A 144,179-nucleotide genomic window follows, 5' to 3' on the forward strand; every position below is an offset into this window, starting at 1 on the left:
GTGAAAAAACTAAACTATTTCTTCTACTGTAAATGTACGTATGATTCTTTACTGTTTTTGGTTAGTACTGTACTCTCAGGACAGTAACACAAATGAAGATATCTGGAATAGTAAATGGGCGAGTTCTGTGGACTGGACACTGTAGTTGGAAATAGACAGCATTTTACCAATCAAGTTCTTCTTTTACTGCAGTGATGGAATCATATGGATGGAATTCTCTATTGTGTTTAGGGTTCCGGTTGCTAGATGCTAGGTTCCAAGGATTGAACAAAAAGGTCACCACCATTTCCCACTACTTCTCACCTTTGACCTTTTTGTGACATTCAAGATCTCCCTCATCTCTTCATCTGGTAACAACTTGTTCTGGCCACGTCATGATGACATCACGATGTAATGACTTGTTCTGACCACATCACGATGACATCATGATGTAACGACTTGTTCTGACCACGTCACGATGTAACGACTTGTTCTGGCCACGTCATGATGACATCACGATGTAATGACTTGTTCTGATCACGTCACGATGACATCATGATGCAAGACTTGTTCTGATCACATCATGATGACATCACGATGTAACGACTTGTTCTGATCACGTCATGATGTAACGACTTGTTCTGGCCACGTCACGATGACATCATGATGTAATGACTTGTTCTGATCACGTCACGATGACATCACGATGTAACGACTTGTTCTGGCCACGTCACGATGACATCACGATGTAACGACTTGTTCTGGCCACGTCACGATGTAACGACTTGTTCTGACCACGTCACGATGCAACGACTTGTTCTGGCCACGTCACGATGACATCACGATGTAACGACTTGTTCTGACCACGTCACGATGACATCACGATGTAACGACTTGTTCTGACCACGTCACGATGACATCACGATGTAACGACTTGTTCTGGCCACGTCACGATGACATCACGATGCAACGACTTGTTCTGACCACGTCACGATGTAACGCTTAGAGATGGAAGGACCGGGGAAAAGGAAGGAAAGGGAACCTCACTTTTAGTTTTTACACACTTCTTCTTTTTCTTGATGTTTTGATGCAGAAGAATAGAACAAATAACCACTAACGGAAAACTGATGATTCTGCCTGTTATATTAGGTCAGTGATGCGTTTTTTTTTAAGAGACATTTTATGGCACGCATTCAAAATGGCACCCTATTCACTATTTAGCCCTTATGCACCCTGGTCAAAAGTAGTGTACTATATAGGGTTTAGGGTGCCATTTCGGACATACACTTACTTTAGTACAGAGTGCATTGATAGTATCAAATTGCTAGGTTTACGTGAGTGTGGAAAATAAATACAAAAACAATTCCAGAATGGATTAACAAAAAAATGAGTACAATTGATATCAAACTGTTAATTTTCAGTGTGGGCATGGAGTCATGATTTTTAATTTTTTTTTTAAACATGACTACGGTTGATTTGACAAAGGTCTGTACTAAATTGTCTGTTACGTAATTGATCACAACCGATAACTTGCCGATGATATCTGGGGTTGACTAGTTAGGTCTGTAGTACAGACAGCAGGGTGAGGAGTTATTCCAGGACAATGGCACTTTCAAACTAACACTATGTATAGAGCTAGAATCTGGATTAAATGGTCTTCCATCCTGTAACAATGTGTGTGGATGCCTGGATTGGGTTCATTATGTATCAAATGGAAGAAAACGGACTGCAACAGGAAGGGCCTACCTGGATTTGTCTAAAAAGAAACGTTCATTTTCGTTTTTTTCCATTACAAAATGTGTTGAACATCGTTTTCTGCTGTGTGCCCTAATGAAGACGACCTGTTGTGTTGCTCCACTGTGTCCTTCACAGAGGTGAAGACTGTGGGCTTTTACGTTAACATTGGTGTGCCATACATGTCTTTGTACTTGTGGGCGAACGAGTCATATCATTTTATGAACGAGTCATATCTTTTTTTTATCATTACCTTTTTATGTAGGAAAAGCCAGTAGGAAGGTCTCTAAAAGCCATGCACTAGTTTGAATGGATGAATGGAAGTCTCATAGCCTGGTCCCAGACCTACTACTGCTGTCTGGTCAACTCCTATGGTAATTGTCATGCCAAACAGTGATTTGACTATGATTTATTTTGCATAGGAGTTGTCCAGACAAACAGATGTGGGGGTCCTGGATAGAAGTGTCATGTTTTTTGGAGGAGATAGAGACTACGAGGCAGTAGTACTAGGCGTTTACTCCTTCCCTTTTAACACTACAACGACTGTAGGTTGGGTTGATGTGGAACAACATTTGGAACATAACCTAGATCACGTAAACAACTTCAAAGCTAACCCCAAATCTGTTCTTTTCAACACTATCGTGCTGACCCCAACCATACTGTTCTGGGTCAAATCTGTTCTTTTCAACACTATCGTGCTGACCCCAACCATACTGTTCTGGGTCAAATCTGTTCTTTTCAACACTATCGTGCTGACCCCAACCATACTGTTCTGGGTCAAATCTGTTCTTTTCAACACTATCATGCTGACCCCAACCATACTGTTCTGGGTCATTTCCAGCATGGTTCCAGCAACTATGGTTTAATGTGTAACCAGGCCAGGGCAGTATAACCTGGTTTGGCTCGATTCAGCTCGGTACTCTGAAAAGGGTAATGGACTCTGTTGAGGACTTAGGCGCTTGTCTGTCTTCCATTGAATCCTGTATTTCACATTGCTGAATAACTGGGAGACTGGTCGCTAAATTCAACGACTGGACGCTAAATTCAACGACTGGTCGTTAAATTCAACGACTGGTCGTTAAATTCAACGACTGGTCGCTAAATTCAACGACTGGTCGCTAAATTCAACGACTGGTCGCTAAATTCAACGACTGGTCGCTAAATCCATCGACTGGTCGCTAAATTCATCGACTGGTCGCTAAATTCATCGACTGGTCGCTAAATTCAACGACTGGACGCTAAATTCAACGACTGGTCGCTAAATTCATCGACTGGTCGCTAAATTCATCGACTGGTCGCTAAATTCAACGACTGGTCGCTAAATTCAACGACTGGTCGCTAAATTCAACGACTGGTCGCTAAATTCAACGACTGGTTGCTAAATTCATCGACTGGATGCTAAATTCAACGACTGGATGCTAAATTCAACGACTGGTCGCTAAATTCAACATGGAGTTTTTCTGAAGAGAAGGAAGCCGTTTAAAAAATTGTATCTGACCAGCTAGCACACTTACAGTACACTAAGTCAGACATATTTCCCTGTAAACTTGTACAGTACTTGGAGAATTTAGAGTTTTAAGTTGAAGATTAAAAAAAAAATCAAAAATTCTGAAATCGAGGAAAAACTGTTCAGAAACAAAACATCCCCTTCTCAAAACCTTCTCAGTAACACTTGATTTTGAAGGGAACCTACATATTTTATAACATTCATAAACCATACATAAAACATTCATAAGCAGTACATAAGTATTTCATAGTAGACATAATGTATTAAATGCTTACTCACTGATTATGAATGTGTTATAATGTCTTATGTAGGTACCCTTTAAATAAAGTTTTACCAACCTCCCTTTCCTGGGTTATTCTCGTATCTATGCTAGTTGAAATGGGATTAGTTTTAAATATAATTTACTTTAATTCTCCACCATCATGAAAATTAAAAAAAAAAAAAAAACTAAATTCAGTGTGATGGACTTAAATGTTTCCTTCATTCTCATTTCGTTTAAGTCTGTTATCCTGTGGCATGGTTTTCGGTTTTATTTTTTAAATTTTTTAATTTCGTGGTCTTCATGATAAAGAAAGTTCTAAGCGTGAAACGTGCACTGAAATGTCCAAAATTGAGTTGAAAAAATGTAGTAGGTGAAATGAAGATGTAGGCCCGAAAGAACACACGATGATTAAAAAGTAAAAAAAACTACTGTCTGATTTTAATGTTCACTGTGTTTTATACAGTATCAAACATTGTTGTTCACTTTGAACATTTTTACTAAAGAAATTCCAATAATGTATTGTGTAATTTTTTTTTGGAGTACTTTAAATGCATTAATTAAAAGACTCGTTCAAAATAAATTGGATTTGATTCACTGTATAAAATTTGTTTAGAACTGTTACTTTAATAATATTTGTATTTAGTTCTTCTGGTGTTCTATAGTAATTTCTCTCCAGTAATTCAGGTTTGAACTATGGTATTTCAGTGTGAATACAGTTGTAGGTTTGGCCTCGTCTGCTTGCTGTATGTATTTATTTAGTTATAGGCTTGTTACATTTGGTCATGGGGCGCAGCTGGCCAGATATTTTCAACCCTAAAACCACATTGATCTCCTAGATATCCATATCCTAGAGAGGGTATTTAACTCTTGTTTATTCTAGCCTATAATCAAATAAATACAAACCAACTGGCAAGTGTCTTCACTGACATTTTCAACCTGTCTCCGACTGAGTCTGTAATACCTACATGTTTCAGGCAGACCACCATAGTCCCTTTGCCCAAGAACACCAAGGTAACCTGCCTAAATGACTACCAACCCGTAGCACTCACGTCTGTAGCCATGAAGTGCTTTGAAAGGCTGGTCATGGCTCACATCAGTACCATCATCCCAGAAACCCTAGACCCACTCCAATTTGTATACCGCCACAACAGATCCACAGATTATGCAATCTCTATCGCACTCCACACTGCCCTTTCCCACCTGGACAAAAGGAACACCTATGTGAGAATGCTGTTCATTGACTACAGCTCAGCGTTCAACACCATAGTGCCCTCAAAGCTCATCAATAAGCTAAGGACCCTGGGACTTAACACCTCCTGCAACTGGATCCTGGACTTCCTGACAGGCCACCCCGGTGATAAGGGTAGGCAACAACACATCTGCCACGCTGATCCTCAACACGGAGGCCTCTCAGGGGTGCGTGCTTAGTCCCCTCCTGTACTCCCTGTTCACCCATGACTGTGTGGCCAAGCACGACTCCAACACCATCATTAAGTTTGCTGACGACACAACAGTGGTAGGCATGATCACTGACAACGATGAGACAGCCTATAGGGAGGAGGTCAGAGACCTGGCAGTGTGGTACAAGGACAACAACCTCTCCCTCAACGTGATCAAGACAAATTAGCTGATCGTGGACTATAGGAAAAGGGGGGCCGAACAGGCCCCCATTAACATTGACGGGGCTGCAGTGGAGCCGGTTGAGAGTTTGAAGTTCCTTGGTGTCCACATCACCAACAAACTATCATGGTCCAAACACACCAAGACAGTTGTGGAGAGGGCACAACAACACCTATTCCCCCTCATTAAAAATATTTGTCATGGGTCCTCAGATCCTCAAAAGGTTCTACAGCTGCACCATCAAGAGCATCCTGACTGGTTGCATCACCGCCTGGTATGGCAACTGCTTGGCTTCCGACCGCAAGGCGCTACAGAGGGTAGTGCGTACGGTCCAGTACATCACTGGGGCCAAGCTTCCTGCCATCCAGGACCTCTATACCAGGCAGTGTCAGAGGAAGGCCCTAAAAATTGTCAAAGACTCCAGCCACCCTAGTCATAGACTGTTCTCTCTGCTACCGCACGGCAAGCGGTACCAGAGCGTTAAGTCTAGGTCCAAAAGGCTCCTTAACAGCTTATACCCCTGCTGAACAGGCAATCAAATGGCTACCCGGACTATTTGCCTTGACCCCCTTTTTTTTACATTGCTGCTACTCGCTGTTTATTATCTATGCATAGTCACTGCCCCTATCTACATGTACATATGACCTTAATTACCTCGACTAACCTGTACCCCCGCACATTGACTCGGTACCGGTACCCCCGTATATAGCCTTGTTATTTTTGTTACTTTTTTTACTTTAGTTTATTTAGCAAATATTGCCTCACTGCAGTGTTTGTTAAGGGCTTGTAAGTAAGCATTTCACAGTAAGGCAACACCTGTTGTATTTGGCCCATGTGACAAAAACAATTTGATTTGATTTTCAAGAAGTACTATATCTGGGGCGGCAGGGTAGCTTAGTGGTTAGAGCGTTGGACTAGTAACCGAAAGGTTGCAAGATCGAATCCCCGAGCTGCCAAGGTAAAAATCTGTCTTTCTGCTCCTTAACAAGGCAGTTAACCCACTAGGCCGTCATTAAAAATAAGAATTTGTTCTTAACGGACTTGCCTAGTTAAATAAAGGTAACAAAAAAAAAAAGTTTTGTATTGTAAATCATGTTACAGAAACCTATAGGATCATGTCCATACAGTATGTTTTCCATGGAAACCACCGGGCGATAGCATGTCAGGACATGTGGTGTGACATTGATTTTCAACAAAGATCCTCAATACACTTACAGTGCAGTGGTATGTGCTGCACACTGCAATGTCACCCATAACACTTGTATAGGTTCAATAAACTGCAGGAGCAGCAGTATCTCTCTAGCTTTCCATGATGTATCTAATGTACTAGTGTAGGTAGGCTGTGCTGGTCTGGTCATATTCCACAGATCAAATTAGCCTGAAATCCAGATTTGCTTAACGTTCCACTTCCTGTACACTGTGGGAGGAGCTCAATTGGTTTTAGCTTGACTACTCGCGTCCGTTCTTCCGTCCTCCCCTCGTATGCTTTTGAAAAATATCAAAAGGTAACGGAGGAGCGGAAATGTAGAAACAAAGGCACTTTTATGAAATGAGACTCCTGTCGTACTGTATGTTCGGCATATGACACTGAGAACAGGGAGTTTAATGTTATCACAAACTGACTGGTGCCCAGGCTAAGAATGAACAGCTACTTATGTCAGACAACTAATCCTTCCAGTCCTTTTCCCTGCACTCCTGGCCAAGATGACCTCAGGCATCTTGGCCTCTTGGAAAAAAAGATGCTATCTAGACCCTGAAACGGTTCTTCGGCTGTCCCCATAGGACAACCCTTTGAAGAAGGCTTTTTGGTTCCAGGTAGAACCCTTTTGGGTTCCATGTAAAACCCTTTTACATAGAGAGTTCTACATGGAACCCAAAATAGTTCTAAATGTAACCAAAAAGGGTTCTACCTGGAACCAAAAAGGGTTGTCCTATGGGGGAAGCCGAAGAAGCCTTTTTTGTAAAGGTGAGTAACTCCTGACTGTCCTCTGGAAGAACACTAGAGCCTGGTCCAGCCTGTGTAGAGCCTTGTACACCAGGCCCATGTTGAAATAGAGGTCTCCATTGGATCATGTTGGTTTATTCTGTCACATTACAGAACAGGAGCCTTTTGAGTCTGTCTGGTTATAAGTGAATGGCCAAAAGTGATGGCATTATGCAACAGGTTTTCTACCAACAAACTTTATCAGTGTGTGTTTTGCACCAAGCCTGGTTCTATCTGTTTAACTCCTATGGTTGTTGTCATGTAAATGCCCAAATGAGTTGTCAAGACAACACAAACAGATCTGGGACCAGGCTATTTCGCTCCTCGGTGCCATGATAACAAGTTTTACTTAAAAAATACAAGACACCATTTTTTAAATGTTTTATTATGCATCCAAGTAATAATATTTGTTTACACAAACAGGAATACATTTGTCACATTGAAATAGTTTGGATACTATTTCCATGACAACAATACAAAATCAAAAACAGAAAAAGCACACCAATAAACAAACATAATAATTGAATATTATACAATGGCAACAAAACTTTTAACTGCCATACATGAAATTCATGAATTGTAACAGTTGTTGTTATATTAGTTATTTCTCAGGGTTTCCTTGGATACGCATGTGATCTCTTTCAATGCACAGAGTATGAAGTGTATGGTCAAAATTGCAATCTAAAGCCTACTTTAAAGCTATACCTTCTGCAATTACAACGCAGACATTACTACAACAACAAAAATTACATCAAATGGGGCTGGGTTAATTGTCTGCATGAACCTCATTTACATAAAACGGACAGACGTGTAGTCCAAATGGAATCTCATTTACATAAAACTGACAGAGGTGTAGTCCAAATTGAATCGTAAGAGGTGAAATATTATATATACATAATATAACTTTTCCAGTGTTGCGGATTGCTACATTTAAGCACATCATTATGAACTAACCATTCTGTATCTTTACCTATTAAAAGAGTAACAATAGCCTGGGTTTCTCCATGTAGACTGACTATTGGAGCGCCCATCAGCAGCGGGCTAAAGGCCTTGTACTGTGATCAGTCGCTCATACGTAGCACACCAGTCTGGTTACTAAAGGCTATGACATGTAATAACAGGCTATAAACCGTACTCTGATCATTCACACATACGTAGCACACCGGTCTGGTTACTAAAAGCTATGACATGTAATAACAGGCTATAAACCGTACTCTGATCATTCACACATAAGTAGCACACCGGTCTGGTTACTAAAGGCTATGACATGTAATAACAGGCTATAACTCTTCTACTCCCTCTACCACAGGGTTTCACCATAGCACACTGAGAGAGCAAGCCTGTGTGTGTGTGTGTGTGTGTGTGTGTGTGTGTGTGTGTGTGTGTGTGTGTGTGTGTGTGTGTGTGTGTGTGTGTGTGTGTGTGTGTGTGTGTATTTGGCTCCCAACATGACATTCCTCTCCTGATTAACTTTACAGTAACACTGATCTGAACCAGACAGACAGATATTTTCTTTTAAAGTCCTTGACAAGTGAATGAATCTCTCTGACTCTAACTCATGGTAATCATCTCATATTTGTCCTTAAGACTGCTGTCCTCCTCCAGATCTTCTTCCTCCTCTTCGTCCTCCTCCTCTTCCTCCTCGTGGGGTTTCTCAGGCTGTTTGTGATGCATCTCGATGAACAGGAAGTAGACCAGGGCCCCGACCACACCCCCTATCATCGGCCCCGCCACCGGGACCCACCACCAGTAGTCTGACGTGCTGTGTATAGGTAGGCACACACACATATACACACACATTACAAGAACACATAACACATGCAATAGATGAAGGTATAAGAACACATAACACATGCAATAGATGAAGGTATAAGAACACATTATCCAGCTGTCCTTCTGGATAATGCTGTGACACGTCTAGCCACACTTATAAACACGTTCTTAAGCCTTGTACACTGCATTCGGAAAGTATTCAGACCCCTTGACTTTTTCCACATTTTATTATGTTACAGCCTTATTCTAAAACGGATTAAATTGTTTTTTTCCCCCTCATCAATCTACACACAACACCCCATAGTGACAAAGCAAAACGTTTTTTTTTAATGTTTGCAAATGTATTAAAAATAAAAAACGGAAATATAACATTTACATAAGTAGATTGAAGCACCTTTGGCAGCGGTAACAGCTTCTTGGGTATGACGCTACGAGCTTGGCACACCTGTATTTGGGGAGTTTCTCCCATTTTTCTCTGCAAATCCTCTGAAGCTCTGTCAGGTTGGATGGGGAGCATTATTTCCAGGTCTCTCCAGAGATATCCGATCGTGTTCAAGTCCGGACTTTCGCTGGGCCACTCGAGGACATTCAGAGACTTGTCCCGAAGCCCCTCCTGCATTGTCTTGGCTGTGTGCTTAGGGTCATTGTCCTGTTGGAAGGTGAACCTTCGCCCCAGTCTGAGGTCCTGAGAGCTCTGGAGCAGGTTTTCATCAAGGATCTCTCTGTACTTTGCTCTGTTCTTCTTTCCCTCAATCCTGACTAGTCTCCCAGTCCCTGCCACTGAAAAACATCCCCACTGCATGATGCCGCCACCACCATGCTTCATCGTAGGGATGGTGCTAGGTTTCCTCCAGACGTGACACTTGGCATTCAGACCAAAGTGTTCATTCTTGGTTTCATCATACCAGAGAATCTTGTTTCTCATGGTCTGAGAGTCCTTTAGGTGCCTTTGGCAAACTCCAAATGGGCTGTCATGTGACTTTTTACTGAGGAGTGACTTCCATCTGGCTACTCTACCATAAAGGCCTTATTGGTGGAGTGCTGCAGAGATGGTTGTTTTTCTGGAAGGTTCTCCCATCTCCACAGAGGAACTCTGGGAAAGTATTGTAGGTAATACTCAGTAGGGTCTGTAGAATGTACAGTTGAAGTCGGAAGTTTACATACACCTCAGCCAAATACATCTAAAATCAGTTTTTCACAATTCCTGATTGTGAAATGTCAGAATAATAGTTGAGAGAAGGATTTATTTCAGCTTTTATTTCTTTCATCACATTCCCAGTGGGTCAGAAGTTTACATACACTCAATTAGTATTTGGTAGCATTGCCTTTAAATTGTTTAACTTGGGTCAAACGTTTCCGGTAGCCTTCCACAAGCTTCCCACAATAAATTGGCTGAATTTTGTCCCATTCCTCCTGACAGAGCTGGTTAACTGAGTCAGGTTTGTAGGCCTCCTTGCTCGCACACGCTTTTTCAGCTCTGCTCACAAATTTTCTATAGGATTGAGGTCAGGGCTTTGTGATGGCCACTCCAATACCTTGACTTTCTTGTCCTTAAGCCATTTTGCCACAACTTTGGAAGTATGCTTGGGGTCATTGTCCATTTGGAAGACCCATTTGCGACCAAGCTTTAACTTCCTGACTGATGTCTTGAGATGTTGCTTCAATATAGCCACATAATTTTCCTCCCTCATGATGCTATCTATTTTGTGAAGTGCACCAGTCCCTCCTGCAGCAAAGCACCCCCACAACATGATGCTGCCACCCCTGTTCTTCACGGTTGGGATGGTGTTCTTAGGCTTGCAAGCCTCCCCCTTTTTCCTCCAAACATAACGATGGTCATTATGGCCAAGCAGTTCTATTTTTGTTTCATCAGACCAGAGGACATTTCTCCAAAAAGTATAATCTTTGTCCCCATGTCCAGTTGAAAACCATAGTCTGCCTTTTTTATGGCGGTTTTGGAGCAGTGGCTTCTTCCTTGCTGAGGGGCTTTTCAGGTTATGCTGATATAGGACTCGTTTTACTGTGGATATAGATACTTTTGTACCTGTTTCCTCCAGCATCTTCACAAGGTCCTTTGCTGTTCTGGGATTGATTTGCAGTTTCGCACCAATGTACATTCATCTCCAGGAGACAGAACGCGTCTCCTTCCTGAGCGGTATGACGGCTGCGTGGTCCCATGGTGTTTATACTTGCGTACTATTGTTTGTACAGATGAACGTGGTACCTTCAGGCATTTGGAAATTGCTCCCAAGGATGAACCAGACTTGTGGAAGTCTACATTTTTTTTCCTGAGGTCTTGGCTGATTTCTTTTGATTTTCCCATGATGTCAAGCAAAGAGGCACTGAGTTTGAAGGTAGGCCTTGAAATTCATTCACAGGTACACCTCCAATTGAGTCAAATGATGTCAATTAGCCTATCAGAAGCTTCTAAAGCCATGACATCATTTTCTGGAATTTTCCAAGCTGTTTAAAGGCACTGTCAATTTAGTGTATGTAAACTTCTGACCCACTGGAATTGTGATACAGTGAATTATAAGTGAAATAATCTGTCTGTAAACAAATGTTGGAAAAATGACATGAGTAGATGTCCTAACCGACTTGCCAAAACTATAGTTTGTTAACAAGAAATTTGTGGAGTGGTTGAAAAACGAGTTTTAATGACTCCAACATAAGTGTATGTAAACTTCCGACTACAACTGTATATACTTGAAAATGTATCAATTGCCCAATTTGGCATATTTGGGCAAACTCCTGGCAGGCTTGATACAAAATATTGTGTAGTGATGTAATTATTCACTGAATCAATCTGAAACTTTGCACACACAATGCTGCCATCTGTTGGCCAAAATCGAAATTACACTTAGAATCCTATCTGAATGTATGGCATTTCAAAGATGATGGAAAAAAAATAGATATATAAAAACTCATGTTTTTTTGTTTCTATTATCATTTACCAGATCTAATGTGTTATATTCTCCTATATTAATTTCACATTTCCACAAACTTCAAAGTGTTTCCTTTCAAATAGTACCAAGAATATACATACATGTATCCTTATTTCAGGTCCTGAGCTACAGACAGTTAGATTTGGGTATGTCGTTTTAGGCGGAAATTGAAAAAAAGGGTCCGATCCTTAATTTAAGAATGTTGGAGGCCACTGTGTTGTTAGGGACCTTCAATGCTGCAGAAATGTTTTGGTACCCTTCCCCAGATTTGTGCCTCGACACAATCCTGTCTTGGAGCTCTATGAAAAATCCCTTCGACCTCATGGCTTGGTGTTTGCTCTGACATGCACTGTCAACTGTGAGACCTTATATAGACAGGTGTGTGCCTTTCCAAATCATGTCCAATCAATTGAATTTACCACAGGTGGACTCCAATCAAGTTGTAGAAACATCTCAAGGATGATCAATGACAACTGGATGCACCAGAGCTAAATTTAGAGTCTCATAGCAACGGGTGTGAATACTTATGTAAATAAGGCATTTCTGTTTATTTTTAATACATTTGCAAACATTCCTAAAAACCTGTTTTCACTTCGTCATTATAGGGTATTGTGTGGAGATTGATGGTAAAAAAAAATGCTTTAGTGTAATAAAATGTGGAAAAAGTCAAAGGGTCTGAATACTTTCCGAATGTATTATAAGTGCGGCTAGATGCGGCCGTCACAGAATTATCCAGAAGGACAACTGTTTGTTTTTTACAGCACCATTATAATTTAAATCTCAGTCTACTTTCCAAGCTCCAAAGCTTTGAAAGTTAAATTCAATAGTAGGCAGGCAGTAACCCAACGGGGTAGCACAGAGCATGACAACAGATAATTAGCTAACATTGACTGCATGTGATGTGAGGTGATGTGTTGCTGTGCATGTGAGGTTATATAACACCAATCAACACAGGGTTGTTTTTTCACCTATCAATACCAGACAATCAAAGGATGCTTTGATTAAAACGGTCAACTAATAATCAAGCTAGTTTTGGAATAGATCCAGTAAATGGAACTAGAAGTTTGTGAAACAGTCTTTGATCGACATCAGTAACCTGAACCCTTCTATATGAGTTACCTGAACCCTTCTATATGAGTTACCTGAACCCTTCTATATGAGTTACCCGAACCCTTCTATATGAGTTACCTGAACCCTTCTATATGAGTTACCTGAACCCTTCTATATGAGTTACCTGAACCCTTCTATATGAGTTACCTGAACCCTTCTATATGAGTTACCTGAACCCTTCTATATGAGTTACCTGAAGACTTCAATATGAGTTACCTGAAGACTTCTATATGAGTTACCTGAAGCCTTCTATATGAGTTACCTGAAGACTTCTATATGAGTTACCTGAAGCCTCCCCAGTCTGCTACTGCAGTGAAGTGCCGTGGCCCCGGGTGTCTGGCAGGGTTGAGGTGGTACTTACCTCTAATCTTAGCCGCATATATTATACAGTATTATATTATGAGTTACCTGAACACCTCCCAGCCCCAGCCTGCTACAGCAGTAAAGAGCCGTGGCCCCAGGTCCCTGGCAGGGTTGAGGGGGTACCCACAGTTCAGCCCCATGGACACCCCGATAGCCATGATGATCAGGCCGATGCACAGCGGCTCCATGCCCCTAGGGGCACCGATGTTCTTCCCATCGTTGATGGCCAGGATACACAACACCAGCATGCCTGTTCCCGCTGCCTGGAGAGTACAATCAAAGAATACAGTATGAAGATAGGCAGAGTCCCTGTTCACGCTTGTCGGCGATGTCATGGCGATGTTGGCTAGCTAAGTGATCGGGGCTAACGGTTGTCTCACGATGAACTGTGCATGTGAAGGCTGTCAAATTAAAGGCACTTCTTCGATATAAAGTTGTTTTTGACGAAAATAAAAACGTATCAGTTTGTCACTCACGAGGTTGGAGTAATAACATGTTCAACTACTGAAGACATCTTGAATCTTGGTTGTTCCTTTAGATTGAAAAAAAAATCAACAATTAAGGAAGAGCTTTTCACTTCTCTCATTGACTTCTAAAACCCCGGCCTGGTCTGCTTGGTCTGTTTCGGAAAACGCTCCCGGAAGTCTCTCAATATTGCGCCTCTGTGTTTAAAATCTCTGTGGTAAGATGATTTCAAAAATAATTTTATTGTTGACAACAGCATTGGGTCAATTACATTTCAATTCAGTCAATTCAGGAAGGAAATGGTTGATCATTTAAATAAAAGGACATTGAATAACACCTGGTGATATTTTCATTTATTTTAATATTCAAGCAGGATACAAAGAAAATTGTTGAAATGTTATTCTTTATATTTTTGGGGAGATCATAATGTTATTCTTCATCCAGACTGCATCACATCCGGCCGTGATTGGGAGTCCCATAGGGTGGCGCACAATTGGCCTGGCATCGTCCAGGTTTGGCCGAGATAGGCCGTCATTGTAAATAATATTTTTTTTTTTAACTGACTTGCCTAGTTAAATAAAAAATGTAAAAATGTAAATATATATTTGTTGGGAGAATGTAATGTTATTCTTTATATTTGTTGGGAGAAAGTAATGTTGTTCTTTATATTTGTTGGGAGAATGATGTTATTCTTTATATTTGTTCGGAGAATGTAATGTTATTCTTTATATTTGTTGGGAGAACGTTGGGAAAACATTTCCACTGCATTTCAGCCCTACCACAAAAGGACCAGCTGACATTATGTCAGTGATTCTCTCGTTAACACAGGTGTGAGTGTTGACGAGAACAAGGCTGGAAATCACTCTGTCATGCTGATTGAGTTCGAATAACAGACTGGAAGCTTCAAAAGGAGGGTGGTGCTTGGAATCATTGTTCTTCCTCTATCAACCATGGTTACCTGCAAGGAAACACGTGCCGTCATCATTGCTTTGCACAAAAAGGGCTTCACAGGCAAGGATATTGCTGCCAGTAAGATTGCACCCAAATCAACCATTTATCGGATAATCAAGAACTTCAAGGAGAGCGGTTCAATTGTTGTGAAGAAGGCCATAGTAACATCTGACAAAAATATCTAGACACTGAAGCAGCAAACTTTGTGAAAATTAATATTTGTGTCATCCTCAAAACTTTTAGACATGACTGTACACACAACACCTCATAATGACAAAGCAAAAACAGATTTTTTTTTTTTAAATATCACATTTACATAAGTATTCAGACCCTTTACTCAGTACTTTGTTGAAACACCTTTGGCAGCGATTACAGCCTCAAGTCTTCTTGGGTGTGAAGCTACAAGCTTAGCATACCTGTATTTGGCGGGTTTCTCCCATTCTTCTCTGCAGATCCTCTCAAGCTCTGTCAAGTTGGATGGGGGGGAGGGTCGCTGCACAGCTATTTTCAGGTCTCTCCCAGAGATGTTCGATCGGGTTCAAGTCCGGGCTCTGGCTGGGCCAATCAAGGACATTCAGAGACTTGTCCCGAAGTCACTCCTTCATTGTCTTGGCTGTGTGCTTAGGGTCATTGTCCTGTTGGAAGGTGAACCTTCGCCCCAGTCTGAGGTCCTGAGCGCTCTGGAGCAGGTTTTCATCAAGGATCTCTCTGTACTTTGCTCCATTCATCTTTCCCTCAATCCTGACTAGTCTCCCAGTCCCTGCCACTGAAACATCCCCACAGCATGTTGCTGCCATCACCTTGCTTCACCGTAGGGATGGTGCCAGGTTTCCTCCAGACGTGAACCTTGGCATTCAGGCCAAAGAGTTCAATCTTGGTTACATCAGATCAGATAATCTTGTTTCTCATATTCTGAGAGTCCTTTAGGTGCCTTTTTGGCAAACTCCAAGTGGGCTCTCGTGCCTTTTACTGAGGAGTGGCTTCTGTCTGGCCACTCTTACCATAAAGGCCTGATTGGTGGAGTGCTGCAGAGATGGTTGTCCTTCTGGAAGGTTCTGCCATCTTCATAGAGGAACTCTGGTGCTCTGTCAGAGTGACCAGAGGGTTCTTGGTCACCTCCCTGACCAAGGCCCTTCTCCCTCGATTGCTCAGTTTGGTCGGGCGGCCAGCTCTAGGAAGAGTCTTGGTGGTTACAAACTTACTCCGTTTAAGAATAATGGAGGCCACTGTGATCTTGGGGACCTTAACATTTCTAAAAAACATTTTAGAATAAGACTGTAACGTAACAAAATATGGAAAAAGTCAAGGGGTCTGAATACTTTCTGTTTGCACTGTATAGTATTTTTTGGTCCTAACTATTACAGATCATGGCCTTTTAAACCCACCCCTCAGCTACTCTCAGTCCATCCCACCTGTCTCCGTAAAGCTACTCTCAGTCCATCCCACCTATCTCTGTAAAGCTACTCTGTCCATCCCACCTATCTCCGTAAAGCTACTCTCAGTCCATCCCACCTATCTCTGTAAAGCTACTCTGTCCATCCCACCTATCTCTGTAAAGCTACTCTCAGTCCATCCCACCTATCTCCGTAAAGCTACTCTCAGTCCATCCCACCTATCTCCGTAAAGCTACTCTCAGTCCATCCCACCTATCTCCGTAAAGCTACTCTCAGTCCATCCCACCTATCTCCGTAAAGCTACTCTCAGTCCATCCCACCTATCATCGTAAACCACACTTATGATCTCCATCTGCAATATATTTTTAAACTGTGCTGTTTTACATAAATTCTGAACCTTTATAATCGCATAATATTTACAGATAGTAAAATATTCATCTTTAATATACAAATGGTGTGTATATTATATTGTTGATTGATTGACTATGGGTTTCCAAATCTCAAAAACTGTGCTATTTGTAGGGTTCGTTTCATGTAAATGTTGTGATTTTTCAGCCGCTCTTAAACCTGTGACCAGAAACAAGCTACATAGGGGCAATACCAAAAGAAGTGATCTAATGATTCTGTCTCTTTGCAGCAAAATCTGCAAAGCTGGGATAAATAAATACAATTCAAATAAATGGTTGCATGCCCCATATACAGGACATAACATTCTGTAGGTGGCAATAATTTTATATTATCGTTTAAATTGAGTGTTGCTTTGTGTATCAGTTCATAAACGATGTACCATGAAAACGGAACATGGAAAATCTCTTCCCACCTATTTTGCAACCTGTATGGTGCCGCTGTCAACATTTTGGTTCTCAAATGAAACTGGTATACAGTGACTTCAGAAAGTATTCATACCCCTTGACTTATTCCACATTTTGTTGTGTTACAGCCTGAATTCAAAATTGATTAAATATTTTTTTTTTCACCCATCTACACACAATACCCAAAACCATAATGATAAAGTGAAAACATGTTTTTAGAAATGTTTTCAAATTTATTGAAAATGAAATACAGAAATATCTAATTTACATAAGTATTTATACCCCTGGGTCAGCACATGTTTGAATCATCTTTGCACACGTGGATTGTACAATATTTAAACATGAAACAATTCTTCAAGCTCTATCAAGTTAGTTGTTGATCATTGCTAGACAGCCATTTCCAAGTCTTACCATAGATTTTCAAGCCAATTAAAGTCAAAACTGTAACTCGGCCACCCAGGAGCATTCAATATCGTATTGGTAACCAACCTTGTGTTTTAGGTTATTGTCCTGCTGAAAGTTGAATTTGTCTCCCAGTTTATGTTGGAAAGCAGACAGACCTAGGTTTTCCTCTAAGATTTTGCCTGTGCTTAGCTCTATTCTGTTTATTTTTATCCTAAAAAAACTCCCTAGCCCTTGACGATGACAAGCATACCCATAACATGATGCAGCCACCACTCTGCTTGAAAATATGAAGTGTGGTACTCAGTGATGTGTTGCGTTGGATTTGCCCCAAACATAACACTTTGTATTCAGGACATAAAGTTAATTTCTTTGCCATATTTTTTGCAGTTTTACTTTAGTGCCTTATTGCAAACAGGATGCATGTTTTGGAATATTTGTATTCTGTACAGGCTTCCTTCATTTAACTCTGTCATTTAGTTTAGTATTGTGGAGTAACTACAAAGGTGTTGATTCATCCTCAGTTTTCTCCTATCACAGCCATTCGTACTAATCTACTGGATAACCAGTTCTTATAAACATTTGTATGACTGAAGCTTTTAGTGGGAAACTCATTTTCATTATATAAACAAGCATGTTTAATTTAGTCTGGTTGGCATTCCAAATCAAGTTAAATATTTCTTGCTCATATAATTTAAAAAAAAGAACCATATGGAAATAAGGAAACTATGATATGACTGAAGAGTTAATCAGTGTGATTTTCCATAAATACAGGTATTTTCCCTCGCAAGATCTTGTTTATTTTTTTGCTAAATTTCTATGTAAATTTGTTGTAGTGAGTTAATTTATATATTTCGGGATATGAATGCCAAGTATGTCTTCTTCACCGTCAGACCATTTTATTGATAAACTACAGGGTGGTGTAAAAGTTGTGTATTTTAATGATGCAATAAGTAATATGGTACATTTATCATAATTAGGTTTTAGTCCAGAGAGGTTAGAGAAATATTCCAGATTCTCAATGAGATTGTGCATCCAGTGCAGGGATCCAAATTCCAGACTTAAGAGAGAACTTGAGTCACTGGCATAGATTGACACTTTTGTTTTTAAGCCCTGGATTTTTAACCCCTTGATATTATTGTTGGTTCTGATACCTAACATTTTGATGGCCAGAGCCAATAGATACTGAGACAATGTACAACCTTGTTTTTGTCCTTTTGACAGTTCAATACTTTCTGAGATGTAGCCATTATTTACTATTTTACACCTCAAGTTACTATACATAACTTTAACTCATTGTATAAGAGATTCTCCAAAATAAATAATATATCAATTCTAGTTGTACTTTATCAGCGGCATTTTCAAAGTCAGCTATGAAAACCAGGCCTGATATCCCAGATGTTCCATAGTGTTCTATTGTTTCCAGTACTTGTCTTATATTATCTCCAATGTACCGTCCATGTAAACAACCTGTCTGGTTAGGATGAATAATATCCCTGTAGCTCAGTTGGTAGAGCATGGTGTTTGCAATGCCAGGTTTGTGGGTTCGATTCCCACGGGGGGCCAGTACAGAAAAAAATAAATAATGAAATGTATGAAATGTATGCATTCACTACTGTAAGTCGCTCTGGATAAGAGCATCTGCTAAATGACTTAAATGTAAATGTGACAATACCTTTTTTAATTCTATGCGCCCTGCATTTTGCAAAAAAATGTTTGCATCACAACACTGAAGTGTAAGGGGCCTCCAATTTTTTTAAATGGACTGGATCTTTATATTTCCCACTGTGATCCTATTGCAGTAATAATGATATCAGACCTTCTTGTTGAGTGTCTGATAATCTACCATTTTATATGAGTGGTTAAAACACGCTAATAGTGGATCTTTGAGTACATCAAGAAAAGTTTGATATAACTCGAGCCCTGGAGTTTTTCCAGACTGTTCCTCCTCTGTAATCTGGCCTTCATATGAGTCTTTCTGTATAGCTGTTAATTTCACATTATTAATAGGGTAAAAAGTCATTATAGGTACCATCCTTCAGCGGTAATATTATTCTTTATATTTGTTGGGAGAAAGTAATATTATTCTTTATATTTGTTGGGAGAAAGTAATATTATTCTTTATATTTGTTGGGAGAAAGTAATATTATTCTTTATATTTGTTGGGAGAAAGTAATATTATTCGTTATATTTGTTGGGAGAAAGTAATATTATTCTTTATATTTGTTGGGAGAATGTAATATTATTCGTTATATTTGTTGGGAGAATGTAATATTATTCTTTATATTTGTTGGGAGAAAGTAATATTATTCGTTATATTTGTTGGGAGAAAGTAATATTATTCTTTATATTTGTTGGGAGAAAGTAATATTATTCTTTATATTTGTTGGGAGAAAGTAATATCTAAGACAGGATGCAACAACACCATCGTGATTGTTACTGTGTTGTGTCTGTGTTGATGCTAAAGTGTTAAGTAGGTAAGTGTGAACATCAGAACAAGGGTCATTGGCCCCAAAACCCAGCTAACGAGGGGATGTGATGTGTAGGAAAGTGGGACAATCAATTTGCATTAGCAACATGTCCCAGAGAACTGTGGATGTAAAGGTTTAATGGCCTAACTCTGACAAAACATTGTGTAACTAGAGCAGACTGGAGTACCAGAGGGGTCGTCTCTCTCCTCTCAACACCTTGATTTTGTCTCGCCTGGTTTGCCTAGGTGGTGTTCATTAAGGCACGCAACGGACATTTTTTGCAACAAAAAACTAAAATGTGTAGGTAGGTAGTAGGTAGGTAGTCCCTCAGAGAATATACATCTGTGTGGTGCCTAATGAACATGATGCTGGTCTCTCCCCCCTGGTCTCCCTCCATGGTCTCTCTCTCCCCCCTGGTCTCTCTCTCCCCCCCGGTCTCCCCCTCTCCCTGGTCTCTCTCTCCCCTGGTCTCTCTCTCTCCCCCGGTCTCTCTCTCCCCTGGTCTCTCTCTCCCCTGGTCTCTCTCTCCCCTGGTCTCTCTCTCTCCCCCGGTCTCTCCCCCCCCCCTGGTCTCTCCCTCCCCTGGTCTCTCTCTCCCCCAGGTCTCTCTCTACCCTGGTCTCCCCCCCCCCCCCTCCCCTGGTCTCTCTCTCCCCCAGGTCTCTCTCTACCCTGGTCTCCCCCCCCCCCTCCCCCCTGGTCTCTCTCTCCCCCTGGTCTCTCTCTCCCCCCTGGTCTCTCTCTCCCCTGGTCTCTCTCTCTCCCCCTGGTCTCTCTCCCCCCCGGTCTCTCTCCCCCGGTCTCTCTCTCCCCCGGTCTCTCTCTCCCCCCCTCCCCCCGGTCTCTCTCTCCCCCCTGGTCTCTCTCTCCCCTGGTCTCTCTCCCCCAGGTCTCTCTCTACCCTGGTCTCTCTCCCCTGGTCTCTCTCCCCCCCGGTCTCTCTCTCCCCCCTGGTCTCTCTCCCCCGGTCTCCCTCCCTGGTCTCTCTCTCGCCTGGTCTCTCTCTCCCCCCTGGTCTCTCTCTACCCTGGTCTCATTCCCCCAGGTCTCTCTCCCCCTGGTCTCATTCCCCCAGGTCTCTCTCCCCTGGTCTCCCTCTCCCCTGGTCTCTCTCCCCCCTGGTCTCCCTCTCCCCAGGTCTCTCTCCCCCCTGGTCTCCCTCTCCCCAGGTCTCTCTCCCCCCTGGTCTCCCTCTCCCCTGGTTTCTCTCTACCCTGGTCTCCCTCTCCCCTGGTCTCTCTCCCCTGGTCTCCCTCTCCCCTGGTCTCTCTCCCCCCTGGTCTCCCTCTCCCCTGGTCTCTCTCTACCCTGGTCTCCCTCTCCCCTGGTCTCTCTCCCCTGGTCTCCCTCTCCCCTGGTCTCTCTCTCCCCTGGTCTCCCTCTCCCCCTGGTCTCATTCCCCCTGGTCTCCCTCTCCCCTGGTCTCTCTCCCCCCCTGGTCTCTCTCTACCCTGGTCTCTCTCTACCCTGGTCTCTCTCTCCCCTGGTCTCTCTCCCCAGGTCTCTCTCTCCCCCGGTCTCTCTCTATCCTGGTCTCTCTCTCCCCTGGTCTCCCTCTCCCCTGGTCTCTCTCCCCCGGTCTCTCTCTATCCTGGTCTCCCTCCCCCCCGGTCTCTCTCCCCCCTGGTCTCTCTCTCCCCTGGTCTCCCTCTCCCCTGGTCTCTCTCCCCAGGTCTCTCTCTCCCCTGGTCTCCCTCCCCCCTGGTCTCCCTCTCCCCTGGTCTCTCTCTCCCCTGGTCTCCCTCTCCCCTGGTCTCTCTCCCCAGGTCTCTCTCTCCCCTGGTCTCCCTCTCCCCTGGTCTCTCTCCCCCCCGGTCTCTCTCCCCCTGGTCTCTCTCTCCCCTGGTCTCCCTCTCCCCTGGTCTCTCTCCCCAGGTCTCTCTCTCCCCTGGTCTCCCTCCCCCCTGGTCTCCCTCTCCCCTGGTCTCTCTCTCCCCCTGGTCTCTCTCTATCCTGGTCTCTCTCTCCCCAGGTCTCTCTCTCCCCTGGTCTCCCTCTCCCCCGGTCTCTCTCTATCCTGGTCTCCCTCCCCCCCGGTCTCTCTCCCCCCTGGTCTCTCTCTCCCCTGGTCTCCCTCTCCCCTGGTCTCTCTCCCCAGGTCTCTCTCTCCCCTGGTCTCCCTCCCCCCCGGTCTCTCTCCCCCCTGGTCTCTCTCTCCCCTGGTCTCTCTCTACCCTGGTCTCCCTCTCCCCTGGTCTCTCTCCCCCCCGGTCTCTCTCCCCCTGGTCTCTCTCCCCCCCGGTCTCCCTCCCCTTGGTCTCTCTCCCCCCCGGTCTCCCTCCCCCTGGTCTCTCTCCCCCGGTCTCTCTTATCGTGACCCTTGACCTTGTCTCACTTGATCTATGAGGCCATCTACAATGGTCAGAGACCTGGCACAATAGGATGCAACATACACACACACTCTTACCTGGTCTATGAGGCCTCCGAGGATGGTTAGGGACCTGGCAGGGTAAGAGGCAAAGATGTGACCGGTGGCGTTAATGCCAGTCACTGATAAAATCCCATTGGTGAAGTCCATGAACGCATCTACATGGGTGACAATGTCACAGTTAGAAAATCAAACTTAGCCATTCAGAAGATGAAAAGATAACACTACATATTGATAAGACGATGGACGTTTGCTTCAAAAATCAATCTTCTATTGCACCTTGGTTAGAAAGCGGGATAGTGACAGCTTCTTTACTTCCAGAGCACATGACAACAGTTCATAACAGAAGTTCATAACAGCAGTTAATAACATCTGTTGTTCATAACAAACATGTAAAATATGTTTGTTTGGCAGGAAATATGAGTTAAACCAGTTGACCTGATTTGTTACAATACGCCCGAAGGCTTTTAAATATGTGCAATCTGTTGGAACAGTTCCATGGGCATTTGGTCATCAACAACAGATCGCCGTGGTGATAGCAGAATGCAGAAAGGTGTTGTTTGTTGTATCACAATAAGCTTTTATTAAATAATCACATGGTCAGACTACTCACCATAATACAGACATGGCCAGACTACTCACCATAATACAGACATGGACAGACTACTCACCATAATACAGACATGGACAGACTACTCACCATAATACAGACATGGCCAGACTACTCACCATAATACAGACATGGCCAGACTACTCACCATAATACAGACATGGACAGACTACTCACCATAATACAGACATGGTCAGACTACTCACCATAATACAGACATGGCCAGACTACTCACCATAATACAGACATGGCCAGACTACTCACCATAATACAGAATGCAGACATGACCACACTACTCACCATAATACAGACATGACCACACTACTCACCATAATACAGACATGGCCAGACTACTCACCATAATACAGACGTGGCCAGACTACTCACCATAATACAGAATGCAGACATGGCCAGACTACTCACCATAATACAGACATGGCCAGACTACTCACCATAATACAGACATGGACAGACTACTCACCATAATACAGACATGGCCAGACTACTCACCATAATACAGACGTGGCCAGACTACTCACCATAATACAGACGTGGCCAGACTACTCACCATAATACAGAATGCAGACATGACCACACTACTCACCATAATACAGACATGACCACACTACTCACCATAATACATAATACAGACATGGCCAGACTACTCACCATAATACAGACATGGCCAGACTACTCACCATAATACAGACATGGCCAGACTACTCACCATAATACAGACATGACCACACTACTCACCATAATACAGACATGACCACACTACTCACCATAATACAGACATGGCCAGACTACTCACCATAATACAGACGTGGACAGACTACTCACCATAATACAGACATGGTCAGACTACTCACCATAATACAGACATGGCCAGACTACTCACCATAATACAGACGTGGCCAGACTACTCACCATAATACAGACATGGCCAGACTACTCACCATAATACAGACGTGGCCAGACTACTCACCATAATACAGAATGCAGACATGGCCACACTACTCACCATAATACAGACATGGCCAGACTACTCACCATAATACAGACGTGGCCAGACTACTCACCATAATACAGAATGCAGACATGGTCAGACTACTCACCATAATACAGACATGGCCAGACTACTCACCATAATACAGACATGGCCAGACTACTCACCATAATACAGGCCAAACACTGCAGCAGCTCCAGCGAAAGCACCAAGGAACTGAGCGCTGACATAGACAGGGAATTTATAGAACTTGAGTTTTCCCAGGATCACCATGGCCAAGGAGACAGCAGGGTTCACGTGGGCTCCTGGGAGAGAAGAGAGAGCCAGGTGATGGCTCTATCTCAATGATTCTTACATTTACGTCATTTAGCAGACGCTCTTATCCAGAGCGACTTACAAATCGGTGCATTCACCTTATGATATCCAGTGGAACAACCACTTTACAATAGTACATCTATATCTTTTTTTGGGGGGGGGGGTCAAAAGGTACTTCCCCGCAAGATCTTCTTCTCCAATAAGTTTTGAGAAGGAAGCGAGGAGAAAGGGTGGGAGGAATGACGGAATAATGAATTGAGAATGAGCCAGTGAAAGAGGAGAGAAGGGTGGGAGGTTGGAAAGAAAGCCGTCTACACTATTAGATGAAGAGACATATTACAGATATATGCTCTCACTATAACGTAATTCCAGCGGCTGAAATTACTGCTAAGTGACATATATTAAGACCAGCTATACTCCCTGTCTCTCTTCACAATATTTAAACCTGCATGAGCATGATCTTAAACCTGCATGATGTTACTGTTGTTGTTGGTTTGCAATCTATCCCGTTTTCAATCCCTCTCTGTGAACTATTTGTTGTATTCACAATCAGCCTAGCAGTGTGTTGGAGCCGGTCTCTGTCACAGAGAGGCCACTGCCGAAGATCAATGGAGTTTGTAGGACATTTACTGCCCAAGGTTATGAATGGCCTGGATGGGGCTGGAGCACAACAGGGTTATGGGTGAGAAATCAATCGCTAGTTCAGATGTATTAACGGTGAACTGGAGCTGGCACGTTCTGCATCGGTCTAGAACGTGAGGTGACAACATGACTGTTGACAGGGTGCAGGGGGGGTTATGTTGTCCGATGAACTAAATTACTCTAAAGGAATGCCTTGTGTTACAATGTTATCATCAAACAACTCAAATGTTGTTTCACTTCAGTAAGCATCGTGTGTGTGTGTGTGTGTGTGTGTGTGTGTGTGTGTGTGTGTGTGTGTGTGTATATATATACACAGTAGGTTCCAGGAACTTTTAAAAACGATTGGTTTAATTGAGATGGCATCCCCTCATTGATTGAACTGAATTCCAATATCTAATTTGAAAAGGCATTGATCCCTGCAAACTCCAATTAATAACAAAACACCATTCATTACATAATAGTACAAATGCATTGTGAATATTTTTCTGTTTTTGTCAGTACCTCAATCAGCCATGTATTGGGTTGGCTGATCATTTCACTGGGATGTAGATATCTTTGATACAGCTTTACTGCAACATTAAACTCTGGCAAAATGGCAGAGAGAGTTTGTCTGCACCGTTGCTTCAGAACAGGCTTTTTTTTAAACTATATTTTTAAACGCACTCAATTGTAGTGTGATTATTATAATGTGATATGATAATTACCTGACACTCCTCCGGCCACGTACACTGCCATCATCAGTCCTACAGAGAAGCCTATATGGATGGTGAGAGTCTCCCCCATGGCATTACGACTCAGGACCGTCTGAGCAACAGACCCAACGCCAAACAACTAACACAGGAGATGAAGAGAGGGAGAGGGAAGAAGAGAGGGAAGAGAGAGGGGGAGAGGGAAGAAGAGAGGGAAGAGAATGAAGAGAGGGAAGAAGAGAGGGAAGAAGAGGGAAGAGAGGGAGAGGGAAGAAGAGAGGGAGAGGGAAGAAGAGGGAAGAAGAGAGGGAAGAGAGAGAGAGGGAAGAAGAGAGGGAAGAGAGAGAGAGGGAAGAAGAGAGGGAAGAGAGGGAGAGGGAAGAAGAGAGGGAAGAGAGGGAGAGGGAAGAAGAGAGGGAAGAGAGGGAGAGGGAAGAAGAGAGGGAAGAAGAGAGGGAAGAGAGAGAGAGGGAAGAAGAGAGGGAAGAGAGGGAGAGGGAAGAAGAGAGGGAAGAGAGGGAGAGGGAAGAAGAGAGGGAAGAAGAGAGGGAAGAAGAGAGGGAAGAGAGGGAGAGGGAAGAGAGGGAGAGGGAAGAAGAGAGGGAGAGGGAAGAAGAGTTAGTCCAGGTCAAGCCAAGCAAATAAACATTAATCCCATTCAGTATAATACTATCAGTTACATTTAGTTTGTAAGAATTTGAATTAATTCTGATTACACTTTACTCACTTTACAAATTTTAACTAACCCTAATCCTAATTTAATCATAATCATAAACCTAATCCTAATTTAATCATAATCCTAACCCAAATTTAATTCTAACCCTAACCTAATTGGGGTGGCAGGTAGCCTAGTGGTTAGAGTGTTGGGCCAGTAATCCCCAAACTGACAAAATCTGTCGTTCTGCTCCTGAACAGGGCAGTTAACCCACTGTTCCTAGGCTGTCATTGTAAATAAGAATTTGTTCTTAACTGACTTGCCTAGTTAAATTCAAAATAATCCTAATCAAAACCTAATTTGGTCGTAATCCTACTCCTAATTGAATCATAATAATTGAATCATAATCCTACTCTTAATTGAATCATAATCCTAATGTAATCATGTGAAATAACATACATGTATTTTTATGTAATTGCTCAATAAGATAACTCATATTGAGAGGTTACAAATTGCCCTTGTAAGGCAATTTCTCACCAAAACACATTGAATATGAAGACAGCAGTACTTACAACCAAGATAAAAGTGCCCAGGAACTCAGCCAGGAACTCCTTGAGTATCCCATGTTTCAGAGCATAGCGTTGCCTCATAGTTCTCTTGTGTTTCATCTCCATGTATCACCGTGCCAACGCGCTGTCAAAACTGACAGTTATCCAACAGTCTCACAGTGTCTCTGGAGCATCGCTAGATTCCCACCACCTCCAGACACTCCCCCGTCCTCTACCCCCACCAGACACTCCCCCATCCTCTACCCCTACCAGACACTCCCCCATCCTCTACCCCTACCAGACACTCCCCCATCCTCTACCCCTACCAGACACTCCCCCGTCCTCTACCCCTACCAGACACTCCCCCATCCTCTACCCCCACCAGACACTCCCCCGTCCTCTACCCCTACCAGACACTCCCCCATCCTCTACCCCTACCAGACACTCCCCCATCCTCTACCCCTACCAGACACTCCCCCGTCCTCTACCCCCACCAGACACTCCCCCGTCCTCTACCCCTACCAGACACTCCCCCGTCCTCTACCCCTACCAGACACTCCCCCATCCTCTACCCCTACCAGACACTCCCCCGTACTCTACCCCTACCAGACACTCCCCCGTCCTCCACCCCTACCAGACAATCCCCCATCCTCTAACCCTACCAGACACTCCCATGTCCTCCACCCCTACCAGACACTCCCCCGTCCTCTACCCCTACCAGACACTCCCCCATCCTCTACCCCTACCAGACACTCCCCCATCCTCTACCCCTACCAGACACTCCCCCGTCCTCCACCCCTACCAGACACTCCCCCATCCTCTACCCCTACCAGACACTCCCCCGTCCTCTACCCCTACCAGACACTCACCGTCCTCTACCCCTACCAGATACTCCCCCGTCCTCTACCCCTACCAGAGACTCCCCCGTCCTCTACCCCTACCAGACACTCCCCCGTCCTCTACCCCTACCAGACACTCCCCCGTCCTCTACCCCTACCAGACACTCCCCCGTCCTCTACCCCTACCAGACACTCCCCCGTCCTCTACCCCTACCAGACACTCCCCCGTCCTCTACCCCTACCAGACACTAGTCTACACCCATTCAGCATGTCTCAGAGTGAGCCCAGGGGGTAAAAAATAGGCATTTTCGGGCTAAAATGTGTTAAATAGATATTGAAAGTTCTGGATGAGAGTAGTATAAGGATAATGCCTTTAGAACATTTTAATACCTTCAAAGAGTAACATAATTTAGTTTTATTTTAAGATTTTCCAACATTCTACTTTTGCAGTGGCTTACGTTGCTAATTGCTGCAAATATTTCTAAAAGCATATTGTTAGTAACAGTATGTTATTGTTCTTAGAAAACAACACACAGCAGCAGAGACGGTAGAGACCATCTGGCAGAAGTGTGCCTGTTACAACGGGGACACAGCGCCTCCTACTGGACAACATCAGTAGAAATGTACAGCTCTTATTATTCCCACGCGGTCTCCCATCCAAGTACTAATCAGGCCCGACCCTGCTAAGCTTTATGAGTTTATTATAGTAGAGTATATAAAGTTACTTTTTTTTTAAACTGAGTCTCAAAAGAAAGTAAATTGAACCAAACATAGCAGCCTACAATTTAAATTAATTATGCTAAAATCTGTTGTATTTAACAGTAGAAAACAGCACATGAATCGGATACAGCACCGACCAAATAGATGCTCTGTTGATTTGTTGGACCTCTAAACAGCAAAGCTACTAGAAAACCCAAAACCAGGAAGAGGCTGACAATTTCAGCACGCAAATCAGAATTCCCAAAGGACAACCTGTAATAGAAGCTATAGATACACATATCAAAAGCTCCTTTAGCTTCAATTAAACTAAACCCACCACAACGAAACTTTACAATTACAATGAAACCAGGGGAGAGCGCGAACGCAGTCCCCCACTACCAGAAATTATGCAATCGAGATTTCCACATTTGGGAAATTCGCAGGGGTCAGCACAGCCGGAGTGCAATGGCTGAGCCTCACCCTGGGTGAACCGCCTTCTTGATCACGGTGTCTCCCTTGCCAGGTAAGTATGAGTTGTACACGGTCAATGTGGGATAGTGCTTCCCGTGCGAACGTTTTAGTCTCATGGTTTTAGCACCACGGCTATTGAGAGAAAAGCAAATCATTTAAATGGTCGTTCAGTGTTATTTTGTCTGCTTGTAGATGGAAAGGTGGAAACACGTTTGAACTGTTATTTTACTCGTAAAATATGATTGTTTTTCCATTTTCCCAGGATGCAATTCTGTAGAAATTATCATAACAAAAACATGTTTTATTAAACGTGTCTGATAGCTGAAACTATAACAAATGATTAGAAATGCACCCGGAGTACATCCCAAACTATTTTGAAACACACATAAAGCCAAGTGAACGGAATTTGTGATTTTATTTAGCCTTTCTCGTTCTCGTGGTTCTTTTGTCTTCGAGAGAAAAGCCAGACTGCATTTCCACTATAGAACAGTAGTGGCCCCACTCCCCCAGTCCCACACAGCCACCCATGCAGGCACATTGAAACAGGGAGCGCTGATAAAGCCTTAGTTTCTACTCTATCTTGTGGTGTAAATGTCGAGACAGTGCGTTAAATACCTGACTAAGCTTTAGCGTTCATACAGATTCAACTGATGGACAATGTATCTTATTGAGCCCATGTCAGCCATTACCGGGGTGTGTCTGACAGGTCATTTACAAAAATGGCTGCGGTCCGAAACGTTAACGGTAAGAAACGACAGGCACAAGTAAGAGTATAAAAGAGTAGAATGAGTAAATTTATAGCGATCCAGTGATATTTAAGTCAAGTGACAAGGGGATTTTGCACCCCTCTCAAACACAGGAAATAGATGGTTAAAAAAGACTGATCCTCTGGTGAGCGGGGCATGCGCGTTGCTAGAGCAACTCTTAGAGCAAGGATAGGTGTGTGTGTGTGTGTGTGTGTGTGTGTGTGTGTGTCTACGTGTGTGTGTGTGTGTGTGTGTGTGTGTGTGTGTGTGTGTGTGTCTACGTGTGTGTGTCTACGTGTGTGTGGGTCTACGTGTGTGTGTCTACGTGTGTGTGTTTCTACGTGTGTGTGTGTGTGTGTGTGTGTGTGTGTGTGTGTGTGTGTGTGTGTGTGTGTGTGTGTGTGTGTGTGTGTGTGTGTGTGTGTGTGTGTGTGTGTGTGTGTGTGTGTGTGTGTGTGTGTGTGTGTGTGTGTGTGTGTGTCAGGGTCATAGGATACAGGGGTTGGAACCGGTTCAGGGAACATGACAGAAAATAATGACCTTTTCTGAGGACCAGAACAGGGAACGAAAGTGATTTATAATGTTGCTGAAAACAAACAATTATTTGAAGAACATGGGAACCGGTAAATAACGTTATTTTACATTTCGGCCATTTTTCCAGTCCAACTAAAAACGCAACAAAGCATTTCTGCAAAGCCCTCAACATCACCCAGTGTCTGCCTGCCAGCGGAAAATCTTTACTAATGTGTGTATGTAGGCTACCTGCCCTCCCACCAAATCATAGTCTACTGTAGCTACTGATGCTACAGGCCTGATTCAGAAATTAGGGAGAGAGATTTTTTATTAGAGAATAATGAAACTTTTTCAATACTAGTTAAGGATACTATAGTTATCACGTTTCACTTTGGATTTATTAACTACAAAAACGTAAGATGTGTTTTTCTTTGCAGGGGCGAAAATCTAATATCAACTTTGGAGGGGACAATTACATGAAATTTTCTCAATAGCAATTTCTGAGGGGGACACCAAAAGTAGTGCTGTAACACATAGCCTACATTGTAATATGGTAAATGTATATTGAGGAATCAAAGAAATAAGGTGTTTGCCGTACTCCTAACTACCGGTACCCAAAACTACACAACTAATCACAACAGCAATACCATTGCGTTTAACAAATCTTAGTTCAGTCACCAGTTTAAGTTGAGAGTGGGGGTATCCATGGCATTTTCCAATTATGTTCCTATTTTACAAGTCAAAAAAATTGAGAACCTTTCATAATGTTGCCAAAGACTCAACAAACTTACCTGAGACTCCGTCTCTGCCAGTCTGTCCCTGCATATCTGTCCCCAACTCTGCTGTCTGTGTGCCATCTGTTGCCTGCTCTGCCTAATGACATCATTGTGAAACATTTCCATTAGAATTTCATTTCTTTCTTATGAACTTTTTATCAACTAGTCTTTGAGATATTAGGCTAATAGGGTTCTTACTTTGCGTTTTGGTGTACTGAAAAATACTCTGATGTCCGTCTTTTTTATTTTTCTGCCATTTTTCTACCTGGCTGGCTGGCTACACACACACAGGTTATTTACAGTAGGAGATGGGCTTCTATCATCTTATCTTCTATCATTCTATTTGGGCTTCGATCTAAAAGGTAGCTAGCAAATGTGAAACGGATTGCAGTGACAAGAGTTGACAGCTGTATGAGTTCACCATTTACACAACATATGCTGCAACCTTTTGTAATTTTAATAGTTTGTTCCATATTGGCTGGCTTCCAACAACAGCTGAATTTGCAAAGCTAGCGAGCACCAATTCCGTTTCAGTGGTGTTTGCTATAATCTTTGCTACCCGGGTTAAATAAAGGTGAAATTAAATAAATAAATAAAAGTTACCTTGCGACAATTTAGCTTTCGCAACGAGACCATTAAATATATTTAAGACAATGGTAGAAGAGAGTGTAGTTCTGTTCAGTTTGGACTTCAGTTTATCGCTAACCTCATCACAGGGACTTTGAAGCACTAACTTACATCATCTGCATGCTGATCTTGGAATAAATTGACGATAGCAAAGATTCCATCTTTGACGACGCCACATAAATGGAATAGGTACTAGCTAGCTTAATAGTTAATATTTGCGCGCTAGCTCTGCATATTCAGCTAGTGTGTGAACCCTGCCAATATAAAACAAAACACTGCTATGGCACGATTGACTGGATGAATCTCACGTCAGTTACGTGCACTGAGTGCCTTTCAGACAGAAGATACTAACCCTCTGTTACCTTGCCAACTAAGGAACTGGCAGTGGATCAAACCATTGTGAGGCAAAGGGTGGGGGGGGGGGGGGTCGCAATCTTTTGAAACTTAAAAACGCGCTATTAACTGTCTATAATCATCACAATTGCTTTCATTGCGTATTATTAATATTATTTCAATTACATAGTTATGTTTACAGTGATATATTGGGGGGGACAAATCATATATTTCCCAGGATGGGGGGGTCGTGTCCCCCCTTCCCCCCCGGGATTTCCGCCCCTGTTTCTTTGTATTCTGGTGCCACTCTGCACAAGCATGTTAGATAGGTAGCTCTGGTCTGTCTAACTCTCGAAAACTCAAGGCGGCATTATGTGTAATGTAATGGAACTGAGAGTCATGACCAAGGGCTAGCTCTGGTCCAATGTTAGGTAGCTCTGGTCCAATGTTAGGTAGCTCTGGTCCAACGTTAGGTAGCTCTGGTCCAACGTTAGGTAGCTCTGGTCCAATGTTAGGTAGCTCTGGTCCAACGTTAGGTAGCTCTGGTCCAACGTTAGGTAGCTCTGGTCCAATGTTAGGTAGCTCTGGTCCAATTTTAGGTAGCTCTGGGCCATGTTAGGTAGCTCTGGTCCAACGTTAGGTAGCTCTGGTCCAACGTTAGGTAGCTCTGGTCCAACGTTAGGTAGCTCTGGTCCAATGTTAGGTAGCTCTGGTCCAATTTTAGGTAGCTCTGGGCCATGTTAGGTAGCTCTGGTCCAACGTTAGGTAGCTCTGGTCCAACGTTAGGTAGCTCTGGTCCAATGTTAGGTAGCTCTAGTCCAACGTTAGGTAGCTCTAGTCCAACGTTAGGTAGCTCTGGTCCAATGTTAGTTAGCTCCGGTCTGGTCCAACGTTAGGTAGCTCTGGTCCAATGTTAGGTAGCTCTGGTCCAACGTTAGGTAGCTCTGGTCCAATGTTAGGTAGCTCTGGTCCAATTTTAGGTAGCTCTGGGCCATGTTAGGTAGCTCTGGTCCAACGTTAGGTAGCTCTGGTCCAATGTTAGGTAGCTCTGGTCCAATTTTAGGTAGCTCTGGTCCAACGTTAGGTAGCTCTGGTCCAACGTTAGGTAGCTCTGGTCCAATGTTAGGTAGCTCTGGTCCAATGTTAGGTAGCTCTGATTGTTGATGAGTTGTTGATGAGGAAGCCGTACCCCTCCCCTGATCTTACCAGAAGACACCGCTACTGAAAAGCTGTCTGGTTGAATAGCAGAGTTGGGTGAATTCTCCGTAAACCATCTCTCTGTAAAAACAAATACATTCCCTTTCGTCCCTCTGTGATTCAAGCCTTTCTCGGAGTTCACTACGTTTATTTTTACAAAACAACACACAGCAGCAGAGACTGTAGACCATCTGGCAGAAGTGTGCCTGTTACAACGGGGACACAGCGCCTCCTACTGGACAAAATCAGTAAAAATGTACAGCGCTTATTATTCCCACGCGGTCTCCCATCCAAGTACTAATCAGGCCCGACCCTGCTAAGCTTTATGAGTTTATGGTAAAGTATACTGCTCAAAAAAATTAAGGGAACACTTAAACAACACAATGTAACTCCAAGTCAATCATACTTCTGAGAAATCAAACTGTCCACTTAGGAAGCAACACTGATTGACAATAAATTTCACATGCTGTTGTGCAAATGGAATAGACAACAGGTGGAAATTATAGGCAATTAGCAAGACACCCACAATAAAGGAGTGGTTCTGCAGGTGGTAACCACAGACCACTTCTCAGTTCCTATGCTTCCTGGCTGATGTTTTGGTCACTTTTGAATGCTGGCGGTGCTTTCACTCTAGTGGTAGCATGAGACGGAGTCTACAACCCACACAAGTGGCTCAGGTAGTGCAGCTCATCCAGGATGGCACATCAATGCAAGCTGTGGCAAGAAGGTTTGCTGTGTCTGTCAGCGTAGTGTCCAGAGCATGGAGGCGCTACCAGGAGACAGGCCAGTACATCAGGAGACGTGGAGGAGGCCGTAGGAGGGCAACAACCCAGCAGCAGGACCGCTACCTCCACCTTTGTGCAAGGAGGAGCACTGCCAGAGCCCTGCAAAATGACCTCCAGCAGGCCACAAATGTGCATGTGTCTGCTCAAACAGTCAGAAACAGACTCCATGAGGGTGGTATGAGGGCCTGACGTCCACAGCTGGGGGTTGTGCTTACAGCCCAACACCGTGCAGGACGTTTGACAATTGCCAGAGAACACCAAGATTGGCAAGTTCGCCACTGGCGCCCTGTGCTCTTCACAGATGAAAGCAGGTTCACACTGAGCACATGTGACAGACGTGACAGTCTGGAGACGCCGTGGAGAACGTTCTGCTGCCTGCAACATCTTCCAGCATGACCGGTTTGGCGGTGGGTCAGTCATGGTGTGGGGTGGCATTTCTTTAGGGGGCCGCACAGCCCTCCATGTGCTCGCCAGAGGTAGCCTGACTGCCATTAGGTACCGAGATGAGATCCTCAGACCCCTTGTGAGACCATATGCTGGTGCGGTTGGCCCTGGGTTCCTCCTAATGCAAGACAATGCTAGACCTCATGTGCCTGGAGTGTGTCAGCAGTTCCTGCAAGAGGAAGGCATTGATGCTATGGACTGGCCCGCCCGTTCCCCAGACCTGAATCCAATTGAGCACATCTGGGACATCATGTCTCGCACCATCCACCAACGCCACGTTGCACCACAGACTGTCCAGGAGTTGGCGGATGCTTTAGTCCAGGTCTGGGAGGAGATCCCTCAGGAGACCATCCGCCACCTCATCAGGAGCATGCCCAGGCGTTGTAGGGAGGTCATACAGGCACGTGGAGGCCACACACACTACTGAGCCTCATTTTGACTTGTTTTAAGGACATTACATCAAAGTTGGATCAGCCTGTAGTGTGGTTTTCCACTTTAATTTTGAGTGTGACTCCAAATCCAGACCTCCATGGGTTGATAAATTGAATTTCCATTGATTATTTTTGTGTGATTTTGTTGTCAGCACATTCAACTATGTAAAGAAAAAAGTATTTAATAAGATTATTTCATTCATTCAGATCTAGGATGTGTTATTTTAGTGTTCCCTTTATTTTTTTGAGCAGTGTATATAAAGTTACTGAGTCTCAAAAGCAGGTAAATTGAAGCAAACATAGCAGCCTTTTTACCTTTTTCATTAATTATGCTAAAATTGACACCTGACAAATAGTTTAATTTCCACATATTTCTAACAGTAGAAAACAGCACATGAATCGGATACAGCACCGACCAAAGCGATGGACATCGATAAACTGTTGATTGTAGGATCTCTAAACAGCGGAGCTACTAAAAATATAATCACTAACTTGTAACTAAGCTAGATATCTACATGCCGATACTTCGTTCAGTTATTGAAAGTACAGATTGTATCAGTCCAACCGAACATTTATTTTCACAGTGAAATCAGGGGAGAGCGCGAACGCAGTCCCCCACTACCAGAAATTATGCAATCGAGATTTCCACATTTGGGAAATTCGCAGGGGTCAGCACAGCCGGAGTGCAATGGCTGAGCCTCACCCTGGGTGAACCGCCTTCTTGATCACGGTGTCTCCCTTGCCAGGTAAGTATGAGTTGTACACGGTCAATGTGGGATAGTGCTTCCCGTGCGAACGTTTTAGTCTCATGGTTTTAGCACCACGGCTATTGAGAGAAAAGCAAATCATTTAAATGGTCGTTCAGTGTTATTTTGTCTGCTTGTAGATGGAAAGGTGGAAACACGTTTGAACTGTTATTTTACTCGTAAAATATGATTGTTTTTCCATTTTCCCAGGATGCAATTCTGTAGAAATTATCATAACAAAAACATGTTTTATTAACGTGTCTGATAGCTGAAACTATAACAAATGATTAGAAATGCACCCGGAGTACATCCCAAACTATTTTGAAACACACATAAAGCCAAGTGAACGGAATTTGTGATTTTATTTAGCCTTTCTCGTTCTCGTGGTTCTTTTGTCTTCGAGAGAAAAGCCAGACTGCATTTCCACTATAGAACAGTAGTGGCCCCACTCCCCCAGTCCCACACAGCCACCCATGCAGGCACATTGAAACAGGGAGCGCTGATAAAGCCTTAGTTTCTACTCTATCTTGTGGTGTAAATGTCGAGACAGTGCGTTAAATACCTGACTAAGCTTTAGCGTTCATACAGATTCAACTGATGGACAATGTATCTTATTGAGCCCATGTCAGCCATTACCGGGGTGTGTCTGACAGGTCATTTACAAAAATGGCTGCGGTCCGAAACGTTAACGGTAAGAAACGACAGGCACAAGTAAGAGTATAAAAGAGTAGAATGAGTAAATTTATAGCGATCCAGTGATATTTAAGTCAAGTGACAAGGGGATTTTGCACCCCTCTCAAACACAGGAAATAGATGGTTAAAAAAGACTGATCCTCTGGTGAGCGGGGCATGCGCGTTGCTAGAGCAACTCTTAGAGCAAGGATAGGTGTGTGTGTGTGTGTGTGTGTGTGTGTGTGTGTCTACGTGTGTGTGTGTGTGTGTGTGTGTGTGTCTACGTGTGTGTGTCTACGTGTGTGTGGGTCTACGTGTGTGTGTCTACGTGTGTGTGTTTCTACGTGTGTGTGTGTGTGTGTGTGTGTGTGTGTGTGTGTGTGTGTGTGTGTGTGTGTGTGTGTGTGTGTGTGTGTGTGTGTGTGTGTGTGTGTGTGTGTGTGTGTGTGTGTGTGTGTGTGTGTGTGTGTGTGTCAGGGTCATAGGATACAGGGGTTGGAACCGGTTCAGGGAACATGACAGAAAATAATGACCTTTTCTGAGGACCAGAACAGGGAACGAAAGTGATTTATAATGTTGCTGAAAACAAACAATTATTTGAAGAACATGGGAACCGGTAAATAACGTTATTTTACATTTCGGCCATTTTTCCAGTCCAACTAAAAACGCAACAAAGCATTTCTGCAAAGCCCTCAACATCACCCAGTGTCTGCCTGCCAGCGGAAAACCTTTACTAATGTGTGTATGTAGGCTACCTGCCCTCCCACCAAATCATAGTCTACTGTAGCTACTGATGCTACAGGCCTGATTCAGAAATTAGGGAGAGAGATTTTTTATTAGAGAATAATGAAACTTTTTCAATACTAGTTAAGGATACTATAGTTATCACGTTTCACTTTGGATTTATTAACTACAAAAACGTAAGATGTGTTTTTCTTTGCAGGGGCGAAAATCTAATATCAACTTTGGAGGGGACAATTACATGAAATTTTCTCAATAGCAATTTCTGAGGGGGACACCAAAAGTAGTGCTGTAACACATAGCCTACATTGTAATATGGTAAATGTATATTGAGGAATCAAAGAAATAAGGTGTTTGCCGTACTCCTAACTACCGGTACCCAAAACTACACAACTAATCACAACAGCAATACCATTGCGTTTAACAAATCTTAGTTCAGTCACCAGTTTAAGTTGAGAGTGGGGGTATCCATGGCATTTTCCAATTATGTTCCTATTTTACAAGTCAAAAAAATTGAGAACCTTTCATAATGTTGCCAAAGACTCAACAAACTTACCTGAGACTCCGTCTCTGCCAGTCTGTCCCTGCATATCTGTCCCCAACTCTGCTGTCTGTGTGCCATCTGTTGCCTGCTCTGCCTAATGACATCATTGTGAAACATTTCCATTAGAATTTCATTTCTTTCTTATGAACTTTTTATCAACTAGTCTTTGAGATATTAGGCTAATAGGGTTCTTACTTTGCGTTTTGGTGTACTGAAAAATACTCTGATGTCCGTCTTTTTTATTTTTCTGCCATTTTTCTACCTGGCTGGCTGGCTACACACACACAGGTTATTTACAGTAGGAGATGGGCTTCTATCATCTTATCTTCTATCATTCTATTTGGGCTTCGATCTAAAAGGTAGCTAGCAAATGTGAAACGGATTGCAGTGACAAGAGTTGACAGCTGTATGAGTTCACCATTTACACAACATATGCTGCAACCTTTTGTAATTTTAATAGTTTGTTCCATATTGGCTGGCTTCCAACAACAGCTGAATTTGCAAAGCTAGCGAGCACCAATTCCGTTTCAGTGGTGTTTGCTATAATCTTTGCTACCCGGGTTAAATAAAGGTGAAATTAAATAAATAAATAAAAGTTACCTTGCGACAATTTAGCTTTCGCAACGAGACCATTAAATATATTTAAGACAATGGTAGAAGAGAGTGTAGTTCTGTTCAGTTTGGACTTCAGTTTATCGCTAACCTCATCACAGGGACTTTGAAGCACTAACTTACATCATCTGCATGCTGATCTTGGAATAAATTGACGATAGCAAAGATTCCATCTTTGACGACGCCACATAAATGGAATAGGTACTAGCTAGCTTAATAGTTAATATTTGCGCGCTAGCTCTGCATATTCAGCTAGTGTGTGAACCCTGCCAATATAAAACAAAACACTGCTATGGCACGATTGACTGGATGAATCTCACGTCAGTTACGTGCACTGAGTGCCTTTCAGACAGAAGATACTAACCCTCTGTTACCTTGCCAACTAAGGAACTGGCAGTGGATCAAACCATTGTGAGGCAAAGGGTGGGGGGGGGGGGGTCGCAATCTTTTGAAACTTAAAAACGCGCTATTAACTGTCTATAATCATCACAATTGCTTTCATTGCGTATTATTAATATTATTTCAATTACATAGTTATGTTTACAGTGATATATTGGGGGGGACAAATCATATATTTCCCAGGATGGGGGGGTCGTGTCCCCCCTTCCCCCCCGGGATTTCCGCCCCTGTTTCTTTGTATTCTGGTGCCACTCTGCACAAGCATGTTAGATAGGTAGCTCTGGTCTGTCTAACTCTCGAAAACTCAAGGCGGCATTATGTGTAATGTAATGGAACTGAGAGTCATGACCAAGGGCTAGCTCTGGTCCAATGTTAGGTAGCTCTGGTCCAATGTTAGGTAGCTCTGGTCCAACGTTAGGTAGCTCTGGTCCAACGTTAGGTAGCTCTGGTCCAATGTTAGGTAGCTCTGGTCCAACGTTAGGTAGCTCTGGTCCAACGTTAGGTAGCTCTGGTCCAATGTTAGGTAGCTCTGGTCCAATTTTAGGTAGCTCTGGGCCATGTTAGGTAGCTCTGGTCCAACGTTAGGTAGCTCTGGTCCAACGTTAGGTAGCTCTGGTCCAACGTTAGGTAGCTCTGGTCCAATGTTAGGTAGCTCTGGTCCAATTTTAGGTAGCTCTGGGCCATGTTAGGTAGCTCTGGTCCAACGTTAGGTAGCTCTGGTCCAACGTTAGGTAGCTCTGGTCCAATGTTAGGTAGCTCTAGTCCAACGTTAGGTAGCTCTAGTCCAACGTTAGGTAGCTCTGGTCCAATGTTAGTTAGCTCCGGTCTGGTCCAACGTTAGGTAGCTCTGGTCCAATGTTAGGTAGCTCTGGTCCAACGTTAGGTAGCTCTGGTCCAATGTTAGGTAGCTCTGGTCCAATTTTAGGTAGCTCTGGGCCATGTTAGGTAGCTCTGGTCCAACGTTAGGTAGCTCTGGTCCAATGTTAGGTAGCTCTGGTCCAATTTTAGGTAGCTCTGGTCCAACGTTAGGTAGCTCTGGTCCAACGTTAGGTAGCTCTGGTCCAATGTTAGGTAGCTCTGGTCCAATGTTAGGTAGCTCTGATTGTTGATGAGTTGTTGATGAGGAAGCCGTACCCCTCCCCTGATCTTACCAGAAGACACCGCTACTGAAAAGCTGTCTGGTTGAATAGCAGAGTTGGGTGAATTCTCCGTAAACCATCTCTCTGTAAAAACAAATACATTCCCTTTCGTCCCTCTGTGATTCAAGCCTTTCTCGGAGTTCACTACGTTTATTTTTACAAAACAACACACAGCAGCAGAGACTGTAGACCATCTGGCAGAAGTGTGCCTGTTACAACGGGGACACAGCGCCTCCTACTGGACAAAATCAGTAAAAATGTACAGCGCTTATTATTCCCACGCGGTCTCCCATCCAAGTACTAATCAGGCCCGACCCTGCTAAGCTTTATGAGTTTATGGTAAAGTATACTGCTCAAAAAAATTAAGGGAACACTTAAACAACACAATGTAACTCCAAGTCAATCATACTTCTGAGAAATCAAACTGTCCACTTAGGAAGCAACACTGATTGACAATAAATTTCACATGCTGTTGTGCAAATGGAATAGACAACAGGTGGAAATTATAGGCAATTAGCAAGACACCCACAATAAAGGAGTGGTTCTGCAGGTGGTAACCACAGACCACTTCTCAGTTCCTATGCTTCCTGGCTGATGTTTTGGTCACTTTTGAATGCTGGCGGTGCTTTCACTCTAGTGGTAGCATGAGACGGAGTCTACAACCCACACAAGTGGCTCAGGTAGTGCAGCTCATCCAGGATGGCACATCAATGCAAGCTGTGGCAAGAAGGTTTGCTGTGTCTGTCAGCGTAGTGTCCAGAGCATGGAGGCGCTACCAGGAGACAGGCCAGTACATCAGGAGACGTGGAGGAGGCCGTAGGAGGGCAACAACCCAGCAGCAGGACCGCTACCTCCACCTTTGTGCAAGGAGGAGCACTGCCAGAGCCCTGCAAAATGGCCTCCAGCAGGCCACAAATGTGCATGTGTCTGCTCAAACAGTCAGAAACAGACTCCATGAGGGTGGTATGAGGGCCTGACGTCCACAGCTGGGGGTTGTGCTTACAGCCCAACACCGTGCAGGACGTTTGACAATTGCCAGAGAACACCAAGATTGGCAAGTTCGCCACTGGCGCCCTGTGCTCTTCACAGATGAAAGCAGGTTCACACTGAGCACATGTGACAGACGTGACAGTCTGGAGACGCCGTGGAGAACGTTCTGCTGCCTGCAACATCTTCCAGCATGACCGGTTTGGCGGTGGGTCAGTCATGGTGTGGGGTGGCATTTCTTTAGGGGGCCGCACAGCCCTCCATGTGCTCGCCAGAGGTAGCCTGACTGCCATTAGGTACCGAGATGAGATCCTCAGACCCCTTGTGAGACCATATGCTGGTGCGGTTGGCCCTGGGTTCCTCCTAATGCAAGACAATGCTAGACCTCATGTGCCTGGAGTGTGTCAGCAGTTCCTGCAAGAGGAAGGCATTGATGCTATGGACTGGCCCGCCCGTTCCCCAGACCTGAATCCAATTGAGCACATCTGGGACATCATGTCTCGCACCATCCACCAACGCCACGTTGCACCACAGACTGTCCAGGAGTTGGCGGATGCTTTAGTCCAGGTCTGGGAGGAGATCCCTCAGGAGACCATCCGCCACCTCATCAGGAGCATGCCCAGGCGTTGTAGGGAGGTCATACAGGCACGTGGAGGCCACACACACTACTGAGCCTCATTTTGACTTGTTTTAAGGACATTACATCAAAGTTGGATCAGCCTGTAGTGTGGTTTTCCACTTTAATTTTGAGTGTGACTCCAAATCCAGACCTCCATGGGTTGATAAATTGAATTTCCATTGATTATTTTTGTGTGATTTTGTTGTCAGCACATTCAACTATGTAAAGAAAAAAGTATTTAATAAGATTATTTCATTCATTCAGATCTAGGATGTGTTATTTTAGTGTTCCCTTTATTTTTTTGAGCAGTGTATATAAAGTTACTGAGTCTCAAAAGCAGGTAAATTGAAGCAAACATAGCAGCCTTTTTACCTTTTTCATTAATTATGCTAAAATTGACACCTGACAAATAGTTTAATTTCCACATATTTCTAACAGTAGAAAACAGCACATGAATCGGATACAGCACCGACCAAAGCGATGGACATCGATAAACTGTTGATTGTAGGATCTCTAAACAGCGGAGCTACTAAAAATATAATCACTAACTTGTAACTAAGCTAGATATCTACATGCCGATACTTCGTTCAGTTATTGAAAGTACAGATTGTATCAGTCCAACCGAACATTTATTTTCACAGTGAAATCAGGGGAGAGCGCGAACGCAGTCCCCCACTACCAGAAATTATGCAATCGAGATTTCCACATTTGGGAAATTCGCAGGGGTCAGCACAGCCGGAGTGCAATGGCTGAGCCTCACCCTGGGTGAACCGCCTTCTTGATCACGGTGTCTCCCTTGCCAGGTAAGTATGAGTTGTACACGGTCAATGTGGGATAGTGCTTCCCGTGCGAACGTTTTAGTCTCATGGTTTTAGCACCACGGCTATTGAGAGAAAAGCAAATCATTTAAATGGTCGTTCAGTGTTATTTTGTCTGCTTGTAGATGGAAAGGTGGAAACACGTTTGAACTGTTATTTTACTCGTAAAATATGATTGTTTTTCCATTTTCCCAGGATGCAATTCTGTAGAAATTATCATAACAAAAACATGTTTTATTAAACGTGTCTGATAGCTGAAACTATAACAAATGATTAGAAATGCACCCGGAGTACATCCCAAACTATTTTGAAACACACATAAAGCCAAGTGAACGGAATTTGTGATTTTATTTAGCCTTTCTCGTTCTCGTGGTTCTTTTGTCTTCGAGAGAAAAGCCAGACTGCATTTCCACTATAGAACAGTAGTGGCCCCACTCCCCCAGTCCCACACAGCCACCCATGCAGGCACATTGAAACAGGGAGCGCTGATAAAGCCTTAGTTTCTACTCTATCTTGTGGTGTAAATGTCGAGACAGTGCGTTAAATACCTGACTAAGCTTTAGCGTTCATACAGATTCAACTGATGGACAATGTATCTTATTGAGCCCATGTCAGCCATTACCGGGGTGTGTCTGACAGGTCATTTACAAAAATGGCTGCGGTCCGAAACGTTAACGGTAAGAAACGACAGGCACAAGTAAGAGTATAAAAGAGTAGAATGAGTAAATTTATAGCGATCCAGTGATATTTAAGTCAAGTGACAAGGGGATTTTGCACCCCTCTCAAACACAGGAAATAGATGGTTAAAAAAGACTGATCCTCTGGTGAGCGGGGCATGCGCGTTGCTAGAGCAACTCTTAGAGCAAGGATAGGTGTGTGTGTGTGTGTGTGTGTGTGTGTGTGTGTCTACGTGTGTGTGTGTGTGTGTGTGTGTGTGTCTACGTGTGTGTGTCTACGTGTGTGTGGGTCTACGTGTGTGTGTCTACGTGTGTGTGTTTCTACGTGTGTGTGTGTGTGTGTGTGTGTGTGTGTGTGTGTGTGTGTGTGTGTGTGTGTGTGTGTGTGTGTGTGTGTGTGTGTGTGTGTGTGTGTGTGTGTGTGTGTGTGTGTGTGTGTGTGTCAGGGTCATAGGATACAGGGGTTGGAACCGGTTCAGGGAACATGACAGAAAATAATGACCTTTTCTGAGGACCAGAACAGGGAACGAAAGTGATTTATAATGTTGCTGAAAACAAACAATTATTTGAAGAACATGGGAACCGGTAAATAACGTTATTTTACATTTCGGCCATTTTTCCAGTCCAACTAAAAACGCAACAAAGCATTTCTGCAAAGCCCTCAACATCACCCAGTGTCTGCCTGCCAGCGGAAAATCTTTACTAATGTGTGTATGTAGGCTACCTGCCCTCCCACCAAATCATAGTCTACTGTAGCTACTGATGCTACAGGCCTGATTCAGAAATTAGGGAGAGAGATTTTTTATTAGAGAATAATGAAACTTTTTCAATACTAGTTAAGGATACTATAGTTATCACGTTTCACTTTGGATTTATTAACTACAAAAACGTAAGATGTGTTTTTCTTTGCAGGGGCGAAAATCTAATATCAACTTTGGAGGGGACAATTACATGAAATTTTCTCAATAGCAATTTCTGAGGGGGACACCAAAAGTAGTGCTGTAACACATAGCCTACATTGTAATATGGTAAATGTATATTGAGGAATCAAAGAAATAAGGTGTTTGCCGTACTCCTAACTACCGGTACCCAAAACTACACAACTAATCACAACAGCAATACCATTGCGTTTAACAAATCTTAGTTCAGTCACCAGTTTAAGTTGAGAGTGGGGGTATCCATGGCATTTTCCAATTATGTTCCTATTTTACAAGTCAAAAAAATTGAGAACCTTTCATAATGTTGCCAAAGACTCAACAAACTTACCTGAGACTCCGTCTCTGCCAGTCTGTCCCTGCATATCTGTCCCCAACTCTGCTGTCTGTGTGCCATCTGTTGCCTGCTCTGCCTAATGACATCATTGTGAAACATTTCCATTAGAATTTCATTTCTTTCTTATGAACTTTTTATCAACTAGTCTTTGAGATATTAGGCTAATAGGGTTCTTACTTTGCGTTTTGGTGTACTGAAAAATACTCTGATGTCCGTCTTTTTTATTTTTCTGCCATTTTTCTACCTGGCTGGCTGGCTACACACACACAGGTTATTTACAGTAGGAGATGGGCTTCTATCATCTTATCTTCTATCATTCTATTTGGGCTTCGATCTAAAAGGTAGCTAGCAAATGTGAAACGGATTGCAGTGACAAGAGTTGACAGCTGTATGAGTTCACCATTTACACAACATATGCTGCAACCTTTTGTAATTTTAATAGTTTGTTCCATATTGGCTGGCTTCCAACAACAGCTGAATTTGCAAAGCTAGCGAGCACCAATTCCGTTTCAGTGGTGTTTGCTATAATCTTTGCTACCCGGGTTAAATAAAGGTGAAATTAAATAAATAAATAAAAGTTACCTTGCGACAATTTAGCTTTCGCAACGAGACCATTAAATATATTTAAGACAATGGTAGAAGAGAGTGTAGTTCTGTTCAGTTTGGACTTCAGTTTATCGCTAACCTCATCACAGGGACTTTGAAGCACTAACTTACATCATCTGCATGCTGATCTTGGAATAAATTGACGATAGCAAAGATTCCATCTTTGACGACGCCACATAAATGGAATAGGTACTAGCTAGCTTAATAGTTAATATTTGCGCGCTAGCTCTGCATATTCAGCTAGTGTGTGAACCCTGCCAATATAAAACAAAACACTGCTATGGCACGATTGACTGGATGAATCTCACGTCAGTTACGTGCACTGAGTGCCTTTCAGACAGAAGATACTAACCCTCTGTTACCTTGCCAACTAAGGAACTGGCAGTGGATCAAACCATTGTGAGGCAAAGGGTGGGGGGGGGGGGTCGCAATCTTTTGAAACTTAAAAACGCGCTATTAACTGTCTATAATCATCACAATTGCTTTCATTGCGTATTATTAATATTATTTCAATTACATAGTTATGTTTACAGTGATATATTGGGGGGGACAAATCATATATTTCCCAGGATGGGGGGGTCGTGTCCCCCCTTCCCCCCCGGGATTTCCGCCCCTGTTTCTTTGTATTCTGGTGCCACTCTGCACAAGCATGTTAGATAGGTAGCTCTGGTCTGTCTAACTCTCGAAAACTCAAGGCGGCATTATGTGTAATGTAATGGAACTGAGAGTCATGACCAAGGGCTAGCTCTGGTCCAATGTTAGGTAGCTCTGGTCCAATGTTAGGTAGCTCTGGTCCAACGTTAGGTAGCTCTGGTCCAACGTTAGGTAGCTCTGGTCCAATGTTAGGTAGCTCTGGTCCAACGTTAGGTAGCTCTGGTCCAACGTTAGGTAGCTCTGGTCCAATGTTAGGTAGCTCTGGTCCAATTTTAGGTAGCTCTGGGCCATGTTAGGTAGCTCTGGTCCAACGTTAGGTAGCTCTGGTCCAACGTTAGGTAGCTCTGGTCCAACGTTAGGTAGCTCTGGTCCAATGTTAGGTAGCTCTGGTCCAATTTTAGGTAGCTCTGGGCCATGTTAGGTAGCTCTGGTCCAACGTTAGGTAGCTCTGGTCCAACGTTAGGTAGCTCTGGTCCAATGTTAGGTAGCTCTAGTCCAACGTTAGGTAGCTCTAGTCCAACGTTAGGTAGCTCTGGTCCAATGTTAGTTAGCTCCGGTCTGGTCCAACGTTAGGTAGCTCTGGTCCAATGTTAGGTAGCTCTGGTCCAACGTTAGGTAGCTCTGGTCCAATGTTAGGTAGCTCTGGTCCAATTTTAGGTAGCTCTGGGCCATGTTAGGTAGCTCTGGTCCAACGTTAGGTAGCTCTGGTCCAATGTTAGGTAGCTCTGGTCCAATTTTAGGTAGCTCTGGTCCAACGTTAGGTAGCTCTGGTCCAACGTTAGGTAGCTCTGGTCCAATGTTAGGTAGCTCTGGTCCAATGTTAGGTAGCTCTGATTGTTGATGAGTTGTTGATGAGGAAGCCGTACCCCTCCCCTGATCTTACCAGAAGACACCGCTACTGAAAAGCTGTCTGGTTGAATAGCAGAGTTGGGTGAATTCTCCGTAAACCATCTCTCTGTAAAAACAAATACATTCCCTTTCGTCCCTCTGTGATTCAAGCCTTTCTCGGAGTTCACTACGTTTATTTTTACAAAACAACACACAGCAGCAGAGACTGTAGACCATCTGGCAGAAGTGTGCCTGTTACAACGGGGACACAGCGCCTCCTACTGGACAAAATCAGTAAAAATGTACAGCGCTTATTATTCCCACGCGGTCTCCCATCCAAGTACTAATCAGGCCCGACCCTGCTAAGCTTTATGAGTTTATGGTAAAGTATACTGCTCAAAAAAATTAAGGGAACACTTAAACAACACAATGTAACTCCAAGTCAATCATACTTCTGAGAAATCAAACTGTCCACTTAGGAAGCAACACTGATTGACAATAAATTTCACATGCTGTTGTGCAAATGGAATAGACAACAGGTGGAAATTATAGGCAATTAGCAAGACACCCACAATAAAGGAGTGGTTCTGCAGGTGGTAACCACAGACCACTTCTCAGTTCCTATGCTTCCTGGCTGATGTTTTGGTCACTTTTGAATGCTGGCGGTGCTTTCACTCTAGTGGTAGCATGAGACGGAGTCTACAACCCACACAAGTGGCTCAGGTAGTGCAGCTCATCCAGGATGGCACATCAATGCAAGCTGTGGCAAGAAGGTTTGCTGTGTCTGTCAGCGTAGTGTCCAGAGCATGGAGGCGCTACCAGGAGACAGGCCAGTACATCAGGAGACGTGGAGGAGGCCGTAGGAGGGCAACAACCCAGCAGCAGGACCGCTACCTCCACCTTTGTGCAAGGAGGAGCACTGCCAGAGCCCTGCAAAATGGCCTCCAGCAGGCCACAAATGTGCATGTGTCTGCTCAAACAGTCAGAAACAGACTCCATGAGGGTGGTATGAGGGCCTGACGTCCACAGCTGGGGGTTGTGCTTACAGCCCAACACCGTGCAGGACGTTTGACAATTGCCAGAGAACACCAAGATTGGCAAGTTCGCCACTGGCGCCCTGTGCTCTTCACAGATGAAAGCAGGTTCACACTGAGCACATGTGACAGACGTGACAGTCTGGAGACGCCGTGGAGAACGTTCTGCTGCCTGCAACATCTTCCAGCATGACCGGTTTGGCGGTGGGTCAGTCATGGTGTGGGGTGGCATTTCTTTAGGGGGCCGCACAGCCCTCCATGTGCTCGCCAGAGGTAGCCTGACTGCCATTAGGTACCGAGATGAGATCCTCAGACCCCTTGTGAGACCATATGCTGGTGCGGTTGGCCCTGGGTTCCTCCTAATGCAAGACAATGCTAGACCTCATGTGCCTGGAGTGTGTCAGCAGTTCCTGCAAGAGGAAGGCATTGATGCTATGGACTGGCCCGCCCGTTCCCCAGACCTGAATCCAATTGAGCACATCTGGGACATCATGTCTCGCACCATCCACCAACGCCACGTTGCACCACAGACTGTCCAGGAGTTGGCGGATGCTTTAGTCCAGGTCTGGGAGGAGATCCCTCAGGAGACCATCCGCCACCTCATCAGGAGCATGCCCAGGCGTTGTAGGGAGGTCATACAGGCACGTGGAGGCCACACACACTACTGAGCCTCATTTTGACTTGTTTTAAGGACATTACATCAAAGTTGGATCAGCCTGTAGTGTGGTTTTCCACTTTAATTTTGAGTGTGACTCCAAATCCAGACCTCCATGGGTTGATAAATTGAATTTCCATTGATTATTTTTGTGTGATTTTGTTGTCAGCACATTCAACTATGTAAAGAAAAAAGTATTTAATAAGATTATTTCATTCATTCAGATCTAGGATGTGTTATTTTAGTGTTCCCTTTATTTTTTTGAGCAGTGTATATAAAGTTACTGAGTCTCAAAAGCAGGTAAATTGAAGCAAACATAGCAGCCTTTTTACCTTTTTCATTAATTATGCTAAAATTGACACCTGACAAATAGTTTAATTTCCACATATTTCTAACAGTAGAAAACAGCACATGAATCGGATACAGCACCGACCAAAGCGATGGACATCGATAAACTGTTGATTGTAGGATCTCTAAACAGCGGAGCTACTAAAAATATAATCACTAACTTGTAACTAAGCTAGATATCTACATGCCGATACTTCGTTCAGTTATTGAAAGTACAGATTGTATCAGTCCAACCGAACATTTATTTTCACAGTGAAATCAGGGGAGAGCGCGAACGCAGTCCCCGACTACCAGAAATTATGCAATCGAGATTTCCACATTTGGGAAATTCGCAGGGGTCAGCACAGCCGGAGTGCAATGGCTGAGCCTCACCCTGGGTGAACCGCCTTCTTGATCACGGTGTCTCCCTTGCCAGGTAAGTATGAGTTGTACACGGTCAATGTGGGATAGTGCTTCCCGTGCGAACGTTTTAGTCTCATGGTTTTAGCACCACGGCTATTGAGAGAAAAGCAAATCATTTAAATGGTCGTTCAGTGTTATTTTGTCTGCTTGTAGATGGAAAGGTGGAAACACGTTTGAACTGTTATTTTACTCGTAAAATATGATTGTTTTTCAATTTTCCCAGGATGCAATTCTGTAGAAATTATCATAACAAAAACATGTTTTATTAAACGTGTCTGATAGCTGAAACTATAACAAATGATTAGAAATGCACCCGGAGTACATCCCAAACTATTTTGAAACACACATAAAGCCAAGTGAATGGAATTTGTGATTTTATTTAGCCTTTCTCGTTCTCGTGGTTCTTTTGTCTTTGAGAGAAAAGCCAGACTGCATTTCCACTATAGAACAGTAGTGGCCCCACTCCCCCAGTCCCACACAGCCACCCATGCAGGGACATTGAAACAGGGAGCGCTGATAAAGCCTTAGTTTCTACTCTTTCTTGTGGTGTAAATGTCGAGACAGTGCGTTAAATCCCTGACTAAGCTTTAGCGTTCATACAGGTTCAACTGAAAGACAATGTATCTTATTGAACCCTTGTCAGCCATTACCGGGGTGTGTTTGACAGGTCATTTACAAAAATGGCTGCGGTCCGAAACGTTAACGGTAAGAAACGACAGGCACAAGTAAGAGTATAAAAGAGCAGCAAGAGTAAATTTATAGCGATCCAGTGATATTTAAATCAAGTGACAAGGGGATTTTGCACCCCTCTCAAACACAGGAAATAGATGGTTAAAAAAGACTGATCCTCTGGTGAGCGGGGCATGCGCGTTGCTAGAGAAACTCTTAGAACAAGGATAGGTGTGTGTGTGTGTGTCTACGTGTGTGTGTGTGTGTCTACGTGTGTGTGTCTGTGTGTGTGTGTGTGTGTGTGTGTGTGTGTGTGTGTGTGTGTGTGTGTGTGTGTGTGTGTGTGTGTGTGTGTGTGTGTGTGGGTCTACGTGTGTGTGTCTACGTGTGTGTGTGTCTACGTGTGTGTGTGTGTGTGTGTGTGTGTGTGTGTGTCAGGGTCGTAGGATACAGGGGTTGGAACTGGTTCAGGGAACATGACAGAAAATAATGACCTTTTCTGAGGACCAGAACAGGGAACGAAAGTGATTTATAATGTTGCTGAAAACAAACAATTATTTGAAGAACATGGGAACCGGTAAATAAAGTTATTTTACATTTCGGCCATTTTTCCAGTCCAACTAAAAACGCAACAAAGCATTTCTGCAAAGCCCTCAACATCACCCAGTGTCTGCCTGCCAGCGGAAAATCTTTACTAATGTGTGTATGTAGGCTACCTGCCCTCCCACCAAATCATAGTCTACTGTAGCTACTGATGCTACAGGCCTGATTCAGAAATTAGGGAGATTTTTTATTAGAGAATAATGACACTTTTTCAATACTCGTTAAGGATACTATAGTTATCACGTTTCACTTTGGATTTATTAACTACAAAAACGTAAGATGTGTTTTTCTTTGCAGGGGCGAAAATCTAATATCAACTTTGGAGGGGACTATTACATGAAATTTTCTCAAGAGCAATTTCTGAGGAGGACACCAAAAGTAGAGCTGTAACACATAGCCTACATTGTAATATGGTAAATGTATATTGAGGAACCAAAGAAATAAGGTGTTTGCCGTACTCCTAACTACCGGTACCCAAAACTACACAACTAATCACAACAGCAATACCATTGCCTTTAACAAATCTTAGTTCAGTCACCAGTTTAAGTTGAGAGTGGGGGTATCCATGGCATTTTCCAATTATGTTCCTATTTTACAAGTCAAAAAAATTGAGAACCTTTCATAATGTTGCCAAAGACTCAACAAACTTACCTGAGACTCCCTGTCTCTGCCAGTCTGTCCCTGCATATCTGTCCCCAACTCTGCTGTCTGTGTGCCATCTGTTGCCTGCTCTGCCTAATGACATCATTGTGAAACATTTCCATTAGAATTTCATTTCTTTCTTATGAACATTTTATCAACTAGTCTTTGAGATATTAGGCTACTAGGGTTCTTACTTTGCGTTTTGGTGTACTGAAAAATACTCTGATGTCCGTCTTTTTTATTTTTCTGCCATTTTTCTACCTGGCTGGCTGGCTACACACACACACAGTGTGTAGGTTATTTACAGTAGGAGATGGGCTTCTTTCATCTTATCTTCTATCATTCTATTTGGGCTTCGATCTAAAGGGTAGCTAGCAAATGTGAAACGGATTGCAGTGACAAGAGTTGACAGCTGTATGAGTTCACCATTTACACAACATATGCTGCAACCTTTTGTAATTTTAATAGTTTGTTTCATATTGGCTGGCTTCCAACAATAGCTGAATTTGCAAAGCTAGCGAGCACCAATTCCGTTTCAGTGGTGTTTGCTATAATCTTTGCTACCCGGGTTAAATAAAGGTGAAATAAAATAAATAAATAAAAGTTCCCTTGAGACAATTTAGCTTTTGCAACGAGACCATTAAATATATTTAAGACAATGGTAGAAGAGAGTGTAGTTCTGTTCAGTTTGGACTTCAGTTTATCGCTAACCTGATCACAGGGACTTTGAAGCACTAACTTACATCATCTGCATGCTGATCTTGGAATAAATTGACGATAGCAAAGATTCCATCTTTGACGAGGCCACATAAATGGAATAGGTACTAGCTAGCTTAATAGTTAACTTGTTGGGGCTAGGGGGCAGTATTTACACGGCCGGATAAAAAACGTACCCGATTTAATCTGGTTACTAATCCTACCCAGTAACTAGAATATGCATATACGTATTATATATGGATAGAAAACACCCTAAAGTTTCTAAAACTGTTTGAATGGTGTCTGTGAGTATAACAGAACTCCTATGGCAGGCAAAAACCTGAGAAGGTTTCATGCAGGAAGTACCCTGTCTGACAAGGTGTTGTTGTTCTTGCTTCTGTTTATTGAAGAGTCAGGATCTTAGCTGTAACGTGACAATTCCTACGGCTCCAATAGGCTCTCAGAGCCCGGGAAAAACATGAACGATGACGAGGCAGCCTCAGGCTGAAACACATTATCGCCTTTTCCAAGTGGCCCATCCGAGGACAATGGAATTAGGCGCGTGCCCGATTCGACCCCGTGCAGTATTTTCCTTCGTCTGTTTAGCTAATTGCAGATTCCCGGTCGGAATATTATCGCTTTTTTACGAGAATAATGGCATAAAAATTGATTTTAAACAGCGGTTGACATGCTTCGAAGTACGGTAATGGAATATTTCGAATTTTTTTGTCACGTTATGCGCCATGCGCACGACCGTGATTTACCATTCTGATAGTGTCTAGAACGCACGAACAAAACGTCGCTGATGGAACATAACTATGGATTATTTGGGACCAAACCTACATTTGTTATTGAAGTAGAAGTCCTGGGAGTGCATTCTGATGAAGAACAGGAAAGGTAAGACCATTTTTCTTATAGGAAATGTGATTTTGGTGAAGGCTAAACTGGGTGGGTGTCTAAATAGCTAGCCCGTGATGGCTGGGCTATGTACTTAGAATATTGCAAAATGTGCTTCATCCGAAAAGCTATTTTAAAATCGGACATATCGAGTGCATAGAGGAGTAATGTATCTATAATTCTTAAAATAATTGTTATGCTTTTTGTGAACGTTTATCGTGAGTAATTTAGTAAATTGTTAGTAAATTCCCCGGAAGTTTGCGGGGGGTATGCTTTTTCTGAACGTCACATGCTAATGTAAAAAGCTGGTTTTTGATATAAATATGAACTTGATTGAACAGACATGCATGTATTGTATAACAAAATGTCCTAGGTGTGTCATCTGATGAAGATCATCAAAGGTTAGTGCTGCATTTAGCTGTGGTTTGGGTTTTTGTGACATTATATGCTAGCTTGAAAAATGGGTGTCTGATTATTTCTGGCTGGGTACACTGCTGACATAATCTAATGTTTTGCTTTCGTTGTAAAGCCTTTTTGAAATCGGACAGTGTGGTTAGATTAACGAGAGTCTTGTCTTTAAATAGCTGTAAAATAGTCATATGTTTGAGAAATTGAAGTAATAGCATTTCAAACGTTTTAAAAATCGCGCCACAGGATTCAACTGGCTGCTACGTAGGTAGGACGAATTCGTCCCGCCGGTCCCATAGAGGTTAAGTGTCTATAATCATCACTTTCACTGCGTATTATTCATATTATTTCAATTACATAGTTATGTTTACAGTGATATATTGGGGGGAACAAATCATATATTTCCCAGGATGGGGGGGGTCAGGTCCCCCCGTCCCCCCCGGGATTTCCGCCCCTGTTTCTTTGTATTCTGGTGCCACTGCATAAGCATGTTAGATAGCTCTGGTCTGTCTAACTCTCGAAAACTCAAGGCTGCATTATGTGTAATGTAATGGAACTGAGAGTCATGACCAAGGGCTAGCTCTGGTCCAACGTTATGTAGCTCTGGTCCAATGTTAGGTAGCTCTGGTCCAACGTTAGGTAGCTCTGGTCCAATGTTAGGTAGCTCTGGTCCAATGTTAGGTAGCTCTGGTCCAACGTTAGGTAGCTCTGGTCCAACGTTAGGTAGATCTGGTCCAACGTTAGGTAGCTCTGGTCCAACGTTAGGTAGCTCTGGTCCAATGTTAGGTAGCTCTGGTCCAATGTTAGGTAGCTCTGGTCCAACGTTAGGTAGCTCTGGTCCAACGTTAGGTAGATCTGGTCCAACGTTAGGTAGTTCTGGTCCAATGTTAGGTAGCCCTGGTCTATGTTAGGTAGCTCTGGTCCAACGTTAGGTAGCTCTGGTCCAACGTTAGGTAGCTCTGGTCCAACGTTAGGTAGCTCTGGTCCAACGTTAGTTAAGCCAACTATCTGAAGTTCAAAGACATTCAAAGTACATTCATATCCTCCGTAGATATAATTCTGTTATATCGGTCATTCGGTGTCAGAAGAGTAGAGTTTTAAGTGTTTTTTACAAAATGTTTTAATTGGCGGAAAATCCATCAGTGTGGACCTTATGGGTCCCTGGGACAGGTTTGTTCGATGTGAGGAGAGGAAACTATGTTCCAAATTTCGATGACTTTAGGTCAAACGGGCTCAGGTAGTGCAGCTCATCCAGGATGGCACATCAATGCGAGCTGTGGCAAGAAGGTTTGCTGTGTCTGTCAGCGTAGTGTCCAGAGCATGGAGGCGCTACCAGGAGACAGGCCAGTACATCAGGAGACATGGAGGAGGCCGTAGGAGGGCAACAACCCAGCAGCAGGACCGCTACCTCCACCTTTGTGCAAGGAGTAGCACTGCCAGAGCCCTGCAAAATGACCTCCAGCAGGCCACAAATGTGCATGTGTCTGCTCAAACGGTCAGAAACAGACTCCATGAGGGTGGTATGAGGGCCCGACGTCCACAGGTGGGGGTTGTGCTTACAGCCCAACACCGTGCAGGACGTTTGGCATTTGCCAGAGAACACCAAGATTGGCAAATTCGCCACTGGCGCCCTGTGCTCTTCACAGATGAAAGCAGGTTCACACTGAGCACGTGACAGACGTGACAGAGTCTGGAGACGCTGTGGAGAACGTTCTGCTGCCTGCAACATCCTCCAGCATGACCGGTTTGGCGGTGGGTCAGTCATGGTGTGGGGTGGCATTTCTTTGGGGGGCCGCACAGCCCTCCATGTGCTCGCCAGAGGTAGCCTGACTGCCATTAGGTACCGAGATGAGATCCTCAGACCCATTGTGAAACCATATGCTGGTGCGGTTGGCCCTGGGTTCCTCCTAATGCAAGACAATGCTAGACCTCATGTGGCTGGAGTGTGTCAGCAGTTCCTGCAAGAGGAAGGCATTGATGCTATGGACTGGCCCGCCCGTTCCTCAGACCTGAATCCAATTGAGCACATCTGGGACATCATGTCTCGCTCCATCCACCAACGCCACGTTGCACCACAGACTGTCCAGGAGTTGGCGGATGCTTTAGTCCAGGTCTGGGAGGAGATCCCTCAGGAGACCATCCGCCACCTCATCAGGAGCATGCCCAGGCGTTGTAGGGAGGTCATACAGGCACGTGGAGGCCACACACACTACTGAGCCTCATTTTGACTTGTTTTAAGGACATTACATCAAAGTTGGATCAGCCTGTAGTGTGGTTTTCCACTTTAACGACCTCCATGGGTTGATAAATTGAATTTCCATTGATTATTTTTGTGTGATTTTGTTGTCAGCACATTCAACTATGTAAAGAAAAAAGTATTTAATAAGATTATTTCATTCATTCAGATCTAGGATGTGTTATTTTAGTGTTCCCTTTATTTTTTTGAGCAGTGTATATAAAGTTACTGAGTCTCAAAAGCAGGTAAATTGAAGCAAACATAGCAGCCTTTTTACCTTTTTCATTAATTATGCTAAAATTGACACCTGACAAATAGTTTAATTTCCACATATTTCTAACAGTAGAAAACAGCACATGAATCGGATACAGCACCGACCAAAGCGATGGACATCGATAAACTGTTGATTGTAGGATCTCTCATTTTGGATTTATTAACTACAAAAACGTAAGATGTGTTTTTCTTTGCAGGGGCAAAAATCTAATATCAACTTTGGAGGGGACTATTACATGAAATTTTCTCAATAGCAATTTCTGAGGGGGACACCAAAAGTAGTGCTGTAACACGTAGCCTTCATTTTAATATGGTAAATGTATATTGAGGAACCAAAGAAATAAGGTGTTTGCCGTACTCCTAACTTCCGGTACCCAAAACTACACAACTAATCACAACAGCAATACCATTGCCTTTAACAAATCTTAGTTCAGTCACCAGTTTAAGTTGAGAGTGGGGGTATCCATGGCATTTTCCAATTATGTTCCTATTTTACAAGTCAAAAAAATTGAGAACCTTTCATAATGTTGCCAAACAAAGACTCAACAAACTTACCTGAGACTCCCTGTCTCTGCCAGTCTGTCCCTGCATATCTGTCCCCAACTCTGCTGTCTATGTGCCATCTGTTGCCTGCTCTGCCTAATGACATCATTGTGAAACATTTCCATTAGAATTTCATTTCTTTCTTATGAACATTTTATCAACTAGTCTTTGAGATATTAGGCTAATAGGGTTCTTACTTTGCGTTTTGGTGTACTGAAAAATACTCTGATGTCCGTCTTTTTTATTTTTCTGCCATTTTTCTACCTGGCTGGCTGGCTACACACACACAGGTTATTTACAGTAGGAGATGGGCTTCTATCATCTTATCTTCTATCATTCTATTTGGGCTTCGATCTAAAAGGTAGCTAGCAAATGTGAAACGGATTGCAGTGACAAGAGTTGACAGCTGTATGAGTTCACCATTTACACAACATATGCTGCAACCTTTTGTAATTTTAATAGTTTGTTCCATATTGGCTGGCTTCCAACAACAGCTGAATTTGCAAAGCTAGCGAGCACCAATTCCGTTTCAGTGGTGTTTGCTATAATCTTTGCTACCCGGGTTAAATAAAGGTGAAATTAAATAAATAAATAAAAGTTACCTTGCGACAATTTAGCTTTCGCAACGAGACCATTAAATATATTTAAGACAATGGTAGAAGAGAGTGTAGTTCTGTTCAGTTTGGACTTCAGTTTATCGCTAACCTTATCACAGGGACTTTGAAGCACTAACTTATATCATCTGCATGCTGATCTTGGAATAAATTGACGATAGCAAAGATTCCATCTTTGACGACGCCACATAAATGTAATAGGTACTAGCTAGCTTAATAGTTAATATTTGCGCGCTAGCTCTGCATATTCAGCTAGTGTGTGAACCCTGCCAATATAAAACAAAACACTGCTATGGCACGATTGACTGGATGAATCTCACGTCAGTTACGTGCACTGAGTGCCTTTCAGACAGAAGATACTAACCCTCTGTTACCTTGCCAACTAAGGAACTGGCAGTGGATCAAACCATTGTGAGGCAAAGGGTGGGGGGGGGGGTCGCAATCTTTTGAAACTTAAAAACGCGCTATTAACTGTCTATAATCATCACAATTGCTTTCATTGCGTATTATTAATATTATTTCAATTACATAGTTATGTTTACAGTGATATATTGGGGGGGACAAATCATATATTTCCCAGGATGGGGGGGTCGTGTCCCCCCTTCCCCCCCGGGATTTCCGCCCCTGTTTCTTTGTATTCTGGTGCCACTCTGCACAAGCATGTTAGATAGGTAGCTCTGGTCTGTCTAACTCTCGAAAACTCAAGGCGGCATTATGTGTAATGTAATGGAACTGAGAGTCATGACCAAGGGCTAGCTCTTGTCCAATGTTAGGTAGCTCTGGTCCAACGTTAGGTAGCTCTGGTCCAACGTTAGGTAGCTCTGGTCCAACGTTAGGTAGCTCTGGTCCAATGTTAGGTAGCTCTGGTCCAATTTTAGGTAGCTCTGGGCCATGTTAGGTAGCTCTGGTCCAACGTTAGGTAGCTCTGGTCCAACGTTAGGTAGCTCTGGTCCAATGTTAGGTAGCTCTAGTCCAACGTTAGGTAGCTCTAGTCCAACGTTAGGTAGCTCTGGTCCAATGTTAGTTAGCTCTGGTCTGGTCCAACGTTAGGTAGCTCTGGTCCAACGTTAGGTAGCTCTGGTCCAACGTTAGGTAGCTCTGGTCCAATGTTAGGTAGATCTGGTCCAATTTTAGGTAGCTCTGGGCCATGTTAGGTAGCTCTGGTCCAACGTTAGGTAGCTCTGGTCCAATGTTAGGTAGCTCTGGTCCAATTTTAGGTAGCTCTGGTCCAACGTTAGGTAGCTCTGGTCCAACGTTAGGTAGCTCTGGTCCAATGTTAGGTAGCTCTGGTCCAATGTTAGGTAGCTCTGATTGTTGATGAGTTGTTGATGAGGAAGCCGTACCCCTCCCCTGATCTTACCAGAAGACACCGCTACTGAAAAGCTGTCTGGTTGAATAGCAGAGTTGGGTGAATTCTCCGTAAACCATCTCTCTGTAAAAACAAATACATTCCCTTTCGTCCCTCTGTGATTCAAGCCTTTCTCGGAGTTCACTACGTTTATTTTTACAAAACAACACACAGCAGCAGAGACTGTAGACCATCTGGCAGAAGTGTGCCTGTTACAACGGGGACACAGCGCCTCCTACTGGACAAAATCAGTAAAAATGTACAGCGCTTATTATTCCCACGCGGTCTCCCATCCAAGTACTAATCAGGCCCGACCCTGCTAAGCTTTATGAGTTTATGGTAAAGTATACTGCTCAAAAAAATAAAGGGAACACTTAAACAACACAATGTAACTCCAAGTCAATCATACTTCTGTGAAATCAAACTGTCCACTTAGGAAGCAACACCGATTGACAATAAATTTCACATGCTGTTGTGCAAATGGAAAAGACAACAGGTGGAAATTATAGGCAATTAGCAAGACACCCCCAATAAAGGAGTGGTTCTGCAGGTGGGGACCACAGACCACTTCTCAGTTCCTATGCTTCCTGGCTGATGTTTTGGTCACTTTTGAATGCTGGCGGTGCTTTCACTCTAGTGGTAGCATGAGACGGAGTCTACAACCCACACAAGTGGCTCAGGTAGTGCAGCTCATCCAGGATGGCACATCAATGCAAGCTGTGGCAAGAAGGTTTGCTGTGTCTGTCAGCGTAGTGTCCAGAGCATGGAGGCGCTACCAGGAGACAGGCCAGTACATCAGGAGACGTGGAGGAGGCCGTAGGAGGGCAACAACCCAGCAGCAGGACCGCTACCTCCACCTTTGTGCAAGGAGGAGCACTGCCAGAGCCCTGCAAAATGACCTCCAGCAGGCCACAAATGTGCATGTGTCTGCTCAAACAGTCAGAAACAGACTCCATGAGGGTGGTATGAGGGCCTGACGTCCACAGGTGGGGGTTGTGCTTACAGCCCAACACCGTGCAGGACGTTTGGCAATTGCCAGAGAACACCAAGATTGGCAAGTTCGCCACTGGCGCCCTGTGCTCTTCACAGATGAAAGCAGGTTCACACTGAGCACATGTGACAGACGTGACAGTCTGGAGACGCCGTGGAGAACGTTCTGCTGCCTGCAACATCTTCCAGCATGACCGGTTTGGCGGTGGGTCAGTCATGGTGTGGGGTGGCATTTCTTTAGGGGGCCGCACATCCCTCCATGTGCTCGCCAGAGGTAGCCTGACTGCCATTAGGTACCGAGATGAGATCCTCAGACCCCTTGTGAGACCATATGCTGGTGCGGTTGGCCATGGGTTCCTCCTAATGCAAGACAATGCTAGACCTCATGTGGCTGGAGTGTGTCAGCAGTTCCTGCAAGAGGAAGGCATTGATGCTATGGACTGGCCCGCCCGTTCCCCAGACCTGAATCCAATTGAGCACATCTGGGACATCATGTCTCGCTCCATCCACCAACGCCACGTTGCACCACAGACTGTCCAGTACTTGGCGGATGTTTTAGTCCAGGTCTGGGAGGAGATCCCTCAGGAGACCATCCGCCACCTCATCAGGAGCATGCCCAGGCGTTGTAGGGAGGTCATACACACACTACTGAGCCTCATTTTGACTTGTTTTAAGGACATTACATCAAAGTTGGATCAGCCTGTAGTGTGGTTTTCCACTTTAATTTTGAGTGTGACTCCAAATCCAGACCTCCATGGGTTGATAAATTGAATTTCCATTGATTATTTTTGTGTGATTTTGTTGTCAGCACATTCAACTATGTAAAGAAAAAAGTATTTAATAAGATTATTTCATTCATTCAGATCTAGGATGTGTTATTTTAGTGTTCCCTTTATTTTTTTGAGCAGTGTATATAAAGTTACTGAGTCTCAAAAGCAGGTAAATTGAAGCAAACATAGCAGCCTTTTTACCTTTTTCATTAATTATGCTAAAATTGACACCTGACAAATAGTTTAATTTCCACATATTTCTAACAGTAGAAAACAGCACATGAATCGGATACAGCACCGACCAAAGCGATGGACATCGATAAACTGTTGATTGTAGGATCTCTAAACAGCGGAGCTACTAAAAATATAATCACTAACTTGTAACTAAGCTAGATATCTACATGCCGATACTTCGTTCAGTTATTGAAAGTACAGATTGTATCAGTCCAACCGAACATTTATTTTCACAGTGAAATCAGGGGAGAGCGCGAACGCAGTCCCCCACTACCAGAAATTATGCAATCGAGATTTCCACATTTGGGAAATTCGCAGGGGTCAGCACAGCCGGAGTGCAATGGCTGAGCCTCACCCTGGGTGAACCGCCTTCTTGATCACGGTGTCTCCCTTGCCAGGTAAGTATGAGTTGTACACGGTCAATGTGGGATAGTGCTTCCCGTGCGAACGTTTTAGCCTCATGGTTTTAGCACCACGGCTATTGAGAGAAAAGCAAATCATTTAAATGGTCGTTCAGTGTTATTTTGTCTGCTTGTAGATGGAAAGGTGGAAACACGTTTGAACTGTTATTTTACTCGTAAAATGTGATTGTTTTTCAATTTTCCCAGGATGCAGTTCTGTAGAAATTATCATAACAAAACATGTTTTATTAAACGTGTCTGATAGCTGAAACTATAACAAATGATTAGAAATGCACCCGGAGTACATCCAAAACTATTCTGAAACACACATAAAGCCAAGTGAACGGAATTTGTGATTTTATTTAGCCTTTCTCGTTCTCGTTGTTCTTTTGTCTTCGAGAGAAAAGCCAGACTGCATTTCCACTATAGAACAGTAGTGGCCCCACTCCCCCAGTCCCACACAGCCACCCATGCAGGCACATTGAAGCAGGGAGCGCTGATAAAGCCTTAGTTTCTACTCTTTCTTGTAGTGTAAATGTCGAGACAGTGGGTTAAATCCCTGACTAAGCTTTAGCGTTCATACAGGTTCTACTGAAAGACAATGTATCTTAATGAACCCATGTCAGCCATTACCGGGGTGTGTTTGACAGGTCATTTACAAAAATGGCTGCGGTCCGTAACGTTAACGGTAAGAAACGACAGGCACAAGTAAGAGTATAAAAGAGCAGCAAGAGTAAATTTATAGCGATCCAGTGATATTTAAATCAAGTGACAAGGGGATTTTGCACCCCTCTCAAACACAGGAAATAGATGGTTAAAAAAGACAGATCCTCTGGTGAGCGGGGCATGCGCGTTGCTAGAGCAACTCTTAGAACAAGGATAGGTGTGTGTGTGTGTGTCTACGTGTGTGTGTGTGTGTGTGTGTGTGTCTACGTGTGTGTGGGTCTACGTGTGTGTGTGTGTGTGTGTGTGTTTTTGTGTGTGTGTGTGTGTGTGTGTGTGTGTGTGTGTTTTGTGTGTTTGTGTGTGTGTGTGTGTGTGTGTGTGTGTGTGTGTGTGTTTGTGTCAGGGTCGTAGGATACAGGGGTTGGAACCGGTTCAGGGAACATGACAGAAAAGAATGATCTTTTCTGAGGACCAGAACAGGGAACGAAAGTGATTTATAATGTTGCTGAAAACAAACAATTATTTGAAGAACATGGGAACCGGTAAATAACGTTATTTTACATTTCGGCCATTTTTCCAGTCCAACTAAAAACGCAACAAAGCATTTCTGCAAAGCCCTCAACATCACCCAGCGTCTGCCTGCCAGCGGAAAACCTTTACTAATGTGTGTATGTAGGCTACCTGCCCTCCCACCAAATCATAGTCTACTGTAGCTACTGATGCTACAGGCCTGATTCAGAAATTAGGGAGAGAGATTTTTTATTAGAGAATAATGAAACTTTTTCAATACTCGTTAAGGATACTATAGTTATCACGTTTCACATTGGATTTATTAACTACAATAACGTAAGGTGATGTGTTTTTCTTTGTATTCTGGTGCGACTCTGCACAAGCATGTTAGATAGATAGCTCTGGTCTGTCTAACTCTCGAAAACTCAAGGCGGCATTATGTGTAATGTAATGGAAGTGAGAGTCATGACCAAGGGCTAGCTCTGGTCCAATGTTAGGTAGCTCTGGTCCAATGTTAGGTAGCTCTGGTCCAATGTTAGGTAGCTCTGGTCCAATGTTAGGTAGCTCTGGTCCAATGTTAGGTAGCTCTGGTCCAATGTTAGGTAGCTCTGGTCCAACGTTAGGTAGCTCTGGTCCAATGTTAGGTAGCTCTGGTCCAATGTTAGGTAGCTCTGGTCCAACGTTAGGTAGCTCTGGTCCAACGTTAGGTAGCTCTGGTTTAACGTTAGGTAGCTCTGGTCCAACGTTAGGTAGCTCTGGTCCAACGTTAGTTAAGCCAACTCTCTGAAGTTCAAAGACATTCAAAGTACATTCATATCCTCCGTAGATATAATTCTGTTATATCGGTCATTCGGTGTCAGAAGAGTAGAGTTTTAAGTGTTTTTTACAAAATGTTTTAATTGGCGGAAAATCCATCAGTGTGGACCTTATGGGTCCCTGGGACAGATTTGTTCCATGTGAGGAGAGGAATCTATGTTCCAAATTTCGTGACTTTAGGTCAAACGGGGTGAGGGTGGTGAGTTTACAAAGTTTGCATTTTCAATCGCTTGTTATAGCGCCACCATCTGGTCAATCAGTATAATTGAATGAATTCCGGATCTCTATGGCAAGAAGCATCATTCACCAAAGTTTGGTCAAAATTGGGCCAGTGCTGTTTGAGCTATACTGTGTGACTAACTATAGACTTTACTGTAAAATACATTATATCAAGTTTTAATGTCAAATGCACAAGTACAGTAAAATGCCTTTCTTGCGAGCTCTAAACCCAACAATACAGTAATCAATAACAATGTAATACTAAAAATTCCATAAGGTAGAACTAAAACACACAATAAATAAAAATAAGAAACAAGCTTGTACACAGCTATGATAATAACACACGTGAATTAACTTGGTATATAGTGGGGGTCGGTATTTAGCATCAGAAACTCAAGGTCGGGTGAACAAGGAAGGAGCTCAAGATGTTTTCAACTTCGGTAAACCAGGAGTTGTTGATGAGGAAGCCGTACCCCTCCCCTGATCTTACCAGAAGACACCGCTACTGAAAAGCTGTCTGGTTGAATAGCAGAGTCGGGTGAATTCTCCGTAAACCATGTCTCTGTAAAAACAAAGACATTACCAAAACGTCCCTCTGTGATTCAAGCCTTTCTCGGAGTTCACTACGTTTATTTTTACAAAACTAAACACAGCAGCAGAGACTGTAGACCATCTGGCAGAAGTGTGCCTGTTACAACGGGGACACAGCGCCTCCTACTGGACAACATCAGTAGAAATGTTCAGCGCTTATTATTCCCACGCGGTCTCCCCTCCAAGTACATTTTACATTTAGCGGACACTCTTATCCAGAGCGACTTACAGTAGTGAATGCATACATTTCATACATTTTTCTCCGTACTGGTCCCCCCGTGGGAATCGAACCCACAACCCTGGCGTTGCAAATACCATGCTCTACCAACTGAGCCACATAGTTCTAACCAGGCCCGACCCTGCTAAGCTTTATGAGTTTATTATAGTAAAGTATATAAAGTAACTGAGTCTCAAAAGCAGGCAAATTGAAGGAAACATAGCAGCCTTTTTACCTTTTTCATAAATTATGCTAAAATTGACACCTGACAAACAGTTGTATTTTCCACATATTTCTAACAGTAGAAAACAGCACATGAATCGGATACAGCACCGACCAAAGCGATGGACATCGATAAACTGTTGATTGTAGGATCTCTAAACAGCGGAGCTACTAAAAATATGATCACCAACTAGTAACTAAGCTAGATATCTACATGTCAACGCTTTATTTGCTTAAAAAAGTCTGTTTCAGTCCAACCTAATATTGATTTTCACAGTGAAATCAGGGGAGAGCGCGAACGCAGTCCCCCACTACCAGAAATTATGCAATCGAGATTTCCACATTTGGGAAATTCGCAGGGGTCAGCACAGCCGGAGTGCAATGGCTGAGCCTCACCCTGGGTGAACCGCCTTCTTGATCACGGTGTCTCCCTTGCCAGGTAAGTATGAGTTGTACACGGTCAATGTGGGATAGTGCTTCCCGTGCGAACGTTTTAGCCTCATGGTTTTAGCACCACGGCTATTGAGAGAAAAGCAAATCATTTAAATGGTCGTTCAGTGTTATTTTGTCTGCTTGTAGATGGAAAGGTGGAAACACGTTTGAACTGTTATTTTACTCGTAAAATATGGTTGTTTTTCAATTTTCCCAGGATGCAATTCTGTAGAAATTATCATAACAAAACATGTTTTATTAAACGTGTCTGATAGCTGAAACTATAACAAATTATTAGAAATGCCCCGGAGTACATCCCAAACTATTTTGAAACACACATAAAGCCAAGTGAATGGAATTTGTGATTTTATTTAGCTTTTCTCGTTCTCGTGGTTCTTTTGTCTTCGAGAGAAAAGCCAGACTGCATTTCCACTATAGAACAGTAGTGGCCCCACTCCCCCAGTCCCACACAGCCACCCACGCAGGCTCATTGAAACAGAATAACAAGAGTATTGTATTTCAACCACACCGCCTCTTAACAAATTGGTTAACTGAAAGAATGTTACTGTTATAAATAAAAGTCAGCTGCTCCCTTATAATACAAGAGAAGTGTACAGCCTGCTGGGAAAAAAAATGAATGAGCATCTAGCAAGAGTCAACGAAATTGTTAATTAAAAGGTTTAAAAACAATTCTGATAAATGCAACAGTTGGACAATGGTTTTACAGTTGTTCAGTGGTGGAAAAAGTACCCAATTTTCATACTTGAGTAAAAGTAAAGATACCTTAAAGTATTAAAAGTAAATGTAATTGCGAAAATGGACTTAAGTATAAAAAGTATTAATAATTTCAAATTCCATATATTATTAAGCAAACTTAATTTACGGATTGCCAGGAGCACACTCCAACACTCACATTATTCAGAAACAAAGCATTTGTGTTTAGTGAGTCCGCCAGATCAGAGGCAGTAGGGATGACCAGGGATGTTCTCTTGTTAAGTGCGTGAATTGGACCATTTCTGTCGATTGGACATTAGCCATCAGGATACTAGGAAGAGGAGGCTGTGTAGCCGTCTTTTCAGCTAGCCATCAGGATACTAGGAAGAGGAGGCCATGTAGACCTCTTTTCAGCTAGCTATCAGGATACTAGGAAGAGGAGGCCGTGTAGCCCGTCTTTTCAGCTAGCCATCAGGAAACTAGGAAGAGGAGGCCATGTAGCCTGTCTTTTCAGCTAGCCATCAGGAAACTAGGAAGAGGAGGCCGTGTAGCCTGTCTTTTCAGCTAGCCATCAGGATACTAGGAAGAGGAGGCCGTGTAGCCCGTCTTTTCAGCTAGCCATCAGGAAACTAGGAAGAGGAGGCCGTGTAGCCTGTCTTTTCAGCTAGCCATCAGGATACTAAGAAGAGGAGGCCGTGTAGCCCGTCTTTTCAGCTAGCCATCAGGAATTTTTGGGAGAACATACACATCAACAAAAGTCTGTGAATCTCAAAGGGTAAAATATGAAGAGCCACTTTATATACAAAAAAATATGAATAGCCATATAAAAATGGTCATATATACTTTAGAGAAGAAAATTTACCGTTGTGGATGTGACATTCTCCGTTACGGATGTGACATCCTCTGTTACGGAAGTGACGCTGTGCAAAATGACTGTTTATATATTAAAGATTTCTTCACCAAACTTCATAATAATACTTTTGTTGTCATCTGAAAATGCAGTGTACCTCAAAGAACCAAGAAATCACTAGTATCGTGAATAGTTATTGTATATGCTATCAAAGTGCACTCGAGGGTCCCGTCTTAACCAAACATGAATGCACAAATGTGCAAAAAAAAAAAATGCATTTACAATTATTTATTTGAAAAAGTATTTTCATTGCAAATTAGAGTGCTGCATACCTGTCACGTCCTGACCAGTAAAGGCGTTATTTGTTATTATAGTTTGGTCAGGACGTGGCAGGGGGTATTTGTTTAGAGTGTTTCGGGGTTTGTTGGGCTATGTGTTTAGGTAGAGGGGTGTTTGTTTAGAGTGTTCCGGGGTTTTTGGTTATGTTCTATGTTAGTATATTTCTATGTTCTGGTCTAGTCTTTTTAGTTCTATGTTTAGGGTTAGTGGATGGACCTTCAATTGGAGGCAGCTGTTCCTCGTTGCCTCTGATTGAAGGTCCTATATAGAGGGGTGTTTTTGTAATGGGTTTTGTGGGAAGTTGTTTTTGCACTGCTGTGTTTAGCCTGTAATACTGTGTGTTCGGTTTTCTTGTTTTGTTTATTTAGTGTTAAATAAAAGTTTAAAATGAGCACTCAACCCGCTGCGCCTTGGTCCACTACATACGACAAACATTACAATACCTCAACAATTATATGAATATTTGCAATTTCATAGTAACACTAGAGGTGACAGGGTCCCAGAAAACAGACAAATGACACTGCACAATTTACAACATTTGAGTCATTGCATTCGAGATCATTTATGACTGCTTTATGTCTAATATTAAATGTTATCAATGACCTACTGAGTAACAGAATAAACATACAAAAACTCAATTCAAAGTTTTAGATTTTTTTTTAATAAACTCAGGTTTAGTGTTAATCTCACACATTTTAATCAGCAGCAGAGGTTCTATGAAATGGTTCTTCCTCCCTCTGTTGTCCACAAAACAACACAGGGACTGAACAACTTGACCTGCAGCCACCTAGGCCTGGTCGTCCTTGGCTGGCGAGATATACACAAATCCTGTGTGGTCGTTTCTCTTCAAGAACTGCATCTCAACAGCATCAGAGTCAGTCTTTATCTGCTACCAGTCCTACAAACTGCCTGTATGTACACTGAGTATACCAAACGTTATGAACACCTTCCTAATTGAGTTGAGACATAATAGGGGCTGTGTGATAAGATTATTAACGATAAGTAATTCTAAAAAAAGGCACTTCAACAAGCCTATTTCACACCATAGCCTGCTGAATTTGCAAGATAACTTTCTTTCATTTTAAAAATTTTGCCACAAATTAAATTATGCCACTGACTCGCCCATGTAATGACGTTTCAGTATTGTCTCAATGAAGAGTTTGGTGTTCGACTAGGCACATGCAACATGCATGAGCAGTTACAAGCCTGATAAAGTTAGCGGCAGGCGGACGAGAAATATCCACCATCCGTAGTACGGATGAAGCCTGATCTGGAATTTTAAGCTAATTGAATGAAGCTGGCTAGCTTTATAAAAACCTGAGTAGATCTAGTTTGCTTCGTAGTATAGACGGATTGGTTGTTTAGCAACAAAACCGACACTTGCGCAACTATGGGGCAAAACAGATGGGTTTTAGCTTAGACTAGACAACATGTAAACTATATTTAGTCTCCAGATTTTTGGGGAAAACATAAATACATTTGCACAATGAGAACTTGTTGTCTCTCAAATACATAATTACAGTTGTTGGTTAGCTAGCTAGCAAATGTTTTTGCCATATTAGCATAGACATGAAATCAGTCAAAACACCTCAAAACAAGACATGGTATAAATAACAAGCTACAACAAGCTGAAACCAGCCACCCACAGCTCCCCACATAGCAGCTTCTTGTCATTGTTGTTAGCTATCTGACCGTTCAGAAACCCAACAACACACGCCTTCCGGGACACATCCATGCATCAAGTTCGTGACGTTAAAATCGGCCAACCAATCTATACCAAAACAGAGTTTACTGTCTTTGATACCACACTCTGGCTACACGAACAGGTAGCTAGATAGCTAGCAGTAAGTGGCTTGCACAACCCACATTTTGAGTCGAAAAAAGTTGAGGGTTTACCATTCAAATAATTCTCTAATGTTGTAAAACGCCATATGAATTAAATAATACATCTTGGAAGCAGTTTACCTTTGTAAATAGAGAGACATCTTCGCCTTTATCAGCTGTGCTGTGGGGTACACACTCTTTTCACGGCACTTTGATGAAAAAGCGATTTTCGTAACAGGTTAGAAGAGCATTTTCGCTAACCCTAACCCTTTTCCTAATCTTAACCTCAGTCTCCTAACCTGCTACGAAAAAGTCCCTTCGGTATCGAAGTGGCATGAAAAGAACGTTTCCCCTGCTGTGGCGTGCTAATAACAACAAAACACATTGAGCCGCTTCCGTAAAACACCCGGTTTGCGTCCTCTCTTTGGTACTTGGCTCATCGTGCTCTAGTGACTCCTTGTGGCGGGCCGGGCACCTGCAAGCTGACTTCGGTTGTCAGTTGAGTAGTGTTTCCTCTTTGGAACACACTTTTTGGTCTAAAAGTTCCAGGCTGTATCACAACCGGCCGTGATTGGGAGTCCCATAGGGCGGCGCACAATTGGCCCAGCGTCGTCCGGGTTTGGCTGGTATAGGCCGTCACTGTAAATAAGAATTTGTTCTTAACTGACTTGCCTAGTTAAGTTTCTATACTATTCTACAGGATCTCATTCACTTAAGGCTTACAAATCTTGCATTACACAACTCATATGTATCTTTCTATACTATTCTACTGTATCTTAGTCCGTTTGGCTCTGACATCGCTCGTCCATATGTATATAGTCTTAATTCATTCCTACTTAGATTTGTGTGTATATGTGGTGTAATTTGTTAGATATTACTGCACTGTCGGAGCTAGAAGCACAAGCATTTCGCTACACCCGCAATAACATCTGTTAATCACGTGTATGTGACCAATAACATTTGATTTGAAAAATGTTAAATAAATAAATATATATATTAGTTAGCTGCATACATTCCCTTTGGATGGTAATATAAAACGACTCAATATCACCATCTGCCGGCCTTTGGGTAGGCTGGGGGGGTTGGGTAGACTACTCCCATCTAAATGTGTATCCTCAAGAGAAACTTACCCAAACATTGCATTTCCTGGGCTAGGCCTACTCCTGCCATTCGGTATACTCAGTCCCTACAAGAAACTTCTTAATGTACATAAAATACCATTATTGAAGTTTTGTAACTTAGTTCATGATCTTGTGGTAGAATTAACCAGTGCACTCCATCTTTAGCTTTCCCTTTGCAAACTTACAAATCCGCTGCATGTGTAACCGGTGTGAAATGGCTAGCTAGTTAGCGGGGTGTGCGCTAATAGCGTTTCAATCGGTGACGTCACTCGCTCTGAGACCTTGGAAGTAGTTGTTCCCCTTGCTCTGCAAGGGCCGTGGCTTTTGTGGAGCGATAGGTAACGGTGCTTCGAGGGTGACTGTTGTTGATGTGTGCAGAGGGTCCCTGGTTCGAGGTCAGGTAGGGGGGCAAGGAGAGGGACGGAAGCAAAACTGTTACACATGGTCGAGTTTATTAGTTTGCCGCAGTTCATTATCAAAACGCCAGCTTTAGACAATATTCCACAGAAATAATACCATTGTGTAGATGAACGACATCAGCAAGTTGTGAGTTGCAAGTAGTTTACGCCTACCCCTGATTCCGTTGGCATGGCTACAAGTAGAGTAAAGATGAGGAGAGGTTCCTAACCATGGGGGGGGGGGGGGGGGGGGGTTGCATGTATAAGGTGTGAAATGGATGAGGGCGTGTGTGCGCGAGTCCCAGACTGTATAATATATTCTGAGATGTACCTTTGAACTTTGCAGATACGAAGCCTTCCTTCAAATCTTCATTTCACACAACTTAGTAATAAATAACCGTAATTTATTCATTAGGTTAAATACATTATGCAAATACAAAATTATGGAGCACACAATGACGTTTATTGACTGCTTTATGATAGTGAAAAGCAGGGGCGCAACTTTGGTTTTAGAAGTGGGGGGGTGGGCATCATTTTTTTCTACATATATATTTTTTCAGTCAGATAAACACGCCAAACAGCCTGTCTGACCGCTCGGAGGCGTCTGCATGGTCCTAAAGCACACAGTTGCCTCGTTTTGTATCACATTCCAATGATAAAACTGGGTGGGGGACAAAAAATGCAATTTCAGAATGTGGGGGGGACATGTACCCCCCCGTCCCCAGTGAAAGTTGTGCCCCTGGTGAAAAGCAAAAAATACTAAATAAAGTTGCTTTTTTATTAGTGATCTTTCTTCTGGAACTGCATGGAACTCTGTAGTTTTAGAATAACCACTAGAGGTCAGTCTAGAGCAAAGGGTTATGAAATCACCAGTTGAACCCACAGTTGAGTTGAACAGGTGAAATATCGTTAATGAGAAACTTCTGTAGTGCTTTTCATTCCCAAGTCCTCAGTGATTTACCGACCTTTTGTGAGAATCAGGATATATGTGACTTGACTGCTTGTATTTTTCCCCACCACGCTGTATGTAGTCAGTGCATTACAACATGTCACCAAGGAGTACTAAAAGTCAGTCAGTCAGTCAGTGTTGATGTCATCCACACCCTTAAGGATCATCAGGAGCGGTGCTGATTTCTGTTGCTTACGCCTGAACAAGGAAAAGAGCAGGAGAAGCCTTATAAAAAAAAACGACAACAGTGCAGGTGCAGGGTACAAAAACTGAAGTCAAATGAAAGAACAACCTGGTCTCAAGAGTATTTCGTATTATTCTGTTTGTAATTACGAGACACTCCATTTAGTATCGTATGTTACATTTTGTATGATATGTATTCATTGGTGGATGTCCACAATCCATTTCATATGATATGTTACGAATTTGTAAAACGTATGATATGTTACAAATTCTAATTTGTTGTGGCTAACATTAGCTAGGTAGCTAGTGCTAATGCTAACGTTAGCTAGGCTAGGGGTTAAGGTCAGGGTTAAGTTTAGGAGTTAGGTGTAAGGGTTAGGGGAAGGCTTAGCTAACATACTAATTTGTTGCAAAGTAGCTTAAAAGTAGTAGAAACGTTGCTAATAAGCTATAATGCTAAAGTTGTCCCTGATTACATTCGAACGCGCAACCTTTGTGTTGCTAGATGTTCGCGTGATACGCCCACCCATCCAACCTGACCAAATCACCCTCCTTTCGGTTTTGCCTTAAGTAACCTTCTGTCTTATGTAACCATAACATACTAATTTGAGTGTTTCGGATTTACGTTTACTATCTTACATCTAGTCTATGAGAACAGGCTGGAAAGATAGATACCTACACATTGTTGCATTCAACTCACCTCATCTCTGAGCGCAGGGTGTTGAGCTGGCTGAGGACCTGGTCATTGGTCTCTATCCGTTCATCCAGATCTCTCTGTAACTTCCTCTTAGAGTTTTCCAGTCGCTCTATCTCCTGCTCAGCCCCATCCATCTGTCTCTTCACAGTCTTCAGCCTCTGGTTCAGCTAGGAGAGGAGAGAGGGGGTAACAGTCAGGGATGGAAATTAAGCTGGTCCGAGGTTAGTACTTTTTTTTTTAGACCAGACTAGTGAAAAAGTACAAAACTAGCCCAGTAAAATGTCTTTCAGAACAAAGCATGGCCCAAATTCTGGACCTGAATGTCATCCAGGCTAGTAGAAGTCGCAGTCTACTCGCCAGGCTGGCCAGAGCACAAAATCCTTAAATTCAAATGAAATCAAATGTATTTATATAGCCCTTCTTACATCAGCTGATATCTCAAAGTGCTGTACAGAAACCCAGCCTAAAACCCCCCAAACAGCAAGCAATGCAGGTGTAGAAGCACGGTGGCTAGGAAAAACTCCCTAGAAAGGCCAAAACCTAGGAAGAAACCTAGAGAGGAACCAGGCTATGAGGGGTGGCCAGTCCTCTTCTGGCTGTGCCGGGTGGGGATTATAACAGCACATGGCCTAGATGTTCAAATGTTCATAAATGACCAGCATGGTCAAATAATAATAATCATAGTAGTTGCCGAGGGTGCAACAAGTCAGTAACACAAGAGTAAGTGTCAGTTGGCTTTTTCATAGCCGATCTTTGAGAGTATCTCTACCGCTCCTGCTGTCTCTAGAGAGTTGAAAACAGCAGGTCTGGGACAGGTAGCACGTCCGGTGAATAGGTCAGGGTTCCAGCAGGTCTGGGACAGCAGGTCTGGGACAGGTAGCACGTCCTGTGAACAGGTCAGGGTTCCAGCAGGTCTGGGACAGCAGGTCTGGGACAGGTAGCACGTCCGGTGAACAGGTCAGGGTTCCATAGCTGCAAATTCCATCCGTGGTTACAGTTCGTTTTGATAATTTATTGATGATGTGTTGTTGTAAATATATATGTCCATTGTTGTGTCTGTAATGGCTGTACTAGTACTTATGTCTTTAGCCCCTTGATGAACCTGTATGTCCATTGTAGTGTAACAGTGTTGCTACCATCCCTCTCCTTGCCCCAACCTGGGCTCAAACCAGGGACCCTCTGAACACACCCACGAAGCATTACTACCCATCGTTCCACAAAAGCTGCGGTCCTTGAGGAGCAAGGCGAAACAACTACTTCAAGGTCTCAAGAGCGGGTAAAGTCACAGATTGAACGTTACTAGCTAGCCATTTCACGTTGGCTTCATTAGTACTTGTCCATCTTCAGATTCTGGGTCAGCTATAATAGGTGTACATAGGTAGGATCTCTCTGAATTGGCCAATGCAAAGTCCTCAATGGATGTGAATTACTTTGACACACCTGTGTCTTCCTGTAACACTTTATCTGAATTTGCCACTTGACATTCAGAGACATTTGTAATGTCAGGTTTATGACTGTATTACAACACTTATGACCTACAGTCCAAATAAAGTGCTAAAGTAATTATTTTCACTAAGTGTTCCACGTTACCTTTTCTTTCTGGTTCTGTATAGATATGTGCTCATCGTCCACGTTACCTGGTCTTTCTGGTTCTGTATAGATATGTGCTCATCGTCCACGTTACCTGGTCTTTCTGGTTCTGTATAGATATGTACTCATCGTCCACGTTACCTGGTCTTTCTGGTTCTGTATAGATATGTGCTCATCGTCCACCTGTATCGTCATCTCCTTCACTTTTCTCTCTAGTTTCCTGTTGGCTTGTTGCAGGTTGATGTTGTCTCTGAGAAGAAAATATGAAACCCTGTTAGACACTCAATCATAGCCCTCAACACCATCTAACATTCAACCCTTGTACAATAGATGCCTTGTCATTGCTGTAGTGATGGTGATGTATTTAAACCTCCGAATTATAAACCAAGGGAAGAATCTAACTGCCAGCATAATAGTCCAGGGTTGAGCACACTACCAACTGTTACCAACTATTTTCACACCTCACCTCTCAGCTCTCCTCTCCCTCCAGCCTCCCCTCTACCTCCCTTCCACCTCTCCCTCCCCTCTCCTCTCCCTCCAGCCTCCCCTCTACCTCCCTTCCACCTCACCTCTGCTTGCAGCCTCCTCTACCCTCCAGCTCCCCTCTACTCGCATCCTCTCCAGCCTCCCCTCTCCTTGCAGCATCTTCACCTCACCTCTCCTGGCAGACTCTCCTCCAACTCACCTCTCCCTCCAGCTCACCTCATCTCACCCCTCCACCTCTACCCTCCAGCTCACCTCTCCCTCCAGCCTCCCCTCCAGCTCACCTCACCTCACCTCACCCCTCCAGCTCACCTCTACCTCTCTACCTCTACCCTCCAGCTCACCTCTCCACCTCTACCCTCAGCTCACCTCTACCCTCCAGCTCACCTCTCCCTCCAGCTCACCTCTCCCTCCAGCTCACCTCTCCCTCCAGCCTCCAGCCTCCCCTCCAGCTCACCTCTCCACCTCTACCCTCCAGCTCACCTCTCCACCTCACCTCACCCCTCCAGCTCACCTCTATCTCTCTACCTCTACCCTCCAGCTCACCTTTCCACCTCTACCCTCCAGCTCACCTTTCCACCTCTACCCTCCAGCTCACCTCTCCTTCCTCTACCCTCCAGCTCACCTTTCCACCTCTACCCTCCACCTCACCTCTCCACCTCTACCCTCCAGCTCACCTCTCCACCTCTCCCGTCCAGCTCACCTCTCCACCTCTCCCGTCCAGCTCACCTCTCCACCTCTCCCGTCCAGCTCACCTTCCCACCTCTCCGGTCCAGCTCACCTTCCCACCTCTCCGGTCCAGCTCACCTTCCCACCTCTCCGGTCCAGCTCACCTTCCCACCTCTCCGGTCCAGCTCACCTTCCCACCTCTCCGGTCCAGCTCACCTTCCCACCTCTCCGGTCCAGCTCACCTTCCCACCTCTCCGGTCCAGCTCACCTTCCCACCTCTCCCGTCCAGCTCACCTTCCTACCTCTCCGGTCCAGCTCACCTTTCCACCTCTCCCGTCCAGCTCACCTCTCCACCTCTCCCGTCCAGCTCACCTCTCCACCTCTCCCGTCCAGCTCACCTTCCCACCTCTCCGGTCCAGCTCACCTTCCCACCTCTCCGGTCCAGCTCACCTTCCCACCTCTCCGGTCCAGCTCACCTTCCCACCTCACCTTCCCACCTCTCCGGTCCAGCTCACCTTTCCACCTCTCCCGTCCAGCTCACCTTTCCACCTCTCCCGTCCAGCTCACCTTTCCACCTCTCCCGTCCAGCTCACCTTTCCACCTCTCCCGTCCAGCTCACCTTTCCACCTCTCCGGTCCAGCTCACCTTTCCACCTCTCCCGTCCAGCTCACCTTTCCACCTCTCCCCACCAGCCTCCCCTCCATCTCACCTCTCCTCTCCCTCCAGCCTCCCCTCCAGCTCCTGGACCCTTCCCTCCAGTCTGGAGACCACAACATCCTGGTTGGACCTCTGGGAGCCCTCTAGATGAGACACCCTGCTCTTCAGATCCTTATTCTGGAGGAGAACAACAAAAGGGTGAGCACATATAAAAGAGACAGGAAGCATGGGGAATGATTCTGGGGGTACCATATACAAGCAGGTTTAACCACCAATGATTCAGGGGGGTGACATACAGCAACTTCAACCACCAATGGAGAGGACTACATGTGAAGAGAGATGGGTGAGGAGGAGAAATTGAGAAAGTCCAGTACCTGTCTCTCCAGAGTGATCTTGTCACACTCCAGGTCCTGTCTGACTGCACTCTCCTGCAGCAGCTCAACTCTTATCAGCTCCATCTGTCAGCAGAGAAAACATTCACTACATACACACACTGATGAATACACCTTTCACATGAGAAAGAGCCATTCCCAGTCCATTGATGGACAGTTATTAAAACAGTGACGCTGTCAGAATCTCCCTCGTCATCAAAACAGTGATGCTGTCAGTAATGGTTCATTCAACAAAACCTAAGGGAATAATGCATTTACTTTCATCTCCAGGACCCAAAGGCTCTATCCTCTACTGCCAGTCAGACAGGACGCAAAGACTGTATCCTCTACTGCCAGTCAGACAGGACCCAAAGACTGTCTCCGCTACTGCCAGTCAGACAGGACCCAAAGACTGTCTCCTCTACTGCCAGTGAGACAGGACCCAAAGACTGTCTCCTCTACTGCCAGTGAGACAGGACCCAAAGACTGTCTCCTCTACTGCCAGTGAGACAGGACCCAAAGACTGTCTCCTCTACTGCCAGTGAGACAGGACCCAAAGACTGTCTCCTCTACTGCCAGTGAGAGACCGCCCTCTCCAACTCGCCAGTAAAGGGAGAATGAATAATAGGTGACATCATTGCTCAGAATAGTTAGCTCTTCTTTGTCTTTTCAGGGAAACCAAAACAGAGTTGTGTCAATTAGTCTGAACCGATCTGCTGCCATGGCCTACTTCACACACACACACACACACACACACACACACACACACAGCTGTGTCAGCATTTCACAAACATACTGTACACAAACTCAGTAAACTTGAGAACAAAACTGGACAATTTTTTTATTTTTTTATCTCTGAACTTCCTTAGCCAGCAACTAAAGGCAGAGCAGGAAACGTGAGCATTCAGACCTAAATGTGTTCATGTAAAGTCTGAGTCATCTAGTATGATTCTATGACCCAGTCTACATTGTATGCTTGGCTGTCTGCCATTGGTGGAGGAGGGCCCTGTGTGCGTGTGTGTGTGTGTGTGTGTGTGTGTGTGTGTGTGTGTGTGTACTGGCCTGTTGTTTCCCTTGGTCCACTCTGTCCATCAGGAGATCTGCACTGTTCCTCTCCTCACTCAGATCCCGTTCCAGATGGCTCACTTCACTCTGGGAAAGAGACATGTAATACTTATGTAGTGCTTATGGATGTGTTATTTAAGGGTTATGAATGTGTTATGAAGTCCTTGTGTAGGTGCCTTTATGTATTAGGACCATCTCGGTCCCGCATTTAAAATGACTTTCAGCTTATAAAGGCTTCATAAGCACTACATAAATGTGTTAAAGCAAAGTACATCATGCTTTATAAAGTTTTTTTTGCTGTCCAGTGGCAGCACAAGTGAGCATTTGATTTGCAAACTCATCACATGATCAGCAATACAAAAAAAATAATTCCGGAATTTTGGAAATGTTCTAAATAAATCAAATGTTATTTGTCACGTGCGCCGAATACAACAGGTGTAAACCTTACCGTGAAATGCTTACTTACAAGCCCATAACCAACAATGCAGTTAAGAAAATATTGACTAAATAAACTAAAGTAGAGAAAAGTACAAATAAAATAAACAATAACGTGGCTATATACAGTCGGTACCGGTTAGTGACTAACTGGTAGTCAATGTGCAGCGGTACAGGTTAGTTGAGGTAATGGAGGTCGTGTACATGTAGGTAGGGGTAAAGTGACTACGCATACATAATAAAGAGCGAGTCCCAAGTAATAATAGAAAAATGTCAATAACCATTCGTAATATGAAAAATAATTGTCTAAACATTAACAATGATTCATATTTAAGTGACAATTGCATAAGTGACTTTTGAATAAAAAAAAATAAAAAAAATGGGGTTTTAAAACATGTACCAAGGTCAAATAAATGCCCCCAATGCGAATCACTGTATACGGAATACATATTGGCTTATAGAGCAAGAACTATTCTGTATTCAGCAGTAAAAGTATTGTAGGTAACACTCAGTAGGGTCTGTAGAATGTATATGTGGTGTCAATTCAGGGGGCTGTGAATAATACGGAGTGTTGCTGGACTTTTAATCCACACATTCTATTGGCGGCCGAATCACATCGTGTGCACTTACTGCGCTACAGAAAATCCGCTAACCAAACACCACTGAATAAAAGGGAAACTACACTCAAAATGTTTCTTAGATTTTTTTCCCCCCAGACCTCATAAGTCATCCCCGATGTGGTTTAAGCATTGTTGTGGGCACAGAAAATCAAATTGTTGTTTTTCTCTAACAAAAAAAAAAAAAGTATTTTTTATTTTTGTATATAAAAAAAAAAAAAAAATAGGGTAAACCCCCCAAAAAATTGAAGAAATCCAAAACTGAATTTGGAGAAAAAGTTGGCAAAAAAATATTAATTGATTTTAAAAAGGCCCTACCGATGTTTTTTGCTGTGCGTGACTGCACTTTAGTGTACGTCATCCTGTAGCAAAGCATTTTGGGGGAAGTTGAGGTCAGGTCCAATATTGACTATGCACCCAGGAAGGAAAGAGGTTGGGCCATCCTAGAAATGTTTTAGTGAAATATAATATATAGAATTTAGCAGACGCTTTTATCCAAAAGAGACTTCCAGTCATGCGTGAATACATTTTAACTTATGGGTGATCCTGGGAATCGAAACCAATATCCTGGCGCTGCAACGCTCTACCAAGATGCATGACAGGGTTATAAATGCTTTGTGAAGCCTCAATTTATGATTTATTAAGCCTTTATTAAGCAGTGCTTATGCCACCCTTAATAAAAGCACAGGTTTATGCCATATTTGACATAGTGGGTTATATCACACCATTAAGCCACATTTATGAACCCTTTATAAAGCATGGCATATAGTTATAGATGATTTGTAACACATTTATGTAGTGTTTATGAAGGCTTTATGAAGCTGCACGTCATTAAAAACAGGACCCCATAGCTTTATAACGATTAAGACATTAGTTATATTTGTACAGACTGGTCCATCAACTCTGACTGTTGTTCTGTTACAAGTGAAAACAGGACCTTTGACCTTTCAGTATCAAACAATGGTGAGTCAACAGTGAACTCAATGTTTTGCCATCAGTTAACAACAGTTAATTTTTCAGCGAGAATTAGCCAGCGCTGCTCTTTTCTACTCCATGTCAATCTACAGGTATAAATAGAGGCAGCAGGTAAACAACACAGAGGAGACATATCATACAAAAACAGACTGGGACGCTTCTAACACAATCTGAAGGGAAGAGAGAAAGAAATGAACAGGGGTCTATGTCCAACAGTGTGTCCTGCAGTGCAGGGGTCTATGTCCAACAGTGTGTCCTGCAGTGCAGGGGTCTATGTCCAACAGTGTGTCCTGCAGTGCAGGGGTCTATGTCCAACAGTGTGTCCTGCAGTACAGGGGTCTATGTCCAACAGTGTGTCCTGCAGTGCAGGGGTCTATGTCCAACAGTGTGTCCTGCAGTGCAGGGGTCTATGTCCAACAGTGTGTCCTGCAGTGCAGGGGTCTATGTCCAACAGTGTGTCCTGCAGTACAGGGGTCTACGTCCAACAGTGTGTCCTGCAGTGCAGGGGTCTATGTCCAACAGTGTGTCCTGCAGTGCAGGGGTCTATGTCCAACAGTGTGTCCTGCAGTGCAGGGGTCTATGTCCAACAGTGTGTCCTGCAGTGCAGGGGTCTATGTCCAACAGTGTGTCTTGCGGTACAGGGGTGTCATGAAGTTGGCCTGTGGGTAAGGTTTATGACCCCCCCATAAATACCTTTCTCCCTTCCCTCTCTCTCTGACTCTACTGAAGGACTCTTGAATAGCCTTTGTTAAACATAGAGAGTCTGGGAACATCAAACATGTGGGGGGAAAGGAACCATATTTCAGTAATAGAACCAGTTGTAAATATGCATTGGTACTTAGTGAATATGATGTCAGTTCGGTTGTCGTCTGAGACATTATGACTGATGACAGGACGACATAAACTGTACCTGGGAAAGTCTACACATTCTAGTTATCAGATTCACATGGAATTGTTGTGCAATTTAAATGTTTGATATTGAAACTGTTTGTTAGGAGATTAAATGTAATTTTAGCTTCCAAATGAGAGAATTGGGTTTTCATAAGGTTAGAGCTCTGTTCAATCAGTGGCCCGCCCCTGTGAAGAGATATTGGTTATAAACTATGAAACACACCCTTCTCTCCCTCCACTATATAAGCCCTTGACGAAAATGTAACTTTCTGTTCCGAGTATGCGAGGCCTGGAGCCTCTGTGTTAAAAGGGTGAATAACTTTCTGTTGTGAGGACGACGGTCCCATACGTTAAAAGGACTAACATGTCACCTACAGAACTAAGCCAACCTCAACGTGAGCTTTGGTTGTGAATGGTATGAACTTTGAACTCCTATTCACTAAAAAAGTGAGACATCCTAGCCGTTGAGTTAGCAACAGCAGCTGTAAACGTGGGCTAGGAAAGGACGGACGACGTATACAGTCTAACACACAATGACGATACTACGACGTATACAATTTACCACCAGTGACATTCTTCCGAGAACAGGAAGAATTCTGTTGGCCAACCCGGCCAGCATCTACGACCAACCTACCAAAGCGCAGCTCAGAGTAAATATTTATTGCATTTCCCTTTTCCAAATGGGCGGTAATTTTAGAACGCATAAGATACTGTATTTACGATAGCATAGCTTCTCCCTTTGTTCCTCAGTCTTCCCGCTCTTTCACTCAAACCCAACCCCCTTTCCTTTGTGTAACCAGACGTCATGTCATCTCCGTCTGTGTGATTAGTTAGGTATTTAGTAAATAAATAATTGAACCCAATTTTGTATTGCTGATTCAACTTGTTAGCCAGGGTTTGTGAAGATAACCAAGAATTTACAACTTTCAGATGAGACTGAAATAAGGTGACGATTAATATTGACTGCTATTGATGTAAAATATTACTAGGTCTTTAAGAGTTTATTCAGAAGATAACAGCTCTATAAACACTCTTTCGTGGTGCCCCGACTTTCTAGTTAATTACATTTACATGATTAGCTCAATCAGGTAATATTAATTACAGAGAAAGGATTTTACAGAATAGCATGAAATATCACTTAATCCGGCATAGCCAAAGACACGACAGGGGTCTATGTCCAACAGTGTGTCCTGCAGTACAGGGGTCTATGTCCAACAGTGTGTCCTGCAGTACAGGGGTCTATGTCCAACAGTGTGTCTTGCAGTGCAGGGCCTATGTCCAACAGTGTGTCCTGCAGTACAGGGGTCTATGTCCAACAGTGTGTCCTGCAGTACAGGGGTCTATGTCCAGTGTGTCCTGCAGTACAGGGGTTTATGTCCAGTGTGTCCTGCAGTACAGGAGTCTATGTCCAACAGTATGTCCTGCAGTACAGGGGTCTATGTCCAACAGTATGTCCTGCAGTACAGGGGTCTATGTCCAACAGTGTGTCCTGCAGTACAGGGGTCTATGTCCAACAGTGTGTCCTGCAGTACAGGGGTCTATGTCCAACAGTGTGTCCTGCAGTACAGGGGTGCCTCACGGATGTGTTTTGAGTTCAGCACTTCAGCCAGTCAGTACCTCCATGAGTTTGACCTTTCGGGCGTGGTCCTCGTGGGCGTGTGCGTTCCTCTCCTCCAGCTCCTCCACCTTCCTCTCCAGCTGTCTGCCTCTCTGCTGGGCCTCCTCCCACTCTCTACGACCCTGCTCCAGACCCTGCTCCAGGGGAAGCAGCTGAACACACACACACACACACACACACACACACACACACACACACACACACACACCATATTATAACACACAGAACACATTGAACACACACACACACACATTATAATACACACACAGAACATAGGTAGACAACTCTGGTTCAAACCCAGTCAGAGACAGGTTCAGGGACATAGAACAACACACACCATAACATCACACACACACACAGATCTTAACACAAGACATTGAACATCACACACACAGAACATAACACACGACATAGAACATAACACACACACACACACACAGACAGAACTTGTTGAACATCAACATAGCCTTCATTTCAACATGTTTACAGCTGAACTTTAGTTCAGTCCCCTCTCCTGATAAACCTTTTAGCGCTACAATCACTCCTCACCTCCTTATCTCTGAAGCGTGAGAGACAGAAAGAGAGAGACCGAGAGACCGTGAGAGAGAGAAAGATTAATTGAATAGAGAGACCGAGAGCGTGAGAGAGAAAGAGAGAAAGAGAGAGAGAGAGAGAAAGAAAGTTGAATTGAATAGAGAGAGAGAGAGAGTATAAATCAGAGTTAGAATATGATCCATCCATTGGTGACTCATCAGGGGGGAAAAATGTGTGCCACACCTCTTCCTGCAGTTTTCTGGCGGTCTGTAGGGATTTCTCCAGCTCCACTCCCTTTTCCTGCAGCTGTTGTTGGAGCTCAGACAGCTCAGAGTGGCTCTTCTCTCTGACTTCATCAACCTGGAGCTGGAGCTTCTCAGTGGACACCTCACAGCCCTCTACTATAGTACTCATCTGGAGGGGTGGGGGCAACGAGAGAGAGACAGAGACAGAGGGGGGGGGGGCAGAGAGAGAGAGGGGGGGGGGCAGAGAGAGAGAGGGGGGGGGGCAGCGAGACAGAGAGGGGGGGCAGAGAAAAAGAGGGGGAGGGCAGAGAGAGAGAGATGGAAGAGTGAGACAGACTGAATGGTATGAATTTAACATCCCCCCATGATAGATACGGGTTTTACAGAAAATTCATACAACCAGTATCATTTGTACTGATGACAACTCTAGGGTAAATGCATGACTATTATAACTATTTAAAAACCCAGCAGCACTGTAGGGTGGCAATCAATAAAGTGGAGGTCGATAAAATCTTCCGCTCCTCCGCATAGAAACACAGTGTTCTTCTCAGTGACCTATGACCTAGCCCCTCTCGCTCTCCATCACCTCCTTCTGCAGTTCCTCCACAGTGCTGTTCTGCAGTCTCCTCTCCTCGTCCAGATCACTCTTCATCCTCTTCAACTCCTCGGTTCTTCTCCTCTCCTCCTTCAGCCTCTCCTTCACCTCCCTGTGCTGGTGGTTCAGCTGGGTCATCTCACTCTGTGGGCGCGCGCACGCACGCACACACACACACACACACGCACGCACACGCACACACACACACACACACACTACTGTGTTATTGTGTGGCAGAACTACAACAACAACGAACACAACAACATGTTTTCCAAGTTGGACGTACTCTGTGCTAAAGGAGATGTTTACCAGCGAGTTCTGAATACTGTCTATTACTGGGTGCGTTGACTCCAGCACCTGATACAGTACGACCTGTACGGTCCTTGTATCCACTCTGCACTCACCTGTACATTCTCCAGATGTACGAGAAGGGCTTTGTTTGCCTGGGACATCTCCTCTTCCTTCTCCCTCACCTCCACTAGAGTCTCCTCAACCTGCCGTTTCTCCCTCTGTGGAATCACATCTGTGATAAATATACCTTCAATACCTGGCCATGCATTTTCACAGAACATCTAAATTCATTCAGTCTATATTTTGTGTACTTTCTTTTTCTCTCTCTCTACCTCACCTTGAGTTGCTCTATGCGTTTCACCAGCTGTCTCTGCAGGGTTTTGGAGTCCTTGATGACGAGGTTAAGCTGCTCCACCCTGCTCTCCAGCTCCTCCACCTTGGTTAGTGAGGAGACGGGACACACCATCACATCAAATGGACAAGATCAGTACTCCTGCTCTGAGACATTTAATGACATTTAATGAATACGGACCCTGATATTATTTTCTGGATATATTGTAAAGAGCATTATGGGAATTGTAGTACATCATTTTGGGTTCTGTAGTATAGAGCATTATGGGTATTGTAGTACATCATGATGGATTCTGTAGTATATAGCATTATGGGTATTGCAGTACATCATTTTGGGTTCTGTAGTATAGAGCATTATGGGTATTGTAGTACATCATGATGGGTTCTGTAGTACAGAGCATTATGGGTATTGTAGTACATAATGATGGGTTCTGTAGTACAGAGCATTATGGGTATTGTAGTACATAATGATGGGTTCTGTAGTACAACGCATTATGGGTATTGTAGTACATGATGGGTTCTGTAGTATAGCGCATTATGGGTATGGTAGTACATGATGGGTTCTGACGTATAGAGCATTATGGGTATTGTAGTACATCATGATGGGTTCTGTAGTATAGAGCATTATGGGTACTGTAGTACATCCATCTGCAATACCTGTCCCCTCAGTTCCTCCCTCTCCTGCATCAGCTGATTCACCTGTCCCCGTGCCTCCCCTCTCTCCTCCTCCATCTCCCTCTTGTCCTGGCCCAGCACTGTGTTACTCTAGCAGGGAGAGAGGAGGTAGTATTCACAGGAAATGGGTGGAATATTAGTAGAAAAAAAACCTAGGATCAAACTCACAACCTTCTGCATGCCAACACATTGAAACTCAAAGTCAACTAATATATGACAAATGTAAATATATATAGCCACTTGGGACACTGGAGGAAAAGTACCTCAATTCTGTTCTACTCAGGTGGTGGAAAAGTAAAAGTAAAGATACCTTAATAGAAAAATGAAAGTCACCCAATAAAATACTACTTGAGTAAAAGTCTAAAAGTATTTGTGTTTTAAATATACTTAAGTATCAAAAGTACAAGTATAAATGATTTCAAATTCCTTAAATTAAGCAAACCAGACGGCAGGCACCATTTTCTTGTTTTTTAAATTTACAGACAGCCAGGGGCATGCTCCAACACTCAGACATCATTTACAAATGAAGCATGTGTGTTTAGTGGGTCCACCAGATCAGAGGGATGACCAGGGATGTTCTCTTGATGAGTGTGTAAATTGGACCATTTTCCATTCCTGCTAAACATTCAAAATTAAACGAGTACTTTTGGGTGTCAGGGAAAATGTACGGAGTAAAAAGTACATTATTTTCTTTAGGAATGTAGTGAAGTTAAAGTACTCAAAAATATAAATTGTAAAGTAATGTACAGATACCCCAAAAAACTACTTAAGTAGTACTTTAAAGTATTTTTACTAAAGTAATTTACACCACTGGTTCTACTAGTAGTAGCATGTCCCTTATCTCAATTCAATACCTCTTTCACCTCCTCCACCTCCTCTCGGAGCTTCTGCACCTCCTTGTCGCGCACCTCCTTCATAATGCCCAGCTCCTTGTCATGACTCTCCACCTCCTCGTTCAGCGCTCCCTTCAGGGCGGTCAGCTCCCTCTCCCTCCAGTGTAGCACCTCCTCCTGCTCCTCCTGCACCTGAATGAGCCCCTGGAAGTCCAACCGCAGCTGTGCCAGGTCCTAACACAGACACAGAGTTAATTGATATAATCCAGCTGTGCCAGGTCCTAACACAGACACAGAGTTAATTGATATAATCCAGCTGTGCCAGGTCCTAACACAGACACAGAGTTAATTGATATAGTCCAGCTGGGCCAGGTCCTAACACAGAAACAGAGTTAATTGATATAATCCAACTGGGCCAGGTCCAAACACAGAAAACTGAGTTAATTGATATGATCCAGTAATTCGAACTCAAACCCTGTGCTTCAACCTTTCCACCTGATAGCTGCTGTGTGGTGAGCATTCAGGCACCAAAATGGCAGCCGTGCATCACTGAGGTGGGTGCTACACATTGATGGAGGATAAGGTGAGTTTCCTCCTACTATGTAAAGCGCTTTGAGTACCTCAGCTGGTAGAAAAGCGCTATGTTAAATCTAATTTCTTATTATTATTATTATTATTATTATTATTATTATTATTATTATTATTATTATTATGTGCGTCTGTGTGTGTCACATGGTTGGGCCACATCCTACCATAGACAGGTATATATTAAAGACAACTTGTATAATACGGTAGAAGGAGGTTTCCTCACCCAGATTAAGACCTGGATTAGAAATCATCAAGGGAGAATCTTCACTGAAGGTTTGTTGTTGTCCAGGACTAGACTTAATCTCGCTCCAGGAAACCCGATTTATAAAACATACAATAGTCTGAACTCAAAGTACACACTTGGAATAAACGGAATGTTTTGAGCAAGAATATCAACTCGTCACCTTACCTTTAGAAGGAGCTGTTTCTCTGTGCTTACCTTTAGAAGGAGTGTTTCTCTGTGCTTACCTTTAGAAGGAGCTGTTTCTCTGTGCTTACCTTTAGAAGGAGCTGTTTCTCTGTGCTTACCATTAGAAGGAGGTGTTTCTCTGTGCTTACCTTTAGAAGGAGCTGTTTCTCTGTGCTTACCTTTAGAAGGAGCTGTTTCTCTGTGCTTACCTTTAGAAGGAGCTGTTTCTCTGTGCTGTCTGCCTGTGTTGTGTTCTTAGCCTGGTCCAGCTCATCATGCATCTCAGACAGCTGCTGCTGGATGTCCTTCATCTCTGTACGGCCCTGCTCTCGCTCAGTCTTCACCTGGACTAGCCTGGCAATAGAAATAATACAACAGAATAGAATCTTATTTGAACTCGATAGGGAATTTAATATTACAGAGCACCAGAGAAATCATACTATGTCAAGACGTTGTGAGGCAATTAGCGAAATGCTTACACCTGTTCAATTCTTTCCTTTTTATTTATTTTTTATTTCACCTTTATTAAACCAGGTAGGCTAGTTGAGAACAAGTCCTTTATTTAACCAGGTAGGCCAGTTGAGAACAAGTCCTTTATTTAACCAGGTAGGCTAGTTGAGAACAAGTTCTCATTTACAACTGCGACCTGGCCAAGATAAAGCAAAAGCAGTGCGACACAAACAACAACACAGAGTTAAACATGGAATAAACAAAACATACAGTCAATAACACAATAGAAGAAAAAAAAAATCTATATACAGTGTGTGCAAATGAAGTAAAGAGGTGAGGCAATAAATAGGCCAATAGTGGCGAAGTAATTACAATTTAGCAAATGAACACTGGAGTGATAGATGTGCAGATGAGGATGTGTAAGTAGAGATACTGGTGTGCTACAGGAGTTCCTAGGGAATAGGGACTAATAATAATCATCAAGGTGGATTATGGTCCTAAACACAATCCCAAAATGACTTCTAGACCCCGATGCACTTGTGGAAATGTTCTTACTCCTCTATGGCGACCTCAAGCTCCGCCTCCATCTGAGCCAGCCTATCCTGTAGCGTGGAGAGTTCTTCCTGTCTCCTGTCCAGTTCCTCCTGAATAGTCTTCATGTCTGTCTGAGCCTTGTAACACACCTCCGCCAGACTCCGACCACTCTGCAGGGGACACAGTGCATTCAACTAAAGTAGGTCAAAATAACCACATATAAACGATCACCCCAAAAATAACGCCATCTGCAAAATCAGTACTAGTGAGAATAAACGTGTCTGAGCTGGACTCCATGCACATAAGGAGAAAACAAGTACAAATCTCTTGCTAAAACTACTATATTGTACTGTACCGTACTGTACTGTATTGTACTGTATCGTACTGTATTGTAGTGTACTGTATTGTACTGTGTTGTACTACACTGTATCGTACTGCACTGTATTGTATTGTACTGCACTGTATTGTATTGTACTGCACTGTATTGTACTGTGTTGTACTACACTGTATCGTACTGTACTGCACTGCACTGTATTGTACTGTGTTGTACTACACTGTATCGTACTGTACTGCACTGTATTGTGCTGTTGTACTACACTGTATCGTACTGTACTGCACTGTATTGTGCTGTTGTACTACACTGTATCGTACTGTACTGCACTGTATTGTATCGTACTGTATTGTAGTGTACTGTATTGTACTGTGTTGTACTGTGTTGTACTACACTGTATCGTACTGCACTGTATTGTATTGTACTGCACTGTATTGTATTGTACTGCACTGTATTGTATTGTACTGCACTGTATTGTACTGTGTTGTACTACACTGTATCGTACTGTACTGCACTGTATTGTACTGTGTTGTACTACACTGTATCGTACTATACTGCACTGTATTGTATCGTAATGTATTCTGTACTGTGTATTGTACTGCACTGTATCGTACTGTATTGTATATTGTACTGTATCATATCGCACCTTATTGTACATTGTACTATATTGTGTATTGTATTGTACTGCACCATGGTCTTATGCTCCAGCTGTGTCTTCAGCTGTGACACCTCTCTCTCCAGCTCTGCTCCTGTCTTCTGAAGCTCCTTGGCCTCCTTGGCCTTAGCAGCATAGTCCTACAACAGGTCCAACAACACATCACAAACCTGCTTCTGCCTCACAGACAGACACAGTACTTCCCTTTACACTGAAATACAACACGGAAATACATAGGTATTTACACAGATATGAATGTATTAGTATAACACGTAAGATTGTAATGCTTCTATATGGAAGTCTCAACCATCTGTGTAAACTACAGCAGTGGTTCTCAAACGTTTTTGGCTGGGGATCCCCTAGGGCGGTACAGCCAGCCATCTGAACCATGTCTGTCCTGGGGATCCTCTAGGGCCTCACAGACATCCATCTGAACCATGTCTGGCCTGGGGATCCCCTCGGGCAGCACAGGCATCCATCTGAACCATGTCTGTCCTGGGGATCCCCTAGAGCAGCACAGCCAACCATCTGAACCATGTCTGGGCTGGGGATCCCCTCGGGCAGCACAGCCATCCATCTGAACCATGTCTGGCCTGGGGATCCCCTCGGGCAGCACAGCCATCCATCTGAACCATGTCATCCAACCTCACCCTGATCTCCTCCTCCACGTAATCTGCAGTCTTCCACTTCAGATGGTTGATTCTGTCAAACACCAGGTTCACCTTCGTCTCAGTGATGGAGGGTTTATCAGTAGTCCTGAGGGAATACCAACAACCAGACACACTGAGTTCAATGACACCAGCATACCCCAGTCATATAACTAGCATACAGAACAGCATACCCCAGTCATATAACTACTGTAGAAATCAGCATACCCCAGTCACATAACTAGCATACCGAACAACATACCCCATTCACATAACTAGCATACCGAACAACATATCCCAGTCATATTACTAGCATACAGAACAACATACCCCAGTCATATAACTAGCATACCGAACAGCATACCCCAGTCATATAACTAGCATACAGAACAACATACCCCAGTCATATAACGAGCATACAGAACAGCATACCCAAGTCATATAACTAGCATACAGAACAGCATACCCCAGTCATATAACTAGCATACAGAACAGCATACCCCAGTCATATAACTAGCATACAGAACAGCATACCCCAGTCATATAACTAGCATACAGAACAGCATACCCCAGTCATATAACTAGCATACAGAACAACATACCCCAGTCATATAACTAGCATACAGAACAACATACCCCAGTCATATAACTAGCATACAGAACAGCATACCCCAGTCATATAACTAGCATACAGAACAACATACCCCAGTCATATAACTAGCATACAGAACAGCATACCCCAGTCATATAACTAGCATACAGAACAGCATACCCCAGTCATATAACTAGCATACAGAACAGCATACCCCAGTCATATAACTACTGTAGAAATCAGCATACCCCAGTCATATAACTAGCATACAGTACAGCATACCCCAGTCATATAACTACTGTAGAAATCAGCATACCCCAGTCATATAACTAGCATACAGTACAGCATACCCCAGTCATAACTACTGTAGAAATCAGCATACCCCAGTCATATAACTAGCATACAGAACAGCATACCCCAGTCATATAACTACTGTAGAAATCAGCATACCCCAGTCATATAACTAGCATACAGTACAGCATACCCCAGTCATATAACTACTGTAGAAATCAGCATACCCCAGTCATATAACTAGCATACAGTACAGCATACCCCAGTCATATAACTACTGTAGAAATCAGCATACCCCAGTCATATAACTAGCATACAGAACAGCATACCCCAGTCATATAACTAGCATACAGAACAGCATACCCCAGTCATATAACTAGCATACAGAACAACATACCCCAGTCATATAACTACTGTAGAAATCAGCATACCCCAGTCATATAACTAGCATACAGAACAGCATACCCCAGTCATATAACTAGCATACAGAACAGCATACCCCAATCATATAACTAGCATACAGAACAGCATACCCCAGTCATATAACTAGCATACAGAACAACATACCCCAGTCATATAACTACTGTAGAAATCAGCATACCCCAGTCATATAACTACTGTAGAAATCAGCATACCCCAGTCATATAACTAGCATACAGTACAGCATACCCCAGTCATATAACTACTGTAGAAATCAGCATACCCCAGTCATATAACTAGCATACAGAACAGCATACCCCAGTCATATAACGAGCATACAGAACAGCATACCCCAGTCATATAACGAGCATACAGAACAACATACCCCAGTCATATAACTAGCGTACAGAACAACATACCCCAGTCATATACAGTGGAGGAAAAAAGTATTTGATCCCCTGCTGATTTTGTACGTTTGCCCACTTACAAAGAAATGATCAGCCTATAATTTTAATGGTAGGTTTATTTGAACAGTGAGAGACAGAAAAACAACAAAAAAATCCAGAAAAACGCATGTCATAAATGTTATAAAATGATTTGCATTTTAATGAGGGAAAAATGTATTTGACCCCTCTGCAAAACATGACTTAGTACTTGGTGGCAAAACCCTTGTTGGCAATCACAGAGGTCAGACGTTTCTTGTAGTTGGCCACCAGGTTTGCACACATCTCAGGAGGGATTTTGTCCCACTCCTCTTTGCAGATCTCCTCCAAGTCATTATGGTTTTGAGGCTGACGTTTGGCAACTCGAACCTTCAGCTCCCTCCACAGATTTCCTATGGGATTAAGGTCTGGAGACTGGCTAGGCCACTCCAGGACCTTAATGTGCTTCTTCTTGAGCCACTCCTTTGTTGCCTTGGCCGTGTGTTTTGGGTCATTGTCATGCTGGAATGCCCATCCACGACCCATTTTTAATGCCCTGGCTGAGGGAAGGAGGTTCTCACCCAAGATTTGACAGCACATGGCCCCGTCCATCGTCCCTTTGATGCGGTGAAGTTGTCCTGTCCCCTTAGCAGAAAAACACCCCCAAAGCATAATGTTTCCACCTCCATGTTTGACGATGGAGATGGTGTTCTTGGGGTCATAGGCAGCATTCCTCCTCCTCCAAACACGGCGAGTTGAGTTGATGCCAAAGAGCTCCATTTTGGTCTCATCTGACCACAACTCTTTCACCAGTTGTCCTCTGAGTCATTCAGATGTTCATTGGCAAACTTCAGACGGGCATGTATATGTATTCTTGAGCAGGGGAACCTTGCGGGCGCTGCAGGATTTCAGTCCTTCACGGCGTAGTGTGTTACCAATTGTTTTCTTGGTGACTATGGTCCCGGCTGCCGTGAGATCATTGACAAGATCCTCCCGTGTAGTTCTGGGCTGATTCCTCACCGTTCTCATGATCATTGCCACTCCACGAGGTGAGATCTTGCATGGAGCCCCAGGCCGAGGGATATTGACAGTTCTTTTGTGTTTCTTCCATCTGCGAATAATCGCACCAAATGTTGTCACCTTCTCACCAAGCTTCTTGGCGGTGGTCTTGTAGCCCATTCCAGCCTTGTGTAGGTCTACAATCTTGTCCCTGACATCCTTGGAGAGCTCTTTGGTCTTGGCCATGGTGGAGAGTTTGGAATCTGATTGATTGATTGCTTCTGTGGACAGGTGTCTTTTTTTACAGGTAACAAGCTGCGGTTAGGAGCACTCCCTTTAAGAGTGTGCTCCTAATCTCAGCTCGTTACCTATATAAAAGACACCTGGGAGCCAGAAATCTTTCTGATTGAGAGGGGGTCAAATACTTATTTCCCTCATTAAAATGCAAATCAATTTATAACATTTTTGACATGCGTTTTTCTGGATTTTTGTTGTTATTCTGTCTCTCACTGTTCAAATAAACCTACCATTAAAATTATTGACTGATCATTTCTTTGTCAGTGGGCAGACGTACAAAATCAGCAGGGGATCAAATACTTTTCCCCCCCACTGTAACTACTGTAGAAATCAGCATACCCCAGTCATATAACTACTGTAGAAATCAGCATACCCCAGTCACATAACTAGCATACAGAACAACATACCCCAGTCATATAACTAGCATACAGAACAGCATACCCCAGTTATATAACGAGCATACAGAACAGCATACCCCAGTCATATAACTAGCATACCGAACAGCATACCCCAGTCATATAACGAGCATACAGAACAACATACCCCAGTCATATAACTAGCATACAGAACAGCATACCCCAGTCATATAACGAGCATACAGAACAGCATACCCCAGTCATATAACTAGCATACCGAACAGCATACCCCAGTCATATAACGAGCATACAGAACAACATACCCCAGTCATATAACTAGCATACAGAACAACATACCCCAGTCATATAACTAGCATACAGAACAACATACCCCAGTCATATAACTACTGTAGAAATCAGCATACCCCAGTCATATAACGAGCATACAGAACAGCATACCCCAGTCATATAACTAGCATACAGAACAGCATACCCCAGTCATATAACTAGCATACAGAACAGCATACCCCAGTCATATAACTACTGTAGAAATCAGCATACCCCAGTCATATAACTAGCATACACAACAACATACCACTTATATAGATACTGTGTGTGTGAAATCTGCAGGCATTCTGTATGTAAGATAATGAAGGGTACAATTCAAATAAAATTGTATTGGTCACATACACATGGTTAGCAGATGTTATTGCGAGTGTAGTGAAATGCTTGCGCTTCTAGTTCCCAACAGTGCAGCAATATCTAACAGGTAATATCTAACAATTCCACAACAAATACCCAATACACACAAATCTAAGTAAAGGAATGGAATAAGAATATATAAATATATGGATGAGCAATGTCAGAGCGGCATAGACTAAGATGCAATAGATAGTATAGAATACAGTATATACATATGAGATGAGTAATGCAAGATATGTAAACATTATTAAAGTGGCATTATTAAAGTGACTAGTAGCTTTGTTCTACAGACACAGAGCCTGACAGAGCCTCCACTTCCAGGTTTCCTCACGTGCGTTCAAGACCTTGGTTGAATGGTAACGCCAGACTAAAACGTTGATATTAATATGTGCCATTTACACTGACGCTTTAATCCAAAGCGATTTACAGGCATGCGAGCATACGTTTTACATACGGGTGGTCCCCGGGAATCGAACCCACCATCCTGGCTTTGCAAGCTCCATTCTATACTAACTGAGCTACAGAGGATCGACATATTTCAGATGTTGCCAGTTTTATATAACTCACGACGGTGAGGAGGTGAACCTGATATTCCATTGTTGGCTATTTGGAAGGGTGTTCATCATCGTAGTCTGTATTCCTGAACTGACGTGTGTGTTTGTGGTGTGAGCAATCCTTTTTCAGACTAACAACTGTACGTCACAGAGAGACTACCTCAGATCATCAAAGGCAGGATATGAGGAATGTGTAATGGTCACTTGGGATCAGGATCGGGGGTCATTAAGTTCCATTTTAATTCAGTCAATTCCTCTTTGGAATGGAATGGAATGGGAATTGATCCCAACCCTCTTTGGGGAAAACATTCTAGCTGGCATCTTTCCAAGAAAGTTCTGTCACACCTCAAAAAACCTCCAGGTAAAATAAAAGTGAAATAGGTAAAAGAATCATGACAATACTCAGTGGTTGATTTAGTCCAGTGTTACTCACCCATCATTGAGGTAAGTGAACAGTATCTTTTTGGTGTTGTCTTCATTTGGTTGTGGTTCAATTGAAACCTCGTGCTGATCCCTCTGACCTTCCAGAAGATCTGGAGTGATGATCTGATTAAATGAACACACAACAGAATATCAAGGTGTATCAATCAATGAATCAATCAATCAAAAAGTTAAAAGAATGCTTTACAGTAACCTGACCGGGACCCTCAAAGAGCAAGCAAAAGCACAGTAGCAAAGGCACAGTAGCAAAAGCACAGTAGCAAAAGCACAGTAGCAAAGGCACAGTAGCAAAGGCACAGTAGCAAAGGCACAGTAGCAAAAGCACAGTAGCAAAAGCACAGTAGCAAAAGCACAGTAGCAAAAGCACAGTAGCAAAAGCACAGTAGCAAAGGCACAGTAGCAAGGAAAAACATAGAAGGAATCAAGAAATATATATATACATTTTAACTCTTTAAACCGAGTAAAACCTCTAAAGCTAATCTCTTTACCTGAATGTCTCTCTCCGACTCCTCCTCCGTGTGGTTGAGAGACCTGGATCTGGTCATGAAGGTCTTCTCAACTCTGTACAGCACATTCACTGCTCTGGATGACCTACCGCTAGGCTCCTTCTCCTCCCAATGTAGTTTATTAAACATCACGGTGGAGTGTCCTTTAGCCCCTCTCACCTTAGGTGACCCTGGGGCGCTGGTGGAACCGCCTGGAGTCTCTCCCCTGGCCCCTCTGATGACCGAGGCAGGGCTGGAGGAGTCCAATGGGTATGAGTGACACTGTTGTCTGCTGTCCACGCTACGTGACCTCCTCCGGTCCTCAGGGCCTATCCTCCCTCTCCTAGGCCCAGCTCGGCCTATCTGTCGGGGGCTGTCGAACTGGTTGATCAGGCTACCTATGGAGGAGATGGGCTCTGTGTCCACGGAGTTTGGGGATCTTCTGGGGATGTTGGTGACCTCGTTTGGGGGGCTTAGTAAGGTGGCCAAAGAAGAGTGGTGGAGCGCTGGGGCTGAGACAGGGGCAGGGCCTGGGCATTGGGTCTGGGTGGGGGCTGAGACAAGGGCAGGGCCTGGGCATTTGGTCTGGGTGGGGGCTGAGACAGGGGCAGGGCCTGGGCATTGGGTCTGGGTGGGGGCTGAGACAAGGGCAGGGCCTGGGCATTTGGTCTGGCTGGTGGCCGAGACAGGGGTGGGGGCCCTCTCTACACCCCCAGCAGGCAGAGGGATCCTGGCTGCTCCTGGTCTATGCCCTGCAGCCTGGATCAGTGTGGCCCCTGCCCCACTCTGGAGACCCCTGGTGAGATGTCCCGGCCTAGGTACAGTGGGGGGAACAGAGAGTCTTCGGGTGGAGAGTAGGAGGGGGCTGAGGGTGTTCCTGTCTGGGTTGTAGGGTTTCAGCAGCTCTGGGTGTCTCTGGAAGTTCAACATCGTGTTAGATGTCGGCACGGTCCTCTGCGACTGCTGTAAATGTGACTCCTGGAAGTCGTACATGAACGCAGCGGACGCCAGCGGAATCCTCTGTGACTCCCTAACCTCAGTCAGAGCACCTCCACGAGCATACTCCCTCTGGTGGTTGGGAAGTCTGCGCTCCACATTGGGACTACCGAATGAAGATCGCTCCACATTGGAACTACCGAATGAAGATTGCCCATCATTCAACATGAAGGTGTACTCAGACTGGCTGTGGGCATTGACAAACACTTCCTGGTGGTCCCAGTTCCTGCTGTAGCTCTCCAGGCCACCAGATGGCAGAGCTGCTCTACTATCCCCGTTCAATACAACGTAAGGAAGACCCTCAATCCCCTGGACTTGTACCCTAACCCCGAACATGCAGCTGCTGTCGCTGTGAGGGCGAGGGCTGCCTCTGGGACCAGGCCTAGGCTGCTGCATGTTGTATTCTACTGAAGTCTGGAGAAGAGCCACTCACTCCGTGTCTGTGAGACTCCCTTTATAGAGAGTCAACTTAGAGACAACGTTAAGACAACGTTGTGTGTTTGCTGGGTCCACACTAGTCCTGAATGAACAGAGGGCCTCCCTCAGAACTGAAGAAATTCACAGCTATAAAAGACGCCAAATACAACACGTTAGAGGCTGATGCATTATTACCACGGCTCTTCTTAACCTGGAGGCTCCAATAACCACCCCTGTGTTTACAACAGTTTAACCCCAGGGAAAAAAATACATCACTTTCTATGGCATCAGCTGGATGAGGTGGACTGTTGACAAAACAGAGAGAAGTCATGTGGACCAACTAACAACAATGACATCCCAAGAGCATCTGATGTCACTCAGACAGCTGCACTAACCAGTTAGCTACAGAGAGAGAGAAAACACCAACATCAACACACAGCACATTGATATAGAAAACAGTTTATTCAGTGTGCTAACAGTGTAACTATTGTATACAGGACACTACTGCTGCATGACGACTACCACTGGCCGTGGTCGCTCCAACCAGACTATCGTCATCCACACACACACACACACACTCCGACCAGACTTTTTTCATCTACAGTTTATGATATGATTATGAGAGTTACGGAACAAAACAAAAACACACGTTTGTTTTAGAACAATGTACATTGTTATTGAAATAAACAACATGCAAAAGTACTGTATTCTAATATAGGTGACAATTGTTGCCGTGTTACAGCCCACCGGGCATCGGGAACCGGGCAACAGACGTCAGTTCAACATCTAGTTTTGATTTAAATTTGGTTGATTTGTCAACTATTGTGAATTCAACGTTAAATCAAGAACAAAATGTCACCATGTCATTGGATATAGATTCAAAGTTAGGTGAAAAAAATACAAAATGACTTTTTGCAAATCCACGAAGGTTTCCACAATGATTCAACATCATCAATTTGATTTGTGGGATGAAATGACGTGGAAACAACGTTGATTAATACAGTTTTTGCCAAGTGGGAGTACACTTCTTTAATGAAAAAAAATAAATAATAATAATAAATTGAACTTGTTTACGTTTAACCTTTATTTAACTAGGCAAGTTAGTTGAGAACAAATTATTTTTACAATGATGGCCTACCCCGGACGACCCTGGACCAATTGTGCCAAGCCATATGGGACTCCCAATCACGGCCGGTTGTTATACAGCCTGGATTCGAACCAGGGTGTCTGTAGAGACGCCTCAAAAACTGAGATGCAGTGCCTTAGACCGCTTAGACCACTCGGGAGCCCCTTTTTAATTATTAACCAATATCAAAAATGTGTCTCCTTCACAAGTACTTTATCAACCTCTATTTGTACGATTGTAATTAAAGACAAAAGGATATATGTATGGCTAAACCTCTGTGCAGTTTTACCAGCGGATAATAAAACACCACTCTACCTTTACTAGCTGATCAAACGTGATGTTCTTGAACGATAAAACAGCCTACCCAAAGCAATGCCAAAACGAGAATCACTTTATAAACCACTAACTGTGCAATTGGTTTGAGTAACAGTTGTTAAGACAGTTTAGAAAAGTGTCCCAGTGCGCAAAATCTTTGTGATTGTCTTACCTAAATTCGCGCAGTTCTGTTAAAAGTAGTGCCCTGGCTGAAATGCCAGTGTTGTGGGAGCTGTTTTATGGCGCTCGGGATTCCCCCTCCCTATTCCAGTCTCTATTCACAAGTACGTGTTCCCCCCTAGCGGAATTGTCCAGCCATTCAACAAATTGCGCGGGTGTTCATCATCATCATCATCATCATCATCATCATTATGATCATTAACTCCTCGAATAATACAGACCGGATGTATTTTCTGAGAAAACAAATATAGGAAAAATACGAAATACTTTTATGGTTTACATTTCCTGTAGATGACATAGGTGACACTCATCAACATAACTGTACATACCTGAAAGGTATGGGTTTTTACAAAGACATCCCGCATTATGGAATTCTCCAATATACACTAAGTTGTGGCTTGTTTAGGGTATCATTATTTACAATGTCTGGTAAAATATATGACAAAAAAAATATTTCTGAAAAAAAAAACATTTTATTGTTTAAAATTTAAAATCTGTAATTCAGATATTTAGTTATTAGTAATTGTAGAAAAGATAAACTACAGCAAGTTAGTAAAAAATAATCAATATTTTCTATAAAAACGGAAGAATTAAGTATTAATTGTAGCCTAACCAAAAAGTGCACTTAGCTCCTAAAAATCTGACTCTGCCTAAACACATGCATGTACACACAACTAAAAGGCTCTGCATGGTCAATCCGACATCTGCAGTGGCCATGCATCACTTCGTGGAGCAGAGTAGAGAAGTTGTGAAGGAAGTTGTCAAGGAAGTGAGTTTGTGTTTATACCTCCCGCCCTCACCTTCCGTCAACCAATCATGTCAATGTGGAGCTATACAGAGCCCTCTGCATTGTTAAAACATTTGGGAGGAGCACGGAGATGTAGTACGGAGATCGATTTGACCTCGTCAAGCCTCCGGAGCCTCCGCCATTGCGTCACACCCTCCGTACGGGGCCTCCAGCTCATATTGCTGGAGCAAGCATGAATTGGTTTTAAGCCTTGTATCAGCTTTAAAGACAATTTAAGCTTGATCTGGAATGGGGCCCAGAGTCTCAGTATGGAGGGTGTGACGCAATGGCGGAGGCTCCGGAGGCTCGAGGAGACCAAATCGAGCTCTGTTTGGCGATGCTGTGCGCCTCCCAAATTTTGTAACAATGCGAAGGGATCCGTATAGCTCCATATAGCTCCGGATTGACATGATCGGTTGATGGAAGGTGGGGCGGTACATCCTGTATAAACACATATTAACTTCCTTGCCAACTTCCTTGTCAACAAAAATGTAGAACTTTGACGACAGGCTATCAGAACAAGTTCACATATAAAAAAACATCTTTATGATACCTTTTTTTAGGGATTTCTAACACACAGAAATGTGTTTGAACTCCTGGAAAGAGATCAGGGAGGTAATGGGGATAGATGGGTAAAGAGGTCAATGGAATGAAGACTGTGGGGGATAGAAGGACGCTGGATTGGCACACACACACAAAAAAATCTGATTGAACAAAGTGGATATTTGTCAAATTCGTAATGATTGATGTATTGTAACAGGCCCACAATGTGGTTACTAAAATCCGATTTGGATATATTTGGCTGTTTTTGTTGCAAAAAATTTAGAAGTTTTTTCCTTTTCAGGTTAAGGGAAAGTGACTGCTAAATGCTAACTCCCATTCGTATAAGCTGGTAACATAGCTAGCATACAGTAGTCAAAGTATACTCCGATTTTTACCTCAACATAGTGTGAAATACACAAATAAACAATAGCCTAAATGTAGACTAATTTTGCTGGGGGGGCAATGGGGAGATTCGGGATGGAGATGCAGCCTTTTTACTTCATGCTGTTTTGGCTGAGTTCCTATGTTAAGCACCGGGAAACAGACTCCAACATCTCAGTAGAGATAAGATCTTGTCTTTTCATTTAGCCAGTTGCTCGTAAATTAGCTGGATGGCTATAGAGATTAGCCCTGAATCACTATGAGTGGTGTGGTTCAGACCAATTTATTGGATGTGTATGAGAGCACCCCGAAGTGCAACAAGTATGAAAGCTCTGACTTCTGTGGAGGCCGCATCACCGTAAATGCTGTACGGCCACTGCAGATGTTGGACTGACCATGCAGAGCCTTTTAAGAGGTCAATACTGACAGAGGAGAATAAAAATGATGAAATTAACATTGTTTTACACAGGGCAGTGTTGTGTTTTTTTTTTTTCACTGTACATTTTTCTTTCACTGTACTAACGAATATAAAAACATTTGTACAAAACATTTGCTGGTTACAAGTAGGTTTAGGCACAAGTGAAAGTCGATCTGGAGGAAATTGTCACTACTGTCGTGATTAATTAGCTTCTGCAATAGTTTATGTTTCTTCGCTACTGGGTCCCAGAAATAACACTGAATGTCATTGGATGGTCTTTCACCATCTTAAGATGATCCTTCTCCACACTTCATCTGTAGAAAGAAAGAAAAAAATGTGTTGATAACGTTTCTCACAATATAGATTATATCAACTTGGATCAACAGACGCTTTCATAGAAGAAGAAGAAGAAGGCTGCGTTTAGACAGGCTGCCCACATCTGATCTCTTTCCACCAATCACATCAGATCTTTTCACAGCATATCATTTTAAGACCTGATCTGATTGGTCAAAAGACCAATCAAAGTGACATCATTTTATTTATTTATTTTTATTTTTTGAATTGGGCTTCCTGTCTAAACACAGCCAAAGAAGAAGAAGAAGAATGTGAGATCTTTGTACTGTTACCTGTTTTAGATGTTTAGAGATTATGTCCCATGGGGTTGGCAGCATCTAGTCCAGGATGTAGTGATGCCTGGTGTTGCTGCAGGCCCTGGGCATCTGTTAACCCAGCTGACATCTTCTCCTGCTCCCTCCTCCTCAGACAGGCTGTTTTAGGGTTCAGATTACGCTCTAGAGGTAGCAGATCACACGGACATCAACATTAGTACTATCCCATAGACCTGACAGTGAACCAGGACATCAACATTAGTACTATCCCATAGACCTGACAGGGAACCAGGACATCAACATTAGTACTATCGCATAGACCTGACAGTGAACCAGGGCATCAACATTAGTACTATCCCATAGACCTGACAGTGAACCAGGACATCAACATTAGTACTATCCCATAGACCTGACAGTGAACCAGGACATCAACATTAGTACTATCCCATAGACCTGACAGGGAACCAGGACATCAACATTAGTACTATCCCATAGACCTGACAGGGAACCAGGACATCAACATTAGTACTATCCCATAGACCTGACAGTGAACCAGGACATATCCTCTTCTACGCAGCCCCCCCCCCCCCCCCCCCATCGATTCATGTTCCACTGTAGTGAAGTACGTACTCATTCAACTTCTATTTATACAGATTATTTAGATAATAACTATATCTCAATGTATCTTTCCAACTTAATCTCCTTCTCAATCTCTTATTGGAGGAGAAAATACAATGTTCCTCTCCTCAGACCTTCTCCTCCAATGTGTTTTGAGAAGGAGTCGAGGAGAGAGGATGCGAGGAATTCGAGGAAAGATGAATTAAGAAATAGACATAATCTGTTTTTGCAAGAGAGACCTGTTCAAGATGGTAGCAGTACTGACCTCTGACTTGTTGTTCTAGACTAAGTATTACAGCCACGGCTTGGTGTAATACAAGCAGCTTGGTCTGGGGCTTCTCGCTCTTCAGGTGCAGCTGGGTCATGTGACCCAGCTCTTTGAACGCCTCGTTGATGTCACGGACACGAAGGCGCTCGCGGGCGTTGTTGGCCATCCGTCGCTCCCGCTCCCGCTCAGCCTTCTGCTCCGGACTCAGGTTGTCCTCATCCTCATGGACGCTGCTGAAGGGGAGAAAAGAAAGTTGGAGTCAGTGTTAGAATTGGCAGTTGCCATGTGGCGCCCTCTGGTGGAAATTATTTGAACACTTTTGACATTTTGGGGGATTTAGTTGGAATTCTGATCATGCGCCCCAAAAAAATTGCATTGAATATTGAATTCATTACCAGTTTTTACCACTCAAACAGATAGATAGGGAGCTACCCAGCAGGCAAAGCTGGTTGAAATGACATCATAACAACCATTTCCCCTGCTGGGTAGAGGGAGAGTAGCCTCGTTCTAGATCTGTTTCAACTCTGACAAGACAACACAAACTGATCTGGGACCAGGCTAGAGGCAGAGAGAGAGAGACAGCACAAACTGATCTGGGACCAGGCTAGAGGCAGAACGATAGCATACAGCTGATATGGGATCAGGCTAGAGGCAGAGAGAGAGATAGCATAAAGCTGATCTGGGACCAGGCTAGAGGCAGAGAGAGAGAGATAGCATACAGCTGATATGGGATCAGGCTAGAGGCAGGGAGAGAGATAGCATGAAGCTGATCTGGGACCAGGCTAGAGGCAGAGAGAGAGAGATAGCATACAGCTGATATGGGATCAGGCTAGAGGCAGGGAGAGAGATAGCATGAAGCTGATCTGGGACCAGGCTAGAGGCAGAGAGAGATAGCGTAAAGCTATTTTTGCTGTCCTCACCTGGTCATGCTGCCTCCTTGTGTCTTGTGTGACACGCTCTCCTCGTCAGAGCGCTGGCTGTGGCTGTCAGAGCTGTGGCTGTGCCTGTTACCCTGGTTGTAATGGCTGTGAAGTAGGTCATACTGCTCATCTTTCTCCAGACCCTCCAACTTCAGCTCCAAGCCACCTAGTCCTGCAGGGAGACCCGCTGGGAAGGAGTGGCCATGTTTATTCTGTGAACGGCTCTGCAGCACAGGATGGTGGTTGTTGTTGTTCAGATTGACAGCCTCTACCTGTACACACACACAAGAGAATAGGTGCAATAAATATACACAAAAGTATGTGAACATCCCTTCAAATTAGTGGATTTGGCTATTTCAGCCACACCCATTGCTGACAGGTGTATATAATCGAGCACACAGCCACACAATCTCCATAGACAAACATTGGCAGCTCTAGATAAGAGCGTCTGCTGTATGACTAAAAGATAAAAATGTGAATCTCTGTCAGACAAGGTGACTTTTATCAATATATTCAGCTCTTGTTTTTTTCTAATGGGTATTATGACTCATACTGTGGTACTCTGTGTGTATGTAGTAAGTAGTACGAGCAAATTCAAATGAGGAAAAAGTGGGCGGTTTGTATTCGATAAAAGTTTTGATTAAAAGTTTCAATTTGAGCTCCACACGGAAGGACCTTTGCTCATGTAGTGTATTTTATTATCCTCTACTTAGTGGGAAAACAGTCAATATAAAAAAAATACATTACACATACGTTGCCTTCATTTCCTTGACGCTACCCCCAATCACAAAAAGGTAACTAAACCAACATCTGCCCCCCCCCCATCCCTCCATCCCTCCATTCTCCACATATCCCCTGAGTGAATTGGATCAGAGAACATCCAAATCCCTCCCTCATAGCTCCCCTAAAGATATCCTTAATGGGGCGACAGGTAGCCTAGCGGTTAGGGCGTTGGGCCAGTAACCGAAAGGTTTCTGGATTGAATCCCTGAGCTGACAAGGTAAAAATCATATCATTCTGAACTTGAACAAGGCAGTTAACCCACTGTTCCCCAGTAGGCCGTCATTGTAAATAAGAATTTGTTCTTAACTGACTTGCCTAGTTAAATAAAGGTAAAATATTAATTTCTTTCAGGAATTATTCCTTTTTAACTGACACATATCCCTGGAAGAAAAAAAAGTGACTGAATTAATTGAATAATCCTCCTAGGGATTAAACAGGTCCATATCCGCTGAATGTAATGTAGGCTTACTTCCATTACTCTGTCCTCTGTCTGGATTCAATCACCACGAACAAAAGCCTAACACACTGATCAGACCTGGGTTCAACAAGTATTTGTTTTCTTTCAAACACTTTGAGCATATTTGATTGAGTCTGTCTGGAGAACCAGATTGGCAGGGTTTTCACTTTTTTGGAAACCATTCTATTGGCTCTACTATACCAGGCAATTATCAATCAAGCGCAGTTGAAATATTTGAGAGTAAAACAAATGCTATTTGAATCCAGGTCTGACACTGCTATGTAAGTGTCATGGTGGAAGCATTCACCTTCCCCTGTCCATATCGTTACCTGGTCAGTATCCACACATAGATAGACTTTTCAGACCGCAGCAAATTAAATTAAATTGTTTTCTATTTCCCGAACACTAACCCTCCCGTTAGGAGGTGGCGCTGGATGGGATGGCTGCCGTTTTACGTGCTCCTAACCAACTGTGCTATTTTTTTTTTTTTTCACATTGTAACTTATTTTTGTACATAATGCTACCATCTCTTATGACCAAAAAGAGCTTCTGTATATCAGAACAGCGATTACTCACCTTGAACTGGACAAAGATTTTTTTCTTGAATGAATCCGACGCGAAGGATATACTACCTCCCCGAGACCCAAATCCCTGTCATTTGGGTGAAGAAAAGACGGAAATACAGGGGGCGGAGGTCGGGGTGTCTTGTAAGAATTGGTTGGCGAGTGGGTAACCTTCCTCTACCATTCGTTCTATTGGCCAATGTGCAATCACAGGAGAATAAACTGGATGATCTCTGTTCGAGACTATCCTACCAACGGGACATTAAAAACTGTAATATCTTATGTTTCACAGAGTCGTAGCTGAACGACGACATGGATAATATAGAACTGGCTGGTAAGACGAGGGGTGGGGATGTATGTCTATTTGTCAATAACTGCTCGTGCGCGATGTCTAATATTAAAGAAGTCTCGAGGTATTGCTCGCCTGAGGTAGAATACCTCATGATAAGCTGTCGACCACACTATCTACCAAGAGAGTTCTCATCTATATTATTCATAGCCGTCTATTTACCACCACAAACCGATGCTGGCACTAAGACCGCACTCAACGAGCTGTATAAGGCCATAAGCAAACAAGAAAATGCTCATCTAGAAGTGGCTCTCCTAGTGGCCGGGGACTTTAATGCAAGCATACTCAAATCCGTTTTTCCTAATTTCTACCAACATGTTATATGTACAACCAGAGAAAAAATAACTCTAGAACACCTTTACTCCACACACACACAAAGCTCTCCCTCGCCCTCCATTTGGCAAATCTAACCATAACTCTATCCTCCTGATTCCTGCTTACAAGAAAAAAGTACAGCAAGAAGTACCAGTGACTCGCTCAATAAGGGAGTGGTCAGATGACGCGGATGCTATGCTGCAGGACTATTTTGCTAGCACAAACTGGAATACGTTCCGGAATTCATCCAATGACATTGAGGAGTATACCACCTCAGTCACCGGCTTCATCAATAAGTGCATCTATGAAGTCGTCCCCACAGTAACCGTGCGTACATATCCCAACCAGAAGCCATGGATTACCGGCAACGTCCGCACCGAGCTAAAGGCTAGAGTTGCCGCTTTCAAAGAGCGGGACACTAATGCGGACGCTTATAAGAAATCCTGCTATGCCCTCAAACGAACCAGGCAAAGCGTCATTACAGGAATAAGATTGAATCCTACTACACCGGCTTTGAAGCTCATTGGATATGGCAGGGCTTGCAAACTATTACGGACTACAAAGGGAAACCCAGCCGCGAGCTGCCCAGTGACACAAGCCTACCAGACGAGCTAAATGCCTTTTATGCTTGCTTCGAGGCAAGCAACACTGAAGCATGCATGAAAGCACCAGCTGTTCCAAAAAACTTTGTGATCACACTCTCCATAGCCGATGTGAGCAAGACCTTTAAACAGGTCAACATTCACAAGGCCACGGGGCCAGATGGATTACCAGGACGTGTACTCAGAGCATGCACTGACCAAATGACAAGTGTCTTCACTGACATTTTCAACCTCTCCCTGACCGAGTCTATAAGGATTGGCAACAACACATCTGCCACGCTGATCCTCAACACTGGGGCCCCTCAGGGGTGCGTGCTTAGTCCCCTCCTGTACTCCCTGTTCAACCACGACTGCGTGGCCAAGCATGACTCTAACACCATCATTAAGTTTGCTGACAACACAACAGTGGAAGGCCTGATCACCGACAACGATGAGACAGCCTATAGGGAGGAGGTCAGAGACCTGGCAGTGTGGTTCCAGGACAACAAGCTCTCCCTCAATCTGAGCAAAACAAAGCTGATCGTGGATGACAGGGAAAGGAGGGATGAACAGCCCACAATTAACATCGACAGGGCTGTAGTGTAGCGGGTCGAGATTTTCAAGTTCCTTGGCGTCTACATCACCAACAAATTATCATGGTCCAAATACATCAAGACAGTCGTGAAGCGGGCACGACAACACCTTTTCTCCCTTAGGAGACTGAAAAGATTTGGCATGGGTCCCCAGATCCTTAAAAAGTTCTACAACTGCACCATCGAGAGCATCCTGACTGGTTGCATCATCGCCTGGTATGAAACTGCTCGGCATTGGACCATAAGGCACTACAGAGGGTAGTGCGTATGGCACAGTACATCCCTGGGGCCAAGCTTCCTGACATCCAGTAAATATTTTATTAACTCTATTTCTTGAACTGCATTGTTGGTTAGAAGGGCTTGTCAGTAAGCATTTCACGGTAAGGTCTACACCTGTTGTATTAGGTGCATGTGACAAATACAATTGGATTTGATTTATGGAAAATATGTCGAAATGACATGTGGAAAATACGCATACCATAGCTGGAGTGTGTCTGGTGTGATTTGTAGAGCAGTGGTGGCAGGGTACACACACAGACACACATATACATACACACACACACAGACACACATATACATACACACACACACAGACACACATATACATACACACACACACACAGACACACACACACACAGATTGCTGTTTTCTGTTTTCTCAATGACATTCAATTCAGCATTGAAAAAAAAAGAAGTTTTTTCCACCTGAGACTGACCACAAGTCAAGTCACTATGACAACAAACCAGGTGATTTTAATGGATCCTGTTTGACTTCTAATGCCTGTTAAGGGGAATGTAAGCCAAAAGTAACTGAAAGTAATCAGATTACGTTACTGAGTTTGAGTAATCCAAAAGTTACATTACTGATTACAATTTTGGACTGGTAACTAGTAACTGTAACGGATTACATTTAGAAAGTAACCTACCCAACCTTGTGCGCGCGCGCGCGCGCACACACACACACACACACACACACACACACACACACACACACACACACACACACACACACACACCCTGCACACACAGTGGCCAATAACCTTTCCCTACACGCTTCCCATACATAAAACAGACACAACCTGAAACCCTTTCACAAAGTAATGAATGGGTCTCACCATGGCTGTGTCATGTGCCATGGTGGGTCTGTGTCCATGGTTAGCCTGGTTTAACAGGCTGTGGATGTCAGAGGGCAGGCTGGGGATGGGTCCTGCCGCATGGTTACGCAGCACATAGATCACATCATCTAGTCTGTCTAGACGATCCTCCAACTGAGACTAGAGAGAGAGGAGAGGAGAGGAGAGGAGAGGAGAGGAGAGGAGAGGAGAGGAGAGGAGAGGAGAGGAGAGGAGAGGAGAGGAGAGGAGAGGAGGAGGAGAGGAGAGGAGAGGAGAGGAGAGGATAGAGAGAGGAGAGGAGAGGAGAGAGAGCGAGGAGAGAGAGGACAGAAAGGAGAGAGAGAGAGGAGAGGAGAGGAGAGGAGAGGAGAGGAGAGGAGAGAGAGAGAGAGAGAGAGAGAGAGAGAGAGAGAGAGAGGAGAGGAGAGGAGAGGAGAGGAGAGGAGAGGAGAGGAGAGGAGAGGAGAGGAGAGGAGAGGAGAGGAGAGGAGAGAGAGTGAGGGGGAGAGGAGAGAGGGGGGGGGTGTTATTATCATGCTGAGAATGAAACATTGCAGTGCTTGAGGCTATAATATAACAAGATAAACTCAGCAAAAAAAGAAATGTCCTCTCACTGTCAACTGCGTTTATTTTCAGCAAACTTAACATGTGTAAATATTTGTATGAACATAACAAGATTCAACAACTGAAACATAAACTGAACAAGTTCCACAGACATGTGACTAACAGAAATGGAATAATGTGTCCCTGAACAAAGGGGGGGTCAAAATCAAAAGTAACAGTCAGTATCTGGTGTGGCCACCAGCTGCATTAAGTACTGCAGTGCATCTCCTCCTCATGGACTGCACCAGATTTGCCAGTTCTTGCTGTGAGATGTTACCCCACTCTTCCACCAAGGCACCTGCAAGTTCCCGGACAGAGTACAGGCCTCGGTGTAACACTCATTCCTTCGCCGATAAATGCAAATCCGACCATCACCCCTGGTGAGACAAAACCTCTACTCGTCAGTGAAGAGCACTTTTTGCCAGTCCTGTCTGGTCCAGAGACGGTGGGTTTGTGCCCATAGGCGACGTTGTTGCCTGTGATGTAAGGCAGGTCCTCACCAGGCAACAGGCCTACAAGCCCTCAGTCCAGCCTCTCTCAGCCTATTGCACTGATGGAGTTGTTGTTGCCATCCTGTACCTGTCCCACAGGTGTGATGTTCGGATGTACCGATCCTGTGCAGGTGTTGTTACACGTGGTCTACCACTGCGAGGACAATCAGCTGTCCGTCCTGTCTCCATGTAGCGCTGTCTTAGGCATCTCACAGTACGGACATTGCAATTTATTGCCCTGGCCACATCTGCAGTCCTCATGCCTCCTTGCAGCATGCCTAAGGCACTTTTGCGCAGATGAGCAGGGACCCTGAGGACCTTTCTTTTAGTGTTTTTCAGAGTCAGTAGAAAGGCCTCTTTAGTGTCCTAAGTTTTCATAACTGTGACCTTAATTGCCTACCGTCTGTAAGCTGTTAGTTTCTTAGCGACCGTTCCACAGGTGCATGTTCATTAATTGTTTATGGTTCATTGAACAAGCATGGGAAACAGTGTTTAAACCCTTTACAATGAAGATCTGTGAAGTTATTTTCATTTTTATGAATTATCTTTGAAAGACAGGGTCCTGAAAAAGGGACGTTTCTTTTTTGTTGTTGCTGAGTTTATGTATTTGATGAGTTGGATCAATTCAAAGACAGCAGCATTTAGATAAAATGTGACTCCAGCAGACAAAAATCAATGATAGAATGTGTGGGTACAGTATTTGAACATTCTTCGTGACCTATCAAAACTTATCAAACAAAGATGTGTCACAGAGCTCCATGTCCTTACCAGTGATATAGGTGAGGCCTGGTAGCTGGACGAGAGAGAGGCCTGGTTAGCTGGGGGACCCGTTGCAGACCCTGTGTGTGGAGATGGAGACCTCTCTGGTGTGGAGGAGTTTTCACTGCTGCTAGTGTAGTCAGGTGAATACATCTGAATACAGACAGAGGAGTAGAAGAAGATGAGGGGGAGATAGAGGAGGGGGAGAGGAGGGATAGAGGAGGGGGAGAGGAGGGGGAGAGGAGGGGTAGAGGAAGGGGAGAGGAGGGGTAGAGGAGGGGTAGAGGAGGGGGAGAGGAGGGATAGAGGAAGGGGAGAGGAGGGGGAGAGGAGGGGTAGAGGAAGGGGAGAGGAGGGGTAGAGGAGGGGGAGAGGAGGGATAGAGGAGGGATAGAGGAAGGACAGAGGAGGGGGAGAGGAGGGGGAGAGGAGGGATAGAGGAGGGATAAAGGAGGGGTAGAGGAGGGATAGAGGAAGGGGAGAGGAGGGGGAGAGGAGGGGTAGAGGAAGGGGAGAGGAGGGGTAGAGGAGGGGGAGAGGAGGGGGAGAGGAGGGATAGAGGAGGGGGAGAGGAGGGATAGAGGAAGGGGAGAGGAGGGGGAGAGGAGGGGTAGAGGAAGGGGAGAGGAGGGGTAGAGGAGGGGGAGAGGAGGGGGAGAGGAGGGGGAGAGGAGGGATAGAGGAAGGGGAGAGAGGAGGGGGAGAGGAGGGGTAGAGGAAGGGGAGAGGAGGGGTAGAGGAGGGGGAGAGGAGGGGGAGAGGAGGGATAGAGGAGGGGTAGAGGAGGGATAGAGGAGGGGTAGAGGAGGGGGGAGAGGAGGGGGAGAGGAGGGATAGAGGAGGGGGAGAGGAGGGGGAGAGGAGGGGGAGAGGAGGGATAGAGGAGGGGGAGAGGAGGGATAGAGGAAGGACAGAGGAGGGGGAGAGGAGGGGGAGAGGAGGGATAGAGGAGGGATAAAGGAGGGGTAGAGGAGGGATAGAGGAGGGGGAGAGGAGGGATAGAGGAGGGGTAGAGGAGGGATAGGGGAGGGGTAGAGGAGGGATAGAGGAGGGGGGGAGGAGGGATAGAGGAGGGATAGAGGAGGGATAGAGGAGGGGGGATAGAGGAGGGGTAGAGGAGGGATAGGGGAGAGGTAGAGGAGGAATAGAGAAGGGGTAGAGGAGGAATAGAGGAGGAATAGAGGAGGGGAGGGGTAGAGGAGGGGTAGAGGATGGGAGGGGTAGAGGAGGGATAGAGGAGGGGAGGGGTAGAGGAGGGGAGGGGTAGAGGAGGGATAGAGGAGGGGAGGGGTAGAGGAGGGATAGAGGAGGAATAGAGGAGGAATAGAGGAGGGGAGGGGTAGAGGAGGGGTAGAGGATGGGAGGGGTAGAGGAGGGATAGAGGAGGGGAGGGGTAGAGGAGGGGAGGGGTAGAGGAGGGATAGAGGAGGGGAGGGGTAGAGGAGGAATAGAGGAGGAATAGAGGAGGAATAGAGGAGGGGAGGGGTAGAGGAGGGGTAGAGGATGGGAGGGGTAGAGGAGGGATAGAGGAGGGGAGGGGTAGAGGAGGGGAGGGGTAGAGGAGGGATAGAGGAGGAGGTGGGATAGAGGAGGGGGAGAGGAGGGATAGAGGAGGGATAGAGGAGGGGGAGGGTAGAGGAGGGGGGATAGAGGAGGGGGAGAGGAGGGATAGAGGAGGGATAGAGGAGGGGGAGGGGTAGAGGAGGGGGGATAGAGGAGGGATAGAGGAGGAGGTGGGATAGAGGAGGAGGAGGGGGAGGGATAGAGGAGGGATAGAGGAGGAGGTGGGATAGAGGAGGGATAGAGGAGGAGGTGAGATAGAGGAGGGGTAGAGGAGAGGTAGAGGAGGGATAGAGGAGTGGGGATAGAGGAGGGATAGAGGAGTGGGGATAGAGGAGGGATAGAGGAGGGGAGGGGTAGGAGGGGTAGAGGAGGAATAGAGGAGGAATAGAGGAGGAATAGAGGAGGGGAGGGGTAGAGGAGGGGTAGAGGATGGGAGGGGTAGAGGAGGGATAGAGGAGGGGAGGGGTAGAGGAGAGGAGGGGTAGAGGAGGGATAGAGGAAGGAGGGGTAGAGGAGGGGGGATAGAGGAGGAGGAGGGGGAGGGATAGAGGAGGGATAGAGGAGGAGGTGGGATAGAGGAGGGATAGAGGAGGAGGTGAGATAGAGGAGGGATAGAGGAGGGATAGAGGAGGGATAGAGGAGGGGGAGAGACAGAGGAGGGGTAGAGGAGTGGGGATAGAGGAGGGATAGAGGAGTGGGGATAGAGGAGGGATAGAGGAGGGATAGGGAAGGGGAGGGATAGAGGAGGGATAGAGGAGAGGGAGGGATAGAGGAGGGATAGAGGAGGGATAGAGGAGGGATAGAGGAGAGGTAGAGGAGGAATAGAGGAGGGATCAGAGGAGTAATAGAGGAGGGGAGGGGTAGAGGAGGGATAGAGGAGGGGGAGGGATAGAGGAGGGATAGAGGAGGGATAGAGGAGGGGTAGAGGAGGGATAGAGGAGGGGGAGGGATAGAGGAGGGATAGAGGAGGGATAGAGGAGGGATAGAGGACCGTGAGTAACAACACAATGCAACCTTTTAAAAGCGCAACTTGTAATTTCTCTGTGTGGTTTTATAACCACCACCTCAGGCCTTGTAGCATGGCTCATAACCCGAGCTGACTTAATAATATTTTCCTGGTTGGACAGATGGCCAATAAACAGTCCAGCAGCACGGTCCAGGGCTGGGTTGATAATAATACACAGTGGTTTTTAATAGGGACATTTCCCTATTGATCATTGTTGTTTCACTTTGAAGTTGGCTTTGTAAGTCGTCCCAGTACATACGGAAGCCAGTGCTTTCCCCAGGGTTGCTCCGGTCTGAGACCATCCTGTAGACGGGTTTCCTGTGCTGTTCTCTGAGCTGTTGACTGACAGGGAGTGAGATGAAGCAGGGTTGTTACGGTGGAAGGTAGACATAGGAGGAAGTCCCCTGTTCACCTCTACAGGTGAGACTGAATGGGGAGAATAGACCTGCAAAGCAATCAAACACATACACGTGTTACATTTGTCTTGGTGACGGTGCAGCAGAGTACAGTACATATACACTGAGTGGACAAAACATTATGAACTCCTGCTCTTTCCATGACATAGACTGACAAGGTGAATCCAGGTGAAAGCCATGATCCCTTATTGATGTCACTTGTTAAATCCACTTCAATCAGTGTAGATGAAGGGGAGGAGACAGGTTAAAGAAGGATTTATAAGCCTTGAGACAAGTGAGACATGGATTGTGTATGTGTGTTATTCAGAGGGTGAATGGGCAAGACAAAATATTTCAGTGCCTTTGGACCGGGTATGGTAGTAGGTGCCAGGCGCACTGGTTTGAGTGTGTCAAGAACTGCAACGCTGCTGGGTTTTTCACACTCAACAGTTTCTTGTGTTTATCAAGAATGGTCCCCCACGTAAAGGACATCCAGCCAACTTGACACAACTGTGGGAAGCATTGGAGTCAACATGGGCCAGCATCCCTGTGGAACACTTTAGACACCTTGTAGAGTCCATGACCTGATGAATTGAGGCTGTTCTGAGGACAAAAGGGGGAGGTGCAACTCAATATTAGAAAGGTGTTCCTAATGTTTTGTACACTCACCATATATACAGTACATTTTTACATATTTGTCCCAAACTTTCTTTTTAACATAAGAGCTCTGGTGAGTAAAATGTACTATGTTTTTATCATATGGCAAATTAACTAAAAACTTACCAGGTGATTGTGTGACGGTTGCAGGTTACTGTAGCTTCCTGATTGGTGGGCTGAAGCCCCTCCTGTTCCTCCATAGCCAGCCTGGTTCATTCCGTTGGAGTTCCACATGTCAGGTGAACTGTTAATCCCCTGTTGTTCGCCACAGGAGGACGAGTCAGGGTTGAGGTCGTGGTGACTTGGAGATTGATCGTAAACCTGAGAAGAATGGGGGGGGGGGGACAGCTAAATTAAAGAGTTTGAAGTAAACATCTAGAATACTGAAAGAATGACTTCAAAAAGTGACTCTTCCTCGTCACTGTAAGCGATCATTGACATAGTAGAGACTAGAGACCAAACATACAGTACACACTGAGGACTAAACCTGCTCTTTCCACGACATACACTGACCAGATGAATACAGGGGAAAGCTATGATCCCTTCTTGATGTCACTTGCTAAATCCACTTCAATCAGTGTAGATGAAGGGGAGGAGACAGGTTAAAGAAGGATTTTTAAGCCTTGAGACAATTGAGACATGGATTGTGTATGTGTGCCATTCAGTGGGTGAATGCGCGAGACAAAATATTTAATGCGCCTTTGAACGGAGTATGGTAATAGGTGCCAGGTGCACCGGTTTGTGTCAAGAACGCTGCTGGGTTTTTCACGCTCAACAGTTTACTGTGTGTATCAAGAATGGTCCACCACCCAAAGGACATCCAGCCAATTTGACACAACTGTGGGAAGCATTGGAGTCAACATGGGCCAGCATCCCTGTGGAATGCTTTCAACACCTTGTAAAATCCATGCTCCGACTAACTGAAGCTGTTCTGAGGGCAAAAGGGGGGCTGCAACTCAATACTATGAAGGTGTTCCTAATGTTTTGTACACTCAGTGGGTATAAATATATATACAGTAAAGCCCACGAATGCATGTGAATATACAGTATCAGTCAAACGTTTGGACACACCTAGTCATTCAAGGGTTTTTCTTTATTTTTTACTATTCTATTCATAGTGAAGACATCAAAACTATGAAATAACACATATGGAATCATGTAGTAACCAAAAAAGTGTTAAACAAATCAAAATATCTTTTAAATTTGAGATTCTTCAAAGTAGCCACCCTTTGCCTTAATGACAGCTTTGCACACTATTGGCATTCTCTCAACCAGCTTCATGAGGTAGTCACCTGGAATGAATTTCAATTAACAGGTGTGCCTTGTTAAAAGTTAATTTGTGGATTGTTTTTCCTTATTGATGCATTTGAGCCAATCAGTTGTGTTGTGACAAGGTAGGGGTGGTATACAGAAGATAGCCCTATTTGGTAAACGAAAAAGTAAATGTTATGGCAAGAACAGATCAAATAAGCAAAGAAAAACGAAGGTCCATCATTACTTTAAGACATGAAGGTCAGTAAATGCGGAACATTTCAAGCACTTTAAAAGTTTCTTCAAGTGCAGTCGCAAAAACCATCAAGTGCTATGATGAAACTGGCTCTCATGAGGACCGCCACAGGAAAGGAAGACCCAGAGTTACCTCTACTGCAGAGGATAAGTTCATTAGAGTAAATGCTTCACAGAGTTCAAGTAACAGACACATCTCAACATCAACTGTTCAGAGGAGACTGCGTGAATCAGGCCTTCATGGTCGAATTGCTGCAAAGAAACCACTACTAAAGGACACCAATAATAAGAAGAGACTTGCTTGGGCCAAGAAACATGAGCAACGGACATTAGACCACTGGAAATCTGTCCTTTGGTCTGATGAGTCCAAATTTCAGATTTTTGGTTCCAACTGCTGTGTCTTTGTGAAACGCAGAGTAGGTGAACGGATGATCTCTGCATGTGTGGTTCCTACCGTGAAGCATGGAGGAGGAGTTGTGATGGTGTGATGGTGCTTTGCTGGTGACACTGTCTGTGATTTATTTAGAATTCAAGGCACACTTAATCAGCATGGCTACCACAGAATTCTGCAGCGATACACCATCCCATCTGGTTTGCACTTAGTGAGACAATCATTTGTTTTTCAACAGGACCCAACATACCTCCAGGCTGTGTAAGGGCTATTTGACAGAATACTACAGTACACTACAGTACATTACAATACACTACAGAATACTACAGTGCATGCCAGTACACTACAGTATACAGTACAGTACACACAATCAGTGTGTTGATTGGAGCAGATTTAGAGCTATTGTGTTAATCCCTAAACTGGGTGATCCATGCACCTCCTTATCCGGGTTTAGGGAACAGCCTTTCCTCCCAATCACTGCACAGCCCTGGAGGGAGGGAGGGAGGGACAGATAGATTTCCATGTGGAAACCGCTGCAGAATCATATTGGATACATCCTCTTCAGACAGCAGGACCACACCACAGGACCTGACCACAGGACCACACCACAGGACCACACCACAAGACCACACCACAGGACCACACCACAGGACCACACCACAGGATCTGACCACAGCCACAGGATCTGACCACAGGATCTCACCACAGGACCACACCACAGGACCACACCACAGGATCTGACCACAGGATCTGACCACAGGATCTCACCACAGGACCACACCACAGTATCTCACCACAGCACCACACCACAGCACCACACCACAGGATCTGACCACAGGATCTCACCACAGGATCTCACCACAGGATCTCACCACAGGACCACACCACAGGACCACACCACAGTATCTCACCACAGGATCTGACCACAGGACCACACCACAGGACCACACCACAGGACCACACCACAGGATCTGACCACAGGACCACACCACAGGACCACTCCACAGGATCTGACCGCAGGACCACACCACAGTATCTCACCACAGCACCACACCACAGCACCACACCACAGGACCACACCACAGGATCTGACCACAGGATCTCACCACAGGATCACACCACAGGACCACACCACAGTATCTCACCACAGGATCTGACCACAGGACCACACCACAGGACCACACCACAGGATCTGACCACAGGACCACACCACAGGACCACTCCACAGGATCTGACCACAGGACCACACCACAGTATCTCACCACAGCACCACACCACAGCACCACACCACAGGACCACACCACAGGATCTCACCACAGGATCTCACCACAGGACCACACCACAGGACCACACCACAGTATCTCACCACAGGATCTGACCACAGGACCACACCACAGGACCACACCACAGGACCACACCACAGGATCTGACCACAGGACCACACCACAGGACCACTCCACAGGATCTGACCACAGGACCACACCACAGTATCTCACCACAGCACCACACCACAGGACCACACCACAGGATCTGACCACAGGATCTCACCACAGGACCACACCACAGGACCACACCACAGTATCTCACCACAGGATCTGACCACAGGACCACACCACAGGACCACACCACAGGACCACACCACAGGATCTGACCACAGGACCACACCACAGGACCACTCCACAGGATCTGACCACAGGACCACACCACAGTATCTCACCACAGCACCACACCACAGCACCACACCACAGGACCACACCACAGGATCTGACCACAGGATCTCACCACAGAGGATCTGACCACAGGATCTGACCACAGGATCTCACCACAGGACCACACCACAGGACCACACCACAGGACCACACCACAGGATCTCACCACAGGACCACACCACAGGATCTCACCACAGGACCACACCACAGGACCACACCAGAGGATCTGACCACAGGATCTCACCACAGGACCACACCACAGGACCACACCAGAGGATCTGACCACAGGATCTCACCACAGGACCACACCAAAGGACCACAGTTGTAATGGGGTATGATACTTTGTATCACCTAGAAAAGAACTGCCAGGGAAATTATAATATAATAATACTTTTTATTATAATAAAAAATGAGAATGAACTACAGTATCATTGTAGGATGTCTTACAAATGCAATACACACCCACCTACACACCCACCATTGTTACCCCGACGACAACGCACTGTAAAGCAGACTGGCCACTTAAAGACTCTGTTGAATATGATCACACACACCATACACACAACTCCCCTCCCCCCACACACACCATACACACAACTCCCCTCCCCCCACACACACAACCCCCTTCCCACACACACACAACTCTAGCCGTAACCCTGGCTGGTACGAGTCCTGTGGTGATAGTGGGAACAGGCCAAATATAGGAGCCCCTGCCGTCACCAACCCTGTTTCACACACACACACACACACACACACACACACACACACACACACACACACACACACACACACACACACACACACACACACACACACACACACACACACACACACGCCCTGTCTGAACCTCCGTGGGTAGCATATGGTACAGGATAAAGCCAATTGTTCTCCTTACTATAGGACGGAGCAGGCAACCCGTTAGTAATACACACAAACACACACACACACACACACACACACACGCTCACTCCTTGGACGTAGTAGGCGACCCGTTATTAATGGCTACACCCCCGGCCCAGCACACCCTCGCTGTCCCCCGCTGTCCCCCAATAAATCCCCCCCCGACACACACCCTGAAACATGCATACATAAACCGTCAACATGGTGTTCTCTTTTAGTACCGCATTGATTTACTAACCATCAATAACGGCATCACTAAAGATTAGAGACTCTCCATATGTGAAGAACACAACTGAAGGAAGACAGACACATAGTATATGAGACATGTTCATAGTTCTGTGTTACGTTAGCATCTCTGATAGCAACAAAAACTAAATAGTTCTGTGTTTCGTTAGCATCTCTGATAGCAACAAAAACTAAATAGTTCTGTGTCACGCTAGCATCTCTGACAGCAACAAAAACTAAATGGCTTAAATATATTATGAAGACAATAAAAGAGGACAAGACCACATTTTGCACTCGAAATGTATACTTTCAATCATATACAGGAAGATTTAAATGAGTGTAATATTGACCAACTATTCAATTTGCCTCTGCTCTATAGTAACACCAGATCCAACTCTAGCCACATGCAGTCAATTTGCCCGTCTGCGTCTAGTACGAACGTCTGGTTCTAGTTAGTTACTCTCCCAGAGATCAAAGCAGTCTTTGATAGCGCCTGATAATGATCCGTATAGGGACCAGTGTTAAATCAGACTACGGGTTAAATCAAATAGAGATCAGAGCAGCATTCTGCTTCACGTCAAAAAATGGTAGACGGTAAAAAATGAGAATGATATGTGTTGTGTTCTCAGGTCTGTCTGAACTGAAAGAGGGATCTTGATCATTAACACAGGGTATTGATCATTGATGCGCGTTACTGAACTCACTGACCACACAGCCAAGAGAAAAATGGTCAATGTCACTTCAGTATGCATTAAAGAACTGCATGATCAAAGAAATCGAAATAATTTGTAAATCGAAATTCATAAACTTGGGAACTTTCCTAAAATGAATGAATAAACACCGACAACACTGACTGAATAGCACACAGAGTCCCAATCCCACTCACCATACAGTAATATCCCTTCCCAGACACACACTCAGCCATATGTGCCCATTCCTAACCCATAAAACACTCAAACACATGGTTGCTGCAATAACTTTTGGGTAACTGTATATCAAAGGGTCTGTTCCTGTACTGGTATAGAATGTAGTCTGCATGGACTTCCTGGTATGATAAATGACAATGAAATAGAAACAGATGAAGGACTAGCTAGTACACACAGTGGATAGAGTAGGTTCACTTTGATGCGTCAATACTGTACTATTCTACGATAAGGTGTTATTACATCGATAGTGAACATATTGATAATGTATTTAAATTATCTATGCCTTATTCCATGTCTTATGTGTATATGAGGATAATGAAGATAACACGTGACAGAGAATAGATCATGGAGAGTGTATCAAGATAACGGAGTGTATATCAAGATAACAGCGAGTATATCACGATAACGGAGAGTATATCACGATAATGGAGAGTATATCACGATAACAGAGAGTATATCACGATGCCGGAGAGTATATCACGATAACGGAGAGTATATCAAGATAACGGAGAGTATATCACGATAACGGAGAGTATATCAAGATAACGGGGAGTATATCACGATAACAGAGAGTATATCAAGATAACGGAGAGTATATCAAGATAACGGAGAGTATATCACGATAACGGAGAGTATATCAAGATAACGGGGAGTATATCAATTAAAAATAACTATGTAGAGACCTCTGTTAATTTATATTCCTATAGGACCTTCAAACTCAACTCTGGACCTCCAAGCCAGTTCCACTGCATTTTTTCATTGTTCCCCCTCTAATCAGGGACTGATTTAGACCTGGGACACCAGGTGGGTGAAATGGATTATCAAGTAGAACAGAAAAGCAGCAGGCTCCGGACCTCGTAGGGTAAAAGTTGAATGCCCCCTGCAATAGTAAATATCAAGAGAAGGAGAGATAATAGGAGAACATCTAATTACATCCAATTATTCACAAAGGCAGTATGCAGACCGGTGCACACGTTTTTATCTAGAGTGGGAACACACTCACCGATTTGACGTAGCAATACATCAGGTTATTGCTGGTGGTCCCAGCAGAGACAGGATAGGAAGCGCAATACATGATGCTGTTCAGTTTCAGATTCAGTTCAACAGTCCAGTAGTTTCAGTAGTGTGTCCGTAGTCCTGTAGTATAGACTCCAGTAGTCAGTAGTGTCTCAGTATAGACCTGTGAGTCCACAGCTCCAGTCTCTGTTCATATGCTCTGTAGTGGACATACACTCCTCCTCCTCCTCTGACCTTTTACCTTTCAGCTCTTAACTACTCTGTCACAGACAACTTATGCAAATGAGGGCTGGTCCATTCCAGGAATTGGTGAGGGGTGATTTAGGGAGGGATTGGGGAGGTTCCACTAGTACACACACAGTCACAGTCACACACACTGCCTACATATCTAGTACCCCATTGGTTTACTACTATATAATAGGGTGTCTTTCAAACAATAGGAGTGAGTGACCTTCAAAATAACTGATTAAAAAGGCAGAGCAGACAGGGATTCCCTTCAAACACACCTCAACTAAACACACTGCTAACTCTAACCAAACACACCCTAACTAAACACACTCCTAACCAAACACACTCCTAACCAAACACACTCCTAACCAAACACACTCCTAACCAAACACACTCCTAACCAAACACACTCCTAACTCCAACCAAACACACCCTAACTAAACACACTCCTAACTAAAAACACTCCTAACTAAACACACTCCTAACCAAACACTCCTAACCAAACACACCCTAACTAAACACACTCCTAACTAAACACACTCCTAACCAAACACACTCCTAACTCTAACCAAACACACCCTAACTTAACACACTCCTAAATAAACACAACCCAACTAAACACACCCTAACTTAACACACTGCAAGTAAACACACCCTAATTAAACACATTCTTAACTAAGCACACTCCTAACTAAACACACTCCTAACTAAACACACTGCAAGTAAACACACCCTAACTTAACACACCCTAACTAAACACACCCTAACTTATCACACCCCAACTTTACACACCATAACTAAACAAACTCCTAACTAAACACACTCCTAACTAAACACACTCCCAACTAAACACACTCCTAACTAAACACACTCCTAACTAAACACACCCTAACTAAACACACTCCTAACTAAACACACTTCTAACTAAACACACTCCTAACTAAACACTCTCCTAACTAAACACTCTCCTAACTAAACACACTCCTAACTAAACACACCCTAACTAAACACACCCTAACTAAACACACTCCTAACTAAACACACCCTAACTAAACACACTCCTAACTAAACACACTCCTAACTAAACACACCCTAACTAAACACACTCCTAACTAAACACTCTCCTAACTAAACACACCCTAAAAAAACACCTCTTGTACATTAGTGTCTTCCCTTCTCTCCCTCCCTTGACTGTCTGACCCATATTCCCAAATCAGACATGCCTGGCGTGAGTTCTTAACTTCTAGGCACGTGTGGCTGGGTAAGTTCCTCCTCACTAAGGCTGTTTGGAGTAAGGTTATTCATAAAGTTGCTGTCTGGATTGGGTGCTAAAGCACTGAGTAAATGCCACCCAACCAAGTGGTTCTCCTGTGATCTCTAATCTCTCTGGCTCTTAGTTTTGATTTAAATTTGATTGAGTTGTCAACTAAAGTGAATTCTACTCGAAATCAACAAAAAAATCATGAACCGTGTAATTGGATTTAAGTTAACAGTTGGGTGAAATAAAGAAGGATTTTTTTTTTAAATAAATAAATAAAAAAAATCGCACAAATTATTTTACGTTGATGGCTTTTTTAAATCCCATTTTCCATGTTAATTCAAAGTCATTGCATTTTTTTTTTTAAATGACATGGAAACAATGTTGATTCAACCAGTTTGTGCCCTGTGGGTACTGTCTGCATGTTAGCCTGGGCTGGTAAGCAGGTTGACCTACTGTAGAAGCCACTATAGAAGACAGAACTACTTTCAGTAACTAAACTCCTAGTAACTAAACTACATTTTGCAGTAGCTTGGTGAAAGTTGAATTAAATTCAAATCTTGGTAGTGTTTTCAGTAATTAATAACTGTTTTACCATGTAGCGGTGTAGCTAACTACTGGAACTACACACTACTGTTTTACCATGTAGCGGTGTAGCTAACTACTGGAACTACACACTACTGTTTTACCATGTAGCGATGTAGCTAACTACTGGAACTACACACTACTGTTTTACCATGTAGCGGTGTAGCTAACTACTGGAACTACACTACTGTTTTACCATGTAGCGGTGTAGCTGACTACTGGAACTACACACTACTGTTTACCATGTAGCGGTGTAGCTAACTACTGGAACTACACACTACTTTATTTGCAAAAAAATATATGGTTGACGTAGGCAAGAATTTCCTTTCTATTTCTGCATCAAACCTGCCTAATTCTCACTTGAAACATAGTTTTTGTGTTAAATACATTACGTTACATTCTGTTAACATCTGACTACAGACATTTCAGATGTACACTACCATTCAAAAGTTTGTGGTCACTTAGAAATGTCCTTGTTTTTGAAAGAAAAGCACATTTTGTTGTCCATTAAAATAACATCAAATTAATCAGAAATACAGTGTAGACATTGTTAATGTTGTAAATGACTATTGTAGCTGGAAACGGACAATTTTTTATGGAATATCTACATAGGCGTACAGAGGCCCATTATCAGCAACCATCACTCCTGTGTTCCAATGGCACGTTGTGTTAGCTAATCCAAGTTTATCATTTTAAAAGGCTAATTGATCATTAGAAAACCCTTTTGCAATTATGTTAGCACAGATGAAAACTGTTGTTCTGATTAAAGAAGCAATAAAACTGGCCTTCTTTAGGCTAGTTCAGTATCTGGAGCATCAGCATCTGTGGGTTTGATTACAGGCTCAAAATGGCCAGACACAACCAGCTTTCTTCTGAAACTTGTCAGTCTATTCTTGTTCTGAGAAATTAAGGCTATTCCATGAGAGAAATTGCCAAGAAACTGAAGATCTCGTACAACGCTGTATACTACTCCCTTCACAGAACAGCGCAAACTGGCTCTAACCTGAATAGAAAGAGGAGTGGGAGGCCCCGGTGCACAACTGAGCAAGAGGGCAAGTACATTAGAGTGTCTAGTTTGAGAAACAGACGCCTTACAAGTCCTCAACTGGCAGCTTCATTAAATAGTACCTGCAAAACATCAGCCTCAACGTCAACAGTGAAGAGGCGACTCCGGGATGCTGGCCTTCTAGGCAGAGTTGCAAAGGAAAAGCCATATCTCAGACTGGCCAATAAAATGAAAAGATTAAGATGGGCAAAAGAACACAGAGACTGACAAAGGAACTCTGCCTAGAAGGCCAGCATCCTAGAGTCGCCTCTTCACTGTTGATGTTGAGACTATAGATATTCCATTAAAAATCAGCCGTTTCCAGCTACAATAGTCATTTACAACATTAACATTGTCTACACTGTATTTCTGATCAATTTTATGTTATTTTTAATGGACAAAACATTTCTAAGTGACCCCAAATTTTTGAATGGTAGTGTAAGTACTGTATGATATTTTTTTCTCACAAAGTAGATTAGATGTAGTGAACTACTTTTTCAAAGTAAACTATATTTTTCTTAATGGTAGCTTTAGTGTAGCATAGCTTCTCGAAGTGTGAGGTAATTTGCATTTTGGTCAACTATAATTTCAGAATAGTTTCCCCAACACTGGTAGAAGCCTAGGAGGAGGAGGAGAAGAGGAGGGGGAAGACGAAGAAGATGAAGGTGAGGAGGGAGGCGCCTCTTCTGTAACACTGACTTTCTGTAGGTAGGAAGAGGTAACTTTCTGTAGGGCGGGAAAAGGTAAGATTCTGTAGGTAGGAAGAGGTAACTTGTAGATCTCTGACGTGAGGTTTTTTTCTGACCTCCTCTGTCTTGCATGCTAACCACCAAGGAGGAGGTGGAAGAGGAGAAAGAGTAGGCGGAGGAGGGGGGGGAAGGTGAGGTCAGGTATTGCTGCACTGCACCTGCGATAACATCTGCAAAATATGTGTTCGCGACCAATAAAAATGTAGTTTTATCCGAATAAACTACCGATCAACTAGGACCGCTGGCTGGCATTCCTTTCTTTATATTAAACAGTTACGAGGTACAATCACATCTGTTACATATGGTCCACTGTAGCTCTGGTCCAGGGTATTACATGCAGCACGAGGTCCGCTGGACTCTCATGTCCCCTAAACACTGTTCCATTCAAGGTACAGTAAGCCTGTCTATAGCATTATTGCCTACTCTGGTTTGTGGTTCCTATTCCCTATACAGTTAACTACTTGACCAGGGCACATAGCACCCTATTCCCTATATATTGCACTGCTTGACCAGGGCACATAGCACCCTATTCCCTATACAGTGCACTACTTTTGACCAGGGCCCATAGCACCCTATTCCCTATATAGTGCACTACTTTTGACCAGGGCCCATAGCACCCTTTGGGACGCACACCTGCGGTCTTAATCCGACTCCTGAGTCTCCTGAGCTTTCTAAGCAACACGTGTCTTCTGCTTCTGTAAACTGGGTCATTGGGTCAGTGCATGTCTCTGGTTGTCAACATTAGCTTTAACTGACTGGATCTTAAAGGAGAGGGAATGTCTTGTCGATGAGGATATTTTGGTGTCATTTACTGTTTTGGCTCAGGCCAGGGTGGAGGAAAAGAGCTTTAGTTTCAAGGTGGAGGACAAGGGCTTTAGTTTCAGGGTGGAAGAGCTTTAGTTTCAGGGTGGAAGAGCTTTAGTTTCAGGGTGGAAGAGCTTTAGTTCAAGGGTGGAAGAGCTTTAGTTTCAGGGTGGAAGAGCTTTAGTTTCAGGGTGGAAGAGCTTTAGTTTCAGGGTGGAAGAGCTTTAGTTCAAGGGTGGAAGAGCTTTAGTTTCAGGGTGGAAGAGCTTTAGTTTCAGGGTGGAAGAGCTTTAGTTTCAGGGTGGAAGAGCTTCAGTTTCAGGGTGGAGGAGCTTTAGTTTCAGGGTGGAGGAGCTTTACTTTCAGGGTGGAGGAAAAGAGCTTTAGTTTCAGGGTGGAGGAGCTTTAGTTTCAGGGTGGAGGAGCTTTAGTTTCAGGGTGGAGGAAAAGAGCTTTAGTTTCAGGGTGGAGGAGCTTTAGTTTCAGAGTGGAAGAGCTTTAGTTTCAGGGTGGAGGAGCTTTAGTTTCAGGGTTGCAAACAAGATATATATTTCAGGGTGGAAGAGCTTTAGTTCAAGGGTGGAAGAGCTTTAGTTTCAGGGTGGAAGAGCTTTAGTTTCAGGGTGGAGGAGCTTTAGTTTCAGGGTGGAAGAGCTTTAGTTTCAGGGTGGAAGAGCTTTAGTTTCAGGGTGGAGGAAAAGAGCTTTAGTTTCAGGGTGGAGGAGCTTTACTTTCAGGGTGGAGGAAAAGAGCTTTAGTTTCAGGGTGGAGGAGCTTTAGTTTCAGGGTGGAGGAGCTTTAGTTTCAGGGTGGAGGAGCTTTAGTTTCAAGGTGGAAGAGCTTTAGTTTCAGGGTGGAAGACAAAAGCTTTAGTTCCAGGGTGGAAGAGCTTTAGTTTCAGGGTGGAAGAGCTTTAGTTTCAGGGTGGAGGAGCTTTAGTTTCAGGGTGGAGGAGCTTTAGTTTCAGGGTGGAGGAGCTTTAGTTTCAGGGTGGAGGAGCTTTAGTTTCAGGGTGGAGGAGCTTTAGTTTCAGGGTGGAAGAGCTTTAGTTTCAGGGTGGAGGACAAAAGCTTTAGTTTCAATTGAATGGGTCCTGAAAGGAGGATGAGTAACAACATTCCTGTCCCGGGTATTAAAACGATATATGTACTGTATATACCACTGAACATACGCTTTTATCCAAACAGTGAGTTCAAACATTTTGTCTCGGTGGAAACGTGGTTATATTTTTATGGGAGACCCTGGCTATGATGTCACTTCCCTAGTGTAGCCCACACCTTTCTGTTGTCCTGGAGGTTTTTAGACTGGTTGTTGTGATCTCTGGTGGGAGAGCGGAGGGGAAACTCTGATGTCATCAGCTACGGCACTGCAGGACACACACACACGCGCACACACACACGCGCGCGCGCGCGCACACACACACACACACACACGAGCACACACGCGAGCACACACGCAGACTGTGGAAAACGTAGTGCTTCAGGGTGCCCTGTTATGATTGGTGTGGTGCCCATGTGTTAGCAGTGCCCTGTAGATGGTTAGAGAGATGGGTTGGGGGGGGGGCCCGCCTGTGCTGCACCTGGGTCCCAGCAGGCTGATTGATCAGTTTGGTCATGTGGAATGTCACCATCTGGTCCCCATGCCGTCCTGGCTCCTCTCTCCTGCTCCTCCTCCTCTGTCTTTTCTTCTCCTTCTCCTGGTCTATGCAGTCTTGGCTCCTCTCTCCTCCTTCTCCTGGTCCTCCTCTCTCTTTTCTTCTCCTTCTCCTGGTCTATGCAGTCCTGGCTCCTCTCTCCTCCTTCTCCTGGTCTCTACGCAGTCCTGGCTATTACTTGCAATCGCTGCAGGCATGAAAAAAGGCTATTTGGTTAAGCCCAAATCATGTGCATGATCATGAAGATATACAATATCAGAGTATCACAATATCACAATATCAGAGTATCACAATATCAGAGTATCACAATATCACAGTACCACAATATCACAGTATTAGAGTATCCAAATATCACAGTATCATAATACCACAATATCACAGTATTAGAGTATCACAGTATCATAATACCACAATATCACAGTACCACAATATCACAGTATTAGAATATCCAAATATCACAGTATCATAATACCACAATATCACAGTATCACAATATCACAGTATTAGAGTATCCAAATATCACAGTATCATAATGCCACAATATCACAGTATCACAATATCACAGTATCACATTGAAATGTGTGCTTACTGTAAGGGCACATCTGAATATTATTCATATTTTCCCTTTAGTGGCCCCCTTTTTTAGTTACATATTTTTCTCCCCAGATGCTCTCCTCCCTATCCTATCCTATCCTATCCTGTCTCCACTCTTCCCTCTCCTCTCCCTCACCTTCTCCACTCCTCCCTCCCTCTCCCTCTCCCTCTCCCTCTCCCTCTCCCTCTCCCTCTCTCTCTCCCTCTCCCTCTCCCTCTTCCTCTTCCTCCTTCCCTCTCCTCTCCCTAATGGCTAATAATACATAACAGAGTGCACCAGGAGTGGCATTCATCATTGTAGACTGTCATAATCAATTACATTTCAACAAAAGGAAAACACAGATATGCAAATAAGAAACCATTAACATTTGCATTTCCTGATTGAATAATCACCTAGTAGTCAAAATACTGTAATGAACAAAGACTGATGCAAAGGCCAGGATGAGGAGAGCGTATATATTTCCTCCTGGGCAGTTTGGCTCAGATGCATGTGTGTGTGTGTATCTGTGTGTGTGTGTGTGTGTGTGTGTGTGTGTGTGTGTGTGTGTGTGTGTGTGCTCGCGTGCCTGTCACTGCTATCCTATGGACGTCATTCATTCTACTTTGACCTAATTTCCTGTTTGTCTATATGTATATATATATATATATATATATATATACACATACATACATACATACATACATATATACACATGTTGTTTTTTTTGCTTTGTTTTTTAGCTGAACCAAATATTTGTAATACACTTTAAATAAACAGACGAATAAGCCAGTCAAAGGTATTGTTTGATACCTGGACTGGCGCGACTCTAGTGACTCAACAGTGTGATGCTCCATCTAAATCCTGGAGAACAAGCTAATCCATGGCTGTGTCCCAAAATGTCAACCTATTCCTTACATAGTGTACTACTTTTGACCTGGGCCCTGGTCAAAAGTAGTTCACTATATAGAGAATAGGGTGCCATTTGGGGACAAAGCCAGTGCCAGAGGATGAGGATGGTGGGGGTGGGTAAGAGGATCAGAGCAGTAGGTCTAGAGGTAGTGTGTTAGTTCCACGTGAATCCCATACCGGCTGACCCTTGCACTACATTGACCTCAGTCACTCAGCTAGATACACCTAGTTCAATCTTTTCAGAAGAACCATTGAGGAAAACAGCTAGAGGTGGTTAACCTGACCGTGGTGCGTGTCATTGTCATCCCCACTACCTGAAACACCACTTTGACCCGGGTCATTTACTGACCGTTCCAAATTAATTCAATGATTAACGGATCCCCCTCTTCATTTTTCTCAAAATGTAATCAAAATACAAATCTGATTTTTTCTTCTTTTTAAAAAAAAAATTGTACTGAAACATTTAAAGATTATTGCCGTAAAGAGATGCATCATTTCCTTTAGGATTGTGGCTGAACTTATCTCTTTTAGGGACAACATCTCTTGATTAGGATACTATATGTGAACTAAGGTCACAGATCTACCTAGGTAGATCTCTCTAGTAGAACTATTCAGGGAAACAGATTCAACCATTCAAGGGTGATTATACTGACCGTGGTGCGTGTCGTGTCATCCCCACTAACACTACATGAAGCACCACTTTGACTCCCTAGTGATGCAGTGGTCTAAAGGCACTGCATCTCAGTGCGAGAGGTCGTCACTAGAGGTCGTCACAGTCCCTGGTTCGATTCCAGGCTGCATCACATCCGGCCGTGATTGGGAGTCCCATAGGGCGGCGCGCAATTGGCCCAGTGTCGTCTGGGTTTGGCCGGTGTAGGCCGTCATTGTAAATAAGAATTTGTTCTTAACTGACTTGCCTAGTTAAATAAAGGTTAAATTATTAAAACATTTAAAAAATTAACATTTACTGGTTACCAGGGTTACACATGGCCTGTGTCCCAAATGGCACCCTTATTCCCTATGGGGCCTGGTCCAATGTAGTGCACCACATAGGGAATAGGGTGCCATTTTGGATGCAATCACACTCACACTATGGAATTGGTTTGTTTCATGTTCACATCTGTTTATAAGTAATGAATACGATAATCAAGAAACAGAAAGACAACAAAAAGAGATTTGTTAGACAAAAATAGTAATTCATTGATAAGCCTTTTGTAAGTGCTAATAAATATTTATACATTATTTGTAACATATTATAAATGTTATAAATACAAGCCAACCAATTTTGATACATTCTGGAAACACAACTCGTTTTATAAGGAGGATGGGATCCACCCAAATCATTTGGGTTCCTGGATCCTTTCACAGCATTATAAGGCTGCGTTGCGACAATGACTTATCAATGACCCAAGCCCAGCTCAGTTAATCCCTACCGTTGTGTCACTGAGTTGTCATAATGCTTCAGCAAATGTATATTATCGCAGGGGAGTTGGAAGACACAACGTAAGTAACCTAAATCCCTTGATATGCCCTGAATCCTACAGCTATTGTATGCAGTAATCATGAGCCTATGAACCAGAGTTATACTGTTAGCACTGAGGTGATGTGCCCTAGTAGGAAGTCCACTGTGTGCAGCTCACCCTGCACTAACATAAATAACATGAGCGTGTCTACTTCTGTTAAGCTTCCCAGTAAAGCAATGAAAACAAGCAAGCATCCCAGAAAAGTGCTAAAAATAGCCCACGTTAACATGCGTAGCTTAAGAAACAAGGTTCATGAAATCAATAATTTGCTAGTAACAGAAGACATTCACATTCTGACCTCTGAAACGGACTTAGATAATATGTTTGATGATACAGTGGTAGCAATATATTTACATTTACGTTTACATTTACGTCATTTAGCAGACGCTCTTATCCAGAGCGACTTACAAATTGGTGCATTCACCTATGATATCCAGCGGAACAACCACTTTACAATAGTACATCTATATATTTTTTGGTGGAGGGGGGGTTAGAAGGATTACTTAATCCTATCCCAGGTATTCCTTAAAGAGGTGGGGTTTCAGGTGTCTCCGGAAGGTGGTGATTGACTCCGCTGTCCTGGCGTCGTGAGGGAGCTTGTTCCACCATTGGGGTGCCAGAGCAGCGAACAGTTTTGACTGGGCTGAGCGGTTATAACATCTACAGAAAAGACAGAAATGCCAATGGTAGAGGTTTTGCAGTTCATATTCAGAACCACAATCCTGTAAATACTATTGAAGTAATATGGCTACAGGTTCATCTGTCTCACCTAAAGCCCATTCTGGTGGGAAGCTGCTATAGACCACCAAGTGCTAACAGTCAGTATTTGGATAATATGTGTGAAATGCTTGATAATGTATGTGATATCAAAAGAGAGGTATATTTTTTGTGTGATTTAAATATTGATTGGCTTTCATCAAGCTGCCCACTGAAGAAAAAGCTTCAAACTGTAATTAGTGCCTGCAACCTGGTTCAGGTTATCAGTCAACCTAACAGGGTAGTTACAAACAGCACAGGAATGAAATCATCAACATGTATTCATCACATCTCTACTAATGCTGCAGAAATGTTCTTTAAATCAGTTTCCAAATCCATTGGATGTAGTGATCACAATATAGTAGCCATATCTAAGAAAACCAAAGTTCCAAAGGCTGGGTCTAATATAGTGTATAAGAGGTCATACAATACGTTTTGTAGTGATTCCTATGTTGTTGATGTAAAGAATATTTGTTGGTCTGTGGTGTGTAATGAGGAGCAACCAGACGCTGCACTTGACACATTTATGAAATTGCTTATTCCAGTTACTAATAAGCACCCATTAAGAAAATTACTGTAATAACTATTAAATCCCTGTGGATTGATGAGGAATTGAAAAATTGTATGGTTGAGAGGGACGAGGCAAAAGGTATGGCAAATAAGTCTGGCTGCACATCCGATTGGCAAATGTACTGCAAATTGAGAAATCATGTGACTAAACTGAATAAAAATATGAAAAAAATATACTATGAAACAAATATATATTATATAGATAATTATAGTAAAAAGTTTTGGAGCACCTTAAATGACATTTTGGGCAAAAAGGCAAACTCAGCTCCACCATTCATTGAATCAGATGGCTCATTCATCATAAAACCCACTGATATTGCCAAGAATTGTCATTTTTTATTCCGTGAAGTGAGTATGGAAGAGGTGAAACAATTATTGTTGTCTATCAAAAATGACAAGCCACCGGGGTCTGACAACTTGGATGGAAAATTACTGAGGATAATAGCGGACAATATTGCCTCTCCTATTTGCTATATTGTCAATTTAAGCCTACTAGAAAGTGTGTGCCCTCAGGCCTGGAGGGAAGCTAAAGTAATTTCGCTACCCAAGAATAGTAAAGCCCCCTTTATTGGCTCAAATAGCCGACCAGTCTGCCAGTTACCAACCCTTAGTAAACGTTTGGCGAGATTTTTTTTGTTGACCAGATATGTCACGTAGAGTAGGCCAGAAGGCTAAACTGGAAAACCTAACCTCCATAAAAAATAAAAAGATGGCGGAGCCGCAAAAGTTCTTCTGTGCAAAGGTGTTTATTTACATAGTGATTCCGGAACAAAAACAACAGCACTGCCATCAAACGTATACCTTATGGGACAGCTTAAAAACAAAGCTGCCCCACCCACAGCTCAATCCAAAATGCCTCTCCATGAACTGAAAGAGAGGCTCCTTTTGTAGGGGTAGCCCCTCCCCTCAGAACAATTAACACTAATTAATTAAGCAATTACCTATTCAACCTACAGTTTCCATTTATCTACACATACCAAAATATATACATTGCAACACTTTATGAAACAACATCACAATATAACATTTACAAAATGACATCACTACTGACAGTGTCTTCCAATATGCCCATTTACATTAATGAGCCATTCCGGACAGGCACTACAAAGTAAGCCCAATTCCCTTAGCTCGGGTCCTTATCCAGCATAGCCGGAAGCTACAGAGATGGAGAGAGAGAGGAACAGAACAAACAACTGCTCATCCACAACATCTAAGTATAATAAATATTGCTTATATTAAATATGAACACATGTCTGTTTATTTCTTTATACCATAACCGGTTACTGAAGTAAGTGTGAAATGTATGTACTAAGATAGAGAAAAGTTAACTTGTGTGTCGACCCACATTGTTAACTTATCTGATAATGGAGCAGGGAGGAGTGATGAATGTGTGAGTGCTTTAAAGTACCAAATGCTGCCCGCGGCCAGTGACAGACTTCTAAGTCACAAGATACAATGCTATTTTACTGTTAACAAATTGACAACAGACTTTCAGCACGCTTATAGGGAAGGACATTCAACAAGCACGGCACTTACACAAATGACTGATGATTGCTGAGAGAAATGTATAATAAAAAGATTGTGGGAGCTGTTTTGTTAGACTTCAGTGCGGCTTTTGACATTATCGATCATAGTCTGCTGCTGGAAAAATGTATGTGTTATGGCTTTACACCCCCTGCTATATTGTGGGTAAAGAGTTACCTGTCTAACAGAACAAAGAGGGGTGTTCTTTAATGGAAGCCTCTCCGACATAATCCATGTAGAATCAGGAATTCCCCAGGGCAGCTGTCTAGGCCCCTTCCTTTTTTCAATCTTTACTGATGACATGCCACTGGCCTTGAGTAAAGCCAGCGTGTCTATGTATGCAGATGACTCAACACTATACACATCAGCTACTACAGCGAGTGAAATCACTGCAACACTTAACAAAGAGCTGCAGTTAGTTTCAGAATAGGTGGCAAGGAATAACTTATCCCTAAATATGTTAAAAAAAACTAAAAGCATTGTATTTGGGACAAATCATTCACTAAACCCTAAACCTCAACTAAATCTTTTAATAAATAATGTGGAAATTGAGCAAGTTGAGGTGATTAAACTGCTTGGAGTAAGACTGGATTGTAAACTATCATCGTCAAAAAATGTTGATACAACAGTAGCTAAGATGGGGAGAAGTCTGCCCATAATAAAGAGCTTCTCTGCCTTCTTAACAGCACTATCAACAAGGCAAGTCCTACAGGCTATAGTTTTGTCACACCTGGACTACTGTTCAGTCATGTGGTCAGGTGCCACAAAGAGGGACCTCGGAAAATTACAATTAGCTCAGAATAGGGCAGCACGGCTGGCCAATAAATGTACACGGAGAGAGCCAGCATTAATAATATGCACGTAAATCTCTCATGGCTCAAAGTGGAGGAGAGACTGACTTCATCACTACTTGTTTTTGTAAGAAGTGTTGACATGCCGAATGCACAGAGATGTCTGTCTTAACAACTAGCACACAGCTCAGACACCCATGCATACCACACAAGACATGCCACCAAAAGTCTATTCACAATCCCCAAGTCAAGAACAGACTATGGGAGGCGCACAGTATTACATATAGCCATGGTTACATGGATCTTTTTTCCACTTCAGGTAACTGATACAAGCAGTAGAATCAGATATAAAAAAACAGATAAAAATACACCTTATGGAACAGTGGGGACTGTGAAGAGACACACACACAGGTGTAACAGGGTTGGTTATGTTTCCACTTGCCTCTAAAGCAATGTGTACTTAATGTTCAAGCATTCGTATTGGTTGGTTCAACTGATGACAATAAGGTGTGTTGTGATTGGCCCCGCTTGCAGATAGGGGGAGATCGCGAACGTCAGGTCTTCCCAGTATGAAAATGTGATGCAAGGGGTAGGTCACGTTCTGAATACTGTTTTATATTTTATATTTTACAATGTGTACAAGTTTGCTGTACGTTACTGATTTATACATGTGTGGGTATATGGTACCTGTTAGGGATTGAGGGGCTTTATGGAATGTGCTTTGGCATATGATTGCTGTAGATAAGTGTTAGCTAGCATACACCGTTGTAATGGTCACATAAGCCCATACACATACACATTATAAGACATGCACTCTACACACACGTACACATGGAATTTGTATTGTAGATATGTGATAGTAGAGTAGTGGCCTGAAGGAACACATTTCATGTGTTGTGAAAAATGTTATGAAATTTAATGTCATGTAATTTATTTCATTGTATATAACTGCCTTAATTAATGTTGCTGGACTCCAGGAAGAGTATGTAATAAATACATATTCAGGATCCACACTACTCTTCCTGGGGTCCAGCAACATTAAGGCAGTTATATACAATGAAATATATTACATGACATTACATTTCATAACATTTTTCACAACACATTAAATGTGTTCCCTCAGGCTATAGAAAATCCAAAACTGGAACTTTTCCAAGTCAAGGGAAGCTTTTGGTTTTACTAATTTATTGCAAACAAACCCTTCACTATGTACACACTATTCATAAATAGTTGATTGATCTTTTAAGGATATTATGTAGTTTACCGTATGGGATTATCAGAGGTACTGACTGACAAAGTGTCTCGCCACGTCAGCTAGTCAGATGCACACACAGCAGAACGAGAGAGAGAGAGAGAGAGAGAGAGAGAGAGAGAAATGACGTAATGCACATATCTGCACAAAGGCAGTTTTTGGGGAAGCTACTCTGAAAATGTAGTTCACCAAGCTACCAATTACTTCCTACTGGATCAAGTTAAGCTGCACTAAAGCTACCATTAAGAAAAATACAGTTTACTGAACTAAAGTTACTTTGAAAAAGTAGTTCACTATATCACTACATACTCTGTGAAAAATAAGTATCATATCTAAATCTGACATTTCTGTAGTCAGATGTTAACAGGATGTAATTTATTTAACACAAAAAGTGCGAATTAGGCAGGTCTGATGCAGAAAAAGAAAGCAAATTCTTGCCTACTTCAACCAGGTTGCGCTGTTCTGTGAAGGGAGTAGTATACAGCTTCAGTTTCTTGGCAATTTTTCTCATGGAATAGCCTTAATTTCTCAGAACAAGAATAAACTGACAAGTTTCAGAAGAAAGCTGTTTGTGTCTGGCCATTTTGAGCCTTTAATCGAACCCACAAATGCTGATGCTCCAGATACTGAACTAGCCTAAAGAAGGCCAGTTTTATTGCTTTTTTTATGAGAATAACAGTTTTCAGCTGTGCTAACATAATTGCAAAAGGGTTTTCTAATGATCAATTAGCCTTTTAAAATGATAAACTTGGATTAGCTAACACAACGTGCCATTGGAACACAGGAGTGATGGTTGCTGATAATGGCCCTCTGTACGCCTATGTAGATATTCCATAAAAAATGGTCAGTTTCCAGCTACAATAGTCATTTACAACATTAACAATGTCTACACTGTATTTCTGATTAATTTGATGTTATTTTAATGGACAAAAAAATGTGCTTTTCTTTCAAAAACAAGGACATTTCTAAGTGACCCCAAACTTTTGAATGGTAGTGTACATCTGAAATATCTGTAGTCAGATGTTAACAGAATGTAACGTAATGTATTTAACACAAAAACTATGTTTCAAGTGAGAATTAGGCAGGTTTGATGCAGAAATATAAAGGAAATTCTTGCCTACGTCAACCATATTTTTTGTTGCAAATAAAGTAGTGTGTAGTTCCAGTAGTTAGCTACACCGCTACATGGTAAACAGTAGTGTGTAGTTCCAGTAGTTAGCTACACCGCTACATGGTAAAACAGTAGTGTAGTTCCAGTAGTTAGCTACACCGCTACATGGTAAACAGTAGTGTGTAGTTCCAGTTGTTAGCTACACCGCTACATGGTAAACAGTAGTGTGTAGTTCCAGTAGTTAGCTACACCGCTACATGGTAAACAGTAGTGTGTAGTTCCAGTAGTTAGCTACACTGCTACATGGTAAAACAGTAGTGTGTAGTTCCAGTAGTTAGCTGCACCGCTACATGGTAAAACAGTAGTGTGTAGTTCCAGTAGTTAGCTACACTGCTACACTGTAAAAAGGATAATAATTACTGAAAACACTACCAAGATCTGAATTTAGTTCAACTACCACCAAGCTACTGCAAAATGTAGTTGAATTACTAGTTAAACGACATGTAGTTCACTACACCAAAACACTGTACATACACTATAGATACAAAAGTATGTGGACACCCCTTCAAATTAGTGGATTCGGCTATTTCAGCCACAACCGTTGCTGACAGGTGTATAAAATCGAGGATACAGTCATGCAATCTCCATAGGAAACATTGGCAGTAGAATGTCCTTACTGAAGAGATCTGTGGCTTTCAACGTGGCACCGTCATAGGATGCCACCTTTCCAACAAGTCAGTTCGTCAAATTTCTACCCTGCTAGAGCTGCCCCAGTCAACTGTAAGTGCTGTCATTGTGAAGTGGATACGTCTCAGAGCAACAATGGCTCATTTGCAAAGTGGTAGGCCACACAAGCTCACAGAACGGGACCGCCGAGTGCTGAAGCACGTAGCGCATAAAATTTGTCTGTCCTTGTTTGTAACATTCACTACCGAGTTCCAAACCTACTCTGGAAGCAACGACAGCACAATAACTGTACGTCGGGAGATTCATGGTCAAGCAGCCGCACACAAGCCTAAGATCACCATGTGCAATGCCAAGCGTTGGCTGGAGTGGTGTAAAACTCGCCACCATTGAACTCTGGAGCAGTGGAAACGAGCTCTCTGGAGTGATGAATCACGCTTCACCATCTGGCAGTCTGACGAATGAACCTTGGCAGATGCCAGGAGAACACTACCTGCCCCAATGCATATTGCCAACTGTAAAGTTTGGTGGAGGAGGAATAATGGTCTGGGCTGTTTTTCATGGTTCGGGCTAGGTTCCTTAGTTCCAGTGAAGGGAAATCTTAATGCTACAGCATACAATGACATTCTAGACGATTCTGTGCTTCCAACTTTGTGGCAACAGTTTGGGGAAGGCCCTTTCCTGTTTCAGCATGACAATGCTCCTGTGCACAAAGCAAGGTCCATACAGAAAAGCTTTGTCGAGATCGGTGTGGAAAAACTTGACTGGCCTGCACAGAGCCCTGACCTCAGACCCATTAACACCTTTAGGATGAATTAGGACACTGACTGCGAGCCAGGCCGAATCACCCAACATTAGTGACCGACCTCATCACTTGTGGCTGAATGGAAGCAAGTCCCCGCAGCAATGTTCCTACATCTAGTGGAAAGCCTTCCCAGAAGAGTGGAGGCTGTTACAGCAGCAAAGAGGGGGGGACCAACTCCTCATTCATGCCCATGATTTTGGAATGAGATGTTCAACATGCAGGTGTCCACATGGTTTTGGTAATGTAGTGTATGTGATGTAATTTTTCGGGGACCACTTTTAACTCGTAAGCACTACTTTCAGAACTACTGGCTAAAAAGTATACAAAACTACTGAAGAACCTCTGTTAATGAATGGAAACATGTAGTTGAGGGAGATGATTCTGGAAAGTCACAAGACAAAATAACCTAGAGTACTAAAGGACTGCTCAGATTAAACTCTCTGCTGGATTTAGATGAGAAATGACAGAAGATTGACAGGGATGTAAATTCATATAGAATAGCCGTGAAGGGACAGGCAGACGGAAATAAATAGTGTGAGAAAAAAAAGAAAAAAAAAACATTTTGGGAGAATTTATATAAATAAATGTAACTCTCATTCAACCAACGGGTGGCTAAAAAAAAAAACATAGGATATTCTCATTTACATAAACAACCTGGGGGATAAGGGGAGATGAGAGGGAATGAATGAATGAGACATTCAAGGTGGCCATGATTGTATGAGGGTCAGTTGAGGAATATCGCCATGACACCCGTGCTCTTGAGATACGTGCCTTTGAATCTTTAGTGACGACATAGTCATCCTACGGCTACAGCTACGCAGTGCAATGTCTCCGATCCCTGCACTTTGGGGCATTGGGGGTGTAATTTGAGGGAAGAGTGCCCCCTACTGGACCTAAATGACCATGACTAGATGACTACATGTAGGTAAAAACTGCAACACCAGTATTGACAAAACGGTGGTAGTATTGCACAAGTAAAATATGTGATTAGCCCAGGCAAGATACAGTGCATTCGGAAAGTATTTATAGCCCTACACTCTTTCCACATTTTGTTATGTTACAGCCTTATTCTAAAATGGATTGAATTGTTTATTTCCCTCATCAATATACACACAATAACCCATAATGACGAAGAAAAAACAGGTTTTTAGATATTATATACACTGCTCAAAAAAATAAAGGGAACACTTAAACAACACAATGTAACTCCAAGTCAATCACACTTCTGTGAAATCAAACTGTCCACTTAGGAAGCAACACTGATTGACAATAAATTTCACATGCTGTTGTGCAAATGGAATAGACAACAGGTGGAAATTATAGGCAATTAGCAAGACACCCCCAATAAAGGAGTGATTTTGCAGGTGGTAACCACTGACCCCTTCTCAGTTCCTATCCTTCCTGGCTGATGATTTGGTCACTTTTGAATGCTGGCGGTGCTTTCACTCTTGTGGTAGCATGAGACTGAGTCTACAACCCACACAAGTGGCTCAGGTAGTGCAGCTCATCCAGGATGGCACATCAATGCGAGTTGTGGCAAGAAGGTTTGCTGTGTCTGTCAGCATAGTGTCCAGAGCATGGAGGCGCTACCAGGAGACAGGCCAGTACATCAGGAGACGTGGAGGAGGCCGTAGGAGGGCAACAACCCAGCAGCAGGACCGCTACCTCCGCCTTTGTGCAAGGAGGAGCAGGAGGAGCACTGCCAGAGCCCTGCAAAATGACCTCCAGCAGGCCACAAATGTGCATGTGTCTATTCAAACGGCCAGAAACAGACTCCATGAGGGTGGTATGAGGGCCCAACGTCCACAGGTGGGGGTTGTGCTTACAGCCCAACACCGTGCAGGACGTTTGGCATTTGCCAGAGAACACCAAGATTGGCAAATTCGCCACTGGTGCCCTGTGCTCTTCACAGATGAAGCAGGTTCACACTGAGCACATGTGACAGACGTGACAGAGTCTGGAGACGCCGTGGAGAACGTTCTGCTGCCTGCAACATCCTCCAGCATGACCGGTTTGGCGCTGGGTCAGTCATGGTGTGGGGTGGCATTTCTTTGGGGGGCCGCACAGCCCTCCATGTGCTCGCCAGAGGTAGCCTGACTGCCATTAGGTACCGAGATGAGATCCTCAGACCCCTTGTGAGACCATATGCTGGTGCGGTTGGCCCTGGGTTCCTCCTAATGCAAAACAATGCTAGACCTCATGTGGCTGGAGTGTGTCAGCAGTTCCTGCAAGAGGAAGGCATTGATGCTATGGACTGGCCCGCCCGTTCCCCAGACCTGAATCCAATTGAGCACATCTGGGACATCATGTCTCGCTCCATCCACCAACGCCACGTTGCACCACAGACTGTCCAGGAGTTGGCGGATGCTTTAGTCCAGGTCTGGGAGGAGATCCCTCAGGAGACCATCCGCCACCTCATCAGGAGCATGCCCAGGCGTTGTAGGGAAGTCATACAGGCACGCGGAGGCCACACACACTACTGAGCCTCATTTTGACTTGTTTTAAGGACATTACATCAAAGTTGGATCAGCCTGTAGTGTGGTTTTCCACTTTAATTTTGAGTGTGACTCCAAATCCAGACCTCCATGGGTTGATAAATTGGATTTCCATTGATTATTTTTGTGTGATTTTGTTGTCAGCACATTCAACTATGTAAAGAAAAAAGTATTTAATAAGATTATTTCATTCATTCAGATCTAGGATGTGTTATTTTAGTGTTCCCTTTATTTTTTTGAGCAGTATATATATTTTTTATACTTTACATAAGTATTCAGACCCTTTACTCAGTACTTTGTTGAAGCACCTTTGGCAGTGATTACAGGCTCTAGTCTTCTTGGGTATAACGCTACAAGCTTGGCACAAATCCGTTCATCTTTCCCTCGATCCTGACTAGTATACCTAGTCCCTGCCTTGAAAAACATCCCAACAGCACGATGCTATCACCACCATGCTTCACCGTAGGGATGGTGCCAGGTTTCCTCCAGACGTGAAGCTTGGCATTCAGGCCAAAGAATTCAATCTTGCTTTCATCAGACCAGAGAATCTTGTTTCTCATGGTCTGAGAGTCTTTAGGTGGCTTTTGGCAAACACCAAGCGGGTTGTCATGTACCTTTTACTGAGGAGTGGCTTCTGTCTGGCCACTCTACCATAAAGGCCTGATTGGTGGAGTGCTGCAGAGATGGTTGTCCTTCTGGAAGGTTCTCCCATCTCCACAGAGGAACTCTGGAGCTCTGTCAGAGTGACCATTGGGTTCTTTGTGGCCCTTCTCTCAGTTTGGCCGGGCGGTCAGCTCTAGGAAGAGTCTTGGTGGTTCCAAAGTTTTTCCATTTAAGAATGATGGAGGCCACTGTGTTCTTGGGGACCTTCAATGCTACAGAAATGTTTCGGTACCCTTCCCCAGATCTGTACCTCGACACAATCCTGTCTCGGTGTTCTACGGGCAATTCCTTCGACCTTATGGCTTGATTTTTGCTCAGACATGCACTGTCAACTGTGGGACCTTAAATAGACAGATGTGTGCCTTTCCAAATCATGTCCAATCAATTGAATTTACCACAGGTGGACTCCAATCAAGTTGTAGAAACATCTCAAGGATGATCAATGGAAACAGGAGCTAAATTTCGAGTCTCATAGCAAAGGGTCTTAATACTTATGTAAATAAGGTTTTTCTGTTTTTTATTTTGAATACATTTGCAAAAATGTCTAAAAATCTGTTTTTGCTTTGTCATTATGGGGTATTGTGGGTAGATTGATGAGGAACACATTTAATTTAATCAATTTTAGAATAAGGCTGTAACGTAACAACATTTTGGAAAAAGTCAAGGGGTCTGAATACTTTTCCCGAATGTTCTGTATGTACTGACTATCTAGTCACAGTGTGATACATTATGTACATTACATTATACAGTGAACATGTATTATATTTTTGTGCGAGAATAACATACATTGTTTTTACGTTCAATAAACGATATCATTATATTATGAAACCATTTCGGAAACTGCTTGAGCAGTTTATTTTTCGTAAGTTATCGGTCTCAACTGGAGCTGACTGTTCAAATACTGTAAATAGCTTTATTATGTTAGTTACTAATATACTGATATTACACTGTTGCTACACTCTTATTACACTGTTGTTGTTATTATTATCACCAATTTGATATGGAAATATTAATACCGTATCTAAACTGATATTGCAGCTTCATTTACATTCCGTCAATGTGATTGCGCGTGCGCATCTACAGCCTGCAAGCAGCATTGCCTTCCGTAGCCTGCAGCAGGCGTGCTCGCTGTTTGCAGCAGTGCCCAGCCTCTCTCTGCGAAATAATGCTTTTTGTATTCCCGCATGCAGTTTGTTTTCTTTTATAAAATGTCAAGTGCAGGCAAATCAGTCTTTAACCGTCATGGTCTATCGTCGATACAGTAGGTTGACCTAGCTAATACGATCCTCATCATCAAACGGTGGGTACTCCGCTCTGGCGTCATGCATGCACTGCCACAGCCGGGGAACCAACGCTATATCAAGGTATAAACAGGATGAGGCCTATTTGTTAGACCCCGACCAACCCATCTCCGCTCAACGAGAATATCATCGTGATGGCCGATGATGAACAACAACAACCTGGTCAGCTGAAGCCCAGCTCGGGATTGGGCTCTCTTCCAACGTTAGTACCAGGACTACAAGGCCCCGAGGCCAATGCGTTGCAGTACAAAATAAAGAATTCAATTTGGTAAGATAGATATATATTAATGCATTCAATGGTCAATGCACACACCACACACTCCACTTGGCTAGTTTATAAATTAGCTACGGTGCTGCATAGCTACAAAATGATGACAGCTCGGGGTCTCGCCTGTCTTCTACCTTATAACTCACGCTTTCTCGTTTAGGTCTTCGATTCGTTAGCTAATCAATATGTAGCTAGCTAATAGCTACTTAAATACACACCAATGTAGTTAGCTAACGTTAGCTAGTCGTAGACTATGAATTGAGTTTAGGTTAGCTAGCTAGCTAATATTGGTTTTCTGTCCTTGTTGCTGGGGCTGGCTGTGAAATAATTGTTGCTAGCTAGTTAGCCAGGCTTGCTAGACAATTTACCAGACATATTGAAAAAGCTATTGCTCTTAACTGTCTCTACACAAGCTCTGTAGCCTGCTAGCTACATCATGACAGCTAGCTACATAGTTATAATTATGTATGCATAGCCAAAGGAGGCCCAATGACACCTGAGTCCTATGCACTGACACTCGTCTATCATCAATAATAGTCATACATCTGCAAGTATGATTAGTCAGCTATAGGTAGGTCCCTGACACAAAGGATCCATAATGTCATTGAATACAGTATTTGTGTATAACATGTACTGTTCCATATTCTTGGTGATGAGACCTGTCCAAAAAATAACATTCCTAGACCCATTGTGGAGATCTGAAAGGATTTGATATGATCTACCATGACAAGGTGGAATATTCTCACCACATTGCACCTGTTAGGGCTGAGCGATATGCCCAAAATATCATAGCAAGTTATGTTTAACATTTTTGACGGTGTGATGGTATTTTATGTTTTTCTTTGAATAATAAAAAGTTCTAAATCTGCTTTATGAGTAGTGAGTGATCCTAGTGTGACATCACACATTCTAACGGTCTTTCTCCATTCTGATTGGTTTATACTGTTCAATTCAACTTCAATCTAAAATAATTTCCTGTATTTCCATCAATTTCTGCAGTTCCTGCAGTCATTTTGGGATCATTTCCACACTGCCACGTAGGGCTGCACGATATGGGCAAAAAAAAATCAAGGCCTTATTTTTAACAAAATGTTGCAATTGCGATTTGGATCAAAACATTTGGGTGAACAGTTGGAAATATAATATTTATTCTAATTTTATAGTTAGAATATAAATAATAAGGGTCTCCCGAGTGGCACAGCGGTCTAAGGCACTGCATCGCAGTGCTTGAGGCGTCACTACAGACCCGGGTTTGATCCCAGGCTGTGACGCTACCGGGAGACCCATGAGGCGGGGCACAACTGGCCCAGCGTCGTCCGTGTTAGGGGATGGTTTGGCCGACCGGGATGTCCTTGTCCCATCGTGCTCTAGTGACTCCTTGTGGCGGGCCGGGCACCTGCAAGCTGACATCAGTCACCAGCTGTACGGTGTTTACTCTGACACATTGGTGCGGCTGGCTTCCGGGTTAAGGGGGCAGTGTGTCTTGGCAGGGTCGCGTTTCGGGCGACGCATGGCTCTCGACCTTTGTCTCTCCCAAGTCCGAATGGGAGTTGCATCGATGGGACAAGGCTGTAACTACCAATTAAATATCACGAAATTGCAGAGAAAAAGGAGGTAAAATATAGATAAATTATAGTGGGCACTTTGAATACAGCATTTGACATGACAACGAATGAAAATGCCAGGGACAAGTTATTGTTACAGGGCAGGAATCAAAGTGTTGGTCAGTGTTTCCTAGGGGACCCTATAATCTTTGGCTACATTAAATGTTTCATCATGTAGCCAACATATTCATGCTTTGCCTATTCCTCTTTGATTTAGAAGATACTGTTGCACAAACAACGTTCTGATTTAGGCCTACAACATCACTGGTATCAGGCTGTATTAGCTAGCTACGTTTGCTCTGACTCAGTATATTTTATTAGCTACCTAGCCAGCTAACTAGCGATTAGCGGCCAACACGATTTAGCTAAAACTTGCTAAGAAAAGACAAGCTAGCTGTTTGCAGATGTAAGAAACACAAACTAATAGTGTAATTATAGAACGCTTGTGGATTTATATTAAGAAGTAAAGTGGGAGCAGCATCGTAGCCATCAACATTGTTGCATGTGCTGCATTGACCAGAGTGAACGCAAGTGTTTCGTGGTCAAGCAGCAACAAATACGCTGCTTGAGTGGCGGGGGGGCGTGGCTATGTCTGTGTGGAAAGCGGCATGGATAGAGAGAGAGAGAACGGAGAGGGATGACTCAAGTAACGGTGTAAACAAAAAAAATATATATGTTACACATGGCATATGACATTTAACAAACCAAAACATTCAAATACAGTTATAGAAGGTAAAGTAAAAACCCAAACCGGTCCGTGCATCAATACCGGTATATTGTAAAATATGGTATACCGCCCAGCCCTAGCACCTATCAGTTCAACACAGGTGCATAGGTTGTAGGTAGGCCATGGGGGAAAGAGGTCAATTTGAGATGCACACAACATTTTTTTTCTGTGAGATTGAGGGCTTTTGAGAACATGTTATGCTGCTGTCTTGTTCCCCTGTCAATCTCTCCCTTCCTTTCTTTCTCTCTCTCTCATTGTAGCAAATCTGTACAATCAAAAGTGGACAACATATTGGTGAGTAGAGTTGTTATTAATAAATGGGCTTTGATGCAGCGTGAAAAACAACAGTTTAGCTTTTAGTTATAAAAGTGCTCATGTACCGGTGTGCACCAATTTAGCAATCGCTTTGACTTCCTCCTGGGTTTGTGAAGAATATGGCTCAGATAATACTAGGGCAACAACTGTCTTTCAGTAACACTTTATTTAAAAGCTGCAGGTATAATGCTTTATAACTGGGTATAAGCATGTATGAACCTTCATAGTGTCATAAGGCTTCATAAGCCTTATAAACTTTCCAGGGTTGGGGTCAATTCCATTTAAATTCCAATTCAGAAAGTACACTGAAATTCCAATTCTCTTCAATGCTTTTCAATAAGGACAATTTGGAATTGGAATTTTGTTTACTTTCTGGATTCACTGGAATTTAAATGGAATTGACCCCAACCCTGAAGGGATCACTGGCTTTATTACGATGTAGCTACCTTGTCTGTGTCAACATTGAGAGCATGGCCTGAGTGTCTGTCTGTCTGTTCTAGCGCTGGACTGATGTCGTCATGCAGTCTAAATCTGGGTTGTGTTCATTATGACACACTGTAGCGTAAAAAAAAACGGAATTTTAAAACAATCTGTTCTTATTGGACCTTATAGAGCCCCACAGTGGAATTGTGTCATAATACCCATAATACCTAGCAGTCAAACATGGAAATGGTTCCGATCGTTTTTCCACCATTCATTTTTCCAATAGCAGATTTTAGAAACACTTAAAATAAGGGCCGTGTTCGTGTAGGCTAACCCTGGCATGACATTTTGATAAACATCTAAATCTATCTAGGACAAGGTAACTTTTATCAATGTATTCGGCTCTATTTACGCTCAGATTCGAAAATGCAAATTAGAGTCAAAGTAGACATCATCCAAAACTACAAATCCCCTGCAAGCTCCTGCAAGTCATCTCTAGCTGACACCTTTGCTAACAGGTGTTATGTCAATTTAAAACTTGCACAAGACAGTTCACAGAATTGTCAATGTAAAGGAGTTTAGCCAATTTATTAATTACTAAATTTAGCTAACATAGTTCATCCAGAGATTCTTACCTTTGCCTCGATTCAGCTGTCTCGTCCAGATCATCATGGCATTTGTAGTGCTTTATCATAGCCACATGATCAGCTAATTAGCATTTTTTGGGGGGGGGGGTAAATAGAGGAAAATATATTGATAAAAGTCACCTTTTCCTAGAGAAATTTACACGGTTATCAAAACACCACGCAAGAGTAAGCCTACATGAAACATAGCCCTTATTTTAAGTGTTTCGAAAATCCTCTATGGGAAAAACTATTGGAACCATTTCTTTGTTTGACCGCTGGGTTTAATGGGTAATTTGACTCTATCATGTCCAGTTCCTCCCTGTTTCAGTCAGTTTTCTTCCTTTTTGTGCCTTATATAACGAACACGACCCTGGTAATAAACCTAACCTCATATAAGGAGGACCCAATTAATATGTAAGCTTAGACCTACTTGTGTCAATCATAACAGAATGAAAGCAGACTATAGCTAGCCTATATTGTTAGAAAAGACAGCGGCAGGCGGTAGCTAACAAGCACACGGCATGCTGGTAGTGGTGGAATCCAGTAAAATGTGTTTTTTATTCTCCGTTGATTGGCTGACAACTCTCACCACGTTCATAAGTATGGGTTTCCCTAGCAACAAAGAGGCGAATAGAAAAGAAAGAGGTGAGATGAATTCCATTCTTAGAAGCCAATTGAAAAGGAGCTGGGGTGGAGTCTGTTGTGATGTGGAAATCAAAGACATGCTGTCATTGTGCCCACTGACAGCACCTCTGTATACAACATGCATAGCGTATTTTTTTGATTATCATAATATCTAGGCTACATTTACAATACACTTGAGTCATTAGGAAGCACTCTTATCCAGAGCGACTTGGCTACAATCAGGTACATTCAACTAAGGTAGGTAACTAACTGGCAGTGACAGAGAAGCAGATTCCATGGTTCCCATGGTCACAGAGAAATACTATGTCTGTCCATCAAAACATGTTTTGTTTCCCCTCTCTGTCTTATACCTCTCTCTGTACATTTTACAGCAAGATGTTGAGAAGTTTACAGACATCGAGAAACTCTACCTCTACCTTAAGTTGCCTTCTGGTCCCAACAATGGCATTGATAAAAGGTAAAGTCTTCCCCTTTTCTCTCATTTAGTTGTATTTGATTTGACAATTCAAAATACATCAAATATTACACCAAGCGACAGATACAGTGGCCTTCAGAAAGTATTCATAACCACTTTACTTATTCCACATTTTGTTGTGTTACAGCTTGAATTCAAAATGGATTAAACCATTTTTTTATCTCTCTCTCTCACCCACCTAAAACACAATACCTCATAATGACAGTGAAAACACATTTATTGAAAATGAAATACAGAAATATCTAAATTCACACCCCTGAGTGAATTCTTTGTAGAAGCACCTTAGGCAGCAATTACAGCTGTGAATGTTTCTGGGTAAGTCTATATAGCTTTGCACACCTGGATTGTACAATATTTGCACATTATTCTTAAAAAAAAAAAAATCAAGCTCTGTCAAGTTGGTTGTTGATCATTGCTAGTCAGCCATTTTCAAGTCTTGACATAGAATTTCAAGCCAATTTTAGTCATAACTGTAACTCGGCTACTCAGGAACATTCAATGTCGTCTTGGTAACCAACTCCAGTATATATTTGGCCTTGTGTTTTAGGTTATTGGCCTGCTGAAAGGTGAATTTGTCTCCCAGACTGAACCAGGTTTTCCTCTAGGATTTTGCCTGTGCCTGTCTATTCCATGTATTGTTATCCTAAAAACCTCCCTAGTCCTTGCCGATGAAAAGCATACCCATAACATGATGCAGCCACCACCATGCTTGAAAATATGAAGAGTGGTACTCAGTGATGTGTTGGATTTGCCTCAAACATAACGCTTTGTATTCAGGACATAACGTTAATTTCTTTGCCACATTTTTTGCAGTTTTACTTTAGTGCCTTATTGCAAACAGGATGCATGTTTTGGAATATTTTTATTCTGTACAGACTTCCTTATTTTCACTCTGTCATTTAGGTTAGTATTGTGGAGTAACTACAATGTTGTTGATCCATCCTCAGTTTTCTCCTATCACAGCCATTAAAC

General features: G+C 43.6%; 5 protein-coding genes, 1 long non-coding RNA gene and 6 other non-coding genes across 15 annotated transcripts in view; 3 read left to right on the top strand and 9 right to left on the bottom strand.

Moving 5' to 3' along the window:
* LOC115192885 (disintegrin and metalloproteinase domain-containing protein 10) overlaps positions 1-3,915 on the top strand; it is a 36,828-nt gene extending 32,913 nt beyond the window's left edge. For both annotated transcript variants that reach the window (XM_029751815.1, XM_029751816.1), the window contains exon 16: positions 1-3,915. This exon is cut by the window's left edge and continues 1,334 nt beyond it. The gene's annotated coding sequence lies outside the window, so the exon portion shown is untranslated.
* Positions 3,916-7,452: 3,537 nt separating this feature from the next.
* Positions 7,453-50,180, bottom strand: LOC115192886 (aquaporin-9). 2 transcript variants are annotated; one of them, XM_029751818.1, is made up of 6 exons: positions 50,146-50,180; positions 25,421-25,547; positions 23,927-24,064; positions 22,180-22,298; positions 13,323-13,540; positions 7,453-8,848 (listed from the first exon to the last, which is right to left on the bottom strand). In XM_029751818.1, exons 2-6 carry the CDS (start codon positions 25,497-25,499, stop codon positions 8,638-8,640), a joined length of 765 nt encoding a protein of 254 aa, XP_029607678.1. In that variant the 5' UTR covers positions 25,500-25,547; positions 50,146-50,180; the 3' UTR covers positions 7,453-8,637. The 2 variants fall into 2 exon arrangements, with proteins under 2 accessions (XP_029607678.1, XP_029607677.1); XM_029751817.1 differs by lacking the exon at positions 50,146-50,180 and adding an exon at positions 26,633-26,782.
* LOC115193185 (U1 spliceosomal RNA) lies at positions 28,514-28,677 on the bottom strand. The gene has a single exon (XR_003878142.1). It is a non-coding gene; the product is annotated as a U1 spliceosomal RNA (small nuclear RNA).
* LOC115193099 (U1 spliceosomal RNA) lies at positions 35,060-35,223 on the bottom strand. Its single transcript, XR_003878065.1, has one exon. It is a non-coding gene; the product is annotated as a U1 spliceosomal RNA (small nuclear RNA).
* On the bottom strand, positions 41,576-41,739 carry LOC115193110 (U1 spliceosomal RNA). Its single transcript, XR_003878073.1, has one exon. It is a non-coding gene; the product is annotated as a U1 spliceosomal RNA (small nuclear RNA).
* LOC115193145 (U1 spliceosomal RNA) lies at positions 48,080-48,243 on the bottom strand. Its single transcript, XR_003878106.1, has one exon. It is a non-coding gene; the product is annotated as a U1 spliceosomal RNA (small nuclear RNA).
* A 9,207-nt stretch (positions 50,181-59,387) lies between the features above and the next one.
* Positions 59,388-59,551, bottom strand: LOC115193121 (U1 spliceosomal RNA). Its single transcript, XR_003878084.1, has one exon. It is a non-coding gene; the product is annotated as a U1 spliceosomal RNA (small nuclear RNA).
* Positions 59,552-63,070: 3,519 nt separating this feature from the next.
* LOC115193132 (U1 spliceosomal RNA) lies at positions 63,071-63,234 on the bottom strand. Its single transcript, XR_003878095.1, has one exon. It is a non-coding gene; the product is annotated as a U1 spliceosomal RNA (small nuclear RNA).
* Positions 63,235-68,500: 5,266 nt separating this feature from the next.
* LOC115192887 (cingulin-like protein 1) lies at positions 68,501-95,790 on the bottom strand. 2 transcript variants are annotated; one of them, XM_029751819.1, is made up of 20 exons: positions 95,389-95,787; positions 92,366-93,922; positions 91,870-91,982; positions 86,807-86,912; positions 86,192-86,296; positions 85,192-85,340; positions 84,396-84,540; positions 83,211-83,423; positions 82,339-82,446; positions 81,668-81,766; positions 81,444-81,548; positions 81,031-81,183; positions 80,443-80,613; positions 79,665-79,817; positions 75,127-75,216; positions 74,068-74,151; positions 73,746-73,870; positions 72,026-72,134; positions 70,298-70,461; positions 68,501-69,612 (listed from the first exon to the last, which is right to left on the bottom strand). In XM_029751819.1, exons 2-20 carry the CDS (start codon positions 93,752-93,754, stop codon positions 69,543-69,545), a joined length of 3,651 nt encoding a protein of 1,216 aa, XP_029607679.1. In that variant the 5' UTR covers positions 93,755-93,922; positions 95,389-95,787; the 3' UTR covers positions 68,501-69,542. The 2 variants fall into 2 exon arrangements, with proteins under 2 accessions (XP_029607679.1, XP_029607680.1); XM_029751820.1 differs by lacking the exon at positions 68,501-69,612 and having other exon boundaries at positions 70,379-70,461; positions 71,932-72,134; positions 95,389-95,790.
* Positions 73,804-74,897, top strand: LOC115192890 (uncharacterized). The gene is made up of 2 exons (XR_003878006.1): positions 73,804-73,891; positions 74,356-74,897. It is a non-coding gene; the product is annotated as an uncharacterized LOC115192890 (long non-coding RNA).
* On the bottom strand, positions 95,645-117,059 carry LOC115192888 (transcription factor 12). Its single transcript, XM_029751821.1, has 9 exons — positions 116,830-117,059; positions 110,296-110,490; positions 109,377-109,562; positions 106,558-106,701; positions 104,696-104,854; positions 99,940-100,211; positions 99,017-99,252; positions 98,152-98,316; positions 95,645-97,839 (listed from the first exon to the last, which is right to left on the bottom strand). The coding sequence occupies exons 1-8, from the start codon at positions 116,899-116,901 to the stop codon at positions 98,165-98,167; spliced, it is 1,416 nt and encodes a 471-aa protein (XP_029607681.1). The 5' UTR covers positions 116,902-117,059; the 3' UTR covers positions 95,645-97,839; positions 98,152-98,164.
* Positions 117,060-137,693: 20,634 nt separating this feature from the next.
* LOC115192891 (DNA-binding protein RFX7) overlaps positions 137,694-144,179 on the top strand; it is a 20,849-nt gene continuing 14,363 nt past the window's right edge. The window contains exons 1-3 of the mRNA XM_029751822.1: positions 137,694-138,392; positions 140,984-141,017; positions 143,104-143,189. Coding sequence (XP_029607682.1) covers positions 138,259-138,392; positions 140,984-141,017; positions 143,104-143,189 — 254 coding nt within the window. The 5' untranslated portion in view covers positions 137,694-138,258. The remainder of the gene's footprint in view (positions 138,393-140,983; positions 141,018-143,103; positions 143,190-144,179) is intronic.

This window comes from Salmo trutta, chromosome 4 (genome assembly GCF_901001165.1).
Source record: "Salmo trutta chromosome 4, fSalTru1.1, whole genome shotgun sequence".
Taxonomy (NCBI): Eukaryota; Metazoa; Chordata; class Actinopteri; order Salmoniformes; family Salmonidae; genus Salmo; species Salmo trutta.

Excerpts from the sequence above, each read along its gene's own strand:
- LOC115192888 (XM_029751821.1), bottom strand. The coding sequence starts at position 116,901 with ATGTATTGCGCTTCCTATCCTGTCTCTGCTGGGACCACCAGCAATAAC. Across the intron at positions 104,855-106,557 it reads AGGCCTCACCTATATCACTG|TCTCAGTTGGAGGATCGTCT; the intron begins GTAAGGACATGG and ends CTCTCTCTCTAG. Across the intron at positions 99,253-99,939 it reads CAAGGAGGCAGCATGACCAG|CAGCGTCCATGAGGATGAGG; the intron begins GTGAGGACAGCA and ends TCTCCCCTTCAG.
- LOC115192887 (XM_029751819.1), bottom strand. The coding sequence starts at position 93,754 with ATGCAGCAGCCTAGGCCTGGTCCCAGAGGCAGCCCTCGCCCTCACAGC. Across the intron at positions 86,297-86,806 it reads ACGTGGAGGAGGAGATCAGG|GACTATGCTGCTAAGGCCAA; the intron begins GTGAGGTTGGAT and ends GACCTGTTGTAG. Across the intron at positions 82,447-83,210 it reads AGGTGGAGGAGGTGAAAGAG|AGTAACACAGTGCTGGGCCA; the intron begins GTATTGAATTGA and ends TCTCCCTGCTAG.
- LOC115192886 (XM_029751817.1), bottom strand. The coding sequence starts at position 26,734 with ATGGAGATGAAACACAAGAGAACTATGAGGCAACGCTATGCTCTGAAA. Across the intron at positions 25,548-26,632 it reads TGGGCACTTTTATCTTGGTT|TTGTTTGGCGTTGGGTCTGT; the intron begins GTAAGTACTGCT and ends CTCCTGTGTTAG. Across the intron at positions 22,299-23,926 it reads AGTGTTTGGCCTGTATTATG|ATGCGTTCATGGACTTCACC; the intron begins GTGAGTAGTCTG and ends TCACCCATGTAG.